The sequence below is a fragment of the Ambystoma mexicanum genome, chromosome 3q (assembly GCF_040938575.1).
Source record: "Ambystoma mexicanum isolate Mex_15411 chromosome 3q, UKY_AmexF1_1, whole genome shotgun sequence".
Lineage (NCBI taxonomy): Eukaryota > Metazoa > Chordata > Amphibia > Caudata > Ambystomatidae > Ambystoma > Ambystoma mexicanum.
In genome coordinates, this window is record NC_090926.1 from 126,165,457 (window position 1) to 126,309,635 (window position 144,179).

The following is a 144,179-nucleotide window of genomic DNA, read 5'->3' on the forward strand; positions in this document are numbered from 1 at the left end:
CATTCTTTGATCTCCTGGATACAGTCAGTGGAGCACAGCCAATAGTCATTCCGGGAGCTTGATTTGTTGACATACGAATCATATGTAAATTCCTTGCGGAACGGATGTAGTTCCCTCCATGCGTCTGCTAGTGGTATTATGGACATAGCCTGTCTGATGGTTAGCACTGGCTTTGAGTCTTTCGTGTGTCCTGTGGATGTTCTGTCCATTAGCGGGTCTAGAATGGTATTGAAATCCCCTCCCCATATTACTTTGCCTCACCCACTGGCATTATCGTTGCCAGTATTTGTTGGTAGAATTCCAGAGTGTACGGGTTGGGGCCATAGGTATTAATTATGATCAACTCTTGTCCTTGTAACGACCCCCAGATTATCGTGTATCTGCCTTCAGTATCCCTCTTAGTTTTAGATACGATGAAACCTATTCTGCAGTGGATGATCATAAGCACTCCTCTGGATTGCGTTGAGTAGTCTGTGGTAAATATTTGGTGTCCCCAGGAGCGGCCCGCAGACCTAACTATCCTTTCCGTGGCATGTGTCTCTTGCAAGAGAAGTATATACATTTTGTGTCTGGTGGCATATGCCAGAAATTTTCTGGTCTTAATTGTGTTGGACAGACCTCTAATGTTCCATGACAGGAGTCTGGTGTTATCAGTTAACCCATGCATCACCATTTCATTCGTTTTATAGTGTAGCAATAGCGTATTTGATGGCCATGCATCCTATGTTCCAATGTCCCATAGCCAGCTTTTCTGCTTTGTGTAACATATCCCCAAGCTCCCCCCCAACCTAGACAGTTATCCCGTTCCCCTACCCACCCCCCACCCTCACCATCCCCCCAATCGGACGGTGTACCCACAAAACCAAACTGCATTTTTGCTAACTGGGGGCGGTAAATCCCGAGAACCGGTCTGGAGCGGTAGCTTCAAAGTAACGGAGATGGTGTGCCATTCTGTCATTTCTTACATGGACTGCGACTGGCAACCTGATGGGATCATCTGCTGGTGTGATCGCGTTCAAGTCTCATTTGGTATTGCAGGTATGCGTCGTTCTATGTATGAAATGGCATCCTCTGGCGTTTCGAAAAATTGCGTTCTGCCTGCATGCTGAATGCACAGTTTTGCTGGAAACCGCATAGCATATATTATCTTTCTTTCTCTCAGCATTCTCTTCATCGTGTCGAAGGAGCGTCTAGCCGACTGGACCCCCGACGAGAAGTCTGGGTATATATGAATTTGGTTAGGGTCGTAGGAGAGGGAGGTCTTTTCACGTGCCAATCGCAGGATGAGATCTCGGTCGCGGTAACGGTGCATGCACGCTATGATTGCTCTGGGAGGAGCTCCAGGCTTGGTCGGGGGGCAAGTGCCCTATGCGCTCTCTCGACTAGGAAGTTTCGAAAATGGAGCGTCTTGAAATAACGTATGGAGCATACTTTCAAGGAATTGTTCCATAGGGATGTTGGTTTTGTTCTCAGCCAACCCGACCACTCTGATGTTGTTACGTCGTGATCGGGATTCAAGGTCCTCACAATTATTTCAGAGAGCTTTGATGTCTTTCTGGATCCTGTCAATGGCCTTACTGTGTGTGGTAGAAGTGTCCTCCAGGGTGCTCGCCCTCTCCTCTGCTTCGGAAACTCTAGCATTGACTTTACTGATGTCGGCCTGAATTGAAGCTATATTACTGCCAATGTCGTCAAGTTTGTAGTTGATGGCGGGGAACCCTTATTCCATAGCTGCCATGTAGGGGGCCATATTGTGGTTGGACTGTTCTTGTGTGAGCTCTTCCGGGGGAACTGAAGAGGCTGTCACAGGGTCAGCGTTTGGCGAACTGGCGACACGTCCATGGGTCCTTTCTTCTTACCCGTAGCGCCCCCTGTCATAGTCAGGTTCACTTTACAGGGTATTTCAATGACACCTGGGGGCCTAGGGGCTATGATGAGCTGGACTGTGTTTTATGGTCAGGGTGTGTACAGCCGCATCCAGTTGTAGCATAGTAGCTCTGCCAGGACAGTCATGGTCTATGAATCGGGAGCTTCACTTGCAGCTCTGATGGTCTATAGCTCTGGGTTGTCTACGATGCCAGAGCTGAAATTAGCCGTGTCCTGCCAGTGTTGGCAGCGTGATTATGAGTTCCTCTCCCCCAGGGTTGTACCCTCTCTTCTTACCACGTGAACTGTGGTGCAGGACCAGAGCGTGATGTTGAATGCAGTATTATGAACAAGTATACACTGTCTTGGCTGTGGGATCGCCGCTCTCCTATGTCCTGGATTACATATTATTGCTTCCCTAGACTTCAGTGTAGTAACCACATTGCTAATCTTATGTCTGCCGGGCCCCAGGATTCATGGACTGCTGCAGGGTTTATAACTGTGAGAAGAACTGGACTGACGGCTTTTCATGAGTGAGGATTTATCCCATAGAGGTCAGACAGTGTTCACCACTGGGACGCCAACATGCCGGATTGTCAATCACATGTACCTCGGTGGTGTCTGGTCTCTGGGATCTCAGGCTAATGAGTCGTTCGTAACAGCGCTGGCGCCCAGCTCTCCGCACTGTCTTGTGCTTGCAGGATCGGCACTGTCTGGGTGCACTATTGATGTCGGGGAGCGGGCCGTGTTGGAGGCAGCACGTTATGCCACAGCGATGATGCTGCCCACTGCCACCCGATGTAAGCCCCTGTGCTCTGGATCCCGAGGCTCAGCGAGGAGGCGTAGGCATCACGGGGGAATTTTAAGTCAGGTCTCTCCAGCGTGCCGGATGTCTGCAGGGCGTCCCTGCTGCAGCCAACCATGCAGGTGGGTATGTCACTGGGTGTGGCCGTTCAGCCCAGCCCGCAAGCAGGTCGTTTTTCCGTTGTGCCGCAGCCTTAAGCCTCCGCCCCCAGGGTAGTTTGGCGCAGAGCGCGCCTGCCGCCAGGCACACAGGAGTATAAATGTTATTTTCGCCGGAATGGAGGTCCGGTTCCGCACAGGAGTTTCAGCGAACCAGCCCAGGGACTCGCAGACATTCTCTTCTAAACATGTATTCGGTGTTAGCAACAGGATATTACGAGCTACGGAGCTCAAAGATCAGGCGGCCATCTTCCTCGGCGCACAACAGCGCCCCCTCCTTCCTTCCTTCAATTTGTTAACTCTTCAATCACACGCATCTCTTGGCCACGTGTCTGAAAGTGATAAACTGATGTAGAAAGGGCAATTACTGTTTGATCTTGTTATGAACTGGAAAAGACCTGAATACTTGCTCCTTGCATTCTAGGTAAGCCAGCAGAATCTGCATCACACCTCACTCACTCCTTCGAATCCCCACTTTCAACCACAGACACACACACATTCAGTCTTCACCCCACCCCCACACATTTCCAGCCCACATAACTTTATCCAAATCACTATCATCACCACCCACACGCCATCTCAAAAACACACAATATCATGCTCATCAATGCTCATTCCACAGGACTACGTGCAGCAGACATTGCTGATGCCATCATCACTCACAACTTGGATGTACTCTTAATCACAGGGACATGGTTCATCCTCACACACACCCGGATATCGCTATCCTCACAGGCTATAGTATCGACAAGGCCGGCAAGGGAAGGAAGGGCTCTTCTTTACCCACAGACCTCATAGACATGCACCCTGCAGGAACTCGCCACAAGTGCATACATGGAACATCTCACTTGCCACTCATCCACACTGACGGCTATCATCCACCTCTCTTATGCAACCGTACCTGTCCTCCTCCCCCCCACACACCTCTTACGTATCAGGGCCAACCCAAACCAGCCCAGACACCCCACTGCTCTTTCAAGAACTTTCCAATGAATGCCCTAGAAGGAAACTTCATCATCTTGACCTTGTCTTTCTCTCTAATCCACTTTCTTCCTCCGAACTTTCCATTGACCACTCTGATTGCTCCATTGCTCCCTTTAGAATCTCAGTCCCTCCTATTTCTACTTCTCATCTCCCTTCTTCAGTGACGAAGAGGAAATTTGGTCAGACCGATTACCTTGATGATGTGAGGACCTCTCTCCAGTCTTCCTTATTCATGCCTTTTACATTGATTGTGCTTTCTCTGACTTTCACTATGCACTTATGACTCCATTTCACCAACACTATCCTGCTTGCAGATTCACATCTTGCCATCCCTGTCTTCAGCTTTGGATCACCTTTGAAATTCTGATACTCAAAACAAACATGTGCTGTGACCTACAATGCTGGCGCTGTTTCTGGACTCATAGCCTACACAAATTCCCTTGCTCTCCTAACGTCTGCACTGGACTCTGCCAACCCCCCTACTGCACAAACCCAATCTATTCCATTAGCAATCACACGTACAAACATTCATTTACCCTCCAATCTTTGCTCACACCTCCCAAGCCAATATCCATCACCACCTCTCTTTATTCTAATGACTTTGCTCAGTGAGTTTTCTCTAAAATCTCAACAATTCGTAACGCTCACAGCTCGCCTCTCTTTCCCTCCTCAACCCTCCATCTGTCCGCCTCCTTTCCCCCTACCACTTCCTATCTCTACTTATTCTCCCCTACCTCTCCTATTGAATTAGCAACCATCTTTCGCAGTGCCAACCCCTCTTGCGCTCTTAACAACCCTTGTGCTCCCCAAATGGTCAACGACTTAGTCTTAATTATTTGCCCTTATCTGTCTGAGCTCTGTAACCCCTCTCTCCCTGCTGAACATTTCACTGTCTCCGTCAAATCTGCCACTGTCTTAGTCCTATTGAAGAAACCCTCTTCTGACCCAAATCTCCAAGCAAACTATCTCCCAGTTTCTCTCTTTCCCCTCAAAGGTTTTGAGTGGGTGGTCTTTGACTGGATCACTAAGTAACTTGAGGATAATGGCCTTGGAGACCCACTTCAATCTGGCTTCCATAGTAAACACTCTACCGAGACTGCACTCATCCATGTCTCCATTCTCTCTTACGCTCACCACTCCAAACTCTCCTTTATACTCATCTGTTTGGACCTTTCTGACGCTTTTGACACTTTTGACCTTTCGTATCTCCTCCTCTTTTCTCCAGGACCTTGGGTTCCACAAATCTACTCTTGCCTAGATCGCCTAATACCTGGAAGGTCCACCTTTTAAAATCTCTTGGAACACACAAACCTCTGACCCCACCCCTCTCTGTCGCTTCCCCCAAAGATCAGTCCTTGGACCTCTGCTCTTCACCCACTATACCTCTGACCTAAGAAGAGTTATCTCATCCTTTGTCTTTCACAATCACCTTTTTCATGATGACACTCAAATATTTTCAGGTTGCTGTCAAAGAGAACCCTATGGTTGCGAGTCATAGGCTAGGGGGGTGACTAGGTAAAGGGGAAAGAGATGGCAGAGAGGAGAGTGGGTTTGGTATTGGAGGCAGTGTGAAAGCAATCTTCTATCTTTAAAGAATATGACCTCAGTCAGCTGTGGTGAACCAGAAGAAGGAAACAGACTAGGACTTAGCATGTTCAAAAGGTTTTATTTAAATAACACCTATCCAACTCTAATGCTATGAGGGTATTTCCCAACCTAACAAACTAAATTTAGGGTGCTCGCCAAATGTCAAAATTAATATAGTCGTCTGTCTAAAACCTTGTTGCTATCTAGCACTACCACTTAGAAAAACGTAACAAAAATTGACCAGAGCAATAGCCTCTCTACTTAGGCTTACCTTGGCCAAGCTACTTGGATTTCTCCACAAAGTAGGGTTTTTCAAATGGTCACAATTCACAATACAGTTCTGCAACCTCTGCAGGTTTTTCATGTTAAGTCGTAAGACTTCACACACATTCAATACTTTTTACTTTACGTTTTTTAGGGAAAAAGGATTTTCTTAGTACCATTTCTGATATTCTATTTGATAGTGTTCTTGTTTAGGGTTTGGGCAATTAAACACTCCAGGTTATCTCTGCTCTCAGTCTTTTCCCCTATTGTTGGTATTTCTTGGTCTCCCCAAAACTCTCTTGCCCTTGTATATGCTTAGTTCAACAGAGTCTCTTTTAGGCATCTGTCTGTTTCCAATGTTCATGTTTTTTCAGCTCCTGCAAACCTTTTGGTTTCTCCCATTTCTTATAGGAATATGGCTTGATTTTCTAGGGATCTCCAAAGCCCTCCAGTGTTCTCATGTGCTTACTTCAGCAGGATTTCTCTTGGGCGTAGGCCTGTGTCCAGTATTCGGGTTTCTCAGGTTCACGTAACCCTTTTGGCTTCTCCATCCTCGTATGTCATAGTCACTTAGTTCTCTAGGAATCCCCAAAGCCCTCTAGCCCTCTGACATAATTAATGCAGCGGGATTTCTGCTGGGTGTCTGCCTGTGTTCAGCTTTTGGGTTTCTCTGGCTCCCTTAACCCTCTTGGTTTCTGCAGCACTCGGGGACACAGCCACTTGACGCTCTCCCCGGTGTTACCTTCTTGGGAGCGTTGGCTCCCCTTTTTCTGCCCGGTTCGGCAGTCTACACACTTCTCATGCAGAGGTCGGTGATCCGATCTCTTAGGGGTGGTCTGGTCTCTGCATCGGATGGTGGGCCCCAGGCCCACCACAGCTCTGTTGTGGTCGTGCCACTAGACGAGACTGTCTCTTAACCGCCCCCATCTCGGCTTTGACTTTGTTGCCTTTCAGGATGCCAGCTTTCCAGCATCTTGCTTGCAATCCGCTTGTTCTCCATGCTACCGCCAGCTCCACAGTCTAGCGTGCCTCTGCCCCTCCAGGATGTCTTCCCGTCGGAGGCTCGCCTCTGCATAGGATTCACTGTCTCCATTCAAGGTTCCTCGTCTTTTCATGTTAGTCACCAGTAAAAAAAGGGGTGTCGTTCCTCTTTGACTGTTAGGTTCAGCAGGAATCCAACATTTCCTGAAGCCAAAGAGATTGAATAACGTCACAGCTATTTTAATCCAAAACAGAAATAACATCAGTGCTTTTGATTCCCAAATATGCAGAAAAAGCCGAGAAGGGAGTCACTCCCAGTGAGGTCCCACTTTCCCAGACCACTAGTGAGGGTCTTGCTTAGCGGGCTCGCCTCTCTAGCTTGTGGGTAGAAGGGACGAATAGTCCAGATTCGTCACACAGCATAGAGCTATCCAGTGTCAGATGGTGTTTAATCAGTTGGTTCTGCATTAGGATATTGCAGGGATGAAAGAGGGGGCGCAGGGGAGGAGGAAAATATCTTAGTATTTTCAGCAAAGAGGCAATGGTTAAAGCCAATGGAGGAAATGAGTTTGCAGACTGAAGAGCAATATAGGGTGAAGGAGGGAGGGATGCTCCACAGTGACCTAGGCAACAGAAAGGTCTAGAAGGAAGAGACTAGAAGAGAGATGTTAGTGGGCAATGATAATGGAATTGGCAACATGGATGAGTGCAGTCTCTGTGGAGTGTTTGGACCAGAAAGTAGATTGAAAGGGGTCAGCAAATGAGTGTACCTTGAGATAGTTGTGTATATGGTTGAATACACTGCTCTGGAGGATGTGTGAGTGTTAAGGAAGGAGTGAGACAGATCTGTAAAATATGTGGTGGTTAGGGTTAGGAGATTGTTTCATTTGGAGAGTAGGACTCTGGCTGTTTTGCAACATGTTAGGAAGATACCAGTTGAGGAAGATAGGTTGAATACGTTCAAAGGTGATAGGTTCACATTCCTTAACAATCTGTGGTGCAATGGGATTAGTTGGGGCAAAGGATCGGTAGAGGTTCAGTTGGGGAGAATTAAGGTTGAGATTGGGGTTGGGAGGAGAACGAGAGATCCAGTGGGTGAGCTAGAATAGTGGACCAGGTGTCCCGTATTTTTGTGATGTTCGTGGAGAAGTAGGGCTAGATTATACCAACTCCTCATTCATAAGACATAAAACTGACTTTTTTTTCATGAGATCCCCATATATAAAGGCACTGGGTCACATTTTGATCTAATGGGTGATTATGTAAACTACACATCTGAACGCTTTTATTTGTTAACATTATTTCGAATGAATTGCTTGTAAGATTATGTATCATATTGATTAATCAACCTGTATGTTAGTTTGTGAATTGGTTGTTTGTGTCTTTTTCTTAATCTATGCTTCAACTTAGTTATTGTATTGTATGAATCTGTCTTCACATGTTTTATAACTGTTCCAAACAATTTTTGCTTATTTACCATCTCAATATGGCACCTCTTGTATGTTGTCATGGATGGTTTGCAAGGGTGGGAACAGGGAGAGGATTTATTGTGATCAGAGGTTTTGCCAGTGTCTATAGATGTTTACTGCAGTGACAGTAAGAGACATTAAACATATTCTTGAGTAATTAACCAAGTTCATTTCAGAGACCAAGCTTGCAATCGAAAATGTGCCCAAAATCCTCATGCAACATGAACAATACACATCCAAAGAATCATAATTCAGTACTGTTATTTGAGCGTGTGTTGAACTCACTGGAGCCCTTCTTGGTGTTTGTTCCACTTGAGGCACAGATCCTTTCAACACCAATTCTAGAACCTCTATTCATTTGAGTCCCCAGAAAAGGTTTTAGACATCCTCAACTGAAATAAGCTCCCGTCATGCAGTGTCAGAATGCCTGAAGCACACACGCTTAAGATCATATTGGCATTGCTGAATGTCCAGACGTGAATCACTAGCACACACACATAGAGCTAAAAGCTGAAAGACCAGGAACGAAGAACCATGTGTATACTGTGATAAACCTACAGATATCTCTGTAGCTAGCCCAGAGGGATCTGTCATACAAGTGGCCAGCACCCAGCCATCGCTATCCAATCCAGTTCCTGGGGGTGGACCATTGAGGGAGGATCACCTGGATGGGGTGTCCTCGTGGAGTAGGAGTGGGACACCAACGGGTGAGATGCGGTATCCCCATTCTTTCAACAACTTTTCCCCATCCTACCACATAGGATATTCCAAAACTCTGCCCCCTCCCTTTTCCGACACAAACAGTTTTGCACAACACAAAAGACAAAGGACTAACACCAGAGCCGTTTACCTGACATGTCCCAATACAAGGGTCAGGCAATTGACCAGAATAACACACACCCGACAGACCCTTCCCTTCCCCACAGGGATAAAAGGTGGAGCACAAGATCACAAGACGAGCAAGGCAGACAGTACGACGTGAGAGCTAACTCAGCACGGCAGTTCAAGAGGAGGAGAAAGACGGTGCAGACCGAGAAGTTGACATGGAGAGAAGCAACCTTGCCCTTTCTGGCCAAGGACCGTGAAAACTCAGCAGAAGGAATAATAAGTCTGCAAACAATATCCAGCGTGTTGTGCAGCAGATGTCAACGGTACACGAGACTCTCCTCCGCTGATTACCAAGCCGGGAAGAGACGCTTGTCTCTGCCGTACCAACATTGACTCCAAGTAGAAAGAAAACCAAGCGGTTAATCACAGCCGGTGAGTCGAGGGGAGGGTTGATAAGAAACCGAACTGTGTTGAATGAAAAATAGCCATTGGCTAATTTGAACTTTGAAAAGCTTAAAGATATTATTGATGAAAGAAGGGGAAAACCAGCAGCATAGGAGTCTGGCACGACGTGGATGCTGTGACGCTCACCTGACTCCCACGGAGGCGCTGGCCTGGTTCGTGCTGCTGTGACCTCTTCTAAGGTGATGCGCAGGGTTCGGAAGACGGACTGGACCGGGCCCCCAAATCTGGCTTGTCTGGCTAGCAAAAGTATCCTTCTTAGGGTCTGGAAGGACGAGCTCTCCATCCTGCTTCTGATGCAGGGGCGCGTTGGTTTCCAGTTACTTCACTGGATTTTCGGATTGGTGAGAACCAAACTTGCTTGACTTCCAGGTAAGTTTTTTGATAAGAGGTTCCCCTTGTGTCCATGCATTAATGTACTAATGCTAGTGTCTTTTTCCCCATACGGGCCGGGGTACAGAATGCCGGGGAACAGGCACCGACCCGAGATGAGAGGTGAAATCCTTGTAGAAATCAGGTAAGTCTTTAATGAGCGTTTTTGGGTAATGTCTTTTCATTCGCTCATTAACGCTGATGTCTCTTTTTCCCCTTAGGGGCCGGGGTCCGGAAATGCCAGGATGCGGCGCGGACCCGAAATGAAGAGGGAATGAATCAACAGGTAAGTCTTAACATGGAGATTTAGCTTTCCTTATTCCCTTCTCTCTCTCACCTTTTGTTCTGGTCTTTTTCTCCCTAGGCGCTGGGGCGTGACTGCGAATCCGGATGATCGCTGCTGAACATGGAGGCGCCCTGTAAAGGTGAGTGGAATGCGGCGCTGCAGCGATCGACGCGATGAGCTTTTAAATAAGTCTTCCTTTTCAGGATTGTCGGCGAGATGTCTCCGGGATGCGGTTTTAGCAGGTAAGGACTTTTCCTTCTTCTGTTCTCTTCTTCTCTTCCTTTGCAGGTGATCCAGGATGCTGGCAGGCGTGGCAGAAGTCAGGATGCAGGAGCAGACACGGTGAGCATCCAGCTGCTAGATGCAGAACAACGCGAAGCACGTGTGGCTGTTCGGGTGGGGTTTAAATAGCCTTGGAAGAAGTTCCAGGTATGTATCCTTCCTCCAATCAGGTATGTATCCTTCCCCGACCACGCCCGGATGGTAAATTAGTCCCACAGGTAAAGTAGTTCCTTTCAGGCCTCAAGGAGGCCGGGATCCTGCAGCATGGTCTGCATCAGGTAAGTGCACCCAAGCACTCCCATAATGAGCCTGGCGCCTATGGCGCCAGGACTGATGTCTTTTATGAGCCTGGCACCATAGGCGCCAGGACACTGTCCAAAGGGCCCATATATGGGGTTGCTGGGTCCTTCCTTGGGGACTGGATGTCCGCTTTCGGGGACGCAGGGCTTGAACCGGCTCCCCGGGAGCGGGCATCATGACAGCACTCCCCCCCAAGGCCCCTCCCAAGGTTGTTCCCTCTGGGGGTTTTGGTTTGTCTGGGAAGAGTCGGTGGAATTTCCTGACTAATCGAGGTGCATGCACATGGTCGCTGGGTTCCCACGACCTCTCCTGAGGTCCGTACCCCTTCCAATCAATTAGGTAGAACAGTTTTGACCTAAACATTTTTGAGTCTAAAATGTTCTTCACTTCGAATTCGGGCTCCCCATCTATTAGAATAGGTTCTGGAGGTTTGAGTAGTCAGGTTCCGGGTACCACTGGTTTCAGAAGTGACATATGAAAAACAGGGTGAATTCGCATACTAGCTGGTAAATCAAGTTTAAAAGCCACTGCGTTAATTATTGCCGTAATAGAATAAGGTCCCAGATATTTTGGGTTAAAAGTTCGAGGCCCTTTGAGTGGTAAATGTCTGGTAGCTAACCACACTTGATCCCCAATCTGATACGGAGGTGCTTCACTCCGATGTAGATCAGCATTCTCCTTGTATTTTCTCTTGGTTTGTTGTAAATGCGTAGTTGCCTCTTTGAAGGCTTGGGTAATTGTAGAATGCAGATGTTCTACTGCAGGCATTCCGAGGTTCTGAGGTGAGTCAAGGTTTGAGGTTCGAGGGTGATGCCCAAACAAAGTATAAAAAGGACTGTGGCCAGTTCCAGAGTGTACCGAATTATTATATGCGTATTCGGCTATCCAAAGAATGTCTTTCCAGTTGCTTTCAGATTGCTGTAACATACACCGTAAGTACTGCTCAAGGGTCTGATTTGTCCTCTCGGTCTGACCATCAGTCTGAGGGTGGTGACTGGTCGATAATCTTACGTCGATCTGCGCCATTTGACAACATTTGCGCCAGAAGTGGGAAATGAATTGGCTTCCCCGGTCAGAGATTAGTATAGATGGGAATCCACGTAGCCGAACAATATTTTCGAGGAATTCTTTGGCTAGAACAGAAGCTGAAGGTAAACCTTTCAAAGGAATAAAGTGGGCCATTTTGGAAAACAAATCCACAATTACCAGAATAATATTGTACCCCGAACAAGGAGGCAGGTCCGTAATAAAATCCATTGATAGGGTGTGCCGGGGTGCTGGCGGTATGTCTAGAGGTTGAAGGAGACCGGCTGGTCTTTTCTTTTGACTTTTATTTTGGGCGCAAAAACCACAGGACATCACAAAAGATTTAACATCTTTTCGCCAAGAGGGCCACCAAAATTGTCGTTTCACCTTTTCCTCTGTCTTGGCAATACCGGGGTATCCCTCTATTAATGTACCATGATAACCGGAAATAACTAGTTCATGTAATTCCTTATGTGGCAGGAATAAGCGTCCTTGGAAATAAGGTAAACCATTATCTATGGTAAAGTCTGATCCCTTTGGTATCCAATCCTGTAAGGTTGTAGGGTCCAGGAGTTGTTTCACTCTGGCTTGAATGTCTTTAAGCGTCTGTAACAAAGTCATGCCTAAAATCCTCTGTTCGGGAATTATTGGTACTGGTTCTGAATTTGTATCAGATTCTCCAATTCCAATTCGGGATAAGGCGTCTGCTTTGCCATTCTTGCAGCCAGGTTGATAGGTAATCACAAAATTAAATTCAGCGAAAAACAAAGCCCATCGGAGCTGCCGTGATGACTGAGCCTTGGTGGTTTTCAAATACTGTAAATTCCGGTGATCAGTGATCACTGTGATGGTATGTCGAGCGCCAAGCAGATAATGCCGCCAGGCTTTAAAAGCGGACTTAATGGCTAACAGTTTTTTGTCCGTGATTGCATAATTAACCTCGGGTGCCGAGAATTTTCTGGACCAAAATGCTATGGGATGCAGTTGGTTGGTTTCGGGATCTCTTTGGGACAGGACAGCTCCCATGGCTAGGCTGGATGCGTCAGTCTCGATGACATAAGGGAGATCTGGATGCGGGTGTTTCAATATAGGTGCGGAGGTAAACTTAGCTTTTAAATCCTGAAAGGCCTGCTCGGCTTCTTCAGACCATTCAAAACGTTTATTTTTCCTCAAGAGTGCAGTAATGGGTTGTACCACGCGTGAAAATTCCAGGATAAACCTGCGATAGAAATTGGCAAAGCCGAGCATGCTTTGAACCCCTTTTACAGAGCTAGGTGATGGCCATTTGAGGATGGCATCCACTTTTCTTGAGTCCATTCGGACTCCTTTGGGTGTCAGGATGGACTTCTGTGGTATGGAAAACACATTTCTCCAATTTAGCAAATAGTTTGTGTTGGCGCAGTTTTTCAAGTACTGCCTTGACGTGTTTTCTGTGATCAGATTCCGAAGAGGAGTACACCAGAATGTCATCGATATATACGACAACACAAACATCAATGAGTTCCCGAAGGACATCATTCATGAAGTATTGGAAGGCAGCCGGCGCGTTACACAATCCGAAAGGCATCACCTGGTACTCGAATAATACGTATTTAGTACGGAAGGCAGTTTTCCATTCGTCGCCTTCTTTAACTCGTACCAGATGATAAGCCCCCCGGAGATCTAACTTGGTGTATATACAAGCGTCCTTCACCTGGTCAAGGAGTTCAGGGATCAGAGGCAGAGGATAACAGTTTTTAACCGTTATCTGGTTCAATGCGCGGTAATCGATACAAGTTCTAAGGTCGCCTTCTTTTTTGGGCAGGAAGAACAAAGCCGAGGATGCCGGGGACTTTGACGGGTGAATAAAACCATTAGCTAGGTATTGATCCAAATATTGTCTCAAATGCAGGTTCTCAGGTTCGGTAAGGGCATAAATCCTGCTACAAGGGGGTTGTGCACCGGGCACCAGATCGATTTGGCAATCGTACGATCTGTGAGGAGGTAACGTGTTGGCCTGTTCCTTTTGGAAGACGTCCTGAAAGTCTTGGTATTCCGGAGGTAGTTGCATGGAGGCAGAGGTTACAGATGCTAGATTAATCTTCAGGTTTTCTGGGTAGCAGGTTTGTGTACAATCCGGGAAGGTTATTCTCTTAGCTCGCCAATCAATTTGAGGATTATGTGTCTCTAACCAAGGGATTCCAAGAATAACATGAAACTGTGGAACCTTGATTACATCAAACACAACACCCTCCCGATGGCCATCGTGACCAATAAGAGTCACCTCAGTAGTGGAATGTGTTACCGGTCCAGAGGCAATTTCAGTTCCATCGACTGTGGTGATGACATCTTTGCTGGTTTTAGGACGGAGAGGGAGGTTAATCCTAGAGACCAATTCACGATCCGCATAGTTTCCAATAGCCCCACTATCGATGTATGCCTTTATTGCATGCAACCGCTTAGGCTGTTCTGGATCTACGATAACCATTGGCACAATGAAATGCGAGGTATGAGAGTTAGTTTTCAAGCTCGGCAAGCGGACCCCTACACTTGTCGGGCGGAGTCGTTTCCCGAAACAGAGTCTTCATGGTTTTTATCAGCAGCTCCTACTGCCTTTCGGGGCGGTTTTGCCAGGCAATCTCGTAGAAAGTGTCCAGAATTCCCACAATAAAGACATAATTTTAACTGCCGCCTCCTTTCACGTTCCTTTTGAGTTAAGGGTCCTTTAACCCCTCCAATTTGCATAGGCTCAGAGACATCAACTCCCTTGGGATTAGTATGGGTCTTGACCAACACCCGGGTCTCAAACCTGGACCGATCTGCTTTTCTGTTTTGAAGTCTGTGATCCAATTGGACCACTAAGTCTATATACTCTGTGCATTCTTGGGGCGGATTTACAACTTGGGCCAAGACATCTTTAAGTTCTCCGCGTAGGCCTCGATAAAACAACGTGACTCTTTTATCCTCTGGCCATCCCGTTTCCACAATTAGTCTATTAAAGGTTGCAATATAGGATAGGAGGTCCTGATTGCCCTGTCGCAGGGATAGAAGTTCGTCATCCAGAGCCTGCCCCTGAGAGTGTCGAGCAAATAACCTTTCCATGCTTGCTTGAAACCTTTGAAAATCACGGAGAATCGGGTCATCTTGAGTAACCAGTGGAACTGACCAATCGGCAGCGCAGCCGCTGAGGAATGACAATACAAAGGCTACCTTGGTCTGATCATTAGGGAAGGCCCCAGGTCTGCATAGGAAGTGCAAACGACACTGATTCATGAATACGGCCAATCGTTTGGGGTCCCCAGCAAAGCGTTCGGGTGGGGCCAGCGGCATGTTTCCAGGTAGATTAATCTGCACAGGGTTACTGGAAACCACAGGAGCGGGGTTCCCTCCGGAACCGGGTAGAGGAGTTTGCCCAGCTTGACCTTGCAAAAGCTGTCTGGCCAGGTCATCAGTTCTTTCCTTTGATATTATTAATTCCCTCCTGAGGGCATTAGTCTCTTGACGAGCGGCATGTACTTCGGCCCGTAATTCCCCCAGTAATTGGGCCAACTGATCAGTCTCAGAACTTTCCATAGCGCCTGGGTGGGAATTTGTAGGAAGACTTTGCGTTCTGTGACGCTCACCTGACTCCCACGGAGGCGCTGGCCTGGTTCGTGCTGCTGTGACCTCTTCTAAGGTGATGCGCAGGGTTTGGAAAACAGACTGGACCGGGCCCCCAAATCTGGCTTGTCTGGCTCGCAGAAGTATCCTTCTTAGGGTCTGGATGGACGAGCTCTCCATCCTGCTTCTGATGCAGGGGCGCGTTGGTTTCCAGTTACTTCACTGGATTTTCGGATTGGTGAGAACCAAACTTGCTTGACTTCCAGGTAAGTTTTTTGATAAGAGGTTCCCCTTGTGTCCATGCATTAATGTACTAATGCTAGTGTCTTTTTCCCCATAGGGGCCGGGGTACGGAATGCCGGGGAACAGGCACCGACCCGAGATGAGAGGTGAAATCCTTGTAGAAATCAGGTAAGTCTTTAATGAGCGTTTTTTGGTAATGTCTTTTCATTCGCTCATTAACGCTGATGTCTCTTTTTCCCCTTAGGGGCCGGGTTCCGGAAATGCCAGGATGCGGCGTGGACCCGAAATGAAGAGGGAATTAATCAACAGGTAAGTCTTAACATGGAGATTTAGCTTTCCTTATTCCCTTCTCTCTCTCACCTTTTGTTCTGGTCTTTTTCTCCCTAGGCGCTGGGGCGTGACTGCGAATCCGGATGATCGCTGCTGAACATGGAGGCGCCCTGTAAATTTGAGTGGAATGCGGCGCTGCAGCGATCGACGCGATGAGCTTTTAAATAAAAGTCTTCCTTTTCAGGATTGTCGGCGAGATGTCTCCGGGATGCGGGTTTTAGCAGGTAAGGACTTTTCCTTCTTCTGTTCTCTTCTTCTCTTCCTTTGCAGGTGATCCAGGATGCTGGCAGGCGTGGCAGAAGTCAGGATGCAGGAGCAGACACGGTGAACGTCCAGCTGCTAGATGCAGAACAACGCGAAGCACGTGTGGCTGTTCGGGTGGGGTTTAAATAGCCTTGGAAGAAGTTCCAGGTATGTATCCTTCCTCCAATCAGGTATGTATCCTTCCCCGACCACGCCCGGATGGTAAATTAGTCCCACAGGTAAAGTAGTTCCTTTCAGGCCTCAAAGAGGCCGGGATCCTGCAGCATGGTCTGCATCAGGTAAGTGCACCCAAGCACTCCCATAATGAGCCTGGCGCCATAGGCGCCAGGACACTGTCCAAAGGGCCCCTATATGGGGTTGCTGGGTCCTTCCTTGGGGACTGGATGTCCGCTTTCGGGGACGCAGGGCTTGAACCGGCTCCCCGGGAGCGGGCATCATGACAGCTCACTTAGGAAACTCTGGGCGATTACCCGATGGTAGAGACTACCGTAACCAGAAGGGTTTGGGAAAAGGCGAGAAGAGGTCAAAGTGGTCATACATGGGTCTTGTAAAATCCTCTGTGCCGTCGAAAGTCTTAGATTGACGATGATTGTGAAGCAAATGGAAGTGAATCCTGCTTGGTGAAACTAACCCATGAACAGTGTGTTGCAAAGGTTGACGAGAGTGAACCCGGCAAAGGGATGCTAACAAAATGGGGCGAGGCCTGAAGTCCCTATGAATAGTGTGTTGACCGAAGTAAACCCGACCAAGGGCTGTCAACAGTGAGCTGTCTGTGAAAGTTGGCCAGAGTAAACCCAGCAGTGAGAAGCTGACAAAAAGAGGCAAAGCCGGAAGAACTGTTTAAAAGGACATTAAGATTTGTGAATGCAAGAAGTATTGGAAGACCAGGAGAAGTGAATTGTCGCCCTTGTCATTTGGGGCCGAGCCCGGCCGAGTGAGATCAAGGGGTGAGAAGTTATTAGCTTAGTTAATTGGAAAAGGAACTGTTTAGTTGATTTGTTGAATACGATTGGTGAAGTGTCTATGCCCGGAAGAAGGGGACCGAGGGGTGAAGCCATCCCCCAAAGTATACGTGCAACAGAACTTTGTGTTTGTTTGTTGGATACGTCATGCCTCGAAGGCATGAGACTTTTTATTGAAAATAGACTCAACCATCGAAGAACCTGATAGCTGGTACCGAACTGTCGTCTTGTGCAGGGAAAGCTTGAGCGTGTGCTGTGCTCAGGAGATCCACGTTGTCCCGTGCTCAAAACGTGGGGAAGGAAGATCCCTGGTAATCACATCCTGACTTATTATTTGTGAACACTTCTTTCTTTATCGAAAACCCTATCCCACACTCTTTCTGTAATTAGTTGTAAGGATTTGGCAATCGTTTTTTATTAGTATAGGCCTTTTACTTTGACAAGATGGTACAAGGACTGCCATATTTTTCATTTGATGGTCCAAGCTTGCTCCTATCTTAAATTTAGGTTTAGGCTAGGCGTTTTTCCACCCTGCATTTACAGTGTAATAAACACCCTTGAAATGTGATCTCTTGTCTGTCTTTACTGTTGCCACCATGAGTTCCTTACAATATGTATGGGAAACTGAAAGGTTTGTAAACTTGCAGCGTTTTCTTGGGTTAGGCCCACCACAACAAGGACACTGTCCATCCTCTCCACAGACCTCCGGGGACCCCAGTGACAGTCTGTTAACACAACATTGGAATAGTAAGAGCCCAATTTTTGATTACCTTGGTGGTTGATGTGATAAAGGTAGATAAGGTTTTATTATATGTTTTCTTTTTAAAAAGTCAGAGAGGAGTTTGGGGAGGCAGAGGATGGGAGAGTGAGCTGGAGCATGCTCACAACGTGAGCCTATTCCATAGCATTCCACCCACGTTCCAAGCAACCTGATTTACTGGTCACTGCCCAGGGGCTAATGGTTTGTATAGAATGACCATAAGGCAGCAGAATACTTCAGTTGACTCAATGCCTCAGGTTGATAAATCCTGGGCGCCTTTGAATGCCACTGCTAGCTAAGCATCCTGGACTTCCATCAGCATGAAGCCTAGTTATTGGTTGTTCAAGAGGTTTTCATTTTGGAAAGAGAAGTTGTCTGAACCCAGTTACCTTGCGCTATTACATAGATTGATATCTCAACCAAAAGATTTAGCTTTGGTGTGGTTTTAATTAGTGTGTACAAGTAGTCAGCCGACGCATGTTTCAACCCCTCAGGGTCCTTATTTATCAAGGCGAAGTTTGGATTGATAATGCCACGTCCTTTTGGATCATGGGTCTGGAGTGTCCTTCATGACTGGTTAGACTGTGATGCTGATAAACAGCTCGGTTGCTGCTGTTCGTCTCCTCCTGTTGGTGGCATTATCAGAGTGAAGCATCACTGGAGTCCAAAACCTGGTGCCTACCTTGTACGTTTTAATTTTGCAGTTGTGGGGCCTGTCACTGCGCATTCCAACACAATCACCAGGAATGGCAGAGTAGGGGACATCGGCCTATAGTTAGAGAAAGTATTGTGCTGAGCATTGTTTTTTTATTTTCAAATGGGGCTTGATATAGGTTTCCTTGAGGTAGTTGAAGCTAACACCTGTAATGGGACACGCTTTTGTGCCGCATCAGAGGTGTTTATCGCTTCTGTCATCAAGAGAATCAGGGACGGTACCCCTCCCCGGGTCTGTGTTTTATTGGGTTTGTACCTGTCTTCTCTGCTTGGTTCTCAGGGTTTACAATTGCATTCATGAGAAAAAGTCCCCCAAGTATTTTAGTTTTGGGACATTTGTTTGAGACACAGGCAGATAGTGACTTGTCAAACAATATCAACTCAGATTCCTAAATGAATCAGAGAGGACTGAGGACTGAATACCAGAGTTTTACCTTTTTGAATATCTAATGACAATGGTCTGGCTTGTCTTGGCCCCTTTTGCGTGTGAGTGAACCAAGGCCAATGCCAGAAAATGTGTGGTTACCACACCGAAGTACAATGAAATGTATAGAATATATTTGTGGATTTGTCGCTGTAACTGTGCATTAATTTGGGTTTCACTTAACACGGGCCATGGGCCTTTGTTTTAGCACTCCTTTTTCTGGCAGGTAAGGGAACTGAGTGATAAAACAATTTGTTTAAGTGTGGAAAAAAGCCAAAGAACTTTGGTCTCTTGGTTTCAAAGGTAAGTTAACCACAGCACCACATCAGCGAAACGTAACTACCAGACACATTTCGTTATCTTAACCATCAGTCCACATCTTGACATCTTAATTTCTAGACCATTTCTCTTCATTGGCATTACATATAATCACACCCCCTCTCCCGTTTCCTCGCTGTGAGCCTTCTTGCATCCAGAGCAGTTGTGGCTCTATGCATGTTTTTATTGATCATTGACAAAACACTCATATTTCTGGTTTCTTTGTGCAGTGTCCTGGAGGACCGTGTTTTAAACATTCTATTTACCATTGTTTTCCTGATAGTATAATCTAGCAAGGTGGTCTTCTTATAGACACAAATTGTAGTGTCTACCTCCATTGAAGATGGAAGACCTTTTATGCCAATGTAGTTATCTGGGACCTTGTTGTGAGCATAAACGCTCAAATTAGAATGGTTGGAAAGGCGATTTTATTTTTTTAACGTCACCAATGTGATTCGTACGCCATTTCTTTCGAAAAGAACAACATCGAGTTGCGGTCTGATCTTTTTTTTCTTTTTTTTTAACTGTAAGATTGATAATGTAAATGCCAGTTATACTTGCCTTCTTCCTTACGAACTACTAAAACACCTAAAAAAAAATCAGCATTGCAACTGGTATTTGCACGTAGTAAAAAGATATTTAATGACTCCTCTATATCAAAGTTTGCACAGGCTTCCTGTCATTAACTGGATTGCCTTTTGCCTTCAAGTTACTGGGTGTTTGTAATTATATTTCTATATTAATATTGTGAACATTATTCATGCGCATATGGTTTGCCCCACTTTTTAAAGCAACATGTTCTGGGGACATAAATGATCAGGAGCACTGTTGTAGGCAGTTGTCCCTGAACCTCCTTTTCGGTGTGCAGTGCTGGAGAGGCCCACAACTGAGAGTCCTGTTTTGCAAAACAAGTACTTGGCTGATCCTGCCATGTAGGGCTGGCACAACGCTACACTCCCTCCACCTCGGGAGGATAGCTTAGGAGCAATGTGCTCGCCTTGGAAACAAGACGACACTGAAGCATCACAGGTTCGATCCCCAGGTCCGCGCTTAGAAACGTCTGGGTATTAAGTGCGTTATAAATAACCTATCATATCATAACATCAGAACCCAAGGAGTGCTGCAGCACATGGATCACTGTCTCCTGTTGTTGTCCCCACTCTGCCCAAGCTTCTCACCCGGACAGCGTCACAAATGCAGTCTGAGACTTTGTCTTCATCAAGGTCGCTCTGCTCACGCAGCCCTGGCATCAGAGACTTTCTGCTGCCGGCCTCTGCTGTTCCATCCCAGACAGCAGCTGGTATACTCGGCCCATAGTCTAAAGGATGTTCTGATGGCCTCCTACTCTTATTAGTCGAAAATGCAGTAAAAAAGTGGGGCAGTGTATTGTTTGCTAAATGCCTATTCAAGGTTTAATACAAAAGTGCTTTCAAAATTAAAGACAACTACTGGCATGATAATAGATCATAATTGTAGAAATGATGGGCTTATAATAGTAGCCGAGAATTCGACAACTTGAGCCACATCTGCTACTTTGATAGATTTTTGATGTAGAAGATCAATTGTGGTGAATATCCGATCTTTCAACCAAACCTCCTAGACGCCCTTTTGCCTACAGTTTACAGTTTGCTGAGGGTTTTCTTTCGGCTTGAGATGGTGCAATGGGAGACTATTAAATGACAGACCAGCGCACGCTACATATTGAACGCCTTATAGAAAATCGCATATGGATTATTTTCTGGTGGATTTGGAAAACTGGTATTCTTGAGATCTCTTGAAGTGCAAGAATGTTTGAAAGTGATCACGATCCCAGTGTATTGACCTTGATAATGCCAAATAATTTTCGAAAAACAGGTATAATTGAGAATCACTGTGAGATTGATCTAACAGTGTTTTCAAATAAGACAAAGCTATGATGGACCATGCTAGAAAATCCCTTTATTATATGCTAATCTCGTGGATGTTTTAACAGAATACTTTGGTAGCTTTAATAGTACTGATGCTTTACTTTCTTATATAAATTCACTAATTCAGTGGTTCTTTTTGTCTGAACAACTGTCCCAGCTCTGAAAAGTACCAGTATACATAAATCAACATGGTTTGATAATGAATATAAGAAGTTTAAAAGTGCCCCAGTAAGAGTTAAGGGCACAGAAGGGCAGAGACAAATGCATGAGGGGATCATTGAGAAAGTTGTATAAAGAACTACTAACTAGCAAGAAAAACGTCTATCACCAGGGCCAATGGGAAGTTTAAAAGAGAGCTGCTTTAGCAAGCCAGTAAGATAGCTCAGTGGGTTGAGCACCCACTGCTGCGAGCGGTCTGTTATCTGCAGGTCGCAGGTTCAAAGCCCGGCAAGGTCAACTCAGCCTTTCATCCTTCCCAGGTCGGACAATGAGTACCATATTCAGTGGGATGATATTTTATATAAATAGGCTTTGCGAAAGCGCTATATAAAAAACACATCACTATCATTATCATTTAGGAAAACAGAAAGAATGGCTGATAGTGACTAAAGGAGGTCTATCTAGTGACGGAGACAGATTGGTTGCAATATTCCTAAAAATAAGTGGTTTTACTTATTTCCAATCTTAATAAAATTGTGAGGTAGAATGAACTACACTAATCCTAAATGTCCCACATTTCAGAGGCTGCTCCAGTTTCAATAGTAACAAAGAGTTGGTCTTTATGCACAGAGATGCTAGATATTTTAGCCTCTCAAAGGAGGAATAAAGCACGTAGGCCTTAATTCATATCGATGCTGTATTCAAACATGCACCAGATATCTGGGTAGAGTTCTTGGTAAAGTTATTAATGACCTGCATTCTCAAAGGGTCGTGTCCCATGGTTGGTAAGGAGGGATTATTACCCCTGTGTACAAGAAGGGTGATCATCATGATTTCCCCTCTAATTACAGAGCTATTTCTATATTTCTATATTAGACTTTCTATCTAAAATGTACAGTAAAGTGATTCAAAAGAGGTTACGGTTATGATGTGAAGGAAACCAGTCAATATTTTTTTTCAGGCAGGATTTAGGAAAGGAGTTTCTACAGTGGAACAATACGTTAGGCTTTTTTAATACTTCAAAGGTTTGTTGCCTTGAGAAGGCATTCTATTTATTTGGCTTTTGTTGATATACAGACAGCCTTCAATCCAGTGTCTCAACAGCACATCTGGTCTACTTGAGCAAAACAACAAATTCTCCATTGTTTATTATCTGCTATGAAATGATTTTATTCAGGGAACTATGCAGTTGTTCATTGGGGCTTGGCAGGTAAAAATACAAAACCAAGGATTAAGGCATCTGTGTTTTGGCCCCACTGTTGTTTTCTCTATATATTGATGAGCCAGCTGAGAAATTGGTGGTAGTATAGGCCGATGCCCACGCCTGTAGCTTCAGAAACTGGGCCTACTTCTTTCTGCAGGTGGTGCTGTGCTCACCTCTAAAACTCTGAGTGGTGTTCAGCAACTTTTAGATCATTTTAATATTTTTTCTTTAGAGAAGGGCCTTACGATAAAAAGTAGTAAGGCAGTGCGATACAGTCGATTTTCCCTCAAAATAATAGGGAAGATTGGAGTGCTTTGATTACGTAGGTATGCGGTTTCAGAAATCTATTAACCACTTAAGTGCCAAGGACGAGGTATCTCGTCCTTGGGATTACCTCCCTGTTGTCAAGGACGAGATAGCTCGTCCTTGGCACGTAAGGGGTTAATGAAGGAGAAAACGTTAGAAGGCATTGAATGGCGAAATACCGAAATCACCAAAAAAGGCCTTGCCACTGGGGAGTGGGGGGAACCCATGGCAGTTAAATGAGATCCTCAAATAGATAAAAGCAGTCTGACATCGGCCAGATATGGTGAAGTTATAATGTATTTTTCTGAAAGATTTGGTGGAGGGTTATTTTACAAGCCTTGGAAGTATATAACACGGAGGCTGTGGGTGCTTCTATATATGGTGTGGATATTTGGGGATACTGCAATATATATTGAAATTAGAAAATCAAGAAAATAAGATACTCAAAAGACTACTGGGTTTGCCTAATCCTGCTCCTTCAATCCAAGTGAAATTTGAATTAGATTATCTTGGCATCTCCTACGCCATCATAGTCGGACTACTCTTATACTGGTATAAAATATGGAATTGTGTGGAGTGGATTCCGTACCGTGAAGATCTACAAGATGTTTCATCACTCAAGAGTGTAAGTATGCTTGGATGGGTTACATTTGTAAAAAATATGTTTAAACAACTTGGATTTACTGAGGTGTGCAGAGATCCTTGTATTTATAGCTTAAGGTATACGCAAATTATAAAGAATGCTTCTGAGGCATGATATGTTAAGGATAATAGTAGATTAACTCGGGAATATGGTATGGTTAAGAATCAACTAGGTTTTGACAAGTAATTAGATAGGATCCAGGTCTTATTAGCAAAAAGTATTTCAATAAAACTCTGAAATTTTACCAATGTCAACCTTCACAGCGAAATGGAATGTTGAGTTATCGCCTAAGTCTGCGTATTGTAATGAGGATGTTGTTAATTATTTATTTGTCCATTTCATGATCGGCTCAGAAGAGTGTGGTTCAAACCAGTGCTGAATAACTAAATGTTAGAACTTTGGTTAAGATAGAAGGTGGGCACAATTGATTAGCTTCAATGATGAATTAGATACTGTCTCTGATGGATGAGTTAACACACATTTCGAGGAGCTGACTGGTTTGGGAGATCCAAAGACATCTGGATCCAAACAACTGTGGAGTCATCACGGATTCCCAGGCAGTGACTGTTAAGAAAGTTTTCATTTAGGTGCAATTTTCCCTCCATTTGTGAACCCCCCCAAACATTTTTCTTTAGTTTGCCTTACCTAACCTGACTTTTTCCAGTGGAGCACAGTCTTCAGCTGCACTCCTCTGGGCTTTCGCTCATTTGTTATGGGGAAACTGACAAGTCCTTCAGGCTGTCAGTACTGGGAAACTGTTTCCCTTAGTCTTCAACTATGTTGCCATTTCTTGGTAACTTTGTATCTGTGTGCCAAGTACCTTCCAGTACCGTGCATAGGGGTCCTTTATTTTTTTGGCACTAGCCACCCTCTAATGATTTTTTGGTATTTGTACAAGTGTGCCTAGGACGAACTGGTGGCAGCAGTATTTTTACTTCGTTTTTATGGACCATACTGCGTTTTCTGCAAGACTGTGGCCAGTGCTGAAAATGACCGTGCCACAAAGTCTTTTGTTCTGTCCTTTGGCCATTTTGTCCCTTTGCCTTCCCCTAGGTTGACAGACACGGGTATTCCTTATTTGGGCATGAAGCCTCCCGCGAAAACTGCATCTTTTGCGAGCTCCTGCATGTCATGTGTGCTAGTGCCCAGGAAGAGGGTTGGGATTGCCTGGTCCCAATCCACACTACTGGTGCCAGTGTGTCTGGTAGTCATGAATGACTGGAACCACCATGGGCCACAATTGGCCCATGCGTGGTGTGAAGAGAGCAAATCATCTATTGGCTATCTGAGATTTGGGTGTGAAACGAATCTTGGATAAGAGAAGGGGCTCTGCATCCATTCCAGGTCGATCTACTGAGATTCACCCCGAACTTCATAAGGAGCCAAGTATCTTTAGTGAGAGAGCAGATTCCAGAAACCGCCGGTGACTTGCTAGGAAGGTTTGGCACACTGACCCCGCTGTTGTCCTGTCGGACCCCTGCTTTTTCATCGAACCAAGAAGGCCTGCAAGGGTGCTTCGCCCCTTTGGAGTAGTGGGAACAACTACTCTTGGCGCCTCCTACTTACCCTCGCAAAGAGCCTCTACGGAAGTGTTCAAGGCCCATCCAGTGAACTGTCCAGCTCGAACACAGGGTATCGCACAGCAACGCTGCTGTCCTGAGATAAGACTGGAGATTTTGGGAATCGCTAGCTTGTGGTCCTGGGCCCTCTCCCGCCGAAATGTTTTGTCCTATCTCCTCTGGGTCACGATTTATGAGAGTGCGCCACACCGCAACCATTTGTGGTCCCTGTGTTGCCCCGCTGGGGTGACCAGCGCTCAAAGGGCCTGCAGCTCTGATATACCGGGTCCTGAGACGTGCTGCACCAGAACTATCCTTCTCCTTTCTTCTAGTGCTGAGTAAAGGCTACTGTCCCGCCACGGACTATCGTCCCGTCCCGCAGTCACTGAGAGCCGGAGCATTCTGAAACTGCAGCGCTAACACCTACAGCTGAAGTGGGCTAGATTGCCAAAGTTTGGTCTGGACTGTGTCATGGGTTGATGAGTATTTTCCCAACTTACCGGTGGGTCCCTGGTACATCCATCTCTTTTTACGCACGGGAATCCCTCAAAAGATATTCGCCTTGGCTGGGATAGCCTGCGCTCTGCAACTAATCACAAACTCTGAAAGTAGCTCTATCCGCAAGGGTAGTGCCTCCTCTAGGAATAGGAACTTATTCTTCAGCATCTCAAGCCCCTTCCTGAGCAGCTAATGCCCCCTGAAGAGAACCCACTTTCCGTTTTACACACGACCACGCATTGTTAACGCACAACAGTACTTTGAGCACTAGGCTCGTATCTTCGTAGGGCTGGACTACATAAGTTAGGGATTGTTGATGAAGGACTACCTAAACTGAGATGCGTGCAGAACTAACCCATTTCTGTTACAGGTTGTGGTTATTTTATCCCCTATCATCAGCATTATGCTAACCACATTATTGTATATATGTTATATCGTAAATAACCTTGTGAGGTGATTGATTTTTTGATAACTGTGGTTTAATCGTATTTTTGTTATAAAGGCCTAAAATAAATGCTTTTTTGATATAAATCTGTATATGGGTAATCTCTGGAGTTTTACTGTGTGCGCTCATTGTGGGCTTCCCATCACTCTCAACCCTCTTGAGACTTAGGGCCTCATTACACGGTAGGCGGAAAGGGTTTACCGGTACCAGTATTTTACCGGTAAACCCTTACCGCCTTACTACGAGGTCCCTTTGCGGGTTGGGGAATTTAACGCCTGCTTTTTGCAGGTGTTAAAAACCAACCCGCAAAGGGACCAGTGGAGCTAATTACGGTACCGCAATTTGCGGTACCGTAATTAGCGCCTTCCCCATTCCCATAGAGCCCTATGAGGCAAAAATGGGGAAGGGCAATGGTGGAAGGGGGAATTACCGCCCCGCCAACCTTGGAATGGGGCGGTAATTGCCCTTTACACCAAGGCGGTGCCGGTATTTTACCGGCATGAACCATGGCGCTAATAGCGCCATGGTTCTCCGCCTACCGTGTAATGAGGCCCTTAGTCTTGACTGCCTGCTAAGCTACTGTAGATTGGTCTGGTTTGTCCAGAAAGTTCTCCTGTTCTACTAAACTAGGGTGGCGTCCTAAACCTCTGCCCACCAGAATTCAGAAATCCATCTTAAGAGTGACCTCCTCCCATGTGGCCGGGAGACAGTAGCCGCTTCCGGATCCTGACCCTGGGGGCGGCTATATGAGGGAGGATCACATGGGCGGAGACAACTACCAGGGGGATGTCATGACTTCATTGGACAAGACGCAGTATCCCCCCACCCCATTATTTTATTAGATTTTTATTTATTGGACATTTGTATGGTGCCTATACACAAGTGTTTTGAGGCGCCACAAGACAAGATGGGGTCGCGGGGGTCAAGGGAATAAATAAATTAGAACAAAAACGGTTATATTGGCCTTGTGACAAGGTGGTAAGTGCAATGGAGAGGGGGAGGGGGAGTAGTGCAGGAGTTGGGTACCCCCAAAGGTGGGGCGGGCAAGTGCTGGGAGGGCCATGGGAAAAGGGGGGATGAGTTCAGTGGACAGAGAGGACCAACTTGGGCTCGTCCGGTGGATAGAGCCCCAGGGAAAGTGTTGACAAAGGATGCTGGGGGACTGGTAGGTGGTGGTCTGGGCCCTGTATGACTCTGAAGGGACCAGGATCCAGTCGCAGCAGCAGAGGGATAGTTAGCAAGGCAGGTGGAGCGGGAAGGAAGAGGAGAAACGAAAGTCTTGAGAAGTTTCTGGAACTTAAGAAGATCCGGCTCTAGTCTGAGGGGGAGGGAGGCTGTTCCAGAGGGAGGAGCCAGTTGAGTAAAGGGATCTTCCACCCACTCTTTGCTTGGAGAAGTGTTTGACCTGCAGAGAGTTGGAGCCAGAAGACCGAATGACTCTGGCTGGGAGGTATTTAGGGAGGGAAAGCTGAATGAGGAAGACCCTCTAATGCTGAAAACCTTAATGGACTATTGTCAACTGTTTGTTCCCCCTTGTAGAGGAAGTAATAAAATCTCTTCCCATATTCTTTAGGTCAAACACCCATTTATGACCCAGACACACAAAGCTCCAACAAAACCATTTTTGCTTCTGATATACCTTTATGTGAAAGTGTTCTCTCATGTAAAACCCCTGAGAAAATCTATCAGAATGCTCTATGTCCAATGACATCTATGGACTCCAGCTCCCATAATCGCTGCAGTTCTGAGATGAGGAAGATGAAGGAGTTTGTCCAAGGTAATAGGAGCTCAAAGCTTAATGTGCGGACTAGTTGTTTTACTGAATCACCTGTGCGTGGGACATTTAAAGATGGCAAACGCAATACGGAGGGTGGCAGTGCAGGAGAAGACGTTCGCTCCTGGCTTTCGAATGCGAGAGACATGTACTGGTGTGCCAGAGAAGAGGAATCCATCGAGGCAGAAGGAGAAACGCTGTGCACAGCAGGAAGAGCCGTGGAGATGCATGGAGCCGCAAGAGAGTTCCTGGGTGCTCAGCAGCATGAAGAGGTAGTGTTCTTCAGCCCAGGACCTGAGAAAAAGCAGGCATGTGACTGCAAAGCCACGAAGGAAGCAGGAAGGACGTCTGCATGATCCAGAGTGGTAAGTGAGCGGCAGAGCCACCCAGCTGAAGCGTGAGCAGGACCAGAGATAGTGGAGAGAACCAGTGAGTCCACCCGAAGCAAGTGGTGGCTCTGGGGCATTCCGGCAACCACACCAACAGCAATTTTAATGTAATGAAATTGATAATACACAGAATACATGAGGTTTGTTTGAATAAAGAAAAGGCAAAGCACAGATTCAAACCCCAATGAGATATGGATGCATGAGATGCATGTGTGGGGCAAATCTTGAACAACCATTACTGCAGAAACGTATACCGAGCCAAAAGTGGTATATGCAGTTTTGGTATTACACAGGAACTGGGAAACTCATATGAGGTCCTGGCAAAAGAGGGATACCAGGCAAGTGAAATAACAAGATAAATCCTAGTAGGAGAGTACATCATGCAGTTGGAATTGCACAAAGAATCCTAGGAGGGGAGTATACCAGGAGAGTTGCAAAGCTACAAGTAATACTAAAAGAGGAACAGTGTTTGCTAGACAAGAGAGGTTCTTGTATTAAAGAAAGGTTGTTGCAGAACTTGTTGCATAACAGGAACCAAGTGAATCCAAGAGAGAAACAAAAAGGAACTGTTAGTAAAAAAGACATTGCCATCCATTTCGAAACCAGGGAAAGGGAACTATGCTCTGGGTCCAAGGTCTTTCACCTTGGAGAACGTTTTTGTTGGAGTTATTCTAATCTTCAGTTGTGAACACTTTTTTTGCCAATATCAGCTTGAAGACATTTACTTGCACACTTTGTTTTGTTTGTAGTGTGAGGGTCAGGATAGATTGTTTTGGACACAAGGACGGCTTTTCAGTTATTGGCATCCTGACACACAGATCCTTAGTGTTTGTGTTTAGGTAGGGAAACTCCTTTTTAGCATATGGTCAGAGAGGCATTTTCCCAATCCATTTTTATTTATTTAAAAAGTGTTTAACCAAAAGCATGTCAACTTTGTTTCCAGCTTTCATTTCTGACCCCTCACAATACCCTCAAACAACAAAACACAAAATTCTAGTAACAATATTCATCCAACGTGCCCCCAACAACACATAGCGTACACAGTTACCCCTACAGTGCATGCATCAAAACATACACTCAAGCCAGAAAATGCATAATTGCAGGAACAACATTCAGCCAACATTAACACACTATTCCAGTAACAATATACAGACAGCATTAGCATAACCACAGACAGAATTGGCACTATCCTCAACTGTGCACACATTCCAAACATACTCTTCACCCCCACAGCTTACACATTCCAACACTCAAGCAAGAAAAGACATCATTAGAGGTCCAATATTCAGCCAACATTAGTATTACGACACACAGCATATGCACTATCACCCACTACGTACACATTACAACATATACACAAACCCCAATGCGTATGCATTCCAACATACACGCAGACAAAACACATTCCAGTAATGTTATTCTGTGGACATTACCAAAACCACACATAGCATACACACTTGCCCCCATAGCGTACACATCAAACACATAATTCCAAGAACAATATTTAAAACATACTTCTAACTCCACAGTGTACACATTCCAACATACACTCATGCAAGAAAAGACATAATTACAGGAACAACATTCAGCCAACATTATCATAACCATGAACACCATACACACTATCCCCCACTGTGTACTCATTACAACATACTTAACCCCCATAGCGTACACATTCCAACACACTCGAGCAACAAAACACATAATTCCAGGAACAATATTTAGTCAACATTAGCATAACCACACACAGGATACGCAAGGAAATACATAATTTAGCCAAGGAAACACATAATTTATTAACTGAAAAGTATATGCTAAAAAAACAAAAGTAAAGGAACACATTAATTTGAAACATAATGTAGGCCTTCAAAAATATTTTCCAAAAATAAACTATTCCCCTCATTCATTAAATATACTCCATGCATCCGAAAAATAAATTTGTCAATATGACTTAATGTTTTTGTAAAAAATAAAATGTAGTCAATGTCCAACTGAAAATGTATATATAGACCTATTTAAAGTTGTGTGAGCATGATACATTTTTTGGTGATTTGAACTTCACCGCATCGACACTTTACATGCTGCCAAACACAAAAACATAATTTCTGTTGATGGAAATAATCCTTCTAGGCGTAGCCGATCCGTTTTAATGTTGAAACAAATTTCAGTTCCTCTTTTGTAGCCAAGATCGTTACCAGCAGCGCGGATTAAAATACAATCAGGCAGCTTAACACTGTCACAGTAAACAAAAAGTTTGCCATTTGCTACATTGACAAGTAAGCCATTCCAACTTGATATCACCAAATGGTGAAGCAGTTAGCACTTGCCGCATGTAATGCTCCAGTCTATGGACCCAGGAATCTCCAACAATTAACACTGTTTTTACCTACATTGGAAAAGAAGTTTTAAATAACCACACACACATTAAAAATACGTATAAAAACGCCTACGTAATGCAATAATAATCACGTACATAAAAATATAAATACAGGCATGGTAAACATAAATCACAATAATTTGCATGCCTAACATACAATACACACAATTCCAGCTACAAACATTGTGCGCACTTGCACACTGTACTAACGATGCACCTATACCTATAATTACGTGACTTGAAAAATGCATCAACACGACGTGTGTAATGCTAAATGCACTTACATTGTGGATATTGACAAATATTTATGTACCAAACTTTCGCAACTCAAGATTGACAAATTCACATAATACATACACTACACTTTTGCTTACAAACTTACCAAGGGTTACATTTTCAGAAAAATGCTCAGTGAAATTGTTCAATAAAAACACAACTTCTTTAACAAACAGTGTGTGCAAATAATAACCAACTGTGCATGCGTAATGTACATCAACCAATCAACATACAGAAGCACTCCGCCATACTTGCGTTACAACAAACGCGCATTTAGACAATGCCCAAACCTGCAGCTTATTCGACCGTACCTCTTAATAATATAAATCACTTCAATTGAAGACCGTAACCAGTAGGATGCAAAGTAATTACCATTTAAAAACTTGTCATTTTGCGATTTTATATTTAAAACAAATTATGTATAACTTCTTCATTGCAGCATATTTGAAAATATCAACAACCACTCTTTTCGAGCCTTCATAGGAGCAAGGTTAGTAAATAACTTTTTACATATTCTGCTTTTATTATTGACTGCAACTATTGTTTAAACGTGAACATTGTCAATAATAAAACCTACACTTTTACTTATTTCATAATGTCATATAACAATCAGGCACAAGTATATAATTAATATCACCATCTACAAAATTACAATACGCATATAGGTACTACCATTCTATATATACTACTAGATAGAAAATGCTAATACAAATGTAAGCCGTAGCATCTAATGTCCTCAATACAAATGCAGCCACTTTCGTACTGATGATAGTACTATATACAAAATATAGCGTAGTATTAACCCTTTCAATGCGGAGATACCTTGTCCTTTTAAGTACTTCAGCTTGTGCGACCTATGCAGCGCAGTGATCACACAAACTTGAAATCTGACCCCCGGCTATATGAGGAGGAGGTTGGATTTCATTCAGTTTCACGTCAGCACCCGTAATGCACGCTAATGTGAGACTGTTTGTTATTTCACACACCACAGCCATTTTGGCATTGGCATGTGAAGGAGAAGGTACGTTTCTCCCTCAATCTATCTCTGACATTTTCATGCCGTTTTGATTAAGGGAGGTACCGTTGGAAAGGGGTGACTCTCCCCTTTCCAACAAAACCTATCCCTAAGCATTGCTGTACGCGGATCGCTCAATCTGCCCCCAACAATGGCACTAGATCAACAGGGATGCCTTTTCTGAGTGGGGAAGCATATAAGCGGCCATCTCCCCTGTTGACTCAAAACGCAAGGGCAAATCTGCTTTATTATTTTTTTCTTTTTTCATTTATAGTGATTTTACTGGGGGGGAGTGGTGGGGATTTTATAATATGAGAGTAGGACTGGGAGTAATGTAAGGGAATGTGTGGGTGGTCTCTGGGAGGAGTGTGGGGATATTTTAGTAAAACACTTGGTATGGTGTGGTGCTCATTTCCTCTGCATTCTATTGTGACAGAGGAAATGAGCACCATACCAAGTGTGCATTGCATACTTAGAAGGAATGAACATTTACATTACTAGTGCAGACATGTTGGGCAAATGGGTGGTAATTCATATCACTGGGGGGCGGCTGTAAGTGCAAACTGATGTGTGCCAGTAATATAGGATCCTGGCTGCTTTGAATGAAAACAAAGTGCATTTTGGGAAGATAAGAATGACTACCACTTTGGGAAACATGTTTGTGGTAGTAATACAAATGTTTATTCCTTCTGAGCATGCAATGCCCACTTGGTATGGTGCTCATTTTCTTTGATGAGCAGCGTTTGCTGATTCAAATGTCCTTGATTAGCAAGCAAACCCATTTGATTAGCAATGTTGTACTCATATTTGTAATGTCACCAGATGTTATTTGTACCCATGAAATAGAATGAACAACAATTCAGTGGTTTGTGTACCGCTGAAAACATTAGTGAGATGAGATGAGTCTTGCAAATTCTTTAAAATGTTGCTAGACCTGCAGGTCAAATAACTTAGTTTACCTACTCAACCTAAGAGAAATGCACTTGACCCATGGCAACAGATGATGACATAGTTACATGCATTTTATTTTAAACTATGCATGTCACCACAAACCCACTTTGATTGGTGCACTGCACCAACCAGAGGCTAGCCAAGCACAGTGAAACTTTTATTTGACATTTAATGCAAAGTAAATATTAAATAAAGGTTTCAAACATCCACCGCAAATGGTACTCTCCTTTCATAAAATCTACTTGACTATGCGAGTGCGCAAAAAGACTTTCTGAGTCCTGAATGAGTGTCTATAAAATGTAAATTATTAGCTCATGAATGGACACAACCAAATAGATATTAAAAAAGGCTCTGAAAACAGTTTGGCCAGCTCTCTCTTGCCGGTGCTAATATAAGCGACCTCTGGAGGTTAACTACGGTGTATGGTAGTGCATTAGGTCTGTAGATTTACAGACAGGATGGAATTATTGATGACTACTTTGCCTAAACATCTAGTTAGCTTTGTCGATTCATTATGTAAGAGGAAAGAAAGTATAAGACTAAGCTGAGTGGATGGCATAGCAAACAGCGGACTGGGCAAACTAGGTGGAATATTGTAGTTTGCGGCCATTTCGATTTCCAGGTAGCTGGTGTAAAGCAACAGGGTGATAAGAGAGAATATCAAGGAGGAAGGGCTCATCTCATGGGTTTAGCACCAGTAGGCCAGATGGATGCAACCAGCAGGCTACAGAACAAGCTTTTCCAGCAAAAGCATTTGGCCATGTGATTATTTCGATTTTTATTAAAGTGTTCACTCGTCAATAGGATGCACCTTCCCCAACAAAAGAACATTTAGTTGACACTATGAGATTCAGATGCACTAACCTAAACTTTACTGTAAAGCATGTAGTCAATGCAGTGTTTTACAGTAGCAATACTGTAATTATGCATTATAACAACTTACATTTTTAGGAATTGAAAATAAAATAAAGTTCACACATACTGATCTTAGCCAGACAGGATACAGTTAGCTTAATAAAGGTATCTTTCTGGTTACTTCTGGTTTGCAATTATTTGAAAAGGAAACCTCTTGCATAACACTCCCACACAGGCCTTTGGAGTGGAGAAGATTATTACTGTTGCACTCTCACTCCATTGTCCCCTTTGAACTGCAGTGAACAGAGAAAAGAGGGTATAGAGAGCCATGAGGGCAAGAGAGGGATGCAGGGCAAGATATGCTTTCATTGAACAGGGGAACTTAAATAGCTAGCTTTCCTACACAAGTGTCAATTTAATTAGCAAACTGACAGAATTGCAAAGCAAATTGCTATGCAACACTGCTTATTTTATGCCTTGATGTATGTCTCATGCTTGTGCAAAAAACAAAGTGCCTTTTGGGAACAAAAGAATGACCACCAATTTATGAAACATGTATGTGCCAGTAATTCAAACGTTCATTCTTTCTGAGCATGCAATGCACACTTGCTATGGTGCTCGTTTCCTCTGTGGTTGCATTGAGGACATACTTAATTTTTCCCAGATGTTAAATGGGTCCTGTGGCATGATGATAGGAGGGTGTCTAGATCTGTTTGTTGGCAGTGAGTCTCTGACTTGTTAGGGACTGGATTGTACTTTTTTGGGTGGAATCTCAATCTATTCAATATATCAGTGCCGCCTACTTTTTTTCCAAAGCATCACAGCATCTTGTAGCTTATTTCCTCTTGCTGGCCCGCGTGGCCGTTCGGTGCTCCTGACCTCCCACCTCCAGCCACTGCCCTCTGTCAAGGAGCAGGAGGTTATGTGAAAAGGGTGCCAACAATTTTCTTGAAGGGGCCTGCCATGAAGTTTCCTAATCTTCACTTTCTGCCTGCAGTGCCTTTTCACCTCACCCAATTAGATAAACACAGCAATGTTGTTTCTCGCCTGCATTTGCCACCCACCTGCGCCCCATGGGGGAGTGAAAGATGTTCTTCAGGGTGGGTGACTTTGGATTAACATAAATGAAAGTGTGGGCTCCATCCTCTTCTCAACACATGTATTTGTCATATGTATAGGTAACATATTGCTTAGATCTTTTGTTCTTTGTTCTAGGTGAAGGTGTGCTATTGCAGTCCAACCACTTGTAAGCAGTGAGCTATACTTTTGTATTTCAGGTGAGTGCCCACACATTAGTACTACTTTTTATTTAGTGTGCTAAGAGTAGATGATATTTTAGAGGGATGCTACATTTTCTAAGCAGATTTGGGTCAATTTGTAATTGTGTGATATTGGTCTATTTCATTGAGTTACTTGGTGTTTCAGTCGTTAACTATTTTTAGAACAGTAAACGTTTAGATCAGTGCATTTGTCATGGCTTCACATCAGATATCTGGTGAGGAGGCTCTCAACTTATTGTTGCAGTCCGACTCGGAGCTAGGCACAGAACCAGAAGCATAATCTGAAACAGAATCTGCTTCTGAGGGTGAGCATGAAGTAGATTTGGGAAGTGAGTTTTCTTTTGAGGCTAGTTCAAGCTCCTCATCTAATGAGGAAGGGAACCAAGGGGTACATGCACCTTGTGTGGCACTTCCCACAAAAAGTTCACCTGCAAGGTTTAGGGGACATGCAGGACATGCAAAGAATATGCCAGTTCATCACAGGCTGGGTCTGACTAGGTGGCTCCAGCAATGGCTCTGCCTGTTGTGTCACCTTTCACTGGAGTATCAGGGTGCACACAAAATACAGATGGTTTTGATCCTATTGACTTTTTCAACCTTTTTGTGGATGATGGGTTAATTTCAGATATGGTTGAGCAAACCAATCTGTAAACTGAACAGTTAGTGAGGGCACGGGGTGCCAATCTGAAACTCCATCGAGAGCACACCTTTGGTTTCCAACTACAGGTGTTGAGCTGAAAATATTTGGGGTCTCACTCTGCTTGTGGCAATAGTGTGGAAGCCGTCTATCTCACTATGCTGGCAGGGACGTTATTTGGGAGTCACTGGGGGTCACAGCTGTGACCCAAAGCCGTTATCTTGTGACCTCTGGTCATCACATCCATCCTCCTCCAATAATAACGGTTCTGAATGGGGGCGCGGCTAATAGAAAACGAGGCACGGCACTTGCACGATGCGCAGGCAGCACTGCACAGAGGACTCACTTTCTCCATTTTGTCCTGTCCTAGAAGGCCAGCAGCAGCTGCAGTCCATGTGTGAAAAAGATGGCGGGCCGGCGAGTCGGCAACCATCAGCGTGACGTGAGCGTTCATGTAAGTATCTGATCTGGTTGAGAGGGAGGTTCGGGTCTGGCTGGGTGGACATTTTTCGGCCCTGCCTGGGTCAAGGGTCTCCTAGAGACGAGTAGTCACGTCATATCTGAGTGCTGCCATATTGCCTCAGCACCGGATACGGTCTGTGCTGGCCTTTCTAAGCAGTACTTTTCTTCTGTATTAATTTGGTCGGGAGGGGAGGGCTACTTTATTTTCTCTGCTTCACTTGGCGGCCCGACTGTACTTCCTTTCCATACTTATGGATGAGTTTTGAGAGCCTGATCATGCCTAGGAAAGGGACTGGAATATATTCTGACCCGAAGAGGTTTTTTAATGAGTTTACCTACTTTTGAAACAGTAAAGATACAAACTTCAAGTTAGTTGATGCAAATTCAGGGTGTTCCCTTTACATTTTCTTGGAACCAAAGAAAATTGTTTCCGCTGAATAAGTCAGCTTGATGACCATAAACACTGTGTTGTAATTTAGTTGTCGACACAACTGTGTTTCGGCCAAAAGGACAAACTTTCGACACTTTCTGTGTTCTCAAAGATTTCAGAAAACAGGACCATCTTTGAGCAGTTGCAGGGCATCCAGCCTTTTCCGTGACTTCTGTGGGAGGTAAATAAACATGATGAAATTTATTGAAAATGGATAGCATATCTTAATGCTCTGTAGTCCTGTTGAAATAATAGGGCGGACCCACATAAAAAAGGGATTTGGGTTCATATGCTTCCCGTGGTAACACAGACCTTGAAACACTGATAATGACGCTACATATCATGATGCATTCTTGTATGCAATGCATGTCACATTACAGTGATATCGTAACCATATTTTACTTATTATACTGAGGGATGATGCTATGTGCCATCACTTCCAGGGGTCAAATGACATTACACCACTTCCTGTGATGTCGCATGGGGGTGAGGTCAAATGACATCGCTTGCAGTGATGTCGTTGGGAGGTCAAGGATCCTGTGATGTCACTTCCGCTACCCCAGTCATTTTGGTGAAATGAGGTTCCTGTACACTGGTCTACTTAAGCTTCATTGGCAAGCCCTTTTTCCAGCAATGATGAACAGAGGTTGTTTCCTAGCACTGCAATGTATGCTGCATTTCAATGATAACTCTGCAGCATTACCAAGAACTGATCCAGATTGTTATAGGCTATTCATAATTCTGCCATTACTGAAGCACTTTGCATAGTGATTTTCTGAGGTGTACGTTCCTAGCCAAAACATATCCATTGATGGATATTTGGTACGCCTATAAGATGAGAGTCTACACTGGAAAAGATTGTAGCATAAACCCTATGGGCTGATCAGCCCATTTAGGGATAAGGCAGAAGATTGTGTGCGACCTTGCCACATCATTGTTCCATAAGGGTCATAATGAAAGTATTTCCCTTGTCACTGTGAACGGGGAGGCTCAGCGAGTGTTGAAGTCCAACTGTATTCTGGACTACACAGGTACATAAGGGGGGAGCGAGCAGACAAAATAGACCAATCACTTGAGCCATACCATGCCATACCAGCACTTAAGTCTTGCATGTGGTACAAGAAGATGGCAGTGCACATTATGCATGTAGCTACATACAATGCAAATGTTGTATATCGTGCAGCTGCTCCATAAAAGAAACAGGCATTTTTGAAGTTGGAAAACGCAGTTGTAAATTCACTGACCATTGTGCATGTACCAACGCCTTACTTTGCAGAAGTAGAGGATGTAGCTAGATTGCATGAAGGACACTTTGCTGATTATGTTCCTGTCACACCCGGGAAGACACAACCATACATAAGATGTAAGGTGTGTACAAAACAAGAAAAGAGGATGGATACTCAGTTGTACTGTCCCCAATGCCCTTCCAAGCCAGCCCTCTGCCAACTGCCTTGCTTTGCTCTATTCATCATACAAACCAAAGTATTGGGAGATCAAGGGATTTCCTGGAATGCCCATCTTTCCTACAAAGTGACCCATATCCTCTCCTTTCATGCCTCACCCAATAAAGTTGTTTCTTGGAAAAGACAGAACACCATTCAGGCTCCCTCCACTTGAGGCGTATCTTGGAAAGGAACACCAGACAGGCTCCCTCCACTTGAGGTGTACCTTGGAAAAGATGGGAACGCCATTCCGGTCCCTCCACTGAAGGCGTGTTTCAATATACGGAAATGCCAGATTGGCTACCTCCCTTTGAGGGCCAAGTGAAACGAAAATGGGAAATGGACACCATGTATACAGCAGTAGTGTGTTGTCTAACTTGTACCACACTGCACTGCATTGTTTTTTCTTTTACTTTAGCAAAAGTCATGTTTGTGTGACTGGAATGTCTTGTTTTAGAATGACTGAGATGTGATTGGTGTGTGAGTGAGGTAAAGCTGAGCTACCCATGCAGATATGATTGCTGAAAATGCACATTTTCATCACTGTAGACATGGTTAGCATGTTAGTGGATGTGTATTAAGTGTGTGTATGTTTGCAGCTATGGTTGGTTTGACATGACTGTTGAATGCAGGCACAGTTGATATGAGTACATGAAGTTGGTGTGAAAGACATCACCTGGCGACGAGGTTGTCATGTGAGCGGATGTCCATTTGCTATGAGTGTGCCGATGTGGGTGGTGCAACATGACTTTTGAATGCAGGCACAGTTCATATGCGAGTACATGAAGTTGATGTGAACGACATCACATGGAGACAAGGTTCCCATGTGAGCAAATGTCCAGCTGCTATGAGTGTGCCGATATGGGTGCTATGCAGCTGGTAATTTGGTAGTGGTGCGACTGCTAAAATGGATGGTTAGTGACTGCAGACACAAAAGCTGTATGAATGGCCACTAAACATTTGGTGCCTTGGCCTCGTTTTTGAAGACAAAGATTGGGGTGACATAACCCACTATCATAAGAAGGTCTCCAGGAACGCCCGTTTACAGCTCATTCAATTGTATATCACCAATAGAGCGTACCTCACACCGGAAGCCATATCTGGGAGCTGGAACCCAGTCATGGCTCAAATGCAGTGAAACCAGGGCAGGAATGACTCGCATGTTCTGGGGCTGCCCAGTAATCGGGGAGTTCTGGTCACAAGTGAGGGACAAAGTGGCTGTCGCAGACATCGTAGTTGAGGTGGACGAGCCTACGGCCTTCATCCTTGCCAAATACAGGCGAAACAGGAAGAACAAACCCCTATCCAAGCTCACTGACCTTATTTACATTACAGCCGAAAGACGTATTGCCATGGGGTGGAAAAGCCCCAGGGGTCCACATATGCCCCTATGGTGGGGTGACCTCAAGAAGTGGATCATAGCTGAAACCGCGGCATGGGAAACGGCTATTCATGTGCAAAGACTAGATTCCAGCGAGGAGCTACACCGCTGGGTGGCCCTGACGGTGCCCTTGCTCCACCCTGAGGCGGATGATACGGAGCAGAGTGGAGGGAGTTGCCCGGATACGGGCACAAACTATAGAGGAACAGTGAACTAACCGTGGTCTTGGGGGGAGGGGGGAGAGGGTGGGGTGGGGTTTTGGGTTGTTTTCTTGATATGCTTAACCAATCGCCTATGATGCCTTTTTTAATTTGTTGTTTACTTCTTGTTACGAAACCAATAAAAATATAAAAAAAACAAAAAAACATTTGGTGCCTTGACAGAGCCTTTACTGCTCATAGTACCTTTTTTCTTGTGCTAAAACCACCCATGGATGGGTGACCTGTTGCACTAAGCACTATGTCTATGAGGAGAGTGAGCTAAGATCCCTGTGAGATGGCTTGAAGAAGAAAAAAGGGGCATCAGTGGCCAATGCACTGTGATTCTAGTCTTCCTAGAGCACTTGGCATACTGATGATTTATTCTTGTCTGCCCAGTTGAGCACACCCGTGAATGTGAGGTTTGGTTTTCATCGGGACATATGTGGGAACCGGGGAGGTTAGGACATGCATTGTTGCCACGTGTTTTGGTGGTTTCCCAGTGGCAAATATGTGAAAATAGTATATTTTTGGTCCTTTGCAACTTTGCAGTGCATTCTGGGTAAGACATTCTAGTGCAATTCATGCAAGTGATGTCTCTTTGGATTCCCACAGGTATCCTCTTTTTAGAAATGCAGGTGGTTCCCTCTTATCCTCTTTGGATTGTCCACAGATCCAAATAGAGTACATATTTGTTCTTCCTACACCGTTTGGTGTACCAGTGTGTTAGCCTTTCCCAATTGTCGCTAGGTCAGTGCATCCACACATGTGAGGTACCTTTATCATCTGGACACCTGTGGGAACCTGGGAAGGTAGGACATGCATTGTTGCTCATGTGTTTTGGTGGTTTTCCAGTGGCAAATGTGTGAAAATAGTGTATTTCTGGTGACATTTGCAACTTTGCAGCGCATTCTGGCTAAGACATTCTACCACTATTCACACAAGTGATGCCTCTTTGGATCCTCACGGGTGTGTTCTATTCAGCAATTCATGGGGCTCCCTGTTTTCCTTGGTGACTGTGACACCCCAAGCCCAAATCTGTGGGTTTTCCACAAAGCCAAGTATAGTATGGATTTGGTCTTCCCAGGGAGTTTGGCTGTACCAGTGGTTTATCCTTTTCCCTTTGTGCCCAGGTCAGTGCACCCACACGTGTGAGGCTCAGTTTTCATTGGGACACCTGTGGGAATGTGGCAAGGTAGGACATGTGTTGTTGCCCGCGTGTTTCAGTGGTTTCCTGGTCGCAAATATCTTATAATTGTGTTACTCATACGTCCCGTCCCCTTTCGTCCATCCTTATGTGGGTCCCCAGCGTGGGGACGGTACCGGAACCTTTTGGCAGTGAAAAATATGAGCTTCCCCTTTAAATTTAGGATAGCACACAGGGGGTGCAGCACCAGCCGTAGGCACACCCACTAGGCCCCACCCTTCGGCACCTCACCTCAGTCCCTTTTTCCACTCAGACGCTAACGGACCTAGCAGCTTACGCTGACCTCTTCATGAGCTTCGTGTGTTCCCTGTGCTATTTTTCTATTTACATCTTAATGTCTCGCCTTCCCTGGAGAATGTCGGTCACGGGAGGCTTCTCCGAGTGCACCTTGTGCGACCAGTCCTTCCCAGCGTCGGATCCCCATGCACTTTGCTTCGAGTGGATGGGATCGATCACTTTTGGGACGCATGTGTAGCATGCGGGGCCCTTACTCCGTATTCTCTCAAGAACTCTTTCCCACTGGAGGGATATTTTCAACACTCTGCCACCCATACATCTGAAGGATTTCGTATGTGTCTCATCGCAGCACGACATGGTTAGTCACCTCTTCAATAAACCACCCAAGCACAGTGATTCCTTCCCAGGGCCACCGTCTGGGAGGGGCCTTTTGGGCTTTTCTACCAGAGGTAGGCCCGAGGCCATGAAGGCTACCGGCGTACGTACTGAGGGGGTCAGGCCCTACCGGGTCTTCCTCTGAGGGGCTCCCTAGCTCTGAGGCTGCACCGGGTACGAGGGGCTTGCAGGCTCTAGCTTGAAAAAGAGGGCAGAGGCATCTTCATTGAACGCATCGACTACCAGTGCTTGCACCGAGGGTGGAGCCCCTACCGCAGCCATCTCCAAGGTCGAGGGTCAGGGCCAGAGGAATACTAATCGTTCGACTCAGGGTACTACACCTTCCAGAGTCCAGTCTGAGGTCCCTCAGGCTCCGGCTGGGCCATCCCATTTGGAGTCCCCAAGCATTCCTCAGCTGCTGTCACGCAACCCCAAAATTGCAGCCAAGCATGTGGCACACCTTCTAGGACGGACTTGGCCCAAGAGGACAGGATCTTACACAGTCTACCCAGGTAATCTTCCAAGACCGTAGTGGAACCATAAAGGCTGGATTTGGGCCCTGATCTTCGTACCCAGGTGCCACGATCTCCCTCGTTGGAGTGGGCCACAAAGGGGGACTTCAGCCCCTTCCATGCTGGGGGTAGGCAAACCTGAGTCAATTGGCCGCCACAAGGGTACCAGTTCACTAGTCAGCCATGGGGTTACCCTGTTCACGTCCCCACGGGGGCGGAGCCTTCCAGGCTGTCTAGTGGACCAGAGGTTCAGGATCATCCACGTGCTCCCAGTGCTTCAGAGGGCTAGGCCACTCGGCTGAGCCAGGCGGTGTTTGAGGACCGCTTTTTCGAGCTCTTTCTACCGCTCATTAAATCACAACAAATGGCGTGCTACCTTAAGGACCTTATCCAGAACATGGTGCCTCATATGCTGCCTCCCAGACCTCCCCCACTGAGCCCCCCACCACATCCGGGGGCTGCCCCAGTCCCAGTTCCTGTGGTCTTGCCGCAGCTGCTGGCCTGCATGCCTCCAACACAGGCTCCCATGGCCCCTCCGCTTCTGGTGCTCCCACCGGCCCTGTTGCCACAGGCTCCGGCCATCCAGGACACAAGTCCTCAGGGAGTCTTGCCAGGTGATCAGCGGGATGACGTCCCTCTCATGCCCATGACGACATTGACAATGACTTTGACAAGTCTAAAGCCTCTGCCTTGGTTAGGGCATTCCATGATCGGCTTGAAGGGCTAGCAGACTATTTAGGCCACCTTAACCAGATCAGGCTCAGCAAGAGCCGGGGGTGTTGGCCAAGGTTTTGTCTCTGAAATCCGCCAGCAGGTCCGGCATCCCCCTTCAAAAGTATATCCTTTCAGTCGCCCTGAAGGTCTGAGACAAGCCGGGTTTCAATTCACAACTTAATTAGTGGCTTGATGGTTGTTTTAGGCAGATGGAGAAGGATCCGCTGCTGCTCTCTGCGCACCCCCAGCTGCATTCGTCGGTGTTGGTGGCGGCCTCTTTATAGTCTAAGCCTTCTGGTTCCTCATCTTCTGTGACCAGCTTTCTCTTCAAGGAGGACACATTGCTAGAGCCATTTGGCAGGAAGGTAAACCTTAATTCTGGGCTACACCTTCGGCAAGCAAACGTGGATGCATTGCTCTAAGCCACTAATTGGAAGCTGTGGAGGGAGGCCAGTGATTTTCTCCCTGATCTCCCATCAGAGAGGCACGCCGCCTTCAAGACGGGCCTCGCGGAGGCCCTCCTCCACAAGACCTGATGGAGTCTGCCATCTCCCATATTGACACAGCCAGCAGCGACATGTGTGTAGGGGTACAGATGTAGGGGACCGCATGGATGCACGCCACCAGTTTGTCCGAGGACATTCAGGCTTGGATTCTGGACCTCTTCTTTGAGGGCTCAGATATGTTTCACTCGTCGACAGATGACGAGCTGACAAAGAAAAAGACTTTGACCCAGACCGCAAAGTCCTTTCCCATTGTAACTACGACCAGGCAGAAATCCTTTCCCCAGAGCCAAGGCAGTACTGACCATAAGCCTCTGCCATTCAGGGGATTTCGGGGCTTACAGGAGAGGAAAACCTGGCAGCCCTACAGGTTGCCCAGAGCACATCACCGAAAGCAGCAACGCACAACCAGGCGGGCATGAGGGTAGTCCTGGATCTTTTTCCTCAGTCTGTCCCTACCCCTGGAATGCTTCAAGATGATTATGACCGCACAGATTGCAGAGCCACTATGTGCACGAGACTGGATGTGTACCCTAGACCTAAAAGATGCATATCTCCACGTCCCCATCTTTTGATGGCACACAGTTTCTGCGGTTCACTATCATGTCGCACCATTTTCAGTTCAAGTTTTCACCAAGTTTATGACAATGGTGGCGAGCCTCCTCAGGCTGGAGGGCCTTTTCCTGTATCCTTACCTGGACGACTAGCTGGTTCAGTTCCCCGGAAAGGGCCCTCCAGTTGTGCCAGAGGCTGGCGGATGTGCTCTTTCAGTTTGCTTTTTTGCTCAAACAGAACACGTCCCAGCGAATCCCCTCTGTCCCTACAGTTCCTGGGGATCAGGTGGGGTGGGATACAGTAGCTTAGGTTTTCCCTACTCCCAGGCAGCTGGCGGCAGTCCGCAAAGCAGTGCACCACTTCCTTCACAATTCCTCAAAATCAGCGTGGTGGTTTCAGCACCTGATGGGCCTATTGGGCTTGCACACCAAGACATTGCTGTCCAGTTCCCATTTGTAAGTGTTGGATCTGTGAGGAACCGGAGGGCGTCCTCACTTATTTTCCCCTGGATACTCCTCTCAAGTGGCCAGGGAAAGACCATTGCTTTTGGATCCCGGCCCTAGTGGTGGATTTGAGATGGAGGATCACCTGCGTGGAGGGAACTTGGGGAGAGGACATCCTTAGGTGAGACATGGTATCCCCTTTTCCCTTTTCACAATGAACCCTCTATCCCTAAAGCCTTTGTAGGGTACTGTCAGCCCTTTCTCCTTTCCTCCTTCCAAACTGTCCCTCAGAAACACCTTAGTACTGGGACGAGGAAGAGACCAACTAGGAAGACACATCCTCATTTGACTGATACACATATCAGAGACAAAACAGAGTTATAAATGCCCCTTTTATTAAATCGGAAAGTTCCAAGCACCACTCTGGTACTCAGACGAAGAAGAGGGCTATGGAGGCATACTGGTGGAACAACCACGCATGTCCGCCTAATGGAGCTCTCCATAGTCAGGCAATTGAACACATTGACCCACACCTAGGGTCACTTAACACACCTGATGTATATAAAATGCCTGCCGCATTGAGAGAGAGTGAACTGGCTGGAGAGGGAGAGCAGGCCGGAGAGACGAAATCTGGAGCAGTGTTGTGCAGGAGAAAGATGCTGGAGCCGTGGTCGGCTGTGAGATGGTCTGGAGATCCTGTTACCCTCCTGAGCGGGTCTGCCTCATAGAAGCTGTGGAACTCCCCTTGACCCCAACCACCAACACGGGAAACCAGGAGAACGAGCATTGCTCTCTGTGCAGGTTGCAAGGGAGAGATGGTGTCTGCGGAAGCCGGGAAGCTGAAGAAGCCTGGAGAAGCCTGTCGCGAAGGATGCCAAGCAGAAGGAAGCTGCAGTGTGCGACCAGTGAGTGTAAAGCAGGGATACACTCATATCGGGGTGCTCCAGTAACGCATAACAGTCTTTTTTGAATGCTGAATGTACTGAAAGTAATTGTAGGTACTGTTAAATGCCACACACAGTAAAAAGCAAGTTGAATACTCATGAATGGAGTGAAAGCAAAGTATTACATGTGGCAGATATTACAGAGTGTATTCCATGAAACGAGTGGGGCAAGTTCAAGAGAATACCAAGAAGGGTATGGCAGGCTAAGAGGAAACCTGTGGTGGTAAGAGCCAGAGGAACACAGAAAAGTATAACAAAGTGCATGGTGGCTAAGCAAATCACGGTGCAGTGTCTGAAGAGTGTGACACTGGCGAATCAATGAAACATCACTGTCAGATTTAAGCAGTGGCTAATTGTTGATGGTAACAGTAAGAAGGGGAATTTGTTACATGACCTGCAATGGGTGGACTGTGTGTCCAACAACTGCGCCTAGAAAAAGCCAATTAAAGTATACAAAAAGATGCTTGTGTTTTGCAACACCCTTATATGGGAATTTATTTGAAGTTAAGAAAGTGAACTGTCTTAAGTAAACTGGTACAAAGTATTGATATTAAAGGAACTGTTGCGTTTGAAAGCTGGAAGATTTGAACTCTTGGGGAAGGGAACCCTGAACTGGGAATGTCCCAAGGAACTGTTATTGTGAAAGCTGGAAGTATTTAACTCTTGGGGAAGGGAATTCTGATATTTTGTGAACTGTTATGAACTTGGCGAAGGGGAATCTGATCATAAGCCAAGAGCTGGAAGAAGCTCTGAACCTTCCTTTGAACACTATTATTTTGATGCTTGACATCCCCACACATTGTATACAGTTAGTTGTGAGGGCAAGTATAGGTTTTAGACACAGACAGACATTTGATTTTGACTTCCTGACACAGACTAACCTTAGTGATTTTAGGTAGGGAAATCCCACCTTAGCATAGGGCAAGTTAGACCTTACGCCATCCTACATTTTAAGTTAAATGAAACATTTTGAGATCAAAGTTGAGTCTGTTGTCTGTGTCTACTCCATGATGCTGTCACAGAGCCCAGCCGACTCAACCTGTCTGCTTCTGCATTGCTGTCCCCCAGAAGATGAACCGCTCTGATCCAGATGCCCTGAAACAGGGCCCTTTCTCAGATCGAGACCGCATCCATGCAGAGTGCCCTTGACCTGGTTCCCCCCTGCTTGTTCAGATAGAACACTGTTGTCAAATTGCCGGTCCTGACAAGCACTGATCTGCTCCCTATCAGGGGGAGAAAGGACCAGAGCGCCAAACTTACTGCCTTGAACTCCGGATGATTGATGTGAGAATTGACATCCATCTGGACCACGAGCTGTGAATGGAATACGCTGCTAACGTCACCCACTATCCCTGGAGGGACGAGTCCGTGGTCACTACCAGAGAGGGCTCCGGAGGAGCAAACAGAGAACCCCCCGCCACATTGATGTTGAGGAGCCACCATTGTAGGTCCTGGTGGACTGGGAACTTGATTCCTGATACCATGAAGCCACCAAGTGTAGCTTGAGCCACCTCATCTTGAGCCGTGATTCATGCAAGTGATGCCTCTTTGGATTCCCTTGGGTGTCTTCCTATCACTTTTGGCATCGGCCAGTGCACCCCACACATGTGAGGTACCATTTTCACAGGACACTTGTGGAAAAGTGCTCAGGCAAACATTATTTTGTTCCCCGTCCGTTTCTGTGTTTTCCCTATGGCTAATGCATCAACATATTGTATTTTTCCAACTTTTCCTATTTGCTGTGCATTCTGTGTAAAAAAATCTTCTGCGATCAACAAAAGCAAGATGTATTTGGGTTCTCTGGGTTTCTCCTTTCCAAAACTGCATGGGTTTCCCACCTTTCCTTGATGGTTGTGATGCCAGAGCCCTCAATGCATGTGCTTGCCTCAAATCCAAATATGCTCTTCCCTGAGCATATCCATGCTGGTAGTTTAGCCCCTTTGGCTCAGGCCAGTGGACCCACACATGTGAGGTACCATTTTTATCTGGACTCCTGTGGCAACGTGAGAAGGTAGGTCATGCACTGTTTGCTGAACATTTCAGTGTTTTCCCAGTAGCAAATATCTCAAAATACTGTATTTTTCCTACTTTTTTGCATTTTCTGTGCATGCTTGGTAGGAAATGCAAGCTGGGTGTATTTAAATTCCCAAATGTGTTTTCTTTTGTGGGATTAATGCCCCAACCCTAAATCTGTGGGCTGCCCACAAGGCCCCAAGCTTTTGCCATACCCGTGATTTAGCCATTTCCTTTTAGGCCATGAACAGTGCACCCACACATGTGAGGTACCGTTTTTATCGAGACACCCGTGCGAATTTGCAGACGGTAGAACATTTGTTGTTTCTCTTGGTTGTGATAACATTTTCATACATTTCCTACTGTGCTTTGTAACACCACCATTTAATTTCCCAAATGTGCCCTACATCCAGTTGCTGCTTTGGGCACTGCATGCTTTTGTGACCTGCGCAGATCACCTATCCGTCAAAAGGGCAGCCTGTGTTCTTTCAAAAAATGTATGCTTGGCATTCTTCACCACATTGGTTTTTGTTATTTTCAAATGCCAAGTAGGTTACTTTGGCTGTCAGCCAAAATATGTGATTTCGTAACTAGAAGAGCCGGGGGGATGTAGCGGTGCATTGCTTTTCTGAATATTCATGGAAGCCATTACCTTACAAGTGCAAACAAGTCCAACACATAACTTTTCCCTTGCATGTTTGCCATTTCCTGGCAAATTACGGGAATTATGGGTAAATGGCTCTGCCTGATCTGCGCAAATGATCCCTTCCTGAACTTGGAATTTTGTCTGCTTTTCAGAACTCTATACCTTTCTGTGTTCCCATTCAGGTTTGCTATCCTTCTCTTCCATTGTGTGCACAAATGTCCTATTTTAAAAAAGGGAAACATCACCTACCTCTCACAAAACGGTTTTTGTTTCCACTTAATCTGTTCTTGAAATCTTGGAAAATGTGGAAATCGGAACTGCAAACCTTTTGTTCATAGCTCTTACAGGAAAAAAAACAGACTTTTTTGTATATCATTTTATTGACATTTTATGAAAAAAACACATTTTGTCACGTTTTTGTTATTTTCTTACACTCCATGAATCCTTGGGTGCAAGTTTGGTCAGGATATCAATTGTAACAAAAAATTTACAAAGGATTGAATGCCAACATAATGAAATATCCAAGAAAGTGCTCAGAAGTGGGAGGGAAATCCGTCAGCAGTTAAGGGGCTAATAGCCCTATGAACAAAATGTAAATACGAATGTAGGTACTAGCGTACTATAAATATTACTATATAGAAATATGAATACAAATGTAAGCAGTAGCATCTAATGTCATCAATATGCATGTAGCCACTTGCATACTCATGATAGCACGAATATACTAAATGTCAATACAAATGTAGTGTAAGCGATCAAGAGAAAGGCTCGGACAAAGTAACATGTTTCTATATAAAATAGGACTTTTATTGTCAGATAATAATAAGAGGAGTTGGAGAAATCCTACCTATCCCTAGGTCTATGAGAGGTTTTTCTGCCTCAACAAAATGAACATCTATGTCGGGATGTTCAACCAAAGAGCGTCCTCTGTCCTGTGTACAAAACCCTTACATGCTAAACTCAATATAATGTTTATAACGGGATTTCTGTGAGCTATGCACTTGTAGCTATCTTTCAAGGTTCCCAACATAAATGTTCTAAGGTGCAGTAAGGAAAAGGAATTAAAGTTCCATGAAAGGAAGGGGTCCTCCCTTCCCCTATGTTTCTTCTGGTCTCTCACTGTTTGCCTGGTACTTCTGGAAATAGGTCAAATAATGTTTCACTGTTCCAAAGGGGCTCTTCCCCTACATTTCTTTCTTTCTATACTATTTCACTTCACAGTTTCAAGGGGGACGACATCCCCCACCAGTTTCCTCACTTGTTATGCTTGCACAGTTTTAAGGAAAGTAACTCTTTCCCTTTATTCCTTCCACTTTCACCAGTTAACACTTTGACGTTCAAGTTTACTACAGGGGGATGAGTCTTCTCTTGAGTCTCCTTTAAACACACAATTCTTTTGAATATTCAGTTGATCCTACTCTGTATCTCAATTAGCCTTAAAGAGGTATGTTTCCTCCCTTTTCCATTGGTTCTTCCTCTTCGTACCCGTGGTATACTCTCCTGCCAGGGCATTGCTGATCCTTCAAAGGGGTATGATTCTTCCCTTTTTTATTCATTATCACTGTTCCACAATTCCAGGTATACTTCTCTTCTCACTCCTGGTTTACTGTCCTGCCAGGATATCACAACTTTGTTACATCCAGTTGCTGCTTTGGGCACTGCATACTTTTGTGACCTGCGCAGATCACCTATCCGTCAAAAGGTCAGCCTGTGTTCTTTCAGGTGCAGGTCCCAGACTCATTGTTTAACTGGTTTACTAGCCTGCCAGGGCTTTTCCGTTCTCCGCTCACACTCCCTTTCATCCAGGAAATAATGCTTTTCCAATATTGGGTCACCAACACTTTCTTAACAAAGTTCACATTTGTATCAACTCCTCTTTTCAAGTATTGGGTCACCGACCCTTTATTAACACTGTTCGTATTCTTGTCAATTCCTCCAGTTACTTTAATTGGGCTCTCTTGTGCTGTTAATGTTATGCAGCATTCACTCTCAAGCGCTGTGGTAACCCATTCGTTCTACCTGGGATTGCCGGGCGGCTTTGGCGTTCCTCGTGTCTTTCCGTCTTCTTCCCTTTCATTTCAGTGACTGTGAGTGCGTCCTGTTAGCCGTTTGGCTCTGCTTTCCCTTCCTCTGCTGATGATGGCTCCAGCTGATTGTAGCAATACATTGGCAAGCTTCTCTTGACCCGGTCTCTCTGCATGCTATTCTCGCCAGCCTGCATTCTGCTTTCCATAGTCTGCTCGCCTACGGCATCCCAATCAGCGCCAGCATAAGCTGCATTCAGCTGCAGTCTCTGCCTCTCTCTCGTATTCGGTTCAACTGTGTGTGTTTTTTCTTTTGCTTACCGCTTCTGGTCATCCTCATTGCTCCATCCCTCTTTCTCGTCTCAGTACTAAAAAAGGTGGCAGGGGAGATTAATAAGGTTGTTGGCTAAGAAAACCTGGGAATTCTTCATCTACGTCACAATAAGCCATACAGGCATGCTGGAAAGGCACATGGGTGTCTTTAAAAATTACAGTTGAAGAATTATTTTTATTCAGTATTTTCCTGCCTCCCTGGAGTTTCTACTCCCCGATGTGGTCCTCCCACAGATACCCACCCGAGGGTCAGAGTCAGGTAGCTTCTGCCTTTTCCTGGCCATGTAAGAGAAGCTTCCTTCCAGAAAATCAGTGACTATGTTGGTAGATTCGTCACAGTAGGCACTAGCGTAGTGTTCATAGCATTATGTATAAAATTTTTATAAGAATGTAGGCTGTCTGATGAATCACAGGACCTCGTTGCTGCTCCCCAGATGGGAGCCCTTCTTTGTGAGGCTAGGGAGATGAGCCCGCTATGTGATAATCCCCCTAGGGGTGGCAGCAAGTTGGACCTCACATGGAGAGACTCCCCGCTTGAGGGCAAGGACTCCAGTACATTAAGGAATACTCAAACTCACTTTCATATGAGTCCCTCATACCATCAAGGCCTCAGACAAATCAGCCTGAAGAAACCACTGTTTGCTAATGTAATGTTATCACAGCACACACCTTGAAGCCAAATATGCTAAGAAGAAGAAGAAGAGTAAAGAAGGCATAAAGATTGCTAAATGGTTAGAAACCAACCATACTCGGAAGAAGAACAAGCAAGTAATGAAGAGTACTCTAGTGAAAGGAAAAAAATACTATGATCTGACATTAGGGAGGACTATGTTAGTGAAAGTTAAAAGGGAAGATGGACTAGCATCCGGAGAACCTGAAGCCCGGAAGTTTCAAACATGCAAGAAAGAAGAAGCAGCTGAAAGCCGGGGGATCCTCAGTCGAAAGGATTCAGCCAACCAGCAAGAGAAGAAAGCACGGAAACGGCAGGAAGTTGTGCCATGCATGCGAGCTAAGAAGAAGGAATGGTGTGACCCAGCAGCGATGGACCGTGCGGTTTTTGAACTACACAGAGACTGCTGAAGGAATTGCTCAGCCGATCCGCGAGAGCACACACAATGAAGGAGTGAACGATGACCCAGTGACAAAGTCCCATTCAAAAGGAGGTAACTGGGAGAGCGGAAGACCCTGGGCGAAGGGCGAACACTATAATTGCAATAACTGGAAAGGTTACAGTTACGAAGATGAATGTAACAAGTGTATTAATCATACTCGTCCCAGCACTAAGAAGAGTGAAGACAAACACTGGGCCAATCATACTTGTCGCAGTACTGAAAAGAATTCAGATAATCACTGGGCCAATCATACTCGTTCCAGTACTAAGAAGAGTTTCGATAGCGACTGGGCTAATCGTATTTGTCCCAACAGCAAGACAAGCGAAGAGCACTTAGGGACTCGGCCTTATCATCCCAGAAACAGTATAATAGCCAAGAGGAGTGAATGGACATAGATAACGATTTGGACATAGGGCGGACTCTTGCTTTGGACCTAACTGTTGTAGAGGAGCAGGTGGACACCTTCTCCCTGGTCACTGCCCCCTTAGCACCATCCCATTGGAATGACAGACCAAGAGCCACAATTGGGAACCCAATGCATGAATCCTTGCAATATTCCTGTACCATGTCGAGTATATGAGAGACGATGTGCATTCAGGCCACCATTTAGACTGTACCCACTAGCTGACATAGTGGAGGAATACTACCAAGGAGGATGCCCCTTGCCAAGCTGTCAAAATGCAGCCATGAACAGAATGGATGTACATAAAAACGAAGTCTGATGACAGCAAAAGAATGTCATAAAGAAGATATAAGAACCTATGCTGAAATGATATGAAAATACTTAAGAATTGCAATGTAACTGGAGCACTAAGAGAAACATGTACCCAGTGACACAGTAATCATGAACACAAAGAAAAATGAGGTGACTCACTGGTCAATAACTGTAAATGCACCTTAGTGCAAGGTAGAAAGAACATAATGAAACTTGCTTATAGATGTATATATTCAACATTTAGGATGCCTACTAGAAGAAGATGGATGACGGCTTATGTCAATCAACCCAGCTACCTCAAAATATGAGCCCAGGATCATGAAGTGAAAAGACGATGAAGAGGCAGTTTTTCCCTTGCAAAATAAAGGAGTACATTGGCCTGGGACCAGGGATGCTATTACAAGAGATGTAGGTAAATTACAAAGGGAGTCCAATGAGCAGATCATATGCCTAGGACATGTTTCTCAAGATTAGGAGGAACAAGTACATTTACAGATGCCACGTATTGGACAATTAAAAGGATATATAAAATTTATATGGGATAGAGTGAGAAAGTCTTGAAAGGCCAAGAGGAGAAACTGCACCCAGTATAATGGAATCAAATAGTGTTAAATACACTGTCGAAATGGACACATTTCATGGTCTCTTAATACGTGATGAAGAGCTCGCAAACAAGGGCTATTCATTAGGCTTGAAACTAAGATAATGGGTTGCCTACACTCCCTTGAATGTTCCGGGACAGTGCAGGCTGGCAAGGTTGATATTCAAACAGAGGACACTGGTATGAGGCCTACCGATGAGAGAGGGTAGACTAATTGGGAAAACAAGGGGAGATCTTATGTATCTCAAAGTACCTGGGGTTTGTTTCCATGTACATGCTGCTAGCGAGCCAAATGTCCAAGGTTGGATATGGTTTGCCAACCATTCAGAAAAGCCTGCCATACACCTTTACATACAATGTTGTAAATTACTATTCCACTACCATATTCTCTGCTTTAATCAGTATACTAAGTATGTAGACGTAGCTCAAGGCGTGTCCTACAGACAAGGGGCCGCCAATGAGAGACTAACACTCATGCATTCTATATGTAGACATGTTCCCCTAATCCAATCCCACCCCTCGGTAGGTTTTTGTAATATGCCATGTAGGATGAAGTCAAAGATGACGCATCTAGCATTATATAAACTAAGTATAATCAAGAGCACACTGTGAACCTGCATACATCGATTTGATGAATGACTGTTAACCCTGCTTTCCTTCATTGAGATAAAAGCAGTATTTTACCATCTTCTTTGAGTCTGTCCGGTTATTTGGTCTAAGACATTTTATTGTTAATTCCATCTAGCACAAAGACGCTTCTAGGTGCTAGAGCACACTGTTGACGATGAGCACCCTAGTTAATTTTGTGTTAGGCAGGGAAACCCCATAGAATAGGGATAGAAAGGCCTTTTCCTTTGAATAAAGAAACATATTTGAAATGCCTCCATTGGGTCCATCTCCTTCTTTGACTACCACAATAGAAAATAGTAATACAAATGTGAGCAGTCGCATCTAATGTCCTTACAATTATAATGTACAAGTGTGTACAGTAAACAGTTGAACAGGACAATATGCTTCAAATACTGCATAGCTTCAACAAAATTGTTATAGTTCAAAAGCTGCATAAATAATAATACGCAGGTACCTACTAGCTTATTCATTAATAGCACTATAGCTAACATGTAAATATCACTCTAGGCACTAGCGTACTATACATACCAATGTATACAATATGTTAATATGAATGTAAGCAGCAGCATTAAATATCCTCAAAATTAAAACATTCAGCTGTATACAGTAAACAGTACATTTTATGTTGTAACATGTCTTCTTTACTATAGTGAAACATCAAGAGAAGATGATAAAGGTACATACTAATGTAGGCACTAGCGTACCATAAATAGTACTAGATAGAAAATGTTAATACAAATGCAAGCAGTAGCATCTAATGACCTTACAAATATAATCTACAGGTGTGTACAGTAAACAGTTGGACAAGTCAATACTCTTGTTATGCTGCATAGCTTCAATAAATGTGTCCACAACATTCACGTGTTTCTAATGCTAAATAAATAATACATATAAAGCGACTAGCATACTGTAAATGGTACAATATATCAAATTTCAATAGGACTAGGCACTAGTATACTACACATTCTACTAGCACATTTACTATTTTAACAACATGTCTTCTTTTGTATATGCGAAACATCAGCATATAAACAAAAGAAGATAAGAAGAGGACAAAAAACACAAACATCAGAAAGCTTGTAAGTATATTTTATTATAAAAACATTCACAAAATGTGTGTATTTCACAAATAACACAAACACCATTGTATATTAAACCTAAACATTTATAAATGCATTCAAAAACAAAAAACCCTTTTATCCTTTATGGGCAAGGCAGCCTTTGATAAATAATGGTTGTGCTTCCCAAATGCATGTAAATATCCCTATTAAACTCACCACTCCATTTTTCAGCAATGTTAAATTGATCCTTATTTATCTTATCTGGGGTGGGAAAACACCCTGCATCAAGTGGGAAACTCTGGTACTTCCATACAGTCTGGGGGGGAGGGTCGAATGCACCTAATGTTAGAATGTATGCACTGATCTACATGCTCCAACATGCAATACACTGGTATCAGACCCCTCCCATGCCTCAGTGTATTAAACTATAGAAAATGCTTTCTTGAACAACCGCCATTGAGTCAATACCCACTGACACTACTCCTTGCAATCACACATCAATTGACCCAGTGTCTAACATGCAATGGGCTTCTGAGAAGCTGCATCGTTTATATATGCATTTCACTTCGCCATGCACCAATTATTTTCCTTGATACAAATGAAGGTATTTTGTTTACGATGGAGAAGGGCACCATGCATGCTCTACATAGAAGGGGGTTTACACGGTTGGAGGACCTCTTTGTTGATGCCCTACACATTCCATTACATAGTTTCAGGAGAAATCTTCTCCTTCTATGATTAACACACTTTGTATGCTTGCATCAAGGGGGAGTTCAAAACCAAATACCTGTGCATACCTGATGAACCTAAGAGGAGCTGCTTCTTGCAATAACTGGTAACCTCCAACTCCACATCTCACATAGTGTCTTGGGTTTATAAGCTTGCCATGACAGTGTCAATCCTGCTAAAATGCGATGGGAGCTTGCTCTGGTGGTCCAAATTGATGATATACAATGGAACAAATTCTGTTGGCAGATGAGATAATGCTTGTACTATTATAAGCACACAGTGTTGAAGTATAATTTCCTACATCAAACATACTACACACCATTGAAACTTAGGAAGTTTGACCCTGTGGCAATGGCAAATGGTGCTTGCCCCAAATGCAAACTTTTTCCAAAACTGCTACTGTTGATTGTCCACTGATATGTTTACTCGGCCTTCCTCCACCCACACCAAAACCAGTAGGCAAGTTTATTGTATTGATGCTGTTGTTAGTCCGCAAATGTATTGCTGTTAGATGGATGGAAAAAACTGAACTACTCCCTCGTTAATCCAATGGATGTATGAGCTCATCAGTGCCATGAATATGAGGAACTGTATTTTGAACTGGCTCACCCTTCATCCATCCCCAGAAACATTTGGTGTCACTTGCGGTGGTACTTGGCAGAGAGGGCTTGGCATCAATCCAGCCCCATCATAGCTTCACTTGTTACTGTTGGCTTTGATTGGGATACCTGGGGAAGGCATTGAATTGGAGATTCTCTGTGCATGGTGCTCTGCATGTCTTCTTCAAAGCTTTTGTCAGTATGTCACTGTATCATTGTGGTGTCTATTCCGGTTTTTCATGCATCTTGAGTTTATATTATGTTGATATTTGTACGGTCAGCTAAGACGCATTGTCTGCCTACACCTATTTTGTAATGGCAATTTGAATAGAGAAAGGTGACAAAAAAAACAATAAGCGCATGTAATGTATTTATCCATTGTTATTTTACTGCAGCAACAAAACACAAGCATGACTAGAAAGCCGTAAAAGAAAAAAGAAAACATAAAGAAAAACACCACATACATTCCTAGTAAAAAAACAAAAAATCACATATTACTAGACATAAGGATGTTCAAATAAAAATTCCCACTGATGACATTACAACTATACCAACTATTGGTAATTTTACACAGAAAGTAGGCGTAAATCTATTTTTAAATGACAACTTACAACACAAACAACAACATTTATTGAACCGGTTAAAATCTCACCATCCATATCCACAAGTCCTTTAAAAAATTTAAAAGAAACCACAGAAATAAGTAATACACTTTTAAATACTCCCAATGTTACCTCTGAGGCTAACTGTACCACATCTTGGGAATAAAATTCACCATGCGAAATGCCTAAAGTCAGTAAATTAAAATGACTACAAACCACTCAAAATAAATTAAAATGTATTTCAACATTACAAAGTTAACCTACACAACTACACCCCTCCGTGCCTATTACTAGTTCTAGCACTGCTTTAATAATTGAAAGTGTTTTAACACCACAAAAAACTAAACATACCTCACCTAATAAGCATACTACAATTCCAACAGTTGAAAGTTCACAAATCCAAAAAGATAATACAAATACATTCCATATTGGTAGTACTACTACTAGTGATATTTCCAAGGTGCAAACTACTTTTATTGAACCCAATACATTCTTCTTAGCATTTCTACCACTTTTGTTTCTAAAAAGAAAACTCCTAATATAACTAAAAGTAAAACAAGTAATGTCCCAATAACAAATCCTATAACATCAGCAAAAAAAATAACTTAAAAACTTCGTCACTTTTAAGTAGTAGTATTTTAAAAAGTAAAACTAGCATGGCACACACAACAAAAAAAGATAATTTACCTATTAGTACTACTCCTTTAACTTGTACATCATAAACTTAAACAACTGAACAAATATCACAAATAAATGTTTATAGTACAGAGAGTAGTCAAAGCATTTCAAGTGCTACTACTAGTAAAAACAAAAATCAACATCCCAAAAGTATAACTACCTTTGGAACAATTCCATTTGGCAAATTAAGATTTTGGATTTGGTAGTACTTCAAAACTCCTGCTCCAGATGATGTGCGAAATGTAATTCAAGTAAAACTATCGAACAAACTTTAGTAGAAAATACATAGTTCAACTGTAGTTAGTACAACTAAAAAACTACATACTAAAAGAAAAAATAGAAACTGTAACTGTAGAAAAAGGAAATTAACCTTTACCTTCTAAAGTTCCTAAAACATATCAAGTTGCTGATTGTGCGTCACATTCAAATTTACTAGTATTGATCCAGAGTATGATTATTCTTTTTTCGGATGCTTAAAATGTGGAATAATATTTGCAGGAAAAACAAATACAGCTAATCGTCTCAAATAATTTATCATCAATTAAGACATGCTTTTAAAAAGTACATAGTTATTAAAACCAAACATCTTTTTACAAAATAGTATACATTTTATACCAATTTAAAATAATGAATCAATATTAAAAATGCAAACAACATATAATAACTGTTTTAATTCTGCTTTGATATACAAAACATATTAACACTACAAACAGTTTTTACTCATTAAAACATTTAAAAGTGCCAAAAATAAATAAAACTAATTAAGTCAGCCATTTGTTATATTGAAAAAATATGCCTACTTATACATACTTCCTCAATTTCTGGCAGTTCTCGTAATGATACCCAGAACAAACTGAAAAAGTACATAAAAGTATTATTTTTATAACTATCTTTGCACACTCATAACACAAGCTAACCCACCCCCAGACACCGCCCTAGATATGACCATTTGCCTTTTTTCCATATTAATTGCATCATCCAATCCGTTATTGAGCCCTCCCATTGCATCCTTTTGCCAAACTCATTCTTTCATCTTTCATCCTTTTTTCTCATTTTGTGTCCTTTTTCTCTATCATGTGTTTGTGCAATCCTTTTCCTAGGCTACACCTCTTATATTTTTGTATGATCCACCTTATCGTTCCTTTTATGCTTACACCGAAATAGCACCTTTTCACTATATTCCTTTCCACTGCTCAATGTTCACCCCTTTTCTGCTCACAGGCAGGTGGCTCTCCCCATTGTAACATGTGGCCTAGCATTTTCTCTGTCCCTTTCCCATGAAGTGGAACTGACTGCATTTTTGCAGAAAATAACCTTCGCAATTCGGCTCTCTCTTCCCCCACCATGTTCGATCATGGTTGCATTCCTGAGCTCTTAATGCTCATACCAGCAACAGGAGACAGGGTCCTAGGCTCTTATCTGATCAACACCTTCCCTCCAGCCACACCCCAACACTTATGGCAGGAGACGTCTGTATCATTCCATGTGCAGTTTAGATGTTAGTCTTTCACTTCCCTACAGGTCAATACTGAGGTAAGGCATTTCTGTTTACTGGCCTCCATAATATGTGTTTATTTTTAATGGCTGTATGCAGTGCGTGAGTATATGCGGATGGCTGGACTGTAGAGATTGGCGGAGTCCCTACTTTGTCTATTTTATTTTTTATATAAATATATATATATATATATATATATATATATATATATATATATATATCTACATAAGTACAATGCTTAATTTGTAAAAAAAAAAAATAAGTTCCAGGGGCCCAAATATTTTCTGTGACACTGCAGGTGGGCCGTTCCGCACCACTGCCGCCACCACCCATAGCTGCTCCCCACAGTGTCAAAATATGTATGGGTTACACTACAGCTCACACCTACTCATTGTTGTTGATGGATGCACTCACTATCACCACTTCATAATTAAAGTGAATCTGAGACAACAAGTGCTGGGGCTCAAAAATAAGTGCCAGGGCTAGCCCCAGGCAAATACCCCCACAAATGAAGCACTGCATTAGTACTGTGAATTTTATTTGTGCAGAAAATGGTACAGCTTGGGTGCTCCTGGGCTGCACATATGGTTTGCCCCACTTTCCAAAGGAAAACATTCTGAGGGCATAATTGACGGGGAGGGACTTTGGAGGCCCTGAACCGTGATTCTGGTATGCCATGCTTGAGAGGCCCAGCCTACAACCAGGAGTCCTGTTATGAAAAACAAGTGCCTAACTGATCCTGCCGTGTAGGGCTGGCACAGTGCAGTGCTCCCTCTACCCTTTGAGTGCTGCAGCACTACGCAGACCTCAGCCCACTCTACGCCAGCTACTCACTCGGTCAGCCATATGGTCGGAGACTTTGTCTTCAACCGGGCTGCCCTATGCATGAGGCCTGGAACCTAGGTTTTTGCTCCACTCACGTGCCACAGACTTCAAGGACCTTCTTCTGCCTGCCTCTGCTGGTCCATAATCCAGCTAGTGTACTCAAACTGCAGAAGGATGTTCCAATAGCCCCCTTCTCTCATTCAGGGGATGGCACTGCTAGAATCTCCTCCCAACATTCGCTTTGTGCTCGACCACCAAGAGTCCTCTTAAAGAAATAGCTGGGGCAGGACAACAGGCAACCCTGCCAAACTGTAAGAACACGTTGAAAGAGCTAGCACTTCTGTAAAGAGTTGTTTCAATGTTATACTACTTTTTGTTTTGCAAAAAACAAAAAAAAAACTGTTGTACTGAGAGAGGCTTTTGGTCAAATTCCCTCTAGGGCAAGGCTGGACATTTAACTACAAAAAGCAATACACCAAATCAAAGTAGTCCTTGTTTTCCTTTGTTATTCTGTGTACATTTACTGTCTTTGTAGTGTGCTAACATTATATTTGTTTTAGGTTTTGGGGTGCTGGGACGCTTCTCTGCACCTTGCCATCCCACTTCTCTGCTTTCCTGCACCTCCCCTCCTTCCATGGCACAGTCCCTTGGTGGTCTGCAGACATTAGGACCAGCGGGGTGAAGAGGAACAAGTAAGTAGTGGGGTAAGGGTGATAAAAGTAGATCTGAAACGCTTGTGTAGTGTATTGCTTTGACCACTTACACCTGGCGCTAGCTCTAGTGTGCAGTAGACCATCCCCTCGCTACAATTTCTGGAGACGCTGCTGGGATTGCTCAGTAGCGTTCTGCCGTTTTACCTACCTGCCTATACCTTACACCCCTCCTATCCGCCACATGTCCTTAACTTTTGGGGTTTGTGCCATAATAAGCCAGTGTAAGTTTCTGTTTTTAAAAGCTGCAAGTTATTTTGTGTAATTTAAATAAAGGATTAAGAATTGATTAGTATTAATCTAGTTGTATTGATTTTGCTGGATTGCACCCACGCCAATCCATAAAGATACGAGTTAAGGCGATTAGTTGGGTTGAGGGTGAGAGCGTCAGGAACGTCCCTTGGAGCATGGCTACCAATCATGTGCTCAAGCTAACAGAGCTCCTTTAACTCCTCACTGGCCAGCTGGAATGCCTAAATACAGCCCACCAGCCTAGCGGGTAAATGTGCCTTAATATGCTATATCCCCATAACTGGACCTTGAGACACTCCTCCTTATCATCTCAGGAAGCGGCCAAATTGCAATTACCCTCCATGGTTAGTTAACTTCCTTGTCAGGGATACTTGCTAATCCACCCCCACCACCTTACCCTATCTTTACAACCATCAATGCAACACCCAGCAGAGTTATCATCATGGCAGTGCACACCCAAACTACCACCACTGCCATGCCTAGCATGTATGCCAGTTCTACTTCACAGGATTGAAGAGCCAAACTGAGCACTTCTATGGCTGAATTTTTCAAGGTCCTATTACAGGAGACCATTTTGCCACCATCAGAGTGTGTCCTCGATATCAGCCCACAGCCCTTCTCTGGGGAGAAGCCTACTCTGTGGGGCGAAGATGAATACCAGACTTGGGGGGGACCTGACCTCAGAGATGTTGCATGACTGGAGAGCTTATGACAGGTAGAAATGCTGTTGGGTCATGGAGAGTATGAATGGTCCTGGGCTACACGTCATCCAAGCACTCAGTGCAACCCACCCAGATCCCTCAGCAGCTGACATCATGAACATCCTGGAGGGAATGTTTGTAGTCAGGCACTGAGTTGATGGTGAAGCTCTATGCCACCAGTGCTCATCCAGGTGAGAAGTCATCAGAATACCTACCCAGGACCGGGTCAACATTCCATCTGGCCTGTCAGTAGATGGAGATTCAGCTGCAGAGCCTGAACATGGCTAGACTACAGCAAGTCATACACTGAGCCAGATTCATGCTTTTCTGCACTACCATTAGCCAGTGAATCCTGGCATTGCTCCATTCCTCCAAGCAAATACCAGTGGACCAATGTATTCAGATATGATCCTGAGAATCATGCTCATGCTGCCATGCTGAGGGAAGGGAACCCCCTCATACAGAAGGAATTAATTCTGTACATGGATAGTCATGTCGGCCACCGGACATTACATTGCTTGGTGTTGCAATGTTGATTCCTCCAAGCTGTATTGTATGTGGTCCACAGTGAACATGAGCATCTCAGCAGTGATACAACTGTTGAGTTGGTCTGCTCAAGGTTCTACTGGCCATGACTATCTGCTGACGTACAGCACTATTTCCAGAAATGTACCAGGTGTGTCACCAGGAAGACAGCAGCTTTCTCATCATAGAGATGGATCAACGAGGGTTGCAAAACGTCCTGGTGGTGATGGGCCACTTCAATCAGTACACACAGGCATTTCACACCAAAGAATAGAATTCCACCACAGTTACCCACATACTGTGTTAGAAGTACTTTGCACACTACAGTTGTCCTGTCAAAATGTATTCAGATAAAGGACCAGGTTTTGAGTCAACACTCATCAGAAAGTTTATGGAGATGGTTGGCATCAGTATGACTCTGTATCACCTCCCCCCCCCCAGGGAGATGCACAGGTAGGTTAAATCACACTCTCATGGTGATGCTGGGCACCATGGAGTTGAAAGAGAAGAGCAGATGTCAGCATGTGGTCACCCTCACCCATGCTCACGACTGTATGTGGAATGATGCCACCTTTCAGTCTGCCAATCAAAAGTGGTTTTTCAAATTGCAGGGCAATATATCTGCCCTTTTAGGCCCCAGTCAGCCGAATACAGTTTCCTTTTGTCTTGGGGCTACCTTGAAACCCCACACAGCAATCCTGATATTATTGCAGCAAGACCTCAACTTCAATACTTCGCATTTCTTCCTGGTCGGTTTATTATTTGGTCATATTACAAAGGGTGGTCTGCAAAGTGCTGACATCATACTCTGTGCCGTATCTGGGTATCTGCAGAAGTTGTCTAATTCGAAAATACTTACTGCAAAATGACTGAACTGTTTTTGTCGAATTTGTTAGGGATCTTTGCAAATATTTAGTAAAAAATAGATGGTGGGTGGGGTAAGGGTATAGGTTAAGGTAGGGGGAATACAGGGGGGGGGTGAGCGGTATGCCCCCTCAATATTAAAAAAGAAATTCAACCAAATAAAATTCTGTCATTTTGCAGTAGGTATTTTATTTTTGATAATTTCACAGTGATCCCCCTATCTGTGATTCTTCATCAGTAATTCTAGCACTTTCCTTCTTGAGTTTAGATTTGAGGGAATTAATACTAGAGCTAATGTCATACAATTTGCATGTGCAAATCTCAAATAGCCTTAATTTTTGTGGTGACAGTTTGGAAGACACCAAGTGGACGGGAAGTCACTCACACGAGAATATCCATACTTGTATCACTACTTACAAGGTCTGGGGCACAACAAATGCTGCCCTGCCCTCCCACACAAATTGAAGATGTAGGATGTCCATAGCCACACCTTAAACAGATTGACCAGGAGAATGTAAGGTGCATGGTGCAAAAACCTCTGACAGTTGGGCAATTCTTCTCAATTAAAGTGCACAACTCCCAACAAGCATAGACCTTTAAAGGCCATTATTTCATGCAGTGCAGCCAGTGAAATTCACAGACCCCCATCGAGCCAGAAGCACTAGTTGCCCTCAGCTGCTGACTGTATTGTACAGCTTCCTCCTGCACACGACAGTTCACAGTGCAAGCGTTGATTCCAGCGTGTTCCACTCCCCTCTGGGACTGAGGGCTCCACCGGAGTAGAAGAGCACCGAAGACTATTTCCAAGGCCCAAATCAGGCATCCGCCAAGTAGCAGCAGCGGCCAACTGCAGCCAATCTCCACAACCCCGCAGGATGCGGCTATTCGCCGGCAGCTGCTGCAGCACCGGAGCTCCAGGCGGGGAGACTATGCAGAGGCCCTGGCGGAAAGCCATGTCAGGCGGACATAGAGACTGATCCAGAGCAGCAAGGATCACAATACCGTTGAGCCACAACTTCTTGAACAGAATCCCACCAATTTGCTTCAGGGATTCGTTTGTTCGTCTCAGAGCTCTGTGATTATGCAGCCACACCGTTGGTTGCTCAGCAGGGCACTACTTTGATGTTTCTTAAAAATAAAACATACTGTCGCTCAAGCCACAAAAATATTTTGCAAGAAGACCTAAAATAACCTGAAATAAATGTAATCAAGTATAAAAAAAAAATCAAAGCTCAACACAGAAAACATTCTCTTTATGAAGCAGAAAAATAAATACTGCTGCCCAATTTACTCTGGCAACTTTAACACAACGAAAACTTCTTAAACCATTTTTCAAGATGAATCATCACAGTTACATTACCCCTCATGCATCCCAACACCTATATTTTCTTCTGAACCTTCAGTAGAAAGAATTCAATTGTACTTTTGAACAACAATTGACTGTATAATTACATTAACAACACACGAGAGAGATGCCGCACATGGTCTCGAAGATCAAACATGACTGTATTGCCGGCCCATGAAACCCCCACAACCTATCTGCCCTCCAATTGCACTTCCGCCCATATCAACTGAGCAATTATTGCAAGCCTTGTCTAGCATGAAGGCTCCTCTTTGCTCGGAAGAGCCCTCTGTGTCCAGATGAGTACAGGAATCTGCCATTTCACTTACTGGAATAATCATGGACGTGGTCAATGTGTCATTCTCTGTACCGGGTCTGCCGGACAGCTTGAACACATCTTGGAATTCACACATTACTAAAAAGCTGACTTTTGACTGCACAAAGGCAGCAAATTGCCCTCAATGTTTAATATGACATATATTGTGAATATTAATACATTCGTTCTCTGGAAGAAAAAGAGTGTGAGCTGACTTGAAGGCATGTGCAGGGCCTCACCACTTTGGGAGTGTCAGTCGGAAAGGGACATTATCAGCTCTAGCTAGAACACGGATTTGTAATCTGCGGTTCTTCAGATGTTTTGGACTCCAATTCTCATCAGACCTAGTAAATGGTGAGGGGTCATGGAAGTAATAGTCTGAAACATATGGAGAACCCCACAGGTTGCAGATCCCTTCCCTATGGAGTTCATAGTCCAGTTCCTATGCTTTTCAGGAAAAGTAATGGGCTGGGGAGCTGCAGACGGTAGTCTTGGGGTTCAGGGAACATATCATGTATTTTTCAGACTTCAGTTGAGATGTCATGGTTAAAAGGATGCAGTTATAAAAGTCCATGAACTAACCTAATATATGGGTTACCCAGCCACTCTTACAATTGTATTGGCAGGTGTAAGGCATACTCTACTGAACCACCTTAAGACTGGGCCCTGGGTGAGGAACCCAAAGAACAGCTGTCTGACATCTCTAATGGACTTTATGAGACTGTACCATAGATTTGGGGCCCAAGGGAAGATCCCCAAGGAAGAAAAATAATGTGCCGGGGCCCTGACTGTTCTGATTCTGTTGTGCATAACCTTCAGACATTATAATCTGTTGGCAGCGATGGCTTGTCTGTTTAAATGTGTTGGTATTTCTTTGTTCTTTGCCCTCTTTATTTTTTGTGTATTTTTTTTGTCCCCTCTTCAAAGGGGCGGTTCCGGATTTGCCTTTGCCCCTCTAAATGGTGGCAAGTAACGGCTGCTGTTAGTGGCAATAGCCTGGCTTGGGACTGTGAGCCTCTTGTTATGGGCATGCATTCGCGTTGTCTCCGTAAAAGCAAGTATTCTTGAGGGACTGCCTGTCTGACCATGGCATAGAGAATTGCGCTTCATTGGCTCTGTGATGAGATGGAGCAATACTGAAGGGCTCGGTGGTGGTGCAGGGGCATTCCACAGCAGTCAGGACCCTTCACCTCCCCACTCGGAGCAGACTTGAGGAGACAAGAAGAACCCAGGTACTTGAACTTTTGGGGCTGGCTGGCACCGTGGGGTGGGAAGACCACATGACTGACCTGGACCCCTCACTCCCACAGCCAAACCAGTGGAGACTTGTGGGTGATGCTTCCAAGGTTTTGTACACACGCCTGGTGTGTTTCTGCATATGAATGGCATTCACTGTCCTGTCCTGAAATTTCTTGTTGGTTCCGGAGGGGTAGCATGTGGGTGCATTGAGGAGACCACATAGTTGACCTGGCTCTGCAACTTCTGCAGAGTCGGCACTGGCGCGTTACTGATTTAGATGCATATACACACTTTGTGTGGGTTCACGTATATATGCCCACTCTGCCATGTTGTGGGTGGGTAGAGGTGCTTCTAAAGCCAGATCCAGTTATACTATGGGTGGATTATTGTTCAGATGTAAGATGTCTGGAGCTAAAGGAGGGGGTGGCAGGTAGAACGTGTAACTGTTCTTTGTTCATCCATTTGAATATTTTTACCCACACTAAGAACATACATTTTGATATATTGCCAATGGGTTGCTGGTTAAAGTAGGGGCTTGTTGTGCAGTCTGTGGTCCATCCGTTTGGTTAGGGTCCTTATCTAAGCCCTGATTTTCTTAATGTGCTTAATGTCACCCAAAGACTGTAATGCACCAGAGGGTGATGAGCTCACTCAGGTTCAGGAGAGGGTGGGGGTGGTATAGGTATGAGTTGGCATGAGGACGGTTCACTGTTAGCATGTTCATAGTGGATGTGGGTGGGGAAAAAAAGGGATTCTCTCCCTTGTTCACTGTTTTAGATATTGTTTCTGCCTATATATATATATATATATATATATATGTATATATGTATATACACACAAATGTATGGTGTCGGGAGCCTATTGTGGGCTTCATGCTCTTTTATATGATTTTGGTGGTTTGTATATACCCTTCCTTTTGTGTGTTTCCTAATGTTCTGTTCGTCAGTGTTTGTCTGTGCACAACCGAGGCCGTTTCTTCCGCAGTTCTGATTTAAGCCCAGTGCCTTAGTTATGAATGTTTGGAGACTTGTGATGCAAAACTATCCTTTGTGACCCTTGGTCCGATGGGCCTGGAGGGGAATACATTGGCAATGCTGCTGGTTACAAATGTGTTGCTTAAGTCTGTGGTTAGGGATTGGGTGTGAATGAAGTCACTGTTGTTGCATGGAAGGCCCAGGGACCTAATGGACTGGGTAAATAAGGTTTTGACCCATGTGCACAGATGTAAATTGGACTTAACCCCGCTTCAATAGACCCATCTGTTGTAGGCAAATAAAGACTATGTGCTTCATTGCAAGTTTATAAATGCCACCAATCTCGGTAACCTTTACCGCCACTCAGTCTAGCTGTACATCTGCCAGATTACAAGAGGTGGATTGGCAGTGTTAATCCCCATTCTGGGAATCCATATGAAACCCTAGTGAATTGGGTGCCTTTAGCCTGGGTGTTTATTCTATCTGAAGTAAATTATCACTATGTTGGGGGTAAAGTGGAGATATCTCTCCAGACAAGTGCTCTACTTTACCTCTAAACTCAGAATTTCTGGTGCAGTTAAGTGGCAGTAAATTGGTTACTGCCACTTTACCATATTTTCTTACCATGCCCCCAAACTTGTAATGAGGCTCTATGTCCTATAAAGAGATGTCCTCCTACAAATCGAGCTGTTTTGTCGCTATTTCTAGTGGAGTTACCATCCTAGTCAACAGGCTTGCAATTCTAATTTGTGATTCTTATGAGAAATAGCAAAGGGAGGTATGGATTGGCCCAAATGAGAATAAATGGCATGGTCTGGGTCATCGGAGGTATATATGCCTTGATTTGTGTGTGTATGGATTTCTATGCTGACTTGACTGCTGCCCTATATGGTTTGAATTGTTCGAACTTGATATTGGGTGGGGACTTTAACCTGCTGATGGATAGTGGGATGGATCGCTCACATTGTGAACTTAATGGTCCAGTTGGGAGTTATTCCCTTTCTAGGCTTCTTGAGTGGTTCAACCAGTGTGATGCTTTGTGCACTCTGCATCCATCGCATAGAGAGAATACATTGTAATCACCTTGCCCATGATGGATTCTTTAGGACTGACTTGTCAACTGTATATCTAGAGTGGAATTTGAGGACGTCACTGATCCTGTTGGTGCATGTTCAGATTGAGAGAGGTCCAGGCAAAAGTCCACCATAGACTTTGGCCCTTTTTCTGTAAGAGTACTCGTTGGCTTTGGAGTGTATTTTGGAAAAGATTGGGAAATTTCTACTTGAAAAGTAGGGGTCCTCAGATATTCAGACAGGCCGAGAAATATGTTTCATTTAAACATAATCTGTTGTGGTATTAGACACAGGAATGCATTTGGAAAGTTATTAGCTAGGCATCTAACAAATCTTTGTCAGTACAGTTACATAGAGCTGGTACCAGTCAAGGATGGATCCTTGTCTTCTATGAAGAAGACCATTAACTGGGAATGTGGGTACTTCTATGAACATAATAATAATAACAATAATAATAATTAGAAAGGATCTCTGTAGGGAGTTTTCAGTAACTGATGCATCAAATCTGGGCCATTGTTTTGTGTGTTTTAAGGGCAACATTAGCAGTTAACGGTGAGGGAACATGTGTTCGAACAACGTGCAGGTCACAATTTACAAATAGCCACTAGGAAGACATTCCAGTTGTTGTATATCTGCAGGTCACAGATGAGTAGCAGTATGCAAAAGGTACATCCACCCCAGCATAGATACAGAACTGGGGTTAGAAGTCTAACATAATGTGCAAGTCTTCTAGCATTGATATCTTAGACACTTTGGAAGAAACGAGGAAGGTGCAGATTCCATACTGCAGCATGGGTTACCATGAAGGATCATGCACCAAAACGTAGACTGAATTTAGGCGAGTACAATGATTTTCAAGTGCGGTTGTCGCAAGTGAACAAAAAAACGAATTATTTTGCAGTATGAAATACACAAACTGTCACTGTTATCTGATGCAACCCTATAGCTAATTTATACAATGCATGAGATTTGTACCATATGAGATGTTAGGTGCTTTGAGAAAAAATGGGATGTCCAGGGTTACACACTTTAGTTAATTGTTGAAGCTGGACTTTGAGACCAATTGCAATTTTCGGATCTTGCCTGCATTGTTTCCAAATTCCTTTGGCACAGAAAGATGCAATTCTTTTTGAATATTTAAAGTTTAAGAACTAAAAGAATATCTTGTTTTGTGGAAAAGACTTGGAAAGCACACAGACACTTTATAAACCAACATGACGCTATAGAAAATATAAATCCTCATAGAAATATGTTCTACAAGAGGTGCATGACTACAGCTTTATTTTCTAGATGATAAATGGAAGTCTGCTCGTAAGAGAATGTTGGTTGATTAGACCCTGTGAGCCTTTAAATATTGGCTGTTTTATTTCTCCATTATATAGATTTTAATGCACACAATAAAATATCATCTGCTTATAGTCTTTGTTTGACAGACTTACAGGTTCATTCATGATGTGAAGAACAATATTTGAAATTCTAGAAAAACTAAAATGCTAGTGTGTCTTGTAGGAAGACCTGAGAATAATGTCACATGAGGCCTGTGACATTTGGTTAGTGATCTCCTCTCTAGGGCCCTTCCACTCAAGTGGCCTACATGAAAAGAAATTAGCTAAAGACTTCCACCCAAAAGTGAGTAGGCAAACCATTTCACTGAAGACAGTACAGTACTATGCACTGAGACAGATGATGTGTTGAGGATCACAGTATTTTGAGGTGCCAAAGCCATGGAATGAGCCAAACGCTTGGGTTACACTGTCTCCAATTTGGCTACCCAACCATCTCTCCTGACTGATGCATTGTGTTCTTCTTTGGTGGTGCCAAATATATTGCCATGCTAGACACAACTATCCAATTTTTTTATAACCCTACTGATGCTATGTTGAGTTTTTATAATCTGTGCTTTCTGGTGTAGGTGTGTTGTTTTCCAGTACCATAGTGCACTATTGCCAACGTTTCCGGGAGAGGAACAGCTGTGTCTGTCTTGCTGTCATCTGGCATGTGAACACAGACCTCTGTAACACGTGCTTAACTCGCTCAGCTTAGCCATTTTGGCACTCACTCACCAATAAACGTTTCAACTTCACTCATTTCAGGAGATGAATATATTGTCCAAAGAATTGTGGAAACGCTACAGATGCTGAGCTACAATGAGCATACAAACGGTAGGGACTTGAGTGAAAACAGAACGCATTGCAAGATTAATTGATTAGATCAAAACCTAGTTGTCATAACAGCTAGACAGCAAGCTCAGGGCCTCATCAGCACACTACACAATAGCATGACATGTTACATTTTTTAAATAAAATGTGCATGGGCTTCTTTGCATCAAGTAGCCAGGTGATGCCCCTTCCCTGTGGTGGGAGCATTGGGCACATTCCCTGCATGCCCACCCATTAAGTGGTCTGTCTGTATGGGCTTCTTGTATGTCTGTTAAAGTCAGGCACCCGCATACTGGGTCTTGTTGCCCTGCAGTTAAACGTGCCAGGCTTAGCAGCATATTCCCTTCACTGCCCTCCTCTTGCACAGCTGGAGGCCTAGAGCTTTGTGGCCTGAATAGCCATACCTCTTTAACTCGGCCACAGTCCTATTAGAGAACAGCCCTCTCTCCAATGGAAGCTCTTGCCACAGACCAGTAAACCAAGCAGTTTAGGGTTAGACCATAGATTATGAGGCCTACCCACCCTGAACCCAGAGAGTGTCCTAGCCTGTCCCTCCACATCGAGGTGTGGTGTGGAAACCTCTATCAAATCCTGCTAACAGGTACGCCATCCACATTCACCCTGCACACCCTGTTTGCCTAGAAACTAGGCCACTCCCCCTCCTCCTGCCGTCATTCCCCGCCACCCGAAAACAAGCCTCTATCTACAAGTCGGAACAGGCACTAAACATATTCCCTCAATACAGGGACTACAGAGGCCTTTCCTCACACATTTTCACCCCTACTGTATTTCTTCCCCCACAGGCACGAGAAGACAACCACTAGATGTCCCCCATCCTTACTCTACAATCGCTCTCGAGACCAACAGTTACCCAACTACCGGATGCCCATACAGTGACCTGGATACAGTGCCCCCACCTTGGGACAAGCAATTTGGAGTTTACAATCTAGGGTAAGTAACCCTCGGGTTTCTATTAGAGGCACCTAGTTTTTCTACACCATAATCAGCTGAAAACACCCTAAACATACACATATGTTTCTTCAGGGTCTACCACTGACGCCCTGAAGAAGGCAGTTATTTAACTGGAAAGCCGCCAAAACGTGATCTGCTCTGGGTTAACCACATCCACGTCCGACCTACCCCAGTCTCCTCTTGTTAAACATTGGTTTAACGTCAGCAAACCCTTTAGAGATGAGTCATACATCCTTTTTTTGACTAAGAAACAATTAGTCCATGAAATGCTGCTTAGTGGTTTGAATGAACGAATCCCCCCAAAATATGTTATAAAATTAAATGTAATTTCTATGCTACGCAAATAAGGCCAAACAATTGGAGTAAAAATGTAGGGTAAACAATTATACCTATGCTCCACCTAAGGAAACTCATTTTCTCAATTCTTATAATGTAGTAACATTTTTCTATATTATTACTGCTACTATTGTCCTTGTTTTATTGCCCAAAAGCAAGGTCTGTTTGGAACAATACCATTGACCCGCTTAATTTGATCCACTTTGTTAATTCTATTTTCTTTCTTCTTTTACTTTCAGTTCGGGTCTCACCCATCCATTATATAGATTTTCTTTCAATACATTGTTTTCCTTCTGTAGTCTTAAGGTTAGGAGTAGGCATATTCCATGGTGGAGTGGGAGACCTTAGCCACTGGCTAGTGAGAGATTTACATTTTTCTTACCCTTTTGTAAGACAAAACTGATCACAGACCCCTGATTCAAGTCTGCACCAGTAAAGGGTGGTCAAGCAGCAAAACCTAGGATTTCAAGGTGACTTTTGCTTTTACTAGCAGACAATGTTAATGTGGTATACAGGATCTCCCCGGTGCCAAGACCAAGGCAGCGGACCACTTTTCCAGATTAACCATTTTGGATAGTAAAGGGGAATGTGGATTGGGGAGTTGAGCAGTGAGTGTAATGGCTGGTGCTGGATGTGCCTTGTGTGGTGGGTTAGAAGAAGGATATGAACACAAGGTTGACATGTTCACTTATTTTATTTAAATGATCAAGAAAAACAGAGCTACCTCTCCCTATTGGTATGGGGTAGTTCCCCGCCTCATCAACTAACCTAAAGGTGCTTCTCTGTCATCAGGAAGTCAATAACGTAAATGTCCTCTGTCGAAACCTATCTCTATCTATCCCTACCACTAATAACGGAAAACCTAACTGGGCCAGACGAATGTCTCTCATTATATGGCCTCCCCTTTGCCTCTGTCTTTTGGCTTATTCTCAGGGACCAGTGGGTCTGATCTATGAGTATCTGTAACTCTTTCCAATTCACATGACTCTTTTCCTTAATGTTTTCCACATAAGCTCTCCACCTTCTTATAGTATAGGGTTCGTGTTTTTGACAAACGTTGAGGTTTCTCCACTATTGGAAACTCTTTAATAAATCCTGTCTGTCTTTTATTTCACTCAACACTTTTATTAAAAACTGTACCTTGTCACTATTTATTAAGTGGCTTAGCCACTTGTTATGATATGATATGGCATTTATAACGCGCCTATACACAAGTGTCTTCAAGTAACTTTCCTTGAGTTCTCTCCAGGGTGCTTCTAAACCCAAATGTCTTTCTCCTCTGAGTTAATACTTCACACTCATCATTATTCTTGAATATTTCCTCTGACGTCTCAATGACTTGGGTTTCTCTTCCTTTATTCCACTTATGACTTTTATCATCCCAACTCAGTAGTACGAGTCTTCCCATCAGCCTCATGCCACTCCAGCATACCCCGGTACCCGTTTTCCTGAGGATTACGCTTGCAGGGCTTGGCTCTCGCTCAGGTTCCTTGGTCGTCTCTCTCGACCGTCTGTTCGCTTTGCTTTCTTGCTCACCTCTCTCCAGTCTGGTTTCTCACTTTCCCCTGGTCCGGCGTGCTTCTTGGCTGCCGCCTTCACTGTACAGCGGTCGCTGGGAGCTAGTGTTGCTCTTAGCCCTGCTGGTCTTGGGGTTGTTGTATGGGTGCCCGGCCCTCCACGGGATGTCCCTGGTCATGCCACCACTTTGGATGCTGCTTGCTCGTCCACTTGGACAACGGCTTCCCCGCTGTCCGCCTCTCCAGCCCACCCCTGACTCCAATGGAGCTACTCTGTTTCCCGGAGTGCTGCAGGTTTTGCGGCCTTGCTTGGCCCCACCTCTCCAAGGCGGTCTGACGCAAGAGGGCTTCCCCTGCATACTGTTCTCTCTCCTCCTTTCGGGCTTCCTTGTTATTGTTTTTGATATGAGGCAGTCCCATATAGGTGAAAAACATGTCTTCCAAAGAGAGTTCCCCTTGGGATCGGGAGTCTTTGTCCCCAAAGGGGGAAATGACTTTCCCAGACCCCTAGGGAGGGTCTTGCATAGCAGGCTCAACTCCCTAGACTCACAGGGGGTGGCTCCCCCCTTTGGGAGAAGGGACAAATTCTCCAGATTCATCACACTTGTCTAATGAAGAGTGGAAGAATGCAACCAAAAGCAGAGGGGGCCTACCACTGGAAAGAAGGAAAGAAGGAATTATCCTAGTTATCTCTGATTCTCTTAAATAAGGGACTTTACTTTCATTGTCACATTTACCATCATCAAACGTAAAAACACTCCCTGTGCACAAAGGAAATTATTAACAAAATGTAATGCCTTTTTCTTTTGTAATTATGATTATTATTGCTTCAAACAAGTAAAATAGTCAATCGTGGTTTATATTTACATTGTGTGCAGAAAGTGAGACTGTGTTTTACAAAGAGTAAATAAAGAAGAACAAAGAAATAATACATTCATCCATGTACCAATATTTCGAATGACATGTTAAACAATTTTGAAGCAAGTCTCTAAATATTTGGAGAAAATAGAGCAAAGACAAGAGACAAAAATGATATAATGAAAAGGTGAGACCCGAACTGAAAGTAAAAGAAGGAAGAAAATTGAATAAAAAAAAGTGGATCAAATTAAGCGGTTCAATGGTATTGTTCCGTACTGACCTCGATTTTGGGCAATAAAACAAGAAGGACAATGATAGCAGTGAGTATCACCGCTGCCGAAAATATAAGCATCACCCCTGTCGAAAACAGCTAGTCTCAATGGTGACATAAGTCTTGCCTTTAGTCACAAATTGACCCAGTTTTGGTACATTACATTTACCCACCTTAATGAAATTAAGCACTTCCTCACAACAAGAATCGCTCACAAACCACCTCGCTTCTTAAGTACTCTGCTTTGGCAGCAAAATCTTCAACAAATCTCAAGGAATGCCAGTCCTAGAAAAGACTAAACCCGATGCCCATCCACAGGACAGCCATCTCTCATTAAATCTGTTATTCCCGTCCTGGGTGTGGGCGTGTTGCCAAAATACTCCACCGTATTCACTGATGTCACACATTTTCTCATTAAATTGTCAAACCTACAGCTTTGAGTTGTCTTAGCGCCTGACTCAAGGTATTCTCATGCTCTTTCTGGTCCTTCCCGTGCTCCATAATATTGATATTGTTTTTGACATTATCTGTATGACCCAACCTGTGCTGCATAATCCTTTGCAAAATTGTCAAAGCAAGTGCCAACCCAGTCTTTTATTTACAATTAGAAGACCCTGAAAGAAGATAGAAATGAGGTGAGTTAGCATGATTACCCACCCAATGGCGCCTGATGATACGCTGAAGATAGGCCTGTCACTGAACACTTGTGCCAATCTTAAAATGTTCGGTTAATGAAAATGATCTACTCAAATCTCAAATATCATTATTGAAGTGTCAAGTCCACAAATATGAAAATGTTCAGAGTACAATAGGAGCCAATCGGTCAGGGACGTCATTTCACCAAAATGCGAGGTGTAGCGGAAGTGACATCACATGACCCTTGACCTCCCTGATGACATCACACAAATTGATGTCATTTGACCGCACCCCCAGGTGACATCACATGAAGTGGTGGTACAGGACCTTTTGCACTTGACATCACAGGAAGCGGTATAATCTGCTTTCATACACAACTCAAATGACACTTTGCACAACATTTCTGCAATAAGAACGCAGCTACCTTTCATGAACAAAATTCAAATGATAGCTACACACATAATGACTATCCTTTCGCATACCCCTATAGGCTACCTCTATAGACTACCTCTCTCCACCCACCCGCATGCCAACTAGACATGGGTGGCTAGCAGGGACTTGGTTGCCCCCCACACCCCTTCATATCCTCATATTGGCTATAATGCACACACGCATATTAGAGCCTCCTCGAATTTTCCATACCTTGGACTTCGGTCCCCCAGAGGGCGCCCAAACTACAGCGCATTGCAACTATCTGCCCCTACAACTGGGCAGGGTTTTGTAGGGAACCACGAGTTTGATGAAATTCCAGGCTGCCCTCAACCCATGTGGGCGCACAGAACTACTCAAATGCTGAGGAGCAAGGTGGGGATGCATGGTGATGCAGTAAGCACTGACAGGTTTTGAACTTATGTATCTTTTGAAAAGGATGCGGTTCTGTGAATGCATCCCTCTGTAGAGATGCTGTAGTGAAGCCCAGGATGGTTTGGGACTATTTATGTCTCCTCTTAAAGGGCTCCCTGACAGATATTTGCCCTTGCACTTGCTTAGGGACAATTGCAAGGGATATTTCCTCATTTGAGTGGGGACACAACACCATTCAAATGCGGGAACATCTGAACGCTGATTTCAGTATTGCAGAAAGGGAGTTTGATCCACTTCTGTAATGGCAAAGGGCAGCATGTGCAAGCCAAATTGCACTGTGTGCTAATTTCAAAGAAGCTGCAGCTTTATATATGTGATCCCAGAAAGGTTGTGACTCTTCACAGAATGAATAATAACAACCAACAACATCATTATTCTCATACATTTGTTGGCCAAAACATGTAGGGACTGAATGTCTGATCAGCGCATCTGTTTTCCCATGTGCCCACCTCTGCACGGCCCTCAGAATGTTCTTCAGTCTCACTGACACATCATGCAATGTTCGTCCCTCACCAGGAGGATGCCATCACCACTTTGTGGTGTTGCTCTGCTGGCCAGTCGATCTTTAGAAGCTTACATGATATGCATGTGCTTCCAAGCTCTTGCAGCAGTGCACACTCTTAGGGCAAGGAACATGACATTCGAGCAAAGCTTTATTCTCAGTTTCCATCTATCTTACTTGTCTTTATCTTCTTTGGCATATCTATTATCGCCCACATCATTCGCTTGCCTAATCTACTTTATTCCTTAATTTCGGTGTCCATAGAAAGATGGTTTCTAGACATCTCGCCTTCATGAGGAAAACAGGAATAAGGTCTTTATGGCACATGCTTTATGACAAATTAAGGGAACCCCCCATTGATAAGGTCGCATTATTTTTCTGTGTTCATCAGAAAGCTCATCATATCAGGTCTCATCATGTTTTCTGTGTTGTATGTGAATCACCAAATAGCCACTCTGTCTTTCTTTCTATCCCACCTACCACGCCATTGCTGAATGCTGCTCTCGAACAGTGGATGCTTCCATCCCCAGGCTTCATCTGTACAGCCATGCACTTGGAAAATGACTGCATTTCTCCTGTACCAGAAATCTATGCCAATTCCAAATAAAGCATATGGCCCCTTGCCCCTACGCATTGCATATGTCAACATTTCCTACTATAAACCGCTGAATGTATCTTCAGACCACTTTGGGGGTCTGTCTACCTCCTCTTTGTGGAGAGGGGAGGTGCGTGTTGGCAAGGGGAAAAACAGATTTATGATGGTGATGGAAAGATACTTCTTTCAGCAACAAAGCATGGGAATAGAGCAGTAGTCTACTCACCTGTCCGCAAGATCTAGTGGCTCGACTTGATATCAGGTGCTGCGTGGAGGGTGGCTGTAAGGAGGCACATTTACTGGCAATGCCAACTTGTAAACAACCTCAAAGACCTGACTGGCATCTGGACACATGTCTGGCCCACTGCCATTATGCTGTGGCTTGGCTTTTTCATCTGCTAACCGACAGGTCTTGCTTACAAGTGTGGGGTGGTCTCCTTTTCCATTGCATCCCCCAAACATACAAGGCATGGCTAGATCATCTGTGGCGACCCTTAAACCAACCAAATCCATCCCTGCATCCTCAATGACAAGAAGTGGGGGATCAAGAAGGCATTTCAGAAGGGAAAGGTCAGGGGGAGGTGAAACAAGGGAACCTAGATGACGAGAGGATTGATTGGTTGATAGTTTGTGTAAAGCGCCTATACACAATGTGTTTCAAAGCGCTTCAAGGCAAGGGAGGGGACAAGGGAAAATACAATGACATTCTAAAAAGGCCTTGAGACATTAATAATGTGAAATAACTATCTTATTAGGCCTGGCGACATTTTGGATAGTGCAAGAGCTATGGCAAAGATAAGGAAGGGAGGGGGCTAGGAGATGAGACAGACAAGCAACTATCGTACTAGGCCTGACGACATTTCTGGTAGAGCCGGAAAATTGATAAGAGGTGAGGGGGAGAGGGAGAGAAGGGAGGAGGAGAGGAACACAACAAGCGACTATCGCACAAGGCCTGACGACATTTTAGGTAGTGCTTGAGAGGAAGGGGGGGAACAGACAAGGCGGGAGGGGGAGGCAAAAAAACAAGCTACTATCATACTAGGCCTGATGACCTTTCAGGTAGTGTTGGAGGGGGGAGGAGGAAAACAACAAGCTACTATCCTACTAGGTCTGATCAACATTTGGGATAGAGTAAGTGCAAGAATATAGTAAAGGGGTGGGAGAAAGGGGAGAGGGAAGAAAAATAGGGGCCGGAAGAGAAGACTGAGAAACGGTAAGTGTGATTGAAAGAGAAGAAGAGAGAAGCAGGAGGGGGAGGAGGTACAACCAGCAGACATCACAAGCATACATCAGGGGTGGGGGCCTGTGCAAGGCACAATAAGTTTGCATACACAGCCAAATATGAATTTTAGCTAAATGCATACAACGCATCCAGATTTGAATTTTTAGCTAAATGCATACAACACAGGCAGGTTTGAGATAGCAACCAAAAAACAGAGGCTAGCAGCGGGTGCAAACATGGGAGACAGGCAGAGAAGGAAACGGAAAGTCAAGAGGATGGAAGTGTGTCCAGAAAAGGAGGGAACTAACCCATAGTTATGGAGATGAGAATGATTATGGTAGTCTAGAGAGCTTAGAAACATGAGGTAGCAGCATAGTCCAAGCTCAAACTGCAAGGCTGACAGGATAATAGCTCAGCAGCGTTCTAGTAGCGGACAGGGAGCAGACAGGGACCTTAGAAGTGGGCCTTTGCACAGTGGGCCGGCTTCTGCCTCCCGGTCCAACCGATTGGCAGATGAGGTTGAGGTAGCCAATAGGGTGGGGGCAAGTCCAGGTTGCACAAGTAGCATCGGAAGGTAGCAGCCATCTTGCAAGGGGGTAAGAGCTATCCAAAAACAATTACCAAGGCTCGTAATTAAGCACATTCGAGGCCACACGTAGCACAATGCAGCCAAAAAACACATGCTTCAACACGTGTGCTTCTTCAAAATAAACATCTACAATTTACACACAGTGAAAATCAAAAAAAAATTCTCAAATTCAAGTAATGTCAAATCATCTGCTCATTTTGATGCTAGGGGCCTCTGGCAGTTATTGGGGGCCGCAAGGCTTACCTTGGTGTTGGAGCACACACAGCTGCTGCTGCTGCTGGTGGTGGTTGCAGGAGACAAAGAAAAGCTCAGTAGAATGAAAGATGCGCGCGGAGAGCGCGAGAAAACAGCTGATTCTAGGAAAAGCAAAGCGATAAATGAAGGGCCTGGGGCCAGAAGTGTGTCTTGGCACAGTAGCCCGGCTTCTCTCATTCTCCTGACGATATAGTAAAAGATGTGCAGCTTTTCCTGTAGTTTTATTACATAGTCTGCACTTACGATTTCTACATGGTAATTTCAACCATGCCTCAAGCCTTCCTGGTGTTGGTATTAGGTTAAATTGCAGTAGGAGGTAGGTTCTTCTAATGTACAGGCAAGGTAATTCAGTTACATATTTGGGTAGGAGAAGGAGTGTAGAAGAGATGGAATAACTGTCAGGAGTAGACGGAGAAAAGCAAGTGTTGTAAAGAAAGGTCCAGGGAAGGAAAGGTGCAGCCGGTTTAAAAAAAATAAAAAATAAGACATTTCTTTTGTCCAGGGTTAGTAAGTGAGACAGCAGGGCTAGCAAGGGAGACAGCAGGAGTCACAGCTGCAACCCCAAATGACGTCCCTGCAATCGGTCAAAAACAGTGCTATAAATGGAATTACAGAAGTGCAGGCACTATCTATCCCAGCCTACCTACCTACTGTTGAGAAGTGCTGGTACTCTTCTATTAAAAGCATTGGCTTCCTGCTGAGAAGCACTGGTACTGTGCTTTCAAATAAAGGAAGTGCAGGTACTCAGGACCGACAAGTACCTGCCCATTTAAAGCAGTGGCCAAAACATTTGCTCTTTTGCCATTCCCTCACTGAGGGCTGAGGCCTTTGACTCCAACTTCAGGACCTATAACGCCTTGTACAGTACTCAGCCTGGGTGCACAAGCCTTAATTAGAACATTGACATGTGGGCAGTTCAGTTCCATCGAACACAATTCACAGGCACAGGGCAATAATGGCTGTCATACGTCCATCATTTCAACATTCTAATGTTACTCCTTTGTCTCACCTAGTTTTAAACAGAATATTTTACCCACTGGACGGAATGTTCCAATGGCAATAAGGCCACCTTTCCTAGGCCACCAGCATGTGGTAAGTCTCTGGACACTCGCTAAATTCCCTCACCACTCTCTACCCTTTAACTTGGACCAAGGGCTACTACTACCTAGTTATGCCCACGGAATGCAGCATTATGTCTTATTCACACCATTGTAACATTGACTGTTGCATTGATAACAATAGAGCAGGCTTGGGCCTTAACTGCTGATATACGGCCCACTCCTGCCACACAGCCAACATTCCACTCACCTACTGTGATATCTGCCTGGCTTTCTGCATGCACCTGTCTGCCACCGCACTTCACTTGTGTTTTCCACATTATGCCTACCTCGCCTTACTTTCCCTCTTCCCTCACAGCCTCTTTCCTTCCTCTGCTTCCCACTCTCCTCCATAATCTTGGCTCGCCCCCGCACTTGTACCCGCACCTGGCCGTTTCCCTTTTTGCCCTCTCTCACATTTCAGCGCTCCTGTTGGCCACTTCCCTCCAGCATGTCCATCCTCTATTTCTCTCTACTACATCACAATGTGTCCCACTGCTTCTACTCAAATAAGTGAAGGGCCATTTGTTTCTCTCACCTTTGTATATCTATGTTCCCGCTTTGCCATTATTTTGTTTACATTTCCAAGATTGTAATAGCATTACAGCCCCCCTTTATTCCACTGTAACTGGTGTGCTCAACCCTTTCATTCTTGTTTAGTGCCCCCTGCTTTGCCTCTGTCCCTTAACTCGTGAGTGGGCTGATAACGCTTGTTCCAGCTGGCTAAAGGATGGCGGGAGGGGATGCATTGCCTCAGTGCTACAATGAACTATCATTGGCAATGCCAACAGTATGGACTTTTGTGTAGGCATGGGAAAAGCAATTTTGCCAGGCATGCTCTAGTGGTATTAACTGGACGTTGATGGTAGCAGGTGAGAACACGGTGCAAGTACCTCTGCATCTAACAGCAGTGCCAGGCAAATGCCTAATACTTATACACAAGACAAAACTGTTGGCTTTGCCGATGCTTGTTTTTAACTTGACTTCAGTGAGGGACACGCAAAGTGCTTATAAATCGAGTGGCTGAAGTCAAGCTTGGTTAAGCCATTTTATTACACCAGTGGCGTGTTTACAGTTCCAATTAAGTCATTAACTCTCAGAAGATTGCTTTGAAAAAATAGTGGTGCTTGAGCTCAACAGGTTCCCAAGAGGCAGTGTTTTGGGCAGGAACTGGCTGGAAATGGCCACAGGGATTAGCATGGCCATGGACATTCAATGGGTAGGCAAATAACCAAAAAAACACCTACAAGAATTATATCCTTCCTCATATGCTGTTTCTCCTTAGCTGTATTAAGCTCCACCCAATAGCCCAAACAAAAAATGTTACACAGTTCGTCAGTTTCCCTCTTGGCATGTGTGCCCGTTAACGGTCGCATAGAATGCTTGTTTAAACCACAAATACTTGGATCTCCTCTCCTACCTGATCCAACCAAGGTTACAGTGTCCATTTCCCCAATCCAAGGTGAACACACCAATCCCAAACTCTTTGTTTCAGTGTGGAACCCCTAAATGCACCATCTCCACAACATTGCACTACCACTGTAAGGAACTCATGGTGGCAACAGTAAAGACAGACACAAATTATCCCAGTTCAAGGGTGTTTATCAAACTGTAAATGCATAGTGGAAAAACGTCTACGCTAAACCTAAATCTAAGATGGGCGTAATCGCTGACCATCAAATGAAAAATAAGGAAGTCCTTGTGGCGTTGTCAAAATAAAAAGGCCTATACTAAAATAAAAACTATTGCCAATTCCTTACAGCTAATTGCAGAAAGAGTGTGGGATAAGGTTTTAATAAAGAAAGAAATGTTCACAAAAAATAAGTCAGGATGTGATTGCTAGGGTTCTCCCTTCCCCACCTTGTCAGCACGGGACAAGGTGGGTTTCCTGAGCACAGCACACACTCAAGCTTTCTCAGCACAAGCCGACAGTCCCACATCAGCTGTCTGGTTCTTTGAGGGCCAAGTCTCTTTTCAATAGAAGGTCTGTTGCCTTCAAGGCTTTATCCAACAAACAAACACAAAGTTCTGCTTCACATATACCTTGGGTGATGGTTTCATCCCTGGGTTCCCCTCTTCCGGGCGCAAACCCTTCACAAAATCGTGTTCAACAAATATATTCGACAGTTTCTTTTCAATTAACTTTGGGTGGCAACTTTCCACCCCTGAATCTCCCACTGCCGGGCTCGGACGCAAATGACAAGGACAGTTTACTTCCCCTGGTCTTCTAATACTTCTTGTATTCACACATTTTAATGTCTTTCTTAAACCATTCTTCAGGATTAGCCCCTGCGGTCTCCCTCTTCCAGGCGTAGACGTTTCCTAAATTGTATTCAACAACTTAACTGAACAGTTTCCTCTTTAATCAATTTTTGTGTGGTAACTTTCCACCCCTGGATCTCCCTCCTTTGGGTTCAATATGGCTTTTCTTACTTTCACAAAAACTGTTAACTGTGAACAACTCTCAGCCGGGTTTACAACTCTCAGCCGGGTTTACATCTGTCAACACACTGTTCATAGGGACTTCAGGCTTCACCCCTTTTCATCAGCATCCCTCTGCCGGATTCTCTCTTGCCAACCTTTGTAACACTGTTCATACACTAATTTCACCATGCAGGATTCATTTCCCTAAGCTTCTCAGTCATCTGTCGGTCAAAGACTTTCGACGGTACAGGGGATTTTACAAACCCACTGTATGACCCCTTTGACCTCTTCTCAAAACTTCCCAAGGGATTCTGGTTACGGTAGTCTTTCTACCATCTGGTAATCGCTCAGAGGAATCCTGCTTGAGCACCCACGTTGTACTGCCCTCCTCAGTTTTGGTTTTCCCACTCTTTACTTTTCAAAGTTCAATTTAGCCATTGGCTACTTTTCGTTTAACACAGTTCGGTTTCTTATCGATACTCACCGGCTATGTAAACTGCTTTGCTTTCTTTCTTCTTGTCTTCTTGGAGTCAAAGTTAGTACCACAGAGACAAGTGTCTCTCCCTGGGTCCGCAATCAGCGGAGCAGGGTCTCATGTACAGTTGACATCCGGTGCAAAACACACGCTGGCTTTTGCTTGTAGACTTATCATTCCCTCTGCAGAGATCTCACAGGCCTTGGTCAGAAAGGGTAAGGTTGACTCTCTCCTGGTCACCATCTCGGTCTGCACTGTCTTTCTCCTCCTCTTGAACTGCCTTTCTGGGTTACCTCTTACGTCATGCTCTCTGCCTTGCTCTCCATGTGCTCGGGTGCTCCACCTTTTATCCCTGTGGGGAAGGCAAAGGGTCGTCAGGTGTGTGTGATTCTGTCAATTGCCTGACTTTGCCTGACGCTGTTATTGAGACGAGTCAGGTAAACCGCTCTGGTGTTAGTCCGTTGTCTTTCGTGTTGTGCGAAAGTGTTTGTGTGGAAAAAGGGTGGGTCGTGTTTTGGAATATCCTACGTGGTAGGATGGGGAAAATGTGTCAAAAGAAGGGGGTTACCGCATCTCGCCTGTCGGTCTCTTACTGCTACACCCCCAGGAACTGGATCCAATAGCGATGGCCGTTTCCTGGCCACCTGGATGACAGATCCCTGGGGACTAGCCAGGGAGACAGTCAGGTTTCTCACACCACCCAGAACCAAGAAGCCAGTCTGTGTTTGTTGACTTTGCTTGTACTCCAGAGGACCTCTCAGTCATAGGCCATGTGGCTGATAGGCTCTCGTCAGTGCATGCGGGACTATCGTACACATGCTCCGAGGTGTGAAAGAAGGTCACTTGGGGTGCAGTATGGAGTGCATACTGGCGCTCCTTCATGCAGTCCCTCACCCCCACTACTGAGGACATACAAGTAACACACAGCTGTTTCTGTATATTAATAAAGATGCTAGTAAATTCACCCCTTTCCTGTGTCTTTTATTAAGAGCCTCCGGAACACATTGGTGACAAGGCATGACGCAACGTATCCAACCTCACCATGCAAGGAGCAATACCACTGCCACAGTTTCTGCCGATGCAGGCAAACCATCTTCTCCAAGGAACCACTGGCACCAGATGTTTGCTATATATGTACAAATGATAGGATGTACAGGAGAGGCTGTGAGGAGGAAAACGACCATGCTGCCCAATTCATTGGAAGTAGAGGAGTGTAAGTGATTTCAATCCAGCACTCCCACTAAGTCAATGCCTAGTATGGGATGCCCAATGGAAATCCTTATTTATATATTTTTATGTCAAAGTTCTTTAAATTCTGGATGACGTACCCTCATATAACGCCCCTCTCTTTGAATCTCCCCAACCTCACTGAGCCAAGAAGTAGGTTTGTTTTGCAAATTAAAAGATTTATTTGAAGAATTGAACAATATATATATCACACTTTTATAAATATGGATAATATCTGAATATCACACTTATGAATATGAAAAAAGATCAGCAATGGGTAATATTACAATATCAACAATCTCTTTAATCAATTAGGAGTAGGAATAGGAAGAATAATGTAGCAGAGAAAACTTGTGTGGGTTCAAGGAAATGCAATGAGATGAAAGAATAACACAGAAATAAGACTTGATATGACTTCAATCAAAAGACAATATGATCACTCTTTCCCCTGTTATTACTCACTCCCCCCAATATGCAATATGAAGAGATGGAATGAGGGCACACAGGTTTTAGGAATAAAAACCAATAATGCAGTTCAATCCCAGTTCCCCCAGCAAGCTTAGAGAGAACAGGTATGATTATAAAACAGGTCATTCGCTTTTAAATGTGGTTTGAATGAATGGGAACATGCTAAAATTGATCTTAATTTCCTAAATAGGATTCAGAATTAGTGAGAGTTGCTTTGGATTAGGTCAGGTAAGCACTAGCAATGATGGTAGAATGATTAGCAGATTGAAAATAAAATTCAGCAGTTGAAAACAAGAAACAGCTATTTTGACATGTGGTGAAATTTAACCAAATTGCAAATTCACGGCAACTTTTCCATGTGTGGGAAACGCGATTACAGCAAAACTATCAGGAATTGGAATGTCGTTTTGGGTTTGTTTTAAAGCTGAGGATGTTAGGTTCAAAAGCTAAAGATGTTTTTGTGAAGGTAGATTTTTCAGAAACAAAGTCAAGATTTCAAAATGAAAGATGCGCTATTGAAGATTATGAACAAAGATTTCTTAACACTAGAGAGTCTATGGAGCCGCAAACTACACGACAGCCCAGCCACCTATCCAGAGGCGCCTCCGGATGGTTTCCGTTTGAACGAGACGGTTGCCTTTCTCCATAAAATATATATTAGCGCCAAGATGATTATCACTACAACTATCAAGGATTATGTGGAGGAGAGAAGAACTTAGGAAGGACAACGGAGATTCAATAATGCAGTTATGAATAGGTTGGAATGGTTGGATTGGCTTACTTAATACTAAGAGGTTGGTGATGGACAGTTCTACACTAAATACTTACAACTATGGCTTTGAAATGGAATGGGCCCGTCACAAGATCTGGTCAAAGGTTTAGACTTCACTCGTCACCGGACAGGATCAGGGCACCTGGACTCTGCTCTCAGCAAGGCACTGTGGTCTGCACGGCTTCTTGGACTGGATCTGATGGATTCTGAGTTACAGCTCTGCTCTGCGGGTCTGGATCTTGGTTCCTAGTGCAGGGTTCTTAGCTAGAACAGCAAAACAGCTCAGCCAGGCTGTTGGATTTAGTTAGGTGCCCCTTGGAAGTTTAGGGGTTAGAATCAGGTTGCAAAAGATTCTGAGACCTGCTGAAAAGGGGTTCAGCTTCTTGGGTTAGGCCTCTCTGCTTCAAAGTTCTAGAGTTAGTTTCTAGAGTCTGGTCTCTGGATCTATGTCTGGAGCCTGGATCTTCCAGCAGGGTGCTTCGCCAAGAAATCAGTTGAGGAGTGGAAAAGTGTGTGTCTGCCTGTCCTCAGCAGTCCCTATTTATCTATTTCCAAAGTGGGTGGGGAGGCTGATTATCTATGCCCAACCCTCTAAGGATCTGATAGGTCAGAGAATTTCCTGTCCCCTGATTTGAGAAAGGAGCAGTGTGTCATCCAGTGTCATCATGTGTCATGTTTATGGTTTAGGGAAAAACCCTCCCCTTTGTGTCTGTACAGTATATCTTATTTTTCATTAAAACATATTTACAATATGCACAACTTGTTAATATTACATATACACATCACAGATTAATTAAGGCACCTCTCTGTTAAAGTCCCATGTTCCTACGGGCTTTGGTTCGTAAATGACAACTTTTTCGCACTTTTGGTGGTTTTCTCAATGTTAGTTCTGCACCAATTTTTATACATGCATACACATCCCATCTGGGCACATTTCTGTAATGTTCCATGTTCCATGTTCCTAACATAAACCCAATGGCTACAATATGAATACATTCCAGGGTTCAGTCTCAGAACATCGCACAGATTCCAATTTAGTCTTAAACTGTGAACGAATTTTTCATTTTAACAATATCTAAGTTTCATATTTTTGTCAGTTCGGTACAATATTTTAGAAGTATTTTCCTTAAACATATATTTAATCCAATGTCAAATCCATATTTTCAGTCTGGACCGCCTCCAGCACTGGGATGAATCAGAGGGTCACATGGCTTTGTTCCTGCCAGAGCAGTTTGTTGTCAGCCACACCTGAATTAGCATTCCTATTCAGCTCAACGACTCCATTGTCTGCACTGAGAGCAACAGGCAAGGGTGCCCCTCCTAGTTCCTTTTCATACCAGCCTGCCATTATCTTAGCCAAGGGCAGGGGGAAGTTTCCTTTGTTCAGGGAGAAGGTGTGGGATGTGTTTGAAGCACAGTGTGGGAAACTTTAACTCTTAAACCCATTGTCTAAAATTGTCTTGTCTTAAAATATAACTAAAATTTTTCACAAATACATCAACCAATTTCTTACTTCAAGCCTTTTCAGAATATAGTTTTGAATTGCATCCACCTCTTAGGCCTCTGATAGCAAGTCTTTCTTTGGCATAGTTTGAGTTCAATGTTCAACTTTACACAAGATATGTTTTAAATCGCCGGCTTCTGACATAGGTGAGTAACGGTATTACACCCATTTTTGACAGGTTTCTTCCAGCAAGCAATCCTCAAAAGTGGATTTTGTTCAGATAACATATACTTCTGCGGACATTATATGTATGTGGATTCTTGAGGTAGAATGATGTTCACCACCCAACAAGGACGTTGGATCTTTTTGGGTGGTTTGTGAGCCATGATTTTTCCACTTTTTTTGACAATCAAGAAAACGGATTTCCAAACAGCTCTGTGTTTCTTTTTGGCAATCAGCATTGCTTTTTTCAAGTGATATCAGGCTACTTTGTGGGTGGCCCAACGGTGGGTTTTGGCAGTGATCTCCTGTGCTCACTAAGATAGGCAAAAGTGGATGGCGACCTATTTTTCAGATTTCTACTGCGCAATTTTGGGTGATTTGTAGCGAGCAGCATGCTTTCTGGTGGCCATTCCGATGTTTCTGCTGCAAGCAATGCACAGTAATGTTGCAGGGTCTGGACCAGTGGGTTGAGACATCCCACAGGAGCAAAGAATATTCAATGGCCCACGAGTCAAACCTGTGTTGCCTGCACCAGCCGAAGATGACTACCTCAAAGAAGCGGTGAGGAGATTGTCAAAAAGATTTCATAACAAAGAAAATGTGGTATCACAGCTGATCCAATTTTACACTCTGACATGAAAACCAGGTGGGCCTGCAGGTGACTACATCATCATACCGAGAGAACTTGCAGCCACATGCAGCTTTTCAGCATATACTAAAGACATCATAAGAGATGGGCTGCTATCCCATACAAAAACAGTAAAACACAAGAAAGATGTGTACAAGAAAAGGACCTGGCCCTGAATAGAGCACTTCAGATCACTAGATTGATTCAAGATACTTCCAGAAGAAAAAGAAATGGCTGTGAAGAGCACTAGTTCAGAAATACATGCTGTCAACTTAACACGATCTAGCATGCACAAGAAGAGGAACCTGGACCCCAGAAACAGGCAAGAGGAGACCAGATACAATCACAAACAACCACATCATCGCTGCAGAAGCACAGATCACCAAGGATGAAATGCCAGGTGTTCCGTAAAAACAAAGAGCCTGATTTATGGAATTTTCTGCGCGCTAAATAGTGACGTTGTGCACTAATCAGCATGCAAATCTCATGTCCTCGATTCATGGAACTGACTTTGTGTGCCTTTATGGGACCTTGTAGGGACTCTGCGCAGCAAAGTACAGAAAGTACAAAATTAAGCAGTACGTATAGTTCATCACATGGCTCTGAGAGAACCAGGGACAGCGGCCTAGAGGGAGCTGAATTGGCTTCCAGTGGCAGCCAGAGTGCACTTTATGATGCTGACTGACCTTGGGACACATGTGCATTTTCGGGTCGGCTCCCCAATATCTCAAAGGGATCTACCACCCCACGAGGAACCTTTGCTTAGCAAAAGCATGTACACTGAAGGTCAATCGATTTAGAAGAGCTTGGGGTAATGGTCACTCCTTCCCAGTTCAGGTGGCAGAGGCATGGAATGATCTTCCTGAATCACTCCGGAAAGAAGAAAATCACTCCATCTTTAGGAAGCTACTTAAGACCAGGCTATTTGCTTTAGGGAATCTTTTAAATCTTTGTATCTGTTTTTTTTTCTCTACCTGCTTCAGGACCTGGATGCCTGAGGGCTTTGGTGCTTTATAAGTAGAAGTAGAAATAGGCCCATCATGGCTTTGCATGCAGTTTTGCACTTTGCGGGGGGCACCCCACGCAAAGTGTGGGACGGGCCTACACAGCGAAATAAATAGGTGGCGCGACATGTATATTCCCCACTTTCTCAGCAAAATGAGGAAGAATGTGGGCGTGTTAACGGACAGGCCACGCAGTGGAATTGCACGGCTAGTCAAGCGCAGACCAAACCGAATTCATGGAACCCAACATGCAACCTCATGTCGGGAAAAGTTGCACTTAGGATCCAACACGCAGAGGTAGGGTTCACATAGCAATTTAGGGGTGACAGCACGTAGTTGAGGTATTAGTTGAAGTTAGTGGTGCGCGTATGCAGATTAGAGGGGTGCAGCCATCATTTACAGGGGTTCATACGCAGATTCACTGAATGCCGACTTATTTACCTGACATGCAACACATTTTTTCAGGATGCAGTTAGGAGTTATGGAGACAGTATGCAGATTCACCAGAGTGCTGCCTTGATTGAGGGGGGACGGACCGCAATATTGCCGGGGTGCATTACTTTGTAATCGAGTAGGGCACAAAAGTTGGTATACGTGGCTGGATATGCCTTGCATGGGTGCGTGTCGTGGGCGTTCCGGCTGCTACTGCGCATAGGGATACTTTGCTGATAAGATTCGATGAATACGCAGAGCGCACAAAGAATATTGTGCGCGCAGGGATGCGCATAGTCGTTTTCGGCGCAAGGGACTTTGTGGGATATATACTCATTTTCTATGCATCGGGCCCAAAGACTGTGCTGTCCATGGAAAAAATTACATTTTTCAAAGGTATGTCAGCAGGCGCACTGCAGAGAAGTAGCAGCTCACTGAACAGTGGGACGATCACAATACACTGTGTTCAGACCAGCGAGGGAAAGAAGAAAACCCAAACACACTGCACAGTAAGAGAAGAGGAAAGCAAAGTCAAATTGATGGCTGACTTGGGATTGACCTCACCGTCATCCTGCTATAAACTAACAAAAAGATGGACTACCAACACATGGTACAAGTGAAGAAAGTGTACATAAAACTGACAGCAAATGGTGGATCAAGAGTAAAGCTATTAGACTATAAACAGTGTTGTATACATTACGAGGGACGATCAACTCAGATAAAAATATACCTTTCAGAGCATGGTACAGCCACCTTGGGATGGTACGATTTAGAAACGCTAGATACAAAACTGGGCCGCAGCAGTGGAGAGCAAGTCTTGGAACAAAAGAGCCAATGGTGGACATCCTTGAAAGAAACAAATCGATTCCCTTGGTTGGAGCAAAGTATATCATAAACAAATGAAAGTGAGACAGGGAGCAATTCCGATTAAACTTAAAGGGCCAGCCAAAACAAAAGAAGCACTTACAAAAACTATTAGTGGAGGGAAACGTTGAAGCTGCTGTAGAAGTTACATGTCTGTGACATAGAAACCTGTCACAAATGTGCTTCTGCATCTGGGCAGCATCAACTAAGAAGTAGTGATTTATGGCTTTCCCCCTACCCAGTATCTCTGAGCTCATTTTAATTTTGAGAGGTGCCAGAGTCTTCGCAAAGCTAGATATGTTTCACCTATCACCAGGTGAAACTTCACAACCCCTCTGAAGCCCTTACAACCCTCATCAGGCCATTTAGGACTTGTTAGGATAAAATAGCTTAATGCCATTTCGGCTCTGCTGTGTGGCATCTGTGGTCCAAAGAACAATTGACCCTTTATTTTACAGCACATACCCAACATTGCATATTTCCAAAAAGAGATGTGTGTATGGAAAGTCCATAGAGAGCCACAACATCACACTCAATCAATTAACACAAAGACTGAAATCTGCAGGAGTGTGCTTAAAAAAAAGAGAAGTGTGACTTCTGCACCAACACAGTAGGTACTTAGGCTACTCTATATCGGAAGAAGGGATCAGACCAAAGCCATACCTCCCCAGAGCCATAGCGATTGACCAAAGAATAAGGAAGAACTCAGATCCTCTTCGTTTTTGCAGAGATAGCAAGTTTGTACCAACATTCTCTGAGAAAACCGACCCTCCAAAACTACTCTGTAATTGAGCAGAACATGTTGGCATGTGCGTTGATGGCCGAATATCATGCATCACTGGTTCACCTACTCAGCCCCGGAGGCACACCAAGTCCAGCAGGATACATCGCAAAACTACAAGGGTACACTTTCAAGGTGCAGCAGATGCTCATATGGAAGGAAGAATGGCAAGCGGATTGCATATCATGGCGACCACACCCAACAGCCCCAGCAGGCACCTTTGCTGAAAGATAAAAGCACAGTAGCAACACTTCAAGACGTGAACGAAGAGAGTTCTGCACCCATTGATGAAGAGTCCTAGTGCCTGCAAGAAATAGAATGTTGGGAGTGCAATAACATAAGACACTATAGTATAAAGGCATGGCTAAACGTGAGATCTCTTTCTATGAGCCTACGTTCATACTGTCAAGTGGGCCCTGAACTTACTGTAAGGAACAACATGCTATTTCACAATGACAAGATAAATCCACCCACATCAATGTACTGAAATTTAATAGACCAAAGACCCACAGGGCACCTAGTTTAGTGCTCGCAGAAAAAAAAAAGGATTAGGGAAGCATACTGGTGACCTCCAATGGACCAGTACGTCACCAGAATAGTCAAGAACTTCCATGGATATCTTGAGAGAAATAAAGGGTTTCATACAAGACAAGCTCTCCTCGTGTGTACAGGTACCTTCATGTGTAGAGGTCCCTGCCTGCTGGTGTGGTCGCCAGGATATGCAATCCGCTTGCCATGTGCTGCACCTTGAAAGTGTACCCTTGTAGTTTTGCGATGTATCCTGCTGGACTTGGTGTGCCTCCGGGGCTGAGTAGGTGAACCAGTGATGTATGATCCAAGACAAGCTCTCCTCGTGTGTACAGGTACCTTCATGTGTAGAGGTCCCTGCCCATTGGAAAAGGTAGAATTGTTTTCATCTGCCCCATAGACAATATTTATTTATTTGTTTATTTATTTATATAGTGCCAGAGCCCACAGGCATCAAGGCGCACACCAACACAAGGACTTCATGAAACAGGACAACATAAAAGCTAAAACGTGGGCTAACCAACCAAGTAGGGGCAGGGACGGTCAAAGTAACAGTGGGTGAAGGAAATTATTCACACAGTAAGGTTTTTAGTCATTTTCGAAATGGGAGGTAGTGAGATATATGTGTGAGAAGCACTGATACACAGTGGCCTATTTAGGCTTCCTGCTGCCCTAGGCCCAAATAAGTACATACGCCCCCCCAACTTTACTCAACATCTTCCAGACTCTAAACCTTAACTAGATTCTGTCCCTTCAACAAACTCTGTCTGCGTTGTCCAAACTCCACCCTTCGCTCCATTTTGTCCCCATAATACAGGACGTTTTTAACGGTTGCAGGGATTACAAAGTTATTGCTTCCTCTCTATTAATTCATGCCTGTCATCTTCTATGTTATGTTAGTTGAAAGAGTGTTTTTAGCTCAATGCTGCCCAAGATTTGGAGAAGGCAGTGTGTTCTACAGTTCAGTGCACTAGAGGTAATTGTTATGGCTAATTGTCTACTTTCGTTTAGGTCTGAAAACAATCTTTTAGAGGAAGCGATATGAGCATAAGCTGTCTGCCAACTGACACTTACTTTACTTTTACTTTAAAGATTTGTAATGCGCAATCCATGGACCCATAGGCTTGAGGGCGCAACAACAGAAAGAGACAAACGCACAATTCAGAATCCTAAAATACCACCCAACTAAGTGGAATGAAAATCAGAAGATTAACCAAATAAGAGTTTTGAGTTTCTTTTGAAAAATGTCGGTAGAACTTATACTCCTGAGTTCCAGAGGCAGACTGTTCCAAGCTCTGGGGGCTGCGTTCTGAAAAGCCCCTTTGTGGCTTTGATAGTCCTGCATCTAGGGTTCATCAACTGGTCTGTATTACTGGATCTCCGAGTTCTCGTGTAGAGGAAATAGAATCCTTGACTCCACTGGGAGCAAATGCAGCCAACGTCTAGCCTCAGAGACATGGTCTCTCCAAGAAATTCCCAACACCACGCGCACTGCACTGTTCTGTATAACCTGTTCTGACACAAGTGAGAGAAGGTTGGAATGAGGAATTTTGGTTTCAATGCTAATATCTGGGTTCTCTCACAAATTAAAAACAAAGAGGTGATGGCTCGAAGGTTTAGAATGAATACTAACCTCTGGCATTGCTCTGGGCAACCCTCCAGACCATTGTTCTTTGCCTGCCAAAAGCCATTACAGAAGGGGAAGACCATATGCAAATCAGGCTTGGTCCCACCCCAAAAGGGGCAGTCCAGCATGAACTGCTAAGTCATACATCCCTTCTACACGAGACCACAAGCATCCCCAGACATGTTTCAGCCTTGTTGGACCTCATCATTGACGTTCAAAACCGATTTGGTATTTTGAGCTCATATTTTTGGGCAAATTTTCCATTATTTCTTCCAGTCTCTGGACAATGTTTGTGTTTTTGTAGTTTCCTCAGTTATTGTAAATTGACTAATCCAGAAATAATCTAGAGCCATATCTAGAAGTCCTTGCATCCAAGGCAGAGTGGCTGCGTCTTGCGACATTAAAACACCAACCCTAGTCTTCTTCTGTTCTGTAGGGGCTGGGGAACAGCAGATCTTTACCAAATAAAGTATAGGTTTTATAAAAACAGTAAAAGCAATTTCTTTCCAACCCAACTCAACATGGAGAGGGAGGCTTGGGGTGCTTGCTGATAACAAGTTTCTTTAAAAGAGCATCCTCAGTCACTACCGAAACATGTCTGGGGAGGCTTGTGGTCTTGTGCAGAAGGGATGTGACCTAACAGTTCGGGCTGGACTGCCTCTTATCGGGTGGGCCCAAGCCTGATTTACATATGGTCTTTTCCCTTCTCTAATGGCTTGGTGAAGAACAATGGTCTGGCGGGTTGCCCAGAGCAATGCCAGAGGTTAAGATTCATTCTAAACCTTCCAGCTATCACCTCTTTGTTTTTGCTTCTCTCACAAATTGCCTGCTGTCACTCTGTGAGAAGCACCTAGACTGGTCTGTAATATTAATGCAACATAACTACATTTCTACATCCTGTCTTGTCAAATGGTAAAGTTTATATATGAAATATATGCAAGTGGTAAAGGCATACCTTATTAGAATGTTGAATAACAAGAACTCAACACCCTTCTGTGGTTACAGCTTTGGTGTTAGTAGGCAGCAAAATGGAAATAAGGCAAGTTACCTGCTGCAGCCGATGTACCTCCAATCCCTTTCGTTGGAACACCATTAAAACATGGCAAAAATCACAAGTGAAGTGTGTAAACTCTGCCTGGGCATTACCACCTCAGTAAAGACAGTTGGAGAAGGTTCTTGGAATCTTTTGGCTGTGCATTTTCATGGTGGAGTAATGGATAAGGGCGACTGTGAGGAAGTGACAGTGAAAACCGAGGGAGCACAGTCTGCGGCATGCAGGACAGGAAGGGGTTAATCAGGGTGTGCACGACGTTTACGAGAGTGAAGGACTGTCAGGTGTGAGCGAGGATGTGGGGATGCTGAGAGAGGCGGAGTTGGGTTAATAAATTGGCTGTCTTTTTTTTTAAAGGAGGAAGAGGCCCGCAAGGAGGTAGAGGTCGTGCCACGAGGGACAGAGGAGACTGCAGGTCATGGGACGGAAGAGGCGTTCGTCTGGGCTTATTAGCTGGCCCAGGAAACCGGTACCGGAGGGCCAACGTGAACGGACACAGGTGACAGCGGAAGACCAGGGTTACCACGTGGAACGCCACCAATGAGGGAGCAGGTGAACCTGCCAAAAATTGCAGTGGTCATTGAGAAGTCAGGGGGCCAGGGCCACACGGAACGCTGCCCACACGGGATTGGGTGAGTTTGCCGAAGAGAAAAGGGGTTGGGGTGAGGAGGAAAGGGTGAACTCTTAAGCGGAGCGCCGCCACCACAGGATTTGTTCACAACCGGGACAGTTTGGGCCGGAACATTACAAGTAGGGGACCACCATAGGCGAACTGGGACACTGGGCAGCAGTGAGGTAACCACTGCCCTACTACCAGCATGATGGACTACTTCTAAGTAACCATTAAGAAATAAAATAAAGAACCATGTACAACTTTCCTTGAGTCTCAGTGTGCTTTGTAACAAAACCCAAGTAGTGACAGCGACCCTGAACATTCATGTGTGGGAAGCCACAGCATTCCTCGAAGCTGCACAATTCAGGCACCTTTTATAACAAATGGAGTGGTACATACTGTTTACATCATTGATTTTTGCGCAATTGTTCAAAATACCCAACACTCCAAGAGTAAAATTGTGCAATGGATCGGGCGCTCCAGCACAATATTACCTTTTTGGGTGTGGTTTAACCTTGCATTTAAGGTCATTTAAAATGTTTGTTAACTCCGTAGGGTTGGGTGGACTGTACAACACATAGGAACATTTTGAGATTTGTGGCTATAGACATAAATGTCCTGCTATCGTGTGAAGTACTGTTTCACAGTAAAAGTGTTACCTTGTATTTGAAATATAATTAATGTAAAGATTACTTATAAACATCACAGTTATGCATTGTGTGACATACTTTGCAGTTGGTTCTCCTGGTAGTACTGAGTGTGCAGCAGAATGTCATCAAAGACCCATGATAAACCCAGCAGGAATGCCATTTGCCTGCTTAGCACTGAGCAGATTCTGTAAAGATGGCTGAATGGATATCTTAGCGGGACACCTTTACAGCTGTGAAACAGTGTGTAGCTTTTGCACACAGTTTTTGTTCTCACCCTTCTATGCGCATCCAGATTCTCTCTTCGTCATTTTAACTTCTCTATGTTCTATTTCATGCTTTCACCTTTTGGGTGCTCACAGACCTCTGAAATGTGGGACGAGGAAGGGAAAAAAGTGCTTGCTTCTGAACATCATTTTAGTGCCACCTGTGGGTACTCTGGACTTGACCTAAGCATAGGCATGCATTTAATATTGTAAAATGATGCATCATTTTTAACCTTCAATTTTCTGAAGGGAAAACCCTCATTTTTGCAACAGTTTAAAAAATACCATGTTGTGTATTTGAATATAAAAGTGATTGTTTAACACAGTGTATGTGTGTATTGATTAGAAAAAACTCCAAATAAAATGAACCAATGAGGTTGTTGGCTGTTATGCATATTAAAGAGCCTTTTGGTAAGATAAGAATGACCAAAGAGCTTTATATCTGTCATATATGTCTGTGAGAGTTGTATGGCTGAATCACCCAATACTTAAAGCATGCTGCATTTGGTACGCATTTCTTAGTCACCCTAACAATAAAACGTTTGTAAATATCAAGCATATACACAAGTTTGGCCATCAAAAGCTTTAGCTGTCAGAGTGGAATGACTGCTAAAAGCTCAATATTACTTGCAGTGTTGTGGATCAACCAGACTCGGAGAAACACAATAGGCTTTATATTTAAAAAATGACAACCAGTACTTTGAAAATAAACTGCAATAAAATGCTGCTCCTCTTTGCAATCTGCTACCCTAAGCCTGTGCATAGTCGGCCTAATTGTAAATACGTCTATACTGATATGGGGTTGTCCTGATTGACTACCACTCGAAATGGAATTGAGCTGATGCTCATTCATGTCCAACATTGACCGCAACCACAGCGATTAACGTCTTGCAGGAAACGTTATACATGCAAGGGATCCCAAAGAAACTAGTGACTGACAATGAGTGCAACTAGTATCCAGTTTGACGAAAGACTACCTCTACTTTGTTCAAACAGCCCTGTATCGCCCCTCGGAGAATGACTAAGTTGAGGGGTTTATGAAGTTCAGACCTCACCCTTACAACCTACAAATTACTCATTACACTTATATACTGTGTGTTTCATAATTCTGCTCTCCTCCCATCCCCCTGTGGGCTTGTATGTTCCTTTTGAGTTAGTGGTCTTTCTGGGGGGCTGGACTCTGTCTGGATGTGGGGAAGATTCCTAGTTTGTTAGTTGCAGCGTTTTTGCTTTGCTGTTCGTCTGGTTGTTTGACCACCATTGCAATGCAAGCTGGGTCTTATGGTCCTGTAAAAGACAGAAAAGAATTCTGTTCTGAACCAGTACTGGAAGGTATAGCGTGATAGAAAGTGGTACTGTAAACCCCTTCATGGCACACACAGGGGCTTAGGGCTTGTAGCCGCTCTCCGTTTAACAGGGTCATGTCCCTGACCATGTTCCATGCATCTGCAATTTCCTCTATACGAGGTACACTTCGACAATCCTCAACGCTTTGTTTGATCATTACAAGCCCCATATCCTCAACATGACGGCAGCAGACAAACCAAAAAGCCAGTGTGGTGACCTTGCTTGTACTCAGGATGACCCCTGCGTCAGACGCTGTGTGATGCGAGACCCTCCCGAGTGCGGGGTGGGGCTAGCGTATGCCTGCACAAGCACTGAGGCACGAAGGAGGTACACTTGGGGCATGAGAATGAGAGCGTCAAGCTCACGCTGGTGCTCATCCGTACAGCCTCTGAAAGACCTGTATTCCACTGCAGCGCTGATACCCTTGCCAGGGCAGTGTGCACCAGGCCTCAGCACCACAATGCTGAGTAAGCTCCCACACTTGCTGGGGTTGCACATAAAAGTTCCTGTCTGCCTCTAGTGCAGGACCTTCTTAATTAGACTACTTCCATGCATGTGTCCAACCCTCATTCCAGTTGTCGATCATATTCAACAACATCTCTTCCCCGCACCAATGGAGAACGCGATTATCTGTGGAGGATATTTTTTGCTGCTATCAGAATGGCTATCATCGCCAACATTCAGAAGTCGCTGCCACAAGATATATACATTGAGAGACTTCCCTAAGCACTATGCTCCAAGCTATGCCCTTCCAAACATAGTCTCCCAATTGCTCCTATTGGAACAATGCCCCAGAAGTGAACAGTTAATGTTTGTCTATTCCCCACAACACAATGCCAGTCTTGATTATTAATCCAAAATCTTCCATTCCCCACTTTTTTGGTCTGGTGGGTGTCACTTCTCATTTAATCAGGTCCTGGGTCAATTGCCTCCTAATAATATGTATGCACATGCTATTGCAATACCTTGAGCCATGCCTTGCCGCCGTTTTTGCATGTCCCAAATTGTTTGTACGGTGTAAATCCAAGTTCTGCGTCCATGATTGCATGCTTGCACTGTTGCACACTATTTCGAGAGGGACGTTGTGACAAGGATGAGCAACTTCCCAGCCCTGCACCAATGTAGCCAAAGCATGTGCCACTGGATCGTTCCTCCAATGTAATAACTGGGGTGTGATGTGAGATGGAAACAGGCCACATAGCTTCTGCGCGCCACATAAATTCACCTCACTTACATTCAGCTGTGGGAACCCTGAGGTGATTTTAATAGCAATCTCCCGCTTAACTGCCCTGGACGTTTTTCCATTTGAACTGAACTCTTTAAGCAGGAAGGCCAGCGTCAATGATCATGGTTGCATAATCCTCTGAATTAGAACCACACAAATTATTTGGCTCTCCACAAAAACGCTGTCCATTTTTAAGACCACAAACCAGTTAACTCTATCCCTTGTGAAATCTTACAAGCAAATTACCTGGCCAGCATCTCCTGAAATGTATGTTCATCTCTTATTTTCCCCGGTGTCGGGGGCGCCCGCATAGTATGGCGGGAAGGGGACTATGGCTATAGTGGTCAGTACAGTGAGTAACATTTCCTTTTCTTGGAGACGTGCCAGTCTCTCTCATTGCCCCATACACCTCCTCACCACCTGCTTCTGTGGTCCTTTGATCTTCTGTCTTAGTTACCCCTTGACATTCGCCCTCCGGCTGCAGTGATTCTGTGGTCTCATCTCCCTGCTTCCAGAGTTTGTAAATATTCTCCCACAGTGTTTCTTTGATCTCCCTCTCCTTCCTTAGTGCTCTGCTCCCCTTCCTCCTACAGTGGTCAGTTGGCCTCATTTTCTCAGAGTTGTTGGTTGATCTCTTCAACCTGACAAAGCGTATCCCCCCACCCCCAACTTGATAATTTGGTCTCTCCATAACTCATTGGTTTTGATTCCCATCAACCTTTCTCTTTGACTCTACATACTGCTTTCTCACACCCAAAGGCAGAGCGATACATTCCTTTTTCCTTCCATCATGCTATTCTACAGGGTATTGGGAGATCCCCTCACCCCCAGGCCTATGAACCACTGTCTGTATATGCCACTCCCTCTCAACCTGTTCTTGGTGAACCATGCCACGTAATTCTGGTGTGCGACAAAAGCAAGTCCCATCATTACTCATGCAAAACAAATAAAAGGAGACAGAACGATTCACCCACTTGTGAGTCCTATTAAACAGAGCGGCACCTTGGCAGACTCCCAAAATTATGTTCGTAAATAATCCTGCCACTGGTCGCTGAAGAGCCTTGCTATGGAAGCATGGTCCTTGTGCGGGTTCAGGGAAATAGATCTCCAAGGGGCTCTTTGGGGTCTGCCGGAGCATTATCACTAACAGCAGGGCTTTACAATGTTGACATATTAAACGTTGCTGTTATTTGATCTTATTACAGCAACATTTCTCGAGATGTGCTGCAAGTTTATGCATTGCTCCTCTTGCAGGCTGTGAGGGTTAGTGGGTATTTATGTACATACTTACTGGAGCCGGGCAACATCCTAAGGCTATATATGCTTTATCACATTTCCTCTCTGTCTCGTTTAAGTATAATTGTTCTATCTATATTTCTTGTTTTCTAAATCTTGTTTAGTGTTTACCTATCAGTCTCATTTCTATGTCTATCTCATTCTGTTTTTATCTCTGTAAGAGGTCACCTGTTCGCTCCTTAGATCTCTTGCTTTTTAGCAAGCTAGTTGTATCTGTTCCCTTTTCTCTTAAAATCTCAGTTTTACTAGCTGTAGTGTCTTTCCTTGTTATCTTTCTTCCTCTTTCATCCCCTGCCTTTGTGCAGTGCTAGACTATTCCCTAGCTCTTTCTTTTTCTTACAATCTCTTTTTCGCTCTCTCTCTTTCTCTCCAACTCCTCCCCCTTACCCCCCCCCCTTCGCTCTCTTGGTAGCCCTATGGCTGGAGTATATCATCCTGTCTGCATAGATCTCTCTTTTTCTTTGCACCACTCTCCCATTTTTCTAATTACACCTATTTATCTCTCTCTAATCCAATATTTGCACCCATTTCTTTATAGCTGGATTTGCCATACCTCTACTCTTTTCATTTTAGCTATATCTCTTTCTTTGCCAATATTTCTGGTGGCCTGTCTCTACCAATCACTACCTCACTCCATAGCTGTCTCTTTCTAGCTTTAATCTTTATCTTCCCAATTAGCTCTCAAATTCTTCCTGACGATCCACCGCACCATATAGATAATGTACCCAGTTATCACTCACTGTACTCTCCATCTCTTTGGAGTAATTCCATGGAACAGCCCATTGCTTAGAGCACAGCCGTCATTCATTTGAAGAACACAGCTCGATTCATTACAATGTGTGCTATAAATGCGAACTGAAGCAAGGAAAAAAGACTCCAGACCAGTCACCCTGAACAGGCAGTCAGAAAGGCACGGGACACGTTCAGTGCCACAGATGCTGTGCTTAAATGCACATCTGTCCATTCCTTGTATTCTGCATAGAGGCTTTGGTGCCAGGGTCCTAGGTGCGTACCGCAGCTGTGTGATGCTGGGCCCAATGAAGCTGATTGCGGTTGCCCCTTGCCTCTCCCACTAAACGCCAGGCTTTTGGCAAGGGCTCATCTCAAACAGGAACATGCTTCTGTCCCTTTAAGAGAAGCACCAAGCCTGTGTGGGACATTCAAAACACAAGCATCTGTGCAGTGCAACTGTTCCCAAAAAGTGTCCCCTACAATAGTCATGGGATTCCTATCATCCGCAAGCTGATCATGCATGCCACTCATAACCCCATGCAAGGTGTAATGGTGTTTTGGTCAGGGAGGTCCTGTCATAAAGATAAACCTGTGAGCAGAATTGTTAACTTGGGAAACACCTTGTCCGTTGTGAAAGTACCCATATAACCACACACAGAGAATCTCTTTATCCTGCTGACTTTCATACACTGTTGAGTATGACCTCTCTTGAACACTGGATGCAGTGCTCAGTGGCAACGGCCCCACTTCTGGCAAAGTATAATCCCAATATGGTGGCTGGCGTACGCGAGCTTCCCACAGAGGTGGGCGGAGCCACAAAGGCTGCAGGGGAGTGATGGACAACCATAGTCTAACCAATCTGATTCCAAGACCTTAGTGGATGTAAGCCAGGGAGGTGCCCTAGTGCCGGGCTAGCAAGAAGCAAGAGTTCCTGGCATTTTCACAATGGTGTAGGTGTTTGGAGGCAGAGAAGGAGATTTGGAGAGGGTTGGAGTCAAAGGCAAAAGGAGACTGAGGTGGAGCAGTAGGAAAGAGGCTGCAAGGGAGATAAAGGAGGTGAAGGGTAGTAAGGAGGTGGTGAGTGTAAACGTCAGAAGCAGTGTTGTGTCTTGTGGAAGTGCTAAGGGAGGGGAGGAAGGAGTAAGTATAGAGGAGGTTGGTTGACATCAAGGGTGAATTGGAGTAGTGTGTTCTGGGGGTTGCATGTGACATCAAGCGGAAGGTAGAGGAGTGTGTGGGAGGAGACATCAAGAGAGAGGCACATGTGTGTGTAAAGGATGAGGTTGGGAGAGGAGATGAGGAACATCGGGGTGGAGACAACAGCAGAGAGGTGGAGGGGTGTGCTGAAGAGGAGTTTGGAAGTGAAGTTGAGGAGACGAGGACTATTACAGAGGAGTGTGAAGGAGAACACCGAAGGGCTGTGAGAGCCTAGCAGATGCACCCTAACATTGAGGGGTGTAAGTGAAGGATGGGCTGAGGTTAGAGCTTGTGGTGGAATGACAGGGACATGGAAGTGAGAGGAGAAAGCATGAGCTTCAGAAAAGGACGGCATATGCAAGAGACAGTTGCAGCTCATCGAGAATGTCAACAAGGACAGGGTGTTAGAGACTAGATCTGGACCCCTAGAAAAGCCACCAAGGCTCAACCAGTAAAGAGAAGCTCAGAGTGCCAGTCTCTTGGTGGAAGCTGTAGTGTGTATCCTGCTGTTATCCAGCCCATACATCTGCCCTTGACAGGCCAAGCATGCAAGATTACACAAGGTCCATAGACCTAGGAGAGGAGCCTTCACAGTTTTGAGGACAAGAAGAAGGGGGGCTGAATTTAAAGAAATAAAAGCTAACCAGTAAAGGGGTTGATGATCAACACCTCAAGACTATGGGCGACTTAAGTGATTACATATCCCTGGAAGGGATCTTTGGATGGAGGGTTACAAGGACAAGGAGATGCCATCCTATTTATTGTTACTGGGGTTTACCCAAGAGAAACCACCTGGATGATTCCTACTGTTAGTTACTCAAGCAAAGTTCACCAAGTATCTGGGAAGTGTTTTCAAGACCTTTATTTATTTTTGCCCCAATGTTGTAACCGTCCGTAATATAGATTGGCTTCATGTCAAGTGTTCCTCCTGTAGCAGGATGACCCACTTCTCCCAAATGCACCAGCAGCGATGCAGATCACAACATGTCGGTACGAAGAATTTGGCCCTTGTAGACTCTCAAGATGACCAAACACTGGATGAAGAGCAGTTGCAGGAAAGCTGGAAAGGTTGCAAGACCTGACCATAGCCCTGGGCAATCCCCAGAAGAGCAAAGGGTCAATGACCCGTGGCGATTGCTGGGAAGGCAGTCTCTCCTTAATGACAGAGTTGGATCCCTCTAAACAGGATCCCTGCACAGCAACATTGAAAACAGAAATTGCGAAAGTGGCTTCCATAAGAATTTCCCCCACTATACACTAAGGGCACTCCCTCAAAATAATTGGGAGCTTCCAGGTGGTGATTGAGTTCAAAGAATGGCACACCCCTGCAATGTTTAGGTCATCACTGAGGGGGTCACAGTCCTTGCCTAGAAGCAGCAGGCTGAGTTTGACACGAAGAGCCACATGAACTGGCAGCGATTTAACATGGAAACTACAGGCAGTGGTCAGTTTCTAGAGGTTTCTATTAACAGCATTGGGACGTTGAGGGATTTCAGACATCTTATCATCCTCGAGTCAACCAGCCTTACCACTCAAGCACCAAGTGAAGAAAGAGGCCTACCATTTGCAGTACAAGCTAGAGCTTCGACTGAATGAGAAGAGTAAGAATGGCCGTCGTGACCCGATTCTTAAATATCCTGATAATTTGATTTTGGCGTATTGTATCTGCAGACACAATTATTGACCAGGTAACGCCAATAATTTGATATGGCTGGGAAATTGTCTACCTGCTTCAGGGCGTTGTTCCGCAGTGAAAGTAGACAATCCTGGAAGTTGGAAGTATAGTGTTTAATGATATTTGGCACAGACAAACCAGACATGCCTCCGAACTTCAGTGGCCAACCAATGGTAGTTTTGAAATCCCTCGTATTGAGTATTTAGAGTCAATTCTATTAAAGAAAAAGGCTAGACCTGCAGCATTCAATGTTTTGCAGAATTGGAAAAAAGAAGCGCTACAGCAACTTAAGAGTAGAGGAAAACATGCGCGCCGTCATAAGACGAACGCCGAAAAAGCATTATTATATGACCAAGATTAACATTCTGAGTCGACTAGGAATATGGATAGGGCTTTCTCACTTGGAATTCGGAAAATGTATCCTTCTAAAGACCTTCATTTTTCTGACGAATTCATCAACAAATTGTTAAATGAACGAAGGCCTGGTGCCTCTGCGCCACCTCCGTATGTTCCTCTTCCTGCTGCTTTGCCTCTTCCTGTTGTTCCTGCTCCTCCTAATGTTCCTCTTCCTCCAGTTACTGTTCCTCCACCTATTCCTCCACCCCTTCCTATTGCACCAGTAACAGTACATCCATTGAATTTGCCTGCTCCCACTCTTCCAAGTGGTCTTGTGCCACTTGTAGCCGATCAGGGTGCGGGGTCAAGGGTTGTCACCCGCAATACTGTACCGCCAGAGAAGAAACGGGATTTGATTGTATGGGCTAAGCATTGTATGGAGAGAGATGATCAAGCTAATGTTTGTGCCACACTTTTTAATATGGATAATTTTCCTGAGAAAAATGTTTTTATTGAAGGTTTAGGGATTCATTTATGTGTAATGTGGGGCAAATTAAATAATTCAGATGTCCCGCAAGGGTTAAGGGATCTAAACACTTTAGCGTTTTCAAGAGACACTGTGGAGAAAGTAAATGAGCATGTCGAAAGGTTATTTGAGTATAGAAAGGAGTTGGAAAGGTTACAGAATGAGGATGATGAGGGGGAAAGTATGTATGTACAGAAACGGTTCCTTCCTTGTCGAAAATCGATATCTGAGGAAGCACGAATTTGTAGATTTCAGATATGTCGATAACTCCAGTTGAGGTATATGACACATAGTCAGTATACGCCAGAAACGCAGAGGAAAGTGATACAGGTAATGATAGAGTACCTACAGGATGATTGTGTAAAGAGAAAAATTAGTTGTCGAGTATTTATAAGAGAGCTTTTTCACTTGACACTTCAACTGCTTTAGCGCTCGACTTAGCTCTGTTGCTTAGTAAGCGTTCGGAGTTGCCTACTTCTCAGTTGCCTATGAGAGAGGTTCCTCCGACATTTGTCCCGAAGGTTGAGATTGCGGCTGATCCTGCAACAAATTTAGTCGCTGTCAACATTCCTGCACATTATGTATCACAATTTGTTCACGTCCCGTTCTCAAGACAGGAAGTGAATACTATTAGACAATCTATTCCTGATATTAGGAAAAATCCAACAGGATTCTACAAAGAAATAGAGTCCGTCTTGCAGTCTGTTCACCCTAGGTGATACTGATTGTTATTTCCTGTACTCCTGCCCTTAGATTTGTGGAAACAAGTTAGAACTATAGACGACGTACCAGGGTTGGGAGATACATGGGCGAACATGACTAGATTCGATGGAGAAAAGCCAACTGGTGAAAGACCGCCCCAGGTGATACTAACTTTGCCTGATAGAATTATTGCAAAATTGAAAACCATAATTCCTGAGAAAAGAATTATTTGGGACAAACATACGGCCTGTGTCCAAGTGAAGTCTGAGGGTGCTACCGAGTTCTTTAATCGGTTTGAACAGGTATTCTCGGATTTCAGTGGACAAGACTTAGGCACAGAGTCTGGGAAAAGATTATTTGTGGACAAATTTGTGCGTGGGTTGCTGCCCGACATCCAGTCACAAATGATGTCTTCTGAGAGCGCTTGGCAGACGAAGTCTCAATCAGAAGTACTGCACATGGCTCGGTACTACGAGAATCGTGTCAACAATGAAAAAGATAGAGTTGAAAAACAAAAAGGTGATTTAAAGACTAAAGTATTATTACAGCAAATTGACCCTTGGGTCCTGTGAACATTAACCAGTGTGCCTATTGTCGACAAGAGGGTCATTGGCGTGCACAATGCCCCATCCTTTGACAGAGGTCGAATAACACATTTGGGAATATGGGAAGATGATCCAGAGGTCGTCTGGGTGTAGGGGGCCCTGGTAGAGGTCAGTTTGCACAGGATCCTCAGTAACCTTTCTCACAGGATAATCAGACTCCAAGTGTGGATACTAGGAACATATTTGATCATCCTTCTGCTGCATATCTATCTGAAGAGCTTCCTTTTGATGATATTCTGTTTCGTTAGGATTGCCCGAGCAGGGTTTGGAACCTACACCTATTCCCAGCAATCAGAAAGGTCCCTACGTTGAAATGGTAGTAGGAAATAGGAAGCATCAGTTTTTGATAGATACTGGAGCACAGAAGTGTTCCTTTGATCATTCACAGGTTCCAAACATTCCACTGTCAGGGCAAACTAATGTTTCTGTAGGGATTTTGTGCATCGCGGGGTGATTGAGGAAATTTCAGGAAGTTTGTGCAATAGTCCGATTTTACCCGTGTACAAGAAAGGCGATAATGCAATTCCATTCCGTTTCATAATTGATTTACGTGCCATTAATAAAGTCGTCGCTCTGCAATTTCCAATTGTGCCTGATGTGACGACAATATTGACAATGATTCCAGCTACAGCTACTTACTTTAGTGTTGTGGACCTGAAGAATGCTTTCTTTAGTATTCCTATACACAAGGATAGTAGATACTTGTTCCCGTTCACCTTAGGGGGACGCTCGTTCACATTTACTCGTGAACCTCAAGGTTACACAGAGAGTCCTAGCCTCTACAGTAGGGCTTTGAAAGAACAGCTTGATACCCTTGAACTGCCCTCTACTTGTACATTGCTTCAGTATGTTGATGACCTGTGTTGTTGCTTATTCATCTAGCTAAACATGGTCACAAAGCTTTGCTTAAAACGTTTCAATATTGTTGCCAGGAGGTCGCCTATTTAGGCTTTCTCCTGTCAAAGGAGGGAAGAAGATTGACACCTGAAAGAATAAAACACATTTCTGGCATGTCTGTCCCAAATACACAGAAGGAAGTTAGAGCCTTGATAGTAATGGCTTCTTACTGTAGGTTGTGGATCCCAAATGTTTCACTAGTGATCAAACCGATGTTGGCTTTGACAAAGAAGGGCATTTCTTCGCCATTGCCGTGGAACGCGGAACACCAGCAATCGTTTGACTTGCTCAAGATTGCATTATGCTCGGCACCAGTTTTGGGCACACCAAACTATGAAAAGGTATTTGTGTTGTTTGTGCATGAATGTGATGGATGTGCTTTGGCTGTATTAACTCAGGAACATGGAGGGAAGAATAGGCCGTGCGGTTACTTTTCTTCCGCCCTTGATCCTGTAGCATGCGCTTTGCCAAGATGTGTGCAAGCTGTCGCTGCTGCGTCTGTAAAACAGAGTGAGGGAATGGTCCTAGGCCATGATCTAAGCCTGATGGTGCCTCACTCTGTAGATGTTCTAGTGAACCGAACCCAAACGTAACACCTCACTTCCGCACGGTTGACGAGATATGAATTGATCTTGTTTGCTCCTCACATCCAAATTAAGAGGTGCTGTGTTCTTAATCCGGCTGAACTCCTACCTTTCCTGCAAGGTATTGCTTGTGCCGATGAAGAGTCACATGTCTGTCTACTACTGAACAAGAGACAAAGGGTAGAATTGATTTGAAAGACACTCCTTTGAATAATCTGCAAGGAGAGCTGTTTTGTGATGGCTCCTGCTTCAAACTTCCGGTTGGTACATACACAGCTGCTTATGCAATCACCACATTAAGCACGGTTGTGAAAACCAAGAGAATCACGCATCACTCCGCGCAGGCTGCAGAGATTATAGCATTGACCCGAGCTTGTGAACTTTCCGAAGGGCTCACAGTAAACATATATACTGATAGTCAGTATGCCTTTGGGGTGGTTCACAACTTTGGGAGACTTTGGTCAGAGAGAGGGTTCTTAACTTCACATGGCACCAAAATCCAACATGGCTCCCTAATAGTACAACTGCTCTCAGCGCTTGCGCTCCCTACTCAGGTAGCCGTCATAAAATGTGCAGCACATCGAAAGATTACAGATGACATAGGAAAAGGGAATGCTTTTGCTGATCAGATAGCTATCGATCTCTTTACGGAGATGTATGTTTCAAGGGAGACTGTAAATGCCTATGCAATGGACGAGGGTGTTGGGTCTGTACGGGATAGCCAAGCCAATCTCACGTTAGAAGAATCCAAGAGGTGGGCTGAAGGCTTGGGGAAACTTGATGATGACGGGTGTTGGGTGGACATAGTTGAAGGGAAATGGCTACTCCCTGACGCTTATGTAATGATGATGGTCATCATGGCCCATGGTCCTATGCGAATATGTGCCCAGAAAGTTACGAAAATGTTAGAGAAAGTTTGGGCAAATGACAAAATTTCAAAAATTGCCCAGCGCTATGTTCAGGACTGCATGATTTGCCTACAACATAATGTGGGAAAGGGGACAGCAACTCCAAGGGGAAGTTTTGGGCCACCCTCTGTCCCTTCGAAATCATCCATTTCAACTTTATTGAAATGGAACGGTGCAACAATATGAAGTATGTATTAGTGGTCATCTGTGCTTTTAGTAAATGGGTTGAGGCTTTCCCTGTCAAAGATGCTACGGCCATGACTACTGCGAAAACCATGTTAAAAGAATATTTACCGCGGTTCGGGCTACCAAGAGTCATCTGGTCGGACAATGGTCCACATTTTGTCGCTGCTGTAATTCTGCAGATATGTACGGCATTACAGATTGACAAACGGTTCCATTCAGCCAGACACGCTCAGAGTGCCGGACTAGTAGAAAGACATAATAGTATCATCAAGAACAAGCTTGCTAAAACGTGTGCCGGCACTAAATTAAAATGGCCTGACGCCTTACCGATCATGTTATTAGCCATGCGTACAACCCCTCAAACTAAGACTGGGCTCTCTCCATTTGAGGTGGTAATGGGGAGACCGGCCAATATCTGGAACCTTCCTAAATGTAGATCTTTGAGAAATGTTGAAAATGTATCACTTTCAGATTATTGCAGCCAGTTGACTAAAAACCTGTATTTTATTTATCACCAGGTGCGAAAGGCTTTACCTGTGCGATACGAGGGCCCGGGCCACAGCATTCGGCCTGGGAACTGGGTGCTCATCAAGGCATTTGAGCGCTCTTCCTGCCTTGCACCTCGCTGGCGGGGCCCATTCCAGGTCCTGTTGGTCACACAGACGGCGGTGCGGGTTTCTGGCAGAAAGAACTGGATCCACGCGTCGCACATCAAGAAACTTCCTCACCCAGTGCCACACGATACAGAAGAAACAGAACCCCTCGTTAATGCTGCAACCAACAATCCCAAAGCAGTAAATAGCGCAGAGAGTGTATCGGAGAATCTTTCTGAGCCTGTGAGGCTTGGGAAACCTGCCATTTTGCTCAAAAGTTTTGCTTCCGGAAATTGTCGTTTCAAATTCGGCATCTTCACTTGTTCCTGATACGTTGCTTCAAACGGGAAGTGACGACACATTGTTTCCGGATTAATCAGTACCGGGAAAAGCAAGGTACAATCTGCGTCCAAGAAGATAGATTTACGGCATGGTTTTTCTGTGCATCTGATAGACTTACGGCACGGTTCGGCTGTGCATTTGAAGAAGGAAAGGATCATTGAGGGCTTGTTTTTGCCCAAATTTGAGAAAGAGGATTTTGTTGGCAAGGGTTGTGGAAGGACTAAGAAGTTGCGCGGCCGGGAGGTCGCCAGCAACTAACATTGGGGGTTTCCGTTTGAAGACTACAATGCCTGCCACTGCTACTGCTCGTATGGGACTTGTAAATGATTGTGTGACCAACCGGGATAATGGACAAAGTACTTGGGCCCCAAAAACGTATTGCTGTGTTGTTATAACAATATTTGGTTTTATAATAGTCACTCTCTCAGGCTTATGGTACCTCGAGGAAACTCATCCTTTAGAGTCCTTGTTACCGACTGAAAATGTACCTACTGTTCCTATTCCCTTTGTACATTTGCATACTCTGTCCCTTAGGGACTTCCAGCATAGACAAAGGTACCACAATAATACTCTGCTACTTATCATGAATCCCACGCATGCCATTTTTAATAAATCCAACTGTTGGGTCTGCTCACATTTACCGTAACACGGGGATAAGGGGCTAGGTTGGTATATTCATCCGTTACCTTTGAAAACTGCTTGTTATGCTTCTCTTAGAGCACTGTTCTTTGGCCGTTGGAATGATAGCATCTCGGGGAACTTTGATGGTACTAATTTGAATAGCTTTGAGAAACGTGTTCTGACTCCCCTGGGATGCTCGCGTTTCGCAAATAGGAGTAAGCTCAACGTTGCTTCTATTAGGCCTGCTGACAGACTGTCTCGTCCTTTCCAATCTTTGATTTCCTTTAAGATGGCTCTGATAGGCAATAAGGATGCCATGCCTCCTTCTTACACTGTTAACCATATTCCCGATTCAGTTCCTTTTTGCATACAGAGGAATGGTACTCGGTCAATGGGAGATTTTAGAGGTTGTGCCAACTTTGCAAATTTGACTGGAGAAGATAGACCTTTGTATGTAGGCGAACCTGTCTACTTTGTTTGCGGTAATGTAGCATTTCCATGGTTGCCCAGGGATTGGCAGGGAATCTATTATTTAGGGATCCTGTTACCTGGGGTATTTATAGCTAGTACAGTAGAGGTTTCAAAGGCTAGTCCACGGCGGGACGAGAATGGTGACACTCCAGCAGAGGTCTTGGGAGATGTAGCAAATCATTTGGGCCGTTTTGGGGACAGATAGCGAATTCCGAAGATATCAGAAGACTAGCGAGAGTACTGGAGAGAACCATCAACCGGACCACAGACATACTCTATAATATGACATTAGAACAGAAAGCGATAAGACTAGTAGCGCTTCAGAACCGGATGGCATTAAATGTCATTCTGGCTGAACATGGTGGAGTGTGTAAATTAGTGGGGTCCGCTTGCTGTGTTTTCGTGCCAGATTCCTCCCCAACTATCTTCAAGGCAATACAGAATCTGCACGTCCTTAGTTCAGAAGTGCATGTTCCCGAGGGAAACTGGGATCTTAGCGCTTGGTTCTGGGACTTCTTGCGATCTTGGGGTTGGAAGGTACTTTCGGTATTACTGATCATTTTGGGAATTCTGTTGTTCCTTTGTTGTTGTATCCAGTGTCTACCTAGTATATGTTCGATGCTAGGGGGATGTTGTGCACAAGCGATAGGTACGATGGGACATAAAGTGTATGCCCCGGATAAAACCTCCAAGGAATACGTGTTAAAGGAAATTTTAGCGAATTATCTGATGGCAATAGATATTTCTGACAGTGATTCAGGGTACATGGACAATGATGCATGGAGTTATTTGCAAGGAGATCCGAAGCAGTTTAGCACTTGGCATAGGCCAAAAGGAGGGTTTGTCAAACGGGAAATTATATCGTACCTCCTATTGCAACGAATATATGTATATTGGCCTACGCCAAGCTGATTGTAAGCCTCTTGCGAAGAAATCCGTGTCCCTGTCCTTCGCTGACTTGTGTGTAAAGGATTACTCGTGCAACGAAACTAATCCACGAGCATATGTTAAGAACAATGTATCCAAATACTGAACTAAGAACACTTGTTTAACTACATTGTATTCATGTTTGAGAAGACCTTTATGAGAAATCCTAAAATACACTGTTACCATGTAGGCTTGTTGGCGAATGTATTAAAGGCAATCCCTATGCATATAGTGGTATGAACCCTAGAACAGTAATGTATTAGAGGAATATTAACCTGAAGTAGGGTTGGACATCATGTTCGCAGATGGTATAAAAGAGCAACGAATTCTAATGTACAGCGTCTCTCACTAAGCACACTGAACCACGCTAGAGTTCGTTGTGTTGTACTGAGGGCCGACAGCTATCTGTTATTTTTCTTGGAAAACTGTTCAGTATAAAATAAAGATCTTTGTATGTTCCTTTGTAACCCGCGTTTGGTGTATTTCCTTTTGGGGTACTCAGCCTCGATATTTTGATTTTGATTTCACAATACAACAGCGTTATTTACTTACTGGATCAGGGTGCATTCCTTGTTCTGTCCATGCTGTCTTTTGAGTAGTGATTTAAGAGAAGAGTGGTGTTCTATCAGATGCTTGTTGCCTGCCGCCACCTCGTAGGTGTACCGGCTAACGGTGACTGGCAGGAAAAGTTACATTTGTCAGATGATCACTGGCTCAGTGGCCAAGAGGCTTTCTCTTTGCTGTGCTCAATAAACCTTTCTTCTCCTGGCTCTGCTGTGACTTCATCAGTAAATGATGCTTACCTTTTCCTGTGAATTGGGGTTCTGCACCTGTTTTTGGCAAGTCTATGAGGCCTGGCACATTTAGGACTTCCAGTGCTGATTTGGGGCTTTTATTTAACAACAAAAACAGGGAGGCATTTTGACAGGTCTGTGTCTTTATAGGCTTTTTGAGGTTGGGACAGAGCTGGATATGCCTGTGTGTATGGTTAACCCCTAGCACCCTGTTTGAATGCTTATTGGTTAATTGGATTATTGTGTCATATTTTGCTTTCTTTGAAGGTCCTTTCATCTGGTTGTCGTGTGGTGTGATTGAATTAAATCGAGATAACTTCATTTTGGGTTATAGGCACATAAAACATCACAATTAAAAGCAATGTATATTCAATAAAGTTCAATACAAATGCATGCATGCCTAAAATACAGAAGCGACATTAGTTGAACTAAGACTGGCTAATACATTCTCATCATATGAAAAGCACAGAATATGTCCATAATGAAACATAAAATCAATGTCAGTCATATGGACACATACCATAAATATGCAAAAACCTATTTCACAACTGCCCAATTGGACTTTCTCCATATTATCTGATGACAGTACGGTAGCTCTCAATATCAAAGGAACATCAATTCAATTTAACCAGATCTTACCTCAGTTAATTCCAGGGACATATTTAGACCATGCTAGCCATGCACCTTTTAAGAAGTTGAGTACAGCAGCAAAACATGGCGATGGTTAGTTGGCCTACAGGCGGCTAGTGGAGCCTTGCACTGAATACACCCCTGATGATCGAAAGATCAGGAACATCCAAGGCTTTCTTTGGAATACAATGTACAGATCAAAATAGAAGGACATGACTAACATGCTCTCTTGCTAATAGGCGGGAGTGACAGAGGTCATCTGTATCGCCCTTCTGCTGGGAAGAAAAAGATGATAGGGGAAGAAAGAATACCAATCCATGATCTGAGAAACAGAGTTTTGATATAAAATGGCTCAACTTAGACATGACTTTCAAACACAATTTGGTATTTTTAGCTAAGATATTTTCGAGCTAATGTTCCACAATTTTATTCTTCCAGTCTCGAGACCATTCATCAAATTTAAACTTCACAGTTTTTGTGGTTTCCTCAGTTATTGGAGATTGACTTATCCAGATATAATCCAGTGCCTATATCTAGAAGTCCTTGCATCCAAGGCAGGGTGGCTGAGTCCTGCGGCATTAAAATACCAACCTTAGTCTTCTTCTGTTTTGTAGGGGCTGGGGAACACAAGATCTTTACCAAATAAAGTATAGGTTTTATAAAACACTAAAAGCTATTTCTTTCCTACCCAACTCAACATGAAGAGGGAGGCTTGGGGTGCTTGCTGGTAACATAAGATTGTTTAACAGAACATCCTCAAGTCACTACTGAAACATGTCTGGGGTTGCTTGTGGTCTCGTGCAGAAAGGGATGTGACCAGACAGTTCGGGCTGGATTCCCACTTTTGGAGTGGGGGCAAGCCTTATTTGCATATGGTCTTTCTCCTTTTGTAATGGCTTGGCAGGCAAAGAACGAGGGTTTGGAGGGATGCCCAGAGCAATGCAGAGCTTTAGATGAATTCTAAACCTTCCAGCCATCACGTCTTTTGTTGTGCTATAGTCACCGCGAATGGGACGGGTATGCCAAGACATGGGTCCCGTGCCTAGAGACCCAATCTATCCGTCACTGATGAGGCCCAATGAGGCCGAAACAGGACTGGGGATACTTGTGTTCTTGTGCAGAAAGGATGTGACCAAGCAGTCCAGGCAGGACTGCCCCTTTTGAGGTGGGGCAAAGCCTGATTTGCATATGGTCTTTCCCCTTTTGCAATGGTGCGGCAGGTGAAGAACGATGGTCTGGAGGGTTGCCCAGAGCAATGCCAGAGGTTAAGATTAATTCTAAACCTTACAGCCATCTCCTCTTTTGTTTGCATATCACCATATTACTGGATGGTGGAAACAGTTTTTATCGGGAAGGCTGTCTAGAGTCATGCATGCATCTGGCAAAGGAATGGTGACGTACTTGTTAGGTTTCGTGTAGTGGTGCGCAGAGATGTTGCCACTATATGATTTGCCTGCGTGTCTCTCTGTGGCACAAACAAGTAGGCTTTGCGGTTTTCAGTTAAAACATCAGTCAGGCAGTTGCTTACTCTTTATTGCTCTCTGGGGCTTACTCGTCTCAGTACCAAATGGACACTCCTCAGCATAGATACCACAATAATAGGTGTAGAAGGATTCTGGTGAAGTAGATGTTTCCTTCTTTGTCCCTTCAGTGATATGCAAAGGGAGTTCCTTCGCATTATAAATAATTTACACAAGGTGATATAGGGAGAGAAAAAAAAGGGAAAGAAAGAAGAGGGGATGCAAAGGGGCATGACAAAAACACAAGTGCGGCTAAAAAAAGAAGCACATATAGGCCAGCTCTACAATCTGAATCCTGCAATAATACTCGCATTTATAGTCAGCAAATATTATGCTTTTCACTCAATAGATTTACATACTTTAGCCAAATCCTGGATTCCTTGTTCTGTCACTTTGTTGATTTCTGCAAATATCTCAAATACCATTTTTACCAAGGCTATCAATAATGACAGTTGTGAAGACGTCATTAGTCGGTGCCGTAGATCATTAATCGGCAATGCAGACGTTGAGTAAATAAACCGTTCAAAATAATGTACCCTATGGTTGGAAAATACCACATCACTAAATGGAATAAGGACTCAGTAGAGTTTGATTTACACATTCTGCATTTACGCAGGGCGCGGATTACACCCAACTTCGGACCCATAACCTCTAGCGTCGGCAAACCGTTAAGTCGAAAGTTTACATACCAGTCGCGGTACTGGCAACTGGGTAATTTAGCTAAGTAAGATATTAAATAGGTTGGGGGTAAATACACAAGTTCCTTTCCCATATATAAGCTTAAACGGCTCAAGTCCGAAAGATCCATCGACTTATCCCCGCTTTTAATCTTATTTTTAAAAGTGTTTCTGACTCCGAGCCATTCAAGTCAAAGGGAGTTCCTTCTCAGAACAGGAGTCCCTATCCCTAAGGGGGGAGTCTCTCCCTGTGAGATTCCTCTTCCCGCCACCCCTAGGGGAATAGTCTATAGCAAACTCACCTCTGTAGTCTCACAAGAAGAGGCTGCCCTCTGGGAAAAAGTGACATCATTTCCTGATTGGTCACATATTACAGAAAGGGCAAGGCCATATGCAAATCAAGTTGGGTCCCACCCCAAAAGGAGCAGTCCAAACTGCTGGGTTACATCCCTTCTTCACGAGACCACACGCAACCTCAGACATGTTTTGTCCTCTGTGGGCATCACCAGTGAGGTGTAGATTTGGTCTCCGGGCCCAGCAGATGCTTGACCCCTGTTTGGACATACTCGCCCCACTTGGGGTGACATGAGCAAAACTGGAGAGTGATGGCTGGAAGGTTTTGAATTAATCATAACATGGGGCATAGCTCTGACCAGCACTCCAGACCATCAATGTTCAGCCTGCACAGGCTGGGTTCCACCTCAAAAGGAGCAGTCTGGCCTGAACTACAAGGTCAAATGCCTTCTGCCCAAGACCACAAGCAACCTCAGACACGTGTTGGCCTCTGTAGGCATCATCAGTGAGGTTTATCTTTGGTCTATATGCCCAGCTGGCTTGGTACACCCATATGGCAATAATCATCCCAATCTGGGAGACCTAACCAAAACTAAAGAATGATGGCTGGAAGGTTTTGGATTAATCATAACCAGGGGCATAGCTCTGGCCAGCATGCCAGACTACCGCATTTCAGACTGCTAAGCTTAACACAAGGGTAAAGACCATATTGTGTGTGAGGCATGCATGTTTTGGATACTTGTTGGTATCCAAACCTTAGGGCATGCTTGAAAGGCATTTGTCTGAGGGAGCTGCGTTAAGTTGGAATGGCACATGTGAGGTTCCTAGTTCCTGTGAGTTTGTGAAGTGGATGTGTGTGTGTGTGCCCGCTTTTAAGGCATATACATGTGTGGTGCATGCTGATGAGGCACGTGAGTGCATTTTACTTTTATTTTATATTTACCAGTTATATTCATGCATATCACACTTTATGAGGCATGCGTGTTAGAATTGTTTTGAGCGCTTTTGAGACATGTGAATAAATAGCGCATGCTAGTGAGGCATGAGAGTTCACTATACTTACAACTTTGTCAGGTATATGCACGGGAGTACATTGTACCTGCTAGTGCAGTGTTTCCGTGAGATTTCTATTAGTCTTGTGCAGATGGAGAAAGATATGGTCATCCCCCCATGGTGGTGTGCAATGCTTTCAGTACCATTGTTGAATGGATGAATGAGTGTAAGTGGTGACCAAGTAGTACCTTGGCCCTGTGGGTGTGCCATTGTCAGAATGGCTGTAGAGTAGGAATACATAGTTGCCTTGTCTATCTTATGAATGTCTCCTTTTGTGTTTCTCTAGGATGAAACAATGCAGGGATCTCTGTATATGGTCTGTGAGTGTCTTTGAGAGAAGATGCTGTAATGTCATGTAAAGGCTGCGGAATGTTTGACTGATGCGTGTGTGACTGAGGGAATGTTCCAGAGTTACGGTTGAGAGGACTACCGGAGTATGGATGTGCCAGTGGGTCAGTGTCCAGGAAAATAGCTGTTTTGATGAAGATGTCTAGTTGCCTGTAACCAAGAGCGGATGAATTAAGATGCTGTTTCACTAACACTGAGCAACGGCATGTACCGGTGCTACAGACCTTTTTGGTTCTTATTGGTTCGTGAGTACTTTGTTCTTCCTTGCAGTGTCACCTCAAGTTGTGTTGCCATGGTGCTCTTCCTGGGCATCGGGTAATAATGTTGCCATGAAAAAAGTCGTTGGGTTGTCGACCCTCCAGGCTATCAAGCACTTTCCCCAAATATTCTAGGACTGGCGGTAATAATATATAATGATACCCCTCCTAGAATATTTGGGGAAATAATTTTGGTAGCCAGGAAAAAGTCGCCTGGACCTGACGACTTTTTCACTGCAACATTATTACATGGATCCGCTCTCCTAATGGTCTGCTTTGTCTTTTGGAAATTTCATAAAGTGAAAACAAACACACCCACACACACCTGTCCCTTCTCATCCATCTTAACTTTTCTTTTTTTACTAACTAACTCCACCTGAGCTGGAGCTGGACAACTACAATCAGGATGATTTAATTTTCTTCGTTTTGATCACCTCTGATATCACCTTTTTGACACTTGGATTACTTTCTAGTAATTTGTGGCCCGGGTTAATTACTAGCGATCAGCATATTGGCTGGCAAACCAGTAATTTTGTTGGTGGACAATCAACATTTTACCATTATCTTAACATTCTATTAATTGCTGTATTTATAAATGAACCTGTTTGCATATTTCTATTCCTTTTGCTGTGAAGAATATAAATGTTATACAACCATAGTTTTGCTCATTAGCCAGGTTTGCATTCCTTACCATGAGTCAAGGAATAGGGAAGGAATATTGGTCAAATGACTGATAAACCATAGACCTTGAGGAATTTTTCGTAAACAAAATCTTTACTTCCTCATTTCTTTGGGCCAGAAAGTCAACACATTTTCAGACCATTTGCGGGCCTCAATGCAGGAGAAATAGTGATACCTAAATTAACATGATTGTGTTTTACCACCACTTGATCAATATAACACCACCAAAACGAGTGCATCCATAAATCGCCACACGTTCTACTCACACAAACAAGGAGCTTATGAAAATATTGATATCACTTGGCCAGCCGGGACCGTAGGGAAGAAGAGGACTTCTTCGGGTGTTATGGACAGTGGCCTATGGAAGAGACTCTCTGGTAGCAGTACCGCAGGTAACCTTTCTGGTGGGTCCTCAACCTCAAGCTCAACAGTCGTGCTGAGTTTCTTTTGGACATTGTGGACCACGAGCCTTGGTGCACTTTAGAACCATCACCGTCTGTTGAGGAGCCACAGTAGGTCTGGCGTGTGGTAATCCGTAAGCAGCGAGTTTGAAGCCTAGCAGGCAGTGTTTGTGACTGCAAACCATCTGCTCTCTGTGCACATTGCTTTAACGTCGTTGTCTAGCTAAGGCTGAGCATGCTTGTGGATTTTTAAAAACGAATTTGTATTATTCCTTAACCATCTGGATTCCTGAGTTTGCGATTGGTGTCCTGTTATTTGTTGGACTTTTAGTATTTTTGCTCCCTTTAAATTCTGGTGTTGTCTTTGGGGGGCGAGGTGGCCACATTTTTGGTCTTGCAATGTTTTCATTAGGTTGCTTGACTTTCACCTTTACTAAGTTTATAGATCATCAAATACATTTTCCTCCTAAATTGGCATCATCTTGTAGCTTTTATTTATGTTTCTCTTGCTTTATTCTGCTATTGATTGTCATTACATTTATTGTACCAACTCATAGATTTTTTTAAGGTGCCTTGGTGTAAGGCCCTAAAAGAGGCACTGCGTATAGCAGCGAAGGTAGAGCACAGCATGATTTGCGCTAAAGCACTATGAGAAAAAGAAGAAAGGAAACAGAGAGCGAGCTGATGTGTCAAAAGATATTGAAAATGAAATCCTAGTAAAATTGTAACCGCCTAGTGAATTTGAAAAAGTGCCCTGCTCTGAAAAATATACGTAGTCATTGTGGTATAATAGGTAATTTAAAAAAAGGTTTGCATTAAATTAAATAAAAATAAGTCTTCCTCAGTGAGGCATGCAAGAGAATCCAATTGGGAGGAATAGTCAAATGAGGTTCTAATGGTCTTGGGCATGGGTAGAATGGCACCCAAATCTAAGTTTAATATTAAAGGAATAACAGTTATCTTACCTGCATATTCTGATTCTCTGTATATCAGTGTGCCATATAAAGTCATCAGATGTCACCCAAAGAGCGTTTGAGGTACCCCCTTTTATACTTTTCTGTTAACGGCTAACAAAAATGTATGTGATCAAAAATGTGCATCTGTCATAGGATAGCAAGATTAAAGAGCATTAAAAAAATTCAACTTGACCAGAATAGTCTAAAACACATTTTAGAAGTATAACGAAGTTGGCAGGGATGAGAAGTCAGACCAAAAATAAATAACAGAACTGAACCTTTATTAAGCTTTTTAACACAGGATGGATTAAAATAGGCATATGGGTAAGGGTGACAGACAGCCAATTCAAGACTGTGGTTTCCAATCCTGCTCAAAGTACCCCAAAATCAGGATTTAAAAGGGAATTTTAAGCTTGCTTAGGCCAACAAGATGTAGAGATAATTTTGAGGGCTATAGCGGCTAAAGAGATAGGTGATATATTGCAACTTTTTAAAAATGACATATCCTTGCAGTTGACCTCCCAAATAAATCCCATCTCTGAGGAGGTTTGGGTATCTTATTTGACTTCCACTTTTAAGACTAATAATGCAATTGCGATGGAGACACAGCCTTATATGGCTGAGGTTTGGCCTTTGAATATTGACCTAGAGGACATTGAGGGGCTAATACATAGCAAAAACAAAGAGGTGATGGCTGGAAGGTTTAGACTGAATCTTAACCACTGGCATTGCTCGAGGCAACCCTCCAGACCATCGTTCTTCGCCTGCCAAGCCATTACAGAAGGGGAAAGACCATATGCAAATCAGGCTTGGCCCCACCCCAAAAGGGGCAGTCCAGCCCGAACTGCTAGGTCACATCCCTTCTGCACGAGACCACAAGCATCCCCAAACATGTTTCGCCCTTGTTGGGGCTCATCAGTGAGGAGTAGCTTGGGTCTCTAGGCCCAGCAGGCACGGGACCCACGTCTGGGCATACCCGTCCCACTCGGGGTGACAAAGCAAAAACAAAGAGGTGATGGCTGGAAGGTTTAGACTGAATCTTAACCACTGGCATTGCTCGGGGCAACCCTCCAGACCATCGTTCTTCGCCTGCCAAGCCATTACAGAAGGGGAAAGACCATATGCAAATCAGGCTTGGCCCCACCCCAAAAGGGGCAGTCCAGCCCGAACTGCTAGGTCACATCCCTTCTGCACGAGACCACAAGCATCCCCAAACATGTTTCGCCCTTGTTGGGGCTCATCAGTGAGGAGTAGCTTGGGTCTCTATGCCCAGCAGGCACTGGACCCACGTCTGGGCATACCCTTCCCACTCGAGGTGACAAAGCAAAAACAAAGAGGTGATGGCTGGAAGGTTTAGACTGAATCTTAACCACTGGCATTGCTCGGGGCAACCCCCCAGACCATCGTTCTTCGCCTGCCAAGCCATTACAGAAGGGAAAAGACCATATGCAAATCAGGCTTGGCCCTACCCCAAAAGGGGCAGTCCAGCCCAAACTGCTAGGTCACATCCCTTCTGCACGAGACCACAAGCATCCCCAAACATGTTTCGCCCTTGTTGGGGCTCATCAGTGAGGAGTAGCTTGGGTCTCTAGGCCCAGCAGGCACAGGACCCACGTCTGGGCATACCCGTCCCACTCGGGGTGACAAAGCAAAAACAAAGAGGTGATGGCTGGAAGGTTTAGACTGAATCTTAACCACTGGCATTGCTCGGGGGAACCCTCCAGACCATCGTTCTTCGCCTGCCAAGCCATTACAGAAGGGGAAAGACCATACGTGGGTCCCGTGCCTGCTGGGCCTAGAGACCCAAGCTACTCCTCACTGATGAGCCCCAACAAGGGTGAAACATGTTTGGGGATGCTTGTGGTCTCGTGCAGAAGGGATGTGACCTAGCAGTTCGGGCTGGACTTCCCCTTTTGGGGTGGGGCCAAGCCTTATTTTCATATGGTCTTTCCCCTTCTGTAATGGCTTGGCAGGCAAAGAACTGGTCTGGAGGGTTGCCCCGAGCAATGCCAGTGGTTAAGATTCAGTCTAAACCTTCCAGCCATCACCTCTTTGTTTTTGCTTTGGACCTAATACATAGAAATAATAGATCGCAGGCCCCTGGACCGGACGGCCGTATTTTAAAATCTCACCCACATCCTCGGGCAAAAGTATTATATACTATTTTTATGCCTGTTTTAAAGTTTAAGATTCTGGTCACATGGAGAACAGCTGTCATTATACCGACTTTTTTTAAAGTGGACCATATGTGCCCATGCAGCTGCCATCCTATTGCATTCTTAGATGTTTCAGGGAAGATGTTTTCTACCTTAGCCTTGGATATTTTACAGGAATGGACAAAAAACTATGCAAAATTTGACATGTAACGACAGGCTTTATCAAAAGGATAGGTACAGGTCTGAATGGTTTTCTGTTGAATGTGTTCAAACAAAGGACCTTAAAGGAAGATGCAAATATGTATCTAGCATTTATTGACCTACCATAAGCTTTTGATAGTGTTGATCAAGATATTTTATGAACGAAACTCAAATAATGGGAATGCCCCCCCTTACCTTTTGGACATTTTAATTGATTTATATAGTCAAACGACCTTGAAAGTCTAAAACAGCAAGGCAAACTTACTCTATCCATTGCCACTTTTAAAGGGTTAAAACAGGGGTGTACTTTGGCCCCTGCTTTCTTTAAACTTTTTATTTCAGACATCAGTGTGACGCTAGGTTGGGTCAGAGATTTCCCTCCCAGAATCAGTGGGACTTCGTTCCAATGGCTTATATATGCTGATAATCTAATTCTATTGGACCAGACTCCCATTGGCCTTCAGAGGCAATTAAACACTTTAAAAATGTATGGGATCAAGAACAACTTGAGGGTAAAGGTTGGGAAGTCAAATACAATGGTACGAAGGCCAAATAGGAAAACCAGGAACATAAATTTCAAGTGGTATTTATGCGATCTGCCAATACTGTAAGTAGAGTTCTTGCACTATGTGGGTTTTACATTTAATGTGAAAAGTAATAACCTCCCCAATGCTATTGTGTTATGAAGAGAGACGCTCGAGTGGCGCAGGGTTTGGGCCTTCATTGCAAGTTTGGCCAGTTCTCAATTTTGCCTGTGCTCCAATATTAGAAAATGAGTCGTCTGATGCTGACTTATGGTGCGGAAACTGTTAGCCAGGTCAGTTTTGTTTTTAAATCTTCTAGTGGGTATCTTCTGGAAAAAAAGTCCTTAGACTTCCAAACTGTTTTCCAATACTGATTATTCGATTTGAATTAGGTCTTCTTTCTGTGCAATTTATGGCGCAGTGGAAGTCCATTGCATTTTATAGAAAGTATTTGTGTGGAAGAAAGAACAATGTTTACCTATATAAAAAAGCGCTTGTTTCAAAACAAGATAAAGTAGTATTAGCCTGGGAACAGTATTGTTTAAACGTAATTCAAGCCTCAGATTTCACAACTACGCAGTTAATAGAAAATCAGGTTAAGGCTAAAGATAAATGTTGGGTTGCCGCCTGTATACATATACATGATCACTGTTGTACCTATAAATCCTTTGTGAATTCATCTGAAGAAGTAAGAGCTTTTAATTGCTTACCAAAATATTTCATAACATTTCCAGATCCAACTGCTACAAATCAGTTTTTACGTATGAGGTTGAACCTCTTCCCTATGAGAAAAGTTAGAGGGCGATATACTAAGACGAGTAAAGATTTGACAACTTGTCGTCTTTGTCGACATTTTCAAGAGCAAGGAACCTTGAAACATCTGCTGGTGGTTTGTCCTAATATGGTTGGATAAGGAAAGTTAGTTTGGAAGAGATTTATAGACCGGTACCAAACTTTACACAAGATGAATGGTGGAGACCTTTACATAGTAGTTATTAAGTGTCAATATCTTTAGCCGTTCTCAGGGTCTTAACCCTATTAAACTTGCAGATATAATGATTTTCTATTTATTATTAATGTTGATTTTGATTGCAAAAGATTTGCTGAGCAAGTCAATGCCCATAAATAAAAAATGAATAAAAAAGAGAATTTTGTTTTGTGCTGCTGTTCTTTTTGTTTAGCTTTTCTGGCTACCTTAAGGCAGGCTTCAGGATTTCTCTCACACTTCTTCTTTTCCCAGTCTTGGAGTTCTGGGTTGGTGCATATTTCTCCTCGCAGGCTTCAGGGCTCCCTGCACCTTTTTCTCTTAGTTTCAGGCTTGAGGGCTATGCAAATGCTTCTTTCTGCGAGTCTTAGACTTGCAGGTTGCCAGCCACCTTTTTCTCTCACCATGTGTCTTGCTTAGTTTCTGTCCCTTCTTTGATGCATGAGTATTCTTGTAGGTGATGAGGTGCCCCCTAGAAAGTCCAGGAAATGTGGAGGAGTTTTTCAAGGGGCGTTATGAAGAACCAAAGAGGCTGGAGTAGTCGAGCCTTTCCCAGTGACCCATGAGCATGTTTCGGAGTTCCCAAAGTCTGAGAGTCTCCCCTCTTGGTCATCTGATCCTGTGCTGTTTTCTCGTGCCTCCTGATTCTGTGGATATAACACTTTTGAATACTTCCTTGGGCCCAAATGATTCTTCCCCAACTCCTCCTGGCTTCCCTCCTCCATATTGCCACCAACCTCACCCTCAATTCCTTCTTTTAAAAACCTCTTTTGGGGTGGTGTGGGACTTTCACTCTTTGTAAATTATACTCTGTTGCTCACAGACAACTCTGTGTCTCCATTCCTTAAAGGGAAGGTTTCACTGAAATGGTCCTTCGTATATAAAGTGGGTGTCCTTGGCCATATGGTCACAGGTCTGCTGGAAAATGGTGCGTTGTTGTTCTTTCCTGAGCCATGGTTCTTCTTGGAGCTGCTTTAAAGGGCCAGTGTTATTGTAGTGTTCTCTGTGACTGTCCCCTGCCCTACGGAGAGGGCTCCGCGGGTATGTCCAGCCCTGGGTTTATCAGCCTCCTGCTTGGGAGGTTTCCATCCCCCTTGCTTACCCTACTAGAAATCCTAATAATCAGGGACAGAACCTTATCACATATTGCTCCCTTTTCTCCCTTCCACCTGTCTGGTTGTAACCAATGAGGGGGGAATCTGCTCTCATTGTCAATGGACTGATCTACCCACAGTAAATACAGAGACCACCAAAGGGTCTCTGGGTTTCCCTGCAACAATCAACCAAATCTTTCATCTGAGTCAAAGCTTCTTCCACCTCTGCTGCCCAAAACCACACCTCAAACTGAGGAAGATCCATTTGCAGGATCACCTCTTCTGACTGCCATCTCAGTTGCATGTCTCTTTCCATTTTTCACAAATTCTAACCGGGCCTTAGGATAGACTGCAAGGTCCTTGTGAATGCAGTTAATAGGGACCAGCCATTTGGTGTCGATTTGCTTGGCCAAGGCTAGGATCGAATGAACAGAAGTCTATCTCTCTTCAAATCTAAAATGGCACTGATCTTCTTGACCTCCATGGTGATGGTAAGCTAACAGGTCATTCTGGGTTGACCCTTGGGTCAATATTAGTGTCAAAGTAGGGTTAGGTGTAGAGGTGCACTCTTAGTAATTAAATAGATTAGTCTCTGTAGTTCATTCATGTAATCAGCAAGCACTTAAATATAAATGTTCCCGGTGCTCCCTATTAAATCTGTGCTACCAGATTAGATTACTATACAGAAAATAGGCACCTCGTACTAGACGAGATACAAATAGGGGCATACACAGTAACTCACAAGTTAAGAATATAAATGGACTAGAGTCTGAATTTGTGCACATGTATCATATGTGTTTCTTTATATAGTTTTTTGTGTGATTTGAAATACTCATGTTAAACACCATATAGGTTTGCAGACATATATGTACTTAATTTTCAAGTCTTGTAATATACAATTCTTGTCATTCAAAAATTAATTGAAGCAAGTAACATTTCACATTCAATTTACATTTAGGCAAAAACATTTCTTTGATTTCACAATGTAACCAATGTTCACAAAATGTCTGTTTTTCAACACAAATTATCCTGATATTCTGATAGGCTGATAGATATTGTATTCCTATCATCTACTACGCGTTTCGGGCGTCATTTTGCCCTTCTTCGGGTAAGAATTACACGGATATTGAGATTATGTACATTTAAACAAAACAATAATAGGTAAAAGTTCTAAATTTCTATTTTAAATCACGTTCATAGATATACTCTAAGTAAGTAATCAATCAATAAATCTGCACTGAGCTGTGACTGAATTTGGCCACTGATTCTTCCTTTCCTCTTTTTAATTGAGGAATCTATGGAAAAATACATTTCGGTTACAAAAAAAGGTGTTTATTAGCCGCTAAAATAATGGGGGTTGTGTGGGATCAATCGCAAAAAAATGTGCAGTGTCCCATTACAAACCCTTACTACTTAAGTTGTTCCTAGCTTCACTCAGTATTTTACAAGCGTGTTTTAAAAATGTTACAGTATTTTAAACTCATGTGTTTAACATGAGTATTTGAAATCACACAAAAAACTATATAATGAAACACATATGATACATGTGCACAAATTCGGAATCTTGTCAATTTATATTCTTAACTTGTTACTGTGCGTTACCCTATTTGTATCTTGTCTAGTACGAGGTGCCTATTTTCAATATTAGTGTCACCCTCATTTTGGGTGTCATGATATTCTGCTGTCAGACACAATGTTTGATCTGCTACCTCCATATTTTCAGGAATGCAGTAGTTTCAGTCCATTGGCTCTGGTAGAGGGATAGTGGCACACGAGCAAGCCAGAGGAAAAGGCTTTCTACAGGTTTCTCTGCTGGGCAATTGACTATTATTGGCGTTCTTTTTTTCAGATCCACATTGGTAGTTGGATTATATGGCAAAGCTGGTAGAAATCCAGTTAATTCCCTTCTATCTCCTGGTGCTCGGGGGGCGGGGAGAGGTCCACTGAGAGGTCCCACTTCTCTCCACTTCTCTCCAAGGTAGCTTTATCTCTGGTCTCCTTGTCTATGCTTCTAGTCTAACTAGTTTTCACTGTTCAGAGTAGGCAGGTGGAGCTGTTGGACCAGCGCCAGTAAGTGAGGTAGAGAACTCACCAGTTGATAAAGGATGATTTGTTTTATCCCCAATCATTTCTCAGCCAGGAAGTGGATTCCATGTAACATCTGCCACGGTTTCTTTGGGAAGCAGATTAACATTACATAGCTTGTCTGTTATTCAGTGTTGTGACTCAAACTTTTCAAACTGCTGTCCCTTGGAATGTCATATTTAGTCTGCCCATCTGTATTCAACACCTGGTAGGTGTATTGTAAACGCCCCTCACTCCCCCGGTCAACAAGGGGGAAGCATAGTGAGCCAGCTGGTTTTCCCCCACTTTAATCCATTGAACATTTTGAAGAAATGTCTCAAGGTTGACAACTAAGCGTGATTTTGCAATAGGAAAATGGGTGGTACCGGGCACAGGCTTGCAATTCTCCCAGCCACGCCAACTGTCCCTATAACTAATTTGTACAGTATGCTGGATAGGGTTGGTGCTCCTCCTTCCACTAGGGTGTCTTCATGAGCTGTCACAATTATCTACAGATTATCCATCCCTATAGGGTTCTGTGCCTTGGGCTGTTGGAGGCTGAGCTGCCTGAGGAGATTGGATACATGGACTAGAGTTTTTTTTTTTTAAATGGCATGCTCCTCTTTCCGCTCTAAGGGTGCAAACAAAAGGACACTTTCCTGGGTGAGTTTTGGCCTCACCAGAAGGTCTGCTCTTCCCATAGGACTCACATGATCTTGGGTTTGTTGATACAGATCAGATGTGGCCCAGAAGAAGGACAAGAGTTTGCTCAACCTCACAATCTGAGTCCAGGGGCAGGATCGGTCTAATTGTTGTCGGTGTGTCGGCTGATAACAGGCTCCCTCACGGCTGATCAAGGGAGAGAGGAATCAGAAACCAGAACAGGAGCAAATAACTGAAAACAAAATCTCTATTAAGGGGTTTAACACAATATGAGCCCAATACCAAAATGGGGAAGAGTTTGGGATGGCCAACACCACTTCAAGTATCCTGAAATCTTGGTTTAAAAGGGAGTTGGGTTTTGTCTTTTATTCTCATCTCACTCAATAACCTTCTTGGCTTCTTTATGTCAGGATTCAGGGTTCCCTGCACCCTTCTCTTTTCTCCCAGTGTCAGAGTTATGGGTTTGTGTACTCTTCATCCCGGCTTGAGAGTTTCCCACACCCCCGTTCGCTCTTAATCTCACACGCGATGGTTTCCTGCACCCTTCTACTCCCAACATGTTGCTTGCTTTAGTTACGGTTTGTTCTTTGGTACTCAAGTATTATTGTAGGAGATGGGGTGCTGTCTTCAAAGTCCTAGAGGCATTCAGTAGAGCCAAGGAAACTAGACTACCCAACTTTTTCCCAGCAACCTATGAAAAGATCTCTGATTTCTCAAAATTCAAACAGTCACCCCTCCTTGATGTCACTCTATGCTTGTCTTGGCCCTCCTAGAAGCTAAGCCATGCCTCCATGCCACCTTCAAATGTGGGTCCAGACCCTTCAGATCAGGGTGTTTCCCATTTGGAGTCCTCATAGCGTCCTGTGCTGCCTGATTCCTCACTCCTCCTGTTCTCCTCCAAGTTTCCTTCTGCCACTACCTCTTAATTAACTTCCTCACCAACTGCTTCCTCCTGATGTATACTAACCTCTTACAACGTTTTCTCATCCACCTCTTTTGATCTCCAACAATCGTTTTCTACCAACTCCTGATTTTCTGCCAACTACCTTCCCTGCCACCTTTTCTTGTTGTTCATCAAGCTTCTCCTTTACCACTCATTAGGGGTCATTACGAGTGGGGCGGTAAGGGATACCGGGCACCGGTACAGAGACTGGTGCCAGTAATCCCTTACCGCCCTACTACGAGGTCCCTTAGCGGGTCCCTTCCTTAACGCCTGGTTTGACCAGGTGTTAAGGACGGGACCCGTTAAGGGACCTGGGCGCAAATAACAGGCTTGGCATACGCCGGCCCGTTATTTGCGCCCTCCCTATTCCCATTGAGCCCTATGGGGGCTCATATGGGAATGGGGAATGGTTTGGTGAATGGGGACTTACCGGTCCCGCCAAGGTCTGACTAGACCGGTAAATCCCCATTGCACCAAACTGGACACGGTACCATTATTGGTGGCAGTCATGGCACAAATAGCACCATGACTACCACCAACCTCGGAATTAGGGCCATAGTGTCTAATCCTTACCTTCACAACCCTTATCTGCTACCTCCTCCTAATGTTAATCACCCTCCTCAATTCCTTACCTCTCATTTGGATGTTGACCACCCTCTTCCTTAATTTCCTCTTCCACCCCCTTCTATCCTACAAGTCCCCTCTCCCATCTTCCTTTCTCCCAACCACTTTCTACTTTCCAATCTCCTCCTCTCCAGGCACCCATCTCCTTACTTTGTCCAACCATATCCAAACTTTTCTAATAGCTCCTGTGAAGGCATCATAAAGTAGACACAGACAACATGTTCAACTTTGGTTCTCAAAGGGATGGAGTAAGGCCTAACTTGCCCTTTGCTAAGGTAGGATTTCCATACCTAAAGAAAACTAAGGATAGTCTGTGTCAGGAAATCCAAATCAAATCTCTGTCTGTGTCCAAAACCTATACTTGCCCTCACAACTAACTGTATACAATGTGTAGATGTCAGCATCAAAATTAATCGTGTTCGAAATAAAGTTCAGAGCTTCTTCCAGCTCTTGGCTTGTAATCAGCTTCCCCTTCCCCCAGTTCAAAACAGTTCACAAGGCATTGGGGCGCCCTTCCCCAAGAGGTGAAATCTTCCAGCTTTTCAAAAACAATGCAATTCCTTGGGACACTTCCCAGCACTTTCGGTATCAGTACTTGTCACTAGTTCAGATAGGCAGTTCTATTTCTTGACTTCATAACACATAACAGGTTGTCGCAAAATACTAGCTTCTTTATGCGTTGTTTTTTCCATACAGGGGCCCTCCGTCTAGGCACAGTTGTCTGACCACACAGTCCACCCATTACAGGTCATGCAACCAATACCCCTTCTTGACTGCTTTCCATCAACAATGGGCCACTGCTTACATATAACAGTGGTGCTTGGTTTATTCCCCAGTGTCGCACTCTTCTGACCCCGTACCATGGCTTGATTGGCCACCACCCACTTTGTTATACTTTCAAGTATTCTTCTGGCTCTTGCCAATGCATGTTTCCTCCTAACATACAGTTCCTTGTACTATTTTGGCTTTGGCCAATGCTTGGGTTCTCATATTATACCCTTCTTTGTATTCTCTTGACTTTGCCAATGCTTGTATCTCAGATAATAACATTTGTGGTATCTGCCACATTCACCATCTTTCTTTCACTCTACTCACGAGTGCTCAAAACATGCTTTTACTCTGTTCGGCATTCAAAAATGCGTATAATGACTTTCAGTTAATTCGATATTCAAAAGTACTTGTTCAACCCATATTCGTCTGCCATCCCAGTGTTTTCCACACTCACCGGTCGGAGCTTACGGTGCTGCAAGCAGTGCTTAATTTGTGCCGGTGTTTGCTGGTGGGCAACACCGGCACTCTTTTTTGGGCACCACAACTCATTTTTGAGTAGGCTGTAGGCATGCAGGCAACCAGGAACCTTCCTCAGGAGCTTGCTTTACTTGCCTAAAATTAATTTAGAACTCTGCGTGTGCCACGGTGCCCCGTAATTATGCTCCGGCGCTGACAGCTTTTTTTACTTCTTGTGATGTGGTGGTCTGACCCAGCCGGCAGCCGTCACGCAGTTGTTTATGACTATCTGCCACGGTGCCATGAGGTGCATGCCACCCTGACCTAGGTGCCTGGCCTGCAGTGCCGACATGCAGAATGCAGGTCACACGGCTGTGAGCATGACTCGTGACTGTCGTGCACAGTGCATGCCAGCCAGGCAGGGGGTGCAGACTCAGTGAATCTGAGACCACACCCTGGCGCTGGCTGGTGCGCACAAGGAGGCAGTGGGCGGTACACACAAGTTCGGATGGTCTGCAACTTCAGCATGTCTTAAAGGCAGCAGTTGGGACCGGTCACCGGTGGGATTAGTTGTCCTGTCCTCCGGCTCACAGTACATCCAGGGTTCAAGCCTCAAGGCGAGAGTGTAAATAATTAATGTGTGAAAATTAAGTCTGATTGCAGCCTGGTGACTGGTCACTAGTAGTACACTGGGTGTAAGCCTGAGAAGTTAGTGGCTGCATGCACCACTTCCCACATGAATTGATCGGATTGTGTCCATGTTCATTTCCCAGGTCCGTTGCTGAGTGAACTCAATCTATTTTCCAATGCTTCCACACGTTTGATTTGCCTTAAGGCACTCACAACATTTATAATGGTTTGGCCCACTGCTTTTTAAGTTGTTCTCAACCATGCCTGCGAGTTTGGATCTTTCTTCTTCCCCGTTCTCCTAAAGCTCTTCCCCTCTTTTTAATATCCACTGTGGAGTAACCAGTGCACGTGAGGCGCATAGCAAACCACCAAAATAAACACAAAGCTAACTCGTGGGTGGCTCAGAGTTGAAAGTCCACACTTAAAAACATCTTCGGTATAATTATATAATAATGATGCTCTTTTAAATGAGCATTTTAATTGTGAAAATACCACTTGCACTGAACAAATAAATGCAGCCTTTAAAGTGCACCTCTACGTGTCATCTCGGTTGCTGTGTGCTGCTTCTTTTCTTGCTCGTGTTCTGATTTTTCATACCGCTATCGCCATGATGTAAGGGCCCAATGGGCTCCACTTCATTGTTTGCTGTGGGGAAGAGTGCCTGTCGCCCAAGCTTTAAACAATTCTTTCTTTGACCTATGCTATATTAAACTGTAGTTACATAATCAAAATCCGAGCAATGTTTGAATGGTCTTTGGATATTTTATCCTGTATGTTGACTTGCAGTTTGCGTTTTAATTGCTAATATAGTTCCTTAAAAAAGTCCTGCAGTCACCCTGTGTTCTGTTTAAATATTGATCCCTGGCCTTGCACTCACAGCCTTTCACACACTACTCCATAGTTAAAAGTCTCGAAAACCTGCCTCGCGGCTATATGAAGCCGCCTGCATTTCTCTTTTACGAGAGCTTGCCTTCAAAGCCACAGTGGCATCAATGTATCCAGTGGTCAACAGGGAGGGTGCTGCTCAGGCGCTAAAGAAAAGAAGCTGAAACTATTAAGTCACATTTCTGTAACTTGACATCCGGAAGAGTAGAAACTAAAATGGCACCAACAGGCTGGTCTAATGGCATAGAATTCATTGCATGTTAGCCGCCCCCCAAAAGAATTTAGGTTTGCAATATATTTTACTACAAACTGGCCCATTTTAATGGCTGATAGGCCTTCATGTCCTTCTCCACCTCTCATACCACCCAGCACTTGCATACACGTCCAGTCTAAATTTAAAATACTTAATTTCCTCCTGTCATGCCACTTTATATGTCCCCTCATCACCAGTATCGCAATCCTCTCTGCTTCCCCCAGCCAAAAAGGACATAAAAGATTGTCTTCTCATTGAACCCTGGCCACTATTTCATGGCAACTACATTATTCGTAGTTGTTTACAGAAAAAATAAGCCACCTGGTCCGTGCAGCCCATTTCTTACCCCCAGATTACTTGGCCTCTCCTTAAGGCAGATCCTCCATCCTCGTATTAACAGAGGAAGAAATAATGACCCTGCAGGGCAGCTCAAAATCACCAGAGGTAAAGAATCGAATTGTAAGGCAGGACTTGGTTTCTGGACACCCTGTGTGCCTGCAAAACCAGGAAGAGATGATTAGATTCAGTGCTGACTCAGTTTATCTCTCTACCCTTTTTCGTTCCCCAATGGATACTGCCTACTACATGTCGATGTTTGTTGCTGAAGAAGGGAGGTGGGACAGGGTGAAGTGTAGTCCATGCCCCGAATGGTACGAGGATGCAAGAAGAGAAAATGAAAGAAAATACAATGCAAGAGCTGCCCGGAGCGGCACAAGAGCACCAACGGACAAGATGATATGTCCGTTCTAAATGATGGTCCTGCAAAGTCGCACAGTTCACACACTGTTGCCCTCAAAAACTAGGAAGGATTCCAGATTAGGTCTCATCAGGGTTTGTGTAGAGTAAGGAATCCGGGATCAACAAACATACATCAAATGCATTATTACTTCGAGGACAACAAGAATGGTCCAGACAAGTATGGCCTAAAGTGTGTTCAAATGCACTCTTTTGGCTCTGGGGGTGCTGAAACCACTAAAACTACCATAACAATTGTTTTCCAACTTTGAAGCATATACTTCTTTAACCCATATGTGCTCCTTCCCCATTCATCCCACTACTAGTACGTGCCAGCAGATTCTGAAGTTCCAAACACGCGACATGGGGCAGCAGCAGTGTGGTGGGCTGGTAGTGGGCCGATCTAGCACTGAGCTGGGCCGCCGGAACCATAGCGCAGGCGCCGCCGGGCCGGAAATGGTGAGCTAAGAGTTTTTGGGCACTGGCACTTATTTTTTTACAAATTAAGCACTGAGTATTCTGCACCCTCACCGGCGACAAGATGACTGCTACCACTACATGCACGAAAACCTAAACCTGCGATGCGCTCCCACACGCCCACCAACCAAAAGTCACCCTGTAAGATTGTTGTTCTCTGTGTTTTGAGGACAAATCACGCTGAGACTGAAAGTAGATGGTTCTGTAACATAAACAACTTTTTATTAACTTTAGATCTCTTGGTCTATAGGAAAAAGGATACGTCTTTTCTCTTCAGGAGATTCTGACTTGAAAGTACTTTGGCAAGGCAGAGGGATGTCTCAGGTAAGTCTTTATAATAACACTCTATAGTGATATACAGTTCTGCTCACAGTCTCTGTTAGCCCAAAACTCCTTTCTTGCTTTAACCTCTTTTGTTATTTCTTCTCGCTTCAGGAACTTATTAATATTTCTCTTTTTATTTTACTTGTCTTTTGCTTAACAGTATGTTTAGTCTTTAAGTTCCAACTTGTCTTTAGCTTTATAATAAACTCTTTTCCTTCAGCCAAATTATACTGGCACTTCCCTTCTCCTACTGTGGTCTTCCCTCTCTTTTCACTCTCTGTGATACGTTTGTTTAACTACATCTACCACTGTGTTTCAGCATTTACATGTCTCTTTCCCCACATGAATGTCTATTCAGCTTGGGCATACGCTCGTGGTTTGGCAACCCCTGCCTTTCTCCTCAGCGATGTCTCTTACCTCGTTGGCTGCGAGGGAAAAGACTCCGTCCCTCCGGTCAGCTGTTTACTGCAGCTCCGCGTCGCTGAGGGAGGCCCCGCCTCTCACCTCATCTGTCTTCTCCCAGTCAGCGGCTGCGGCTTCGGAGGACTTTGCTTCTCCGCTCAGCTGGCTTTTTCCCTTTCGTCTCGGCGTCTCCGTGTGGACTCCGCCCCTCACCTCTCCTTCGGCATCAACCATACGATCTTCGGATCGAGAGTTTTCCCCTCTCGACCTTCTCCCCGTTTTGGAAGATGGCTCTACGCTCTTCCTCTTCAGAAACCACCACAACGGTTTTATTTCCTCTCACCTCGGACGGCGGCTCGTCACTTCGGTGAAGTTCACACTCTCGGGCACCCACTGCAGCGTTTCAGTCCGTCGCTTCACGGGCTGAATAACACACTTTGAAATAGGTGCAACGGCGCAACATAAACTTCATTTCTTCCTAAACACTTAACTTGTTTCTTCTTAGCAGGAGCTTTTAGTAAGCCCATTCGTAACCGTCATTTTCCAGCTCCCCTTCTCCGGTCTCCTAGCAACCAACAGAAAACAAAGCAAAAGCTCAGTACTTGAATCCCCGCTGTGATTGGTTAGAAATCCTGTCAATTAACTTCCCCAGCTGGCAGAAACCTTTAACCCTTTGATGCACAGCTTATTCTGCTTATGCTGGTATTGCCAGAGCCAGTGCCTGACGAGGGAACCCCTGTGCACTTCAGAGCGGATTCATCACACACCCCAATGTAACCAATTTGCAACACCAGCACCACAGGACCTGGCCGGTATCCTGAACGGGGTGTGCAAAGGCATGGTTTATTCTAACCACACACTAAAACGTATCCACCAATCCTAACACCTTATCCATAAACTGCTCCCCTGTCCCCAGAGGCACGAGACAAACATTGAACCTGCCCGGCTTTAAGTGCCTCTAGCACGCAACAAGCGTCCTGGCTGTAACCCAGCCATGAACCATTGTGTGTGTACCCCACACCAGACACACAGCATACCTCCAACATCCACAAGCACCCAGCTGCCACAGCTGTGAAAACCACTTGACAAAACACTGAAGATGTAGAACATAACACAGGATTTGCATTAGCAACTTGATTCCAGTACTGTATCGCCTTGGGTAGCAATATGCAGATACGGTGAAACATACCACCCACAACTTCAAAGTCTCGTAGTTCCCCAACCTCCCACAGTTTAAGTTCCTATATAAGATACACCCCGTAAAGTAATTATGAACTTGGCCCCCACACCCACCAAGTCCAAAGCCCACCTGGAAGAAAAACAAGTTAACATGTAATGGGAAAAAACAAAAACAATCTGCAAAACTTTTAAGAACGAGGGCCACCACATAAACACTCGCACCATTACAAAATCCCTGGTTACCCAAAGGCCACAACACATACACGAGACACCATACAAACCAGCCTCACTAAACTCCTGCTCCGTTAGTGTTCTGCCAAAACGAAGGCTTTCCTCACGTAGAACTGCCAAAGGTCAAGGCCCAACACCTTCAGGCTTCTGACTACAACGCTGCAGCTCTTGCAAAACTCCTCATACGAACATGCATCCGCATCGCCGATGGAATACGTTCGCCGGGACGTCCACTTTACGTGATCCCAACGGAAGTCCACATCTCCCCGATGAACAGTTACTGGGACCTTCCACCCTTTCCCAGCTGATTCTCCCACGAGTGCTGCACTAGGCGTTGCGGTCTCGACGTTTCCCTTGTCACAGTCCATTTCCGCGACAATCCCTTCCCGAATCGGAAGGTAAATGCAGCTCTGACCCTTAACTGTAGAGGGTGTACCACGTTCCAGAGCCACTTCGTGTTCCAGCTGATCACGCTAGGACGCTTCCTCCGTAGCTGGCAACGTCACCATACTAGTTGCCGGCTCCGCGGGGGTAACATCTCTGCCCCCACACTCACTCCGGAAACCTCTCTGGTGTCCTTGGTACCGCACGGCCCCCACTCCGGCGCCATCATTAGTGCAGAATGTACTCCTGAAACTCTGCACCGCACCAGACCGGCCCCCGAGCACTCGGGCACGTCCACACACAATACTCTTCCATTGTGGCTTGAACTCCTCCTTATTTGCCTAGCGCCGCCCGGCCGCCGGCTGCACTCCGCTGACAACCCAGACTGGGTCAGCACCACCTCTTACTAGGGAATGCCGCCTCACGTGCTCCTGACTTGCACAATTGACCGATCCTCTCTGCACGGCTCCTTTTTGCCATGCACCACGACTATTGCAGTTGCCTTCCAACTTGGCTGCTGCGCCTGAATCAGGTACTGTGCTGCCCACTGGGTTCTGCGCCATACCGCGCCGGCTCCAACACCGCAAAATGAAATCCCCTTGCTCCAGCACTGCCAGGCCTGCTGGAGCATGTACCCTGAACTGAGTTCCTGGTTTCAGGGTATGCTGGCACCTCTGGAATGGGACGTAAATGATGGAGGGCGGTGTCCTGACTCCAATTGCTGCCCCCTCCGCAGCAGAAACATCCTCGTCGCCAAATGAAGTAACGTGGTTCTGAAAGTAATCACCGACCTGAGCCCGCCGCTAAGTTTACTGTAAGGTTTATTCCGTGTTTAGTACAAGACAGCGAACCATAGTCCATAACACTAGCCCGTCCCATAGAGCCAGCTTCCAACTTCCAACTGCCGTCCTTAGAACCCCAGACTTCAGATCACAACACCAACCCAACACTGCACACTGACCTCGCACATTCCACTGTCAGTGACATCACATCCCAAGAAACACATTATGACAAAATGCCTACAAAAGGGGGACCTGGGTAAGGGCCATCGCAAATGGCCACCTAAACTAGTCACTCGATACCCACAGGAGACGTGACGCAAAATGTATGCACAAGTTGCGCTCAGCATTACAGGGAAATGGATGAGCTGTGAGCAGATCGTCCATGGCAGCTGCTGAACGATTTGTGTGGGAGGGAGGCCTCAGGGAAGCAGAGAAACCAGACAACCCCCGCTGTGGGCTACGCGATACTGCAGGTGAGAGTGTCGTCGACCGCATGGCAACACAGAACCCAGGTCCCCAGCGCCCGAGAGAATCTTCACCGCTCAGCGGATACCAGAGCTCCCAGTAACAGGAGACACGGTAGGCAAGTGCAGCACGTATAAGGTGGCGGTACAGTGCTGTCCAGCCCCTCCAGAGCACCTGCAACAGGCAATCTGCATTGCTCTCTAGGGCCCTGCATGGCGACGAACACCTGGCATTGGATCAGATCAGACCCGCTGGGCCTAAACACTTCAGTGTATTGCGACGTTGTCGCACGTGTGAGGGAGGCAGAGAGGGCTGGCCCCAGGCGAGCAGATGCAGAGGCTCTCACTGTTTGAGTGCTGCGGAGAGTGGAGCACGGAGCGGGTGCTCGGCACATGCGGCATCTATTACTGCAAATAAAAGCTGGGAGACAAGTGATTGAAAACTTTGGAAAATAAATAGAAAAGAAAGCAAGATACGAATCAGAAGTAAAATCCAAAATGGCACCATGGTGACTGTCCGCTGATGCATTCAGCAGGCATCAGTTGTGTATGCTCAGTTGAATAGGGCTTAAGCACACAGCTGGAGACTCAGAGTGGCCCCAGCCTACGGAGGCCACTTTATAAAACAACATTTCATGAGCAGAGGGGAAGGCCAGCCTGTGCAAAGAACCCTACAAGTAAGTGCAGGCAAGCTTCACGCCCACCCTAAGGTCGGTGGCCGAGAAGCAAGGAAAGCAAGAGGACGTCCAGAGGCTTTTACAGTTCCCCACTTATAGGGGTTTTGGCATTAAAGGATGCATTTAAGAATAACATGTAATGTTTCTTTCATAAGGATATAATTGTACAAGTGAATGTTACTTTATGTTTGGCTTCTATAGTGGTTACTAAGAAACGTAGGAGTATGCATTTATCTCAACAAACTCAAAGTAACATTTGGATTTAACTTTCTACTTTGTCCAGAATTATGGAGATGCTTGGCATCATTGGGGGCACCAAAGGTTTCTTGACAATAGATTTGTATGGTCTGTATCATCAGATACATTTGCACCTCATGTCTAGATACCTTACTGCATTCATCACACCTTTTGGTACCGTCCAGTATATCCCGCTTGCTATTTAGTCTTGCCTCGGCAGCTTCTGTATTTCAGAGGCTAATGCACCAAATCATGAGTTACCCTCAACATGACAGAGTAATATTGAAAACAAACAAATAGGCAACAAGGGTAGGTATAATTCTCTAATAGATATCAGGCGTACATAATTTGTAGTAGGTGATTGCATGTAAATGAAGGCAACAACACAGTCCATACTGAATAGAGGTAGACTGTCAAAACTTTGGTCCAATGATGGGTGCCTGGCTTTGTCAGATGAGAGTACCGAGCAACGGAGGAAGGGATATATGTCATATCAAGGACGTGGATGGTCATTCTTCCTGTGGTAATGGTGTGAAATGCTGGCCTAGCCAAGTGTCTAGGGGTGGGAGAAAATAAGTTATTCCAGTTGAGCAGGCCAGTTTGGGATTGGTGGCCGGAGAAGTTAAGTCACAAAGTCCTCCTTCAAGGATCCTATGAGATCTAGACAATGGTTTTATTTTATTGTGTTTTTCTCCAAGATGGTGGAAAGGGTCCCTTCTTTTTAATGTATTGGTTGATTGCCTTATTATGTCATGTATTCCATGTAGGACCTTTCCTATGGAATCTCCTGTCATTTATGTGACTTGAGTTTAATGATCTGGGTTGCTGTGTCTTTTCCCTATTTTCAGTGTCATTTGATGGTGGACTCGGGGTTACAGAGACCTTTCGTGTTATGATAAATGAACTACGTGGATTCAACTATTGCAGACTGAGGGGTAGCTACTACACAGTGCTACTGAAATTCCATACAGGTTAGATTACCTCTGATGTGAGCTATATAGGAAATACTCCAAGGTGTCTCAGATCTGTAGTGTCTAGTCAAGGCAACCGGCTCACGTTTGCAAGTCCGCTGCATGCCTCATTTCTGACAGATAATGTGGTGGCGGTGAGCATCAGTTTACCTTAAAGTTGACATTTAATGTGGTAATACTGCTCGCGAAGGCAGAATCGATCACAATACACTTGTGGAATGCTCTGTATTTTTCTAAAAAGGCTTTTTTCAAATCACTTAAAATTCAATGTGACAATCAAATCGTTCACATTGGATTTTTAAATGTGCTTATCTCAAAGCCTGGCCTTCCCCACTCCACAAAGGACTAATGGTGGAGTGCCTAAAGGGCATTATATTTCAAAATGTTCTCTGAATAAACAATCAAAGCAAGCCTAGGGAATTTTGCATCAAGAAATAAAGCAAAGAACGGCAGCAGTGGTGGCTACGTTGAAACAAACTTGCAGGACTTCTTCAGACCTGCGGAATGCAAGCTTGTGCCACCGACCCCACTGCACTGGAGGAGTGAAAGGTGTGTAGCCCATCCTATCCACCACCTAAGTTCTGATTCTCCATGCACAGTGTGCCGCATACATACAAGCATGCCTTAAAATACATATACATTATCCAAAATGCTGGTTCATCACTGTTGTTTGATTGCTCGTGCTTTACCTTGCTGTGTAAATATTTCATGAAATACAGCAATGCAAAATAAATTGCTTTTAGGCACTTCATCACCAATCATGTACAGACTGTTGAGAAAATCAATGGTGAGGGGGGGAGAGAGAGCGCAACAATCTAAAAAAGTCACAGCAACTAGTTTTGTGAACATTTTGTTTATTGCAGGAATATCCGTTCCAGAGGTGTAGAGTGACAATAGAGAAACATACGCCTATTCTAGTGGACAGGAGGTAAACAGTACAAATTATGTGAGGGCTGATTAAGTGATTTTCTTTTTCTTCATGGTGGATAGGGAATGGCCCTGTATGCATTGGGGTAATATGCAACCATTCTAACATGATTAGTATGCAATTGAGAGATTATGAAGATTTGCCCCAAGGGTCTTTTGGTGATAGCCAAACGAGTATCTGAATTCTGGATTCTTAGGTGGCAACTCACAGACTTGTGTATCAGGATATTGGGTGGTGAAGTAAACCAATCAGATAGACAATAGAGATTCTTGGTGGTTCCATGTTACTGGTGACACCGCAAACCTTCACAATTCAAGCCTTCCTCCTGCTTTCGTACTTTAAGACAGTTGGTATAATTTAAATTAACTAAGACAGTAGCTCCCTCAGTTCATAAAAGAAATCCCAGGCTGTCCCTGTGACATGGCGTCACCTGGCAGTCCTGCCAGAGAAGAGCAAATGTATAAATATATTCTAACTAGAGGCCTGCATCGTATGAAAGTTTACTGTATGGACATAGAAAGCATAAGGTGGTCCTGGTGTAAATCGGCAACTGCAGCCACCTGTCATATCCTGGGCAGCTGAGTGATGCAGGTCACACGCCGCAACAAAGATAAAGCCAGAATTGTAGAAAAGGTTAGTCTTTATGTTACAGGCTGCAAGCGGTAGTTGGGTAGAAGGCCAAATTAAAGACAACCATCATGTAATTGATCCCATCCTGTCTGATTTCTAGCAGTCGTTCCTAGAACCTAGAGAATCCTACATTCGCCATTCCATCAGGCATTTCACAAGCATCTGGTATAGCAAGGCACTAAAGACACATCAACCCAGGCCCACAAGATATCTCACCAGCCGCTTTTCCAATGCTAAGATTTTAGGGTGACTGCATCTTCAAAAGCAGATTTTTCAGATTCCATTCTGCTGCAAGATGAGTTGTATCGCATGGTTTCTCAGTTGATCTTGTATTTTTTGTATTTATTTTAAGAACATGGATGTGCATTTCGAAGAGGAATGACTAAAGGAACACATTCATAGATGGCAGAGCCATTCCCCGGAAAGCTGTCAGTACAATAGCTCTAACAGGAAAACAAATGGTGTGCCAGTTTGTGAGGATGTGAACAAAGTGGAACACAGGACAGGGACAAAACAAACAAAATACATATTAGAAACAGGTGTGAAGGGTCAGAAATGTGAGGCGGACAACTTTGTGAAGGTTTTTCAAAAGATGCAATTTTATTAACTGAAAAGGTTGGATAAATGCCTCACTATCCCTACACTGACAAGGACAATAAGCTTTACCTGCCTAAAATAAACTAAAGGGAACACTCCATCAAAGGATAGCTGTCCCTCACACTCATACGAACAGTAACTCAGTAAGTTAAAGCATTTCAGTTCAAAGGCAACAAAAATATAACAGTTAAGTTCAAGTTCACAATATGACAACAGTCTCCCCTTATAATCTGGGTGAATTCCCCTTCCCCGGATTCAAGCAGGTTTCTACTCCATAGTTCCAAAAAGAAATAACGAAATCCTGGTTTGTAACAAAGTTCTTGGTGACTTCAACTTGACACCAAAAAGTTCTTTCTCTTCCTCTTGTGATAGTAAGATTCAAAGGAATATTTTTCATATAAACGAATACTATCTCCTCAGTTCATCAGTAGTAACATTAGTTGTCTTTGTCAGGATGCTTTTGCAACAACCTATTCTCAAAATATATAACACTTCTGCAGCAGTTGTATACAGTTCTTGCTTCAGCAATGCAAGTTTGTCAGGATAATTTGTTAGCACCACTTCACAGCACTTCATCAACGTCTACCTGGTCTACTCCCATGCCAGACCTGCTACTTCAAAGTTTGCTGTTTAAGTATCCCCTGTCTGATCATTAATTTACAACAAGCGCCTCTGTGGTTAAGATTAGCTTACAACAGCTTGATATGATATGAGTGGAGGGAATTATAGCTTGGCAGTGTTCATTACTTCATAACCTCAGGCTTTACGTTAAGCATTTCTTCTCAGGGAAGGGACGATTCACATTGGTGCTCTTTTGCACTTTCCAAATCCTCTGCAAGTTATGCTCCTCTCCTTCTAAACAACCTTTTTCTAGAAGGGCAGCCTTCTTGACACTCGTTTTTCCCCACTGTGTTATTAACCAAACACTGAAAATTATATGGTTTTATTCTGCTTCTTTCTTGGCAATAGTATAAACCCAATTTGGGTTTATACTAGCTTTTGTTATGTGTTTCTTCAAATATGGACAATAAGCTTTACAACCTTTGGAACTTTCATTAGTCCCCCTCCTGACTTTGGCAATATCTGTTTGCTTTAAATTGCCTTGCATTTGGTTTCTTTCAGCTTGGGTAATGGTTGTAATGGTTGTCTGCATTTGGTTCTAATAGTATTGTCCCATCTTGTTGCTAGGTTCTATGAATACTCGCAGAGTGGAGCTGGGAGTGCTTGGCAGTGGCTGCAGTGATCCCTGTTGAGTATTTCTACTGTGTCTTCCTGGAGGCGGACCTTGCAAATGTGAGCAGGAGAGAAGCCTATTTATCCCTCAAACTCGCGCAGAGCGGCGCTGAGTCAGTGGTCAGCAAGGGATGGGCTGAGAGGCTCCAGGAACTTTGATTCTTGCCATTTATTTTCAATTGCCAGTTAACATCTCCGTTCAAATCTGAATCCCCCATTCATTTCTTTTGAATACGTTCCATTTGACAGACGGTTTGCTGCTTGCCTGCGCAAATCACTGCCTGTCAATCGGGGGTAAAACTGTGACCGATCGTTACTCCCAAAACTCCTACTTGGACACGCACAGATTTTGAAGTTGGCAGCGGCAGTTGATAGTCGACAGAGACTGCTGGGGGTCTTTCTTTGATCTCAAGTGCAAACTTGTATGGCTCCTCTGCACTTCATAGACTGCAGGAAGGCCCACCTTTTATCTGTTGTTCTTTCCTCTCCGCCCCCACAGCCCTACTCTCCCTTTGTTTTTGTTTTTTTTACTCTTCAACTCTACTGCTATATGTATACCAATTTCAAATACAGTGCAATTTATACAACATTTTTAAATATTTTGTTATCCCCAATTATACTAAAAATATGAATAATTGCAATCTGCACGTTTTTAATTACATACATTTTGGAAAGTAATCCACGGGAAAATGTTCTGTTAAAGCTCTACCCTGTGAAGACACGCAAGGGGTTAAGGAGCCAATCAGTAACAATGGATCATTTTGAAATACGAACTATGGAAATGGTGAAGCTTCTGTGGGACCTGTGCTTCAGGTGAATAAGGTGAATGAAGAAAAATCTGTACGTTGTCAGGAGGATTTAATTGTGGCGGCCCTTATACATAATTTGGGTGAAGATAACCCGAACACCTTACTGTTGAATTCACCTGACTCTGTTGCAACCAAATCGGGACCAGTAGGTGCAGGTTCATTGGTTTCCATGGGTCAGTAAAAGACCCCCATTGCTAAAGTACTATCAAAGAAATTGAGGCAATCGACTGCTATCCCCCATTGCAGGACAGAGAATTAAAAAAAAAAAAAATTAACAAACAATATGTACGAGTACCAAGGTTAAATCTGTAATCCTGGTTAGGGTGATAGCCAAGTGGGACCACTCAATGATGAATGAAGATATCACGGTGCCTAGAGACTTACAGCTATATGATGTGAGTGTTCTAAAATTTGCAAACCTGGCAGTGGTGAACAATGGTACCACAGAATTGGACTTAGTGACACATAGTGTGATGCAACAGACATGTAATGCCTCGATTGGGGGTTCCCCCACTGAATTAATGAATTATATTGATGACTGTACTGACAAACAACAACAATTAAGAGATGCTGGATGTTAATCCTTGGCCTATGAAGCTGACCATGTGGAAGACTCAGAGGACGCGGATGTTCACCATACCGTAAGGAAACTAGATGATAGAATCCGACTGACACAGCCGACTGTGTCTGCTTTAAATATGGTACTCAGCTCAATCGTGAAACTTTATAATAACATCTGGAGCGAAGTCGGATCGCATACTGAATTAATGTCAGAGATCTATAATAGATTGGAGGGTTTGGAAAAGAGCTGTGAAATTATTTTGAAACAATGTGTAGGTTTGGACAGGGAAGACCCTGTGGTTGGCGGTCAGATAAAAAATAAAAATGTGTTAACTGATACGGTTGAGCCCAATGAAATAATAGAGGTGGTGGGAACTACATTAGGGTTACCTAATAAGAACGAGGCACTGCGGTCCCCCATAGTTTTGAGTCTCAAAGCTTAGGAATCTAATGAGACGATTATAGATTTGACAGCTGATGAGGCTCCTAAGGGAGAAAAGCTAAATATTGGAAAAGAAATGGGATTTAAGGCAAAGAAGGCAAAACATTTGAAAAATATTTAAAAATGCAATACCTCGTCCCGTAAACATTTCACAATTTAACTATACCAGAGTTAATTACTAAGGGTGGAAATAAGGGGTCCCGTATACATAGGGTGATGGCTCCAGTTTTAGAGGAAAGCATGACTTTGCCTGAACCTATTGATTTGGGGGTTTGTGAAAATGCGAGGATTAAGGGGGTGGTAAACTCCCCTTGTAATGACCCCAAGCCATTGGTAAAAAATATTATACTGGATGACCAAGTAAAGAGTTTTGAATTGGGAACACAAACTGACCTTCTAATGGGTTCTATAGCAGTCCAAACAGAGGGCATTGAATGTGCACAAGAAAACTATACTAGAAAAGAGGATGTAGAGGTGGATTGTATGGCTAAACAAAAGAGAAAAGAAATTGCTGATCCTCTGAGAATTCAATGGGTTTGAATACAGTGGCCACTGCAGACATAATTCCACCGGGAGAGCCTCTGTTTCTTAAACAATTATACTTTCCCGAGGTGCCCCAAGAATCTGTGGCCATGGAATTTGAGGGAGACAAATTGCTGCAATATAAGGAAGGGGGTACATTTAATCATCATTCACCCAATAATCAACTTAAAAGCACCCTAATGCAGTCTTTGGTTCATGGTTCTCTCCTAAAGAACCTTTTTGTTCCTAATGCATTTACCGCAACCATCTTTGGACGAAGATGTTGGCGTTGGGGCTGCCGGGGTTCCTGTTGAGGGTTATTATGGCCCTCTATGACAAGGCAGGGATACGTGTAAGATTGAATTTGGAGGGGAACATGTAGCGTAGGATACAAAAACTAAAGTTGCTTTGAGGCAGGGGTGCATGCTTGCCCCCTCCCTCTTTAATCTATATGTCTCAGACATTGGTGAATGTTTAGCAGACACTGGTTTGATCAACCAAAAGTTGCGTGAGTTGCGTATACCCTGGCTGGCACACACAGACGACTTATTGCTTGTTGACGGCACCACAGTGGGGCTGCAGCATGGGTTGAATACATTTGCAAAATACGCAGAGGAAAACAGACTGATAGTCAACCGTAGTAAGACATGTATCTTGGTGCTGACGAGGGGTAAGAAGTGCAGAACCCAGAGATGGAGTATGCAGGGGTTTTGGTTGTTAACACAGGGAGTGCCCTATATTTGGGTTTCCCCTTTATGTACCAACCATCTAAAATTGGGATCCGAACCTTGCTGGGACAAAAAGCTCTGGTGTTGACTAATCGGATGAGTAAAATGGAACAAAAATATGGTTGATTCTCTATAAAATCATCTGTTGTTTTTTATGAGGGCAAGGTGGTCCACAAACTCCTTTATGGGATGGAGCTATATCATGATGAGATGGTTAATACCCTAGAAACTAGTGGAGACATGTTCTGAAGTTGCCAAATTCAATCCCGGCTGCAGCCATTAGATTTGAACTAGGTATTATATCATTGTATGTGCGGGTGCACTGGAGGCTACTTTCACTTTTTCAAAGTATGATTGATCCGATTCCTGATATATTGTATGAAGTGTTAGGTAATATAATGTGGGAGTCAACCAGTGGATGTAAAACCAATGGGTTCTTGTTGAAAATACAAGAACACTGTGATACGATATTGACGGAACTATCCATAGATAGGAAAACCCTGGTTAGTAACCCAGAAAAGGTTAAAATGGCCTTATATGAGAAAGATTGGATATATACTACGGAGAGAGTATACAGGTTTCCTTCACTGACCCATTTACGCTGGGAACACACAAGGTGTGGGGTTAGTTCCCCCATTTTTGCTACAGTTCCCTAACCAATAGTACCGGTCAATTTTATTAACGCTCTGCTGGAACATTTTACCAATCAGTGAGGTTCTTGTCTGGAGAAAATTAGTCACAATAGAATATGTGACATGCAGATTTTGTAAAATGGGGACAAATCGAAACATTGAAGCAGCTGAAAATATCCTGTCCAGCACTGTGTACTAGGCGAACTGCATTTATGGCGACCTTTGTAGCACGTGGTGCCTATGGCAATGAAGACACTATTTGGTCCTGATGTATTCATGTACACAACACGTCGGATGGTACAGCAATTGCGTCATTCATTAAATCAATGGATTTGTACAATGAACATGAAATGTCACATTAACTGATGAGGTATTGATGATTTAGTTGGTTTTAGATTGGGCATAATGTTGTAAATGTTTCTGATTGGTTGCAATGTTTTGTGTTGTATTGTGTGTCTGGTATGATACTATTTATTAGAGTCTATATATTTTATTGTTAAGATCATATGAATTGAATTGGTATATAACTAAGTATTTGATTATGTAAATTGCGTTTCTCTTCTTACTGTATGTGTTGTAAAGATGTTACGTAACCCGTATACAATAAAACAAAAAAAATGTTTGAATAGTAAACGTGCATGCTTAAAGATAGTCATTTGGTTTTGCAAAATGTTTTCTCTGGTTTATGATAGTTCGGTATTCAAAATTGGCCTTCGGCATTAGTTTCACACACACAAGCAAGTGTTTTCTAGTCTGAAACCACCTCTAGCGAGCACACAAGTGGTCTCGGAGTGCTCCGGTGTCACTATCAGCTGATGAACTCGCAGAGTAAGGCATGGCATCCAATTCCCTCGCTGC

General features: G+C 44.2%; 1 long non-coding RNA gene across 1 annotated transcript; it reads left to right on the forward strand.

The window, feature by feature from the left end:
* Positions 1 to 35,907: 35,907 nt before the first annotated feature.
* LOC138582205 (uncharacterized) lies at positions 35,908 to 93,641 on the forward strand. Its single transcript, XR_011304978.1, has 4 exons — positions 35,908 to 35,993; positions 59,565 to 59,696; positions 69,963 to 70,110; positions 93,178 to 93,641. It is a non-coding gene; the product is annotated as an uncharacterized lncRNA (long non-coding RNA).
* The last annotated feature ends 50,538 nt before the right edge of the window (positions 93,642 to 144,179 follow it).